General features: G+C 35.9%; 1 pseudogene; it reads right to left on the bottom strand.

The window, feature by feature from the left end:
* Positions 1 to 10,504: 10,504 nt before the first annotated feature.
* On the bottom strand, positions 10,505 to 12,121 carry LOC116417175 (annotated as a pseudogene).
* Positions 12,122 to 144,179: the final 132,058 nt, after the last annotated feature.

Raw genomic sequence — 144,179 nt, 5'->3', positions numbered from 1 at the left:
GCTGACGAGTAAAATTACGAAGTATACGACGCGATGATGGCGCGAGTCACGTCCCTATTATACTTTGATAGTGGGATCTCTAACTCCAAAAATTCTCAAAACATGTTCCTACGAAGTTTTAGCGAAATTGAAAATTTTACTATTACAAAGAAACAATGATTTTTGGTTATACAGGGTGTACAGGGTGAGAGAAAAAAATTTGATCCTTAATATCTTTTAAAATAATCGGTTTCATAAGCTGCAAAAAGAACTTTGCCGAGGTAGTCAAAAGATATATTTTTGTAACACATGCACGATTTGCGCGTCTTTTTGATCTAAAATTAGGGACTAAAGTAGTCGTTTTCCGACCGGCGGGCGAAAAAATGCAGCAGCGGGCGTGAAAGTATTTTTACGCCCGCTACTCCATTAATTGGCAAATCTTCTAAAAATCAGTACATGCGTTACAAAAAATATGGTGTGCACCAAGGGCTAAGCGGGCTTTTTGGCCTCGTGTGGTTGCAGTACTCGTATGCGGCTTGTAAACGCCCTCGCCTTCGGCTCGGGCTAACTCGCCTTGACTCGTACTGCAAACTCCACACTCGGTCTAAAAAAGCCCACTTTACGCCCTTGGTACACAATATACTATTCTTCTTTTTTTTTTAGTTTTCAATATCTAGCTCAAAAACTAGTCGTCAAAATGGCTTAAAATTTTTACAGCAAATGTATATTACTTTTTTTTTACTGACACATTGTAACATTTGACAATTTAGTCTTGGAGATACAAACGTTAAAAAAAACACCTTACTCATCATAACAATTGAACGGAACGGTCAATATGGAAAATCTTGCGGGAAAAAGTAGGCAATTTTATGCTCTTTCAGGAAGACTACTGCAGATTTTATAGTACCAATTATAACATTTCAAATAAAGCTAAACTATTTCTTCAAAAATCGAAAAATGGCCAAAATATGACCATAAAATAGATTACATTTTTTTCCCGAATTCAGAATCAGGAAACACACACACACACACACACACACATACACATGTATGTATGTGTATATATATAACGTATAGTCCGAATAACTTTCAATGATCGTGTTTTTTTTCTAAAGGTTCTACACTTAGTTTTCGAGTTAAAACGGTTTCAAAAAATTGCGCTTTATGGTGTGTAATAAAAGAACGACGGACGATAATATAAATTTTCTGCGATAAAATAGTATATTGTGTACCAAGGGCGTAAAGTGGGCAATTCTAGGCCGAGTGTTAATTTTGCAGCACAAGTCAAGGCCAGTTAGCCCGAGCCGAAGGCGAGGGCGTTTACGAGCCGCAGACGAGTACTGCAAAATCCACACTCGGCCTAAAAAAGCCCACTTAGCCCTTGGTGCACACCATATTTTATGTAACGCGCGGACGTATTTTCACGTTTTTTCGTACGTGTTAAGAGGGACTGATGTGACTATTTTTTGACACGGCAACCGTGCTCTTGTCTTGTTCAAACATTATATAAAATAAATAAATAATGCAATTATTGCCCGCTAATTCATTTTAGCGGGCAATAAAGGCCATTATTGCCCGCTGTTTGAATATGCGGGCAATAAAGGTTTTTATTGCCCGCTAAAATAACTTTTTTGCCCGCCGGTCAAAAAAGAGTCACTTTAGTCCCTATTAATAGGTACGAAAAACGCGAAAATCGTTCGCGTGTTACATAAAGATTATTTTATTCTCTTGTAGGTACATATTAAGCAATTTACTTTTATCAACTTCCAATAACTTTATTAGAAAAAACTGAAATCTCAAAACTAAAAAAACACTATAAAAAAAACGCGTCCACAAAATGTTAAAACGAACTAGTATAAACAAAGAAAATGAGACTTGGGGAGAAAATCTGTAAAATAGATATAAATTTGGGTATAGTAAAAACGCAGGTATGTGATTTTTTAATTTTCATTTATTCCAACCAAATTGTGCAGTTAGTGGATTATATAAAGAAATGCTCGTTCGATTTTCTTCACCGCATCCTCGATTGTATGATAAAAGCGAAGGGTTAAATTCATCCTTCTCTCGAACTCCTCCTGCTTCTTCATTATAGCATCGAGCTTTTCTATAATCTCCAAATGATGAGTGCAAGTGCCAGCAACTGTACAAAAGTATATGAATTCATTAATTTATAATAATGAAAAATAATAATGTAACCCTGATAGAAATCTTACCATCGTTTGGGAAATTAATTGAAAATTGTTATATTTATAACGTTTGCGTTTATTTAATTATTAATCACAAACAAATTAAAAATGGAAGCATGTGTATGCACAATTGAACAAATAATCAGAGGTTTTAATAATTTTTAATATAATTTAATCGTTCATTTCGAGTACAATACAATAATTTGATTGACACATTCACCAACAAAAATGGTGAAATTTATACCAGGGAGACAGCACATATTCAGTAAATATTAATATTGTCTATCTACCTGTAGCAGAATGTTAGTTGATATTGCTGCTCTCATCACCATCCATCTTCTCACTTTCATCCTCGATTTCATCCGGAACTACAAGCAAGAATATCGATGTTATTTATAATTGCAAAAATATAGTATATGGGGAATTGTACGAAAAAAATACACTTCTTTGACCCCAAAAAACGGTGAAAAAAATTGTTGGGGCACGCGGCCAAATCACTTATTTTCTAATTGTACATGTTTAGAACAATGCAAAACCACGTTCCAACACTCAAAAAGTGCCTTGTGACACTGTTTTCTCCGACCTTCAAAATCACCCAAAAGTAGCCATTGTTCAGTGGCACGTACTTAATTTCTGAAGGCGCGAACAGAAAATGTATGTCGATAAGGCTTTTTCAATTCGGTATTCTGACCAAAAGTTTTTTTATAAAAAATGCTCTAATAAATAAGTAACAATAATTCGACGGGTTTTGAAGTGGCTATCTGACGCAGCAGTACATAAGGTATTTCATTAAATTTTAATCACAATTTTCCTGTGTCTAAAACCGAGATGATATGAAAAGCAAAATGTTTGAAATGTGATTTTTTTTACGTTATTATTATTTATTACTTTTTGCATCAAGATTTATGTTAAACAACCCAATATCATAGAGTAGTCCATGGCTTATTGTAATACATTTTTATTTTTTACTGTCAACTTCTAATTATTGCAGCACGACTCAAAAGAATCTTTGGAGTTTTGGAGGCGCGTTTAAGGTTATAAGTTTGACAGCTCAACATTTTTAACTATAAAGGAGGTTCACATCCACCTTTCTACATTTTCTTGTCACTGGGTATGCACAATTTTAATAAAAATTACAAGAAATTACATTTAAAATGTTGAGCTGTGAACTTTTAACCTCAAAAGCGCCTCCAAAACTCAAAATTTTTTTTAAGTTGACAGTAAAAAATAAAAATGTATTACAATAAGCCATGGACTACTCTATGATATTACGTTATTAAACATAAAGAATCTTGATGCAGAAAGTAATAACAAATAATAACGTAAAAAAAATCACATTTCAAACATTTTGCTTTTCATATCATCTCGGTTTTAGACACAGGAAAATTGTGATTAAAATTTAATGAAATACCTTATGTACTGCTGCGTCAGATAGCCACTTCAAAACCCAACTTTTTTTTTAAATTAAAAAATAAATAATATAGCGGGCAAAAAAGACTTTTTAATGGGCAATCAAGGTCTTTATTGCCCGCATATTCAATAACCGGGCAATAAAGGTTTTTATTGCCCGCATATTCAATAACCGGGCAATAAAGGTTTTTATTGCCCGCTAAAATAACTTATTTGCCCGCTGGTAAAAAAAGAGTCACTTTATTCCCTATTAATAGGTACGAAAAACGCGAAAATCGTTCGAGGTCTCAAAATGATCGTCTGGTCAAGGGCTTTTGAAAAAGTTCTGGCCTTTTCAAAAATCCAATGTGGCGCATAAAATATGGAGCCTGAAACCCGCGTTTTCATAGCACATTCTACAAAAACAATAGTAAAAATGTTCTAATTTGTGAAATATCCCACCAAAAAGCATGTACAACTCATGATAGGACATATTATTGACAATGCTGACGGAATTCCAAAATCAAAAATGGCGAAATCAAAATGGTGGACATTATACCACCACCAAACCAATTTTACCGCAACAAATGATTTTAAATCAATTTAAAGTATCGATATGGGGGTTTGTGAGGTAAATGGTTATAAATGTATTATCGGAATCAGTATTTGTGCACATGAATCTTATATTTTTCCGGTCTATTAGATTTAGAATTATCTGTCTGCGGTTTTTGCACTTACATTTTTCTATTGTTCTGTGTATATGTATATGCCTGCGTGGATGAAAAAAAAATATAATTTAGCCAAATGAATCAATTTTTAATGATACTTTGTGCAATCTTATCAATTCTGGCTCCTCGTTCGTGGAGTTTTTACTGGTGATAAATGGCTTTCGCCGATATCATAAATCTTTTTTGGTGTATAAGAAAAATTTTATATTGAAAGATCGCCCATTAGCCCATGAATAAAGAGCTTTAACATCTAGAATTGCTTTATTTTTTGCAGCTTGTAAGCTCGCTCTTGTAGCTTCTCTCTTTACTATCGCTCCAACTCCATCGCAACTACCTTTTCCTTGTGCTGTTGCAAAACAGTGCCATTCAGCATCAACGCCAAAATCTCTCTTATGACTCATTAAACTACTCATTTGATAACGATTTTTAAAATGCTGTTTAGCACCATCAGTAGCATATATTACCTTTTTTACTGTGGGACAAACCTTGCGAATTTCAGGTATAAGCTTTTGCTGCATTATGTATACTGCAGTGGCATCATGAGTAGTACAGTCGGACATAGATACTGTACTGAAATGCTTTAGCTTGCCTTCAGATTTATAATAAACAACAGCAGGAAAAATCGTACTTTGATCATTATTAAAATGAAATGCCTGTGCAGCATCTTGGGCTGTAAAAGCATAGTTCTCACCAAAATCCAATTGAGCAAGAACCTCTTCATCTGAAAGATTATTTTTCTTCCCAGAAATAAACTTTGATTGTTCCTTAGCGATGAAGTGATGAGGTATCAACTTTTCTAGGCTAGAACATAAAGTTTCAATAAATTCTTGCGATGTTAGGCATTGTTTTATCAAAGTGTATCTATCGGTTGATTGCCACGTGCTGAAGATGACTTGATCAATATTGTGCTCATCCATAATGTTCTCAACATAATTGAAAAACTTTTGAATGTCCGGACAAAATTTGCATTCATTCAAATAACAACTTGGTTTGGGATCCTAACATAGAACGAAATTCAAACAATCTTTATAATTCTTCAGAATATTGTTTGAGATTTTTTCTATATTTACTGCGTCAATCATCGCCTTGAAATTTTGGTGTATCGTACATACACATACATTGTGTGTACCAGAGGATCCTGCAAAGACACAACATTTTGGTCTCAGTTCCGCAAACTTGGTAAGCCCAATCGGATGTTCAGGAAACTGTTCTTTAAATTGATTATGAAGGTTCTTAATATCAGTAAGTAATAATCTTTTCTGCACTTTTATTTTTTCACGATATAAATAAATACTGACGGTATCTTTTTTTATTTGGCATAATTCTGCTGTTAAGGTCATTTTCGTAAAAATCTTCAACTTTCTGAGTAGTTTCTGCAGGTAATGTTTTTCCACGTTTTGTAACAGGAGAAGCCAAAACTCCATCTGATTCTCTTAACTGTTTTGCTTTACGAGCCATTCTGTGAGACACACCAAATTGGTTCATAATTTTACGTATTGCCCAGTGTTCGGGCAAAATAGTAAGAATACTGACACGTAATGGATCGTTCTCCGGCAGGGATTGGAATTTGTTTTGAAGTCCAGTTAAAATATCTGTAAGATCATCTTGCATAGGTGCATCCGTGTTTGAAACTGAAGGTGAGTCAGTCTCTGATTCAAAATCAACACTCATACTGACGTTTGGAGATGACAAATCATGTAGTTTGTAAAAGGATTTTCTACATGTATCACAAATCAGTGTGGATAATCAGGATAGACATCTTGAAATTCTTTGGAGATCTTCCTAAGAGATTTGCTGTGTCCTGTATTAATATCAAATGGATTAACGCATCTATCGATACGATATTTTTTCGCAGGAGAAGACATTGTTGTAGGATATGAGAAAGCACAACCAAAACAAAAACAATGTTAGAAATAACAAAATTAAGGCTAGTACAATTGAACAAGGAGATGCCGATAAAGTAAGACTTACTCAACAACTGCCTTAAAAAGGATGTTGAAGAAGAAGTCGCCAATGTATCTATTAATGTACCTATTAACTATCCTAAAAAGGACTGTTGGAGAAAAAGTCGCCTATGAATAAAGCCGCTGATGGACTTGCTCACCAACTATCCTGAAAAAGACTGTTGGAGAAAAAGTCGCCGATGAAGAAAGCATTCCTTGAAGAAAATATTCCTTTCTATGGGTTGCTAAACGTGGGAAGGGGTTGGGGGTGTAGGTAAAAAAGAGGGATGAAATAAATCACTTGAAAGCAATAAATTCCTTTGTCACAAAACAGTTTTATTTGCTGAAGTCTTTGCACAAGTTGTCATTGGACACGAGCCGTGTACTTGCAGCATTAGGCTGTTGGAAGAGGGGCGAGGTACAGCGCTGGACCCGGCTTCCTTATGTGCCCTCCGTGACGCTACTTCACTTGTGGATAATGCGCAGCCGCCTAGCGGCGCGGTGTTAAGCGCTGCAGCGTGCGTGGCGCGTCAGGCGGCTTGCGCGTTAGCAGGGGCTTTTCGCGAGAGAGCCTGCGGGTGGGTTATGACAAATATCCGCCAGTTTATATTGGCCATATTGAATTTTGAAATTTCGAGGTTAAAATAAGATTCAGCGGCCATTTAAACCCCCATATCGATACTTTAAACTGATCTAAAATCATTTGTTGCGGTAAAATTGGTTTGGTGGTGGTATAATGTCCGCCATTTTGGATCCACCATTTCGAATTTTGAAATGTCGAAGTTAAAATAAGATTCAGTGACCCTGAAAACCCCCATATCGATACTTTAAACTGATCAAAAATCATTTGTTGCGGTAAAATGGGTTTGGTGGAGGTATAATGTCCACCATTTTGATTTCGCCATTTTTGATTTTGGAATTCCGTCAGCATTGTCAATAATATGTCCTATCATGAGTTGTACATGCTTTTTGGTGGGATATTTCACAAATTAGAACATTTTTACTATTGTTTTTGTAGAATGTGCTATGAAAACGTGGGTTTCAGGCTCCATATTTTATGCGCCACATTGGATTTTTGAAAAGGCCAGAACTTTTTCAAAAGCCCTTGACCAGACGATCATTTTGAGATCTCAAACGTCTTGTTAGGTTAACCCAAATTTTGGGTGCACTGATGGTCCGGTTGACGTGAAACGTCCCATATATAATTTTCCGAAAAATTTTAGCAGGCGTTTTAATTTTTTTTCGCCCGGTGGGCGTTTTGAAAAAAAATAGAAAATAGCCAAAAAAAAAAAATAGAAAACGCCCGCTTCTCGAAGCAGCGGGCGTTAAAGAGTCACTTTAATCCCGTTAAATAGGTACGAAAAAAGCGAAAATCGTTCGTGTGTTACAAAACCAATTTTACATTTAAGCTTTGCTTCTTGATTAGCTGTATATAGTACAAAAAATATGGTTTAGATGGGGCGTTCTTCAAGTTGCCAAGATAGAGCGTTCTCGAAGCAGCAGCCGAGATCGGGCGTTCTTGAAGCCGCCGCCGAGATACGGTTTTATTTCAGTCAGCCGTCGATATTATATAAAATAATTAAGTAATTTCTACATTTATAGAGGTACCCGCGTTAGCTATACTACGGAAATACTTATGTCATCCATACTCGGGAAAATGAAAAAACAAATTTCTCGCTCGAATTTCGCGTATAATGATTGCTAAAAGTTCTACCACGTCCCAATCGATTCGGGAAGATATACATAGGGGTATAAGAAAGGGGTGAGCCTTCCCTGCTAAAAATGACCAATAAAAATACGAAATTGTGATCCGGAATTACAGAATTAAAACCGATTTTTTCGATTTAAACGATTATAAAACAATCGGTTTTAATTGTATTGAATTTATAATTTTTTATCAAATAACAGCTTAAACCAACTCGATTTGTTGCCCAACAATTATGAGAATAAGAAGGATTGATTCGTATAACATTTTTGGAAATGGTGGATTGTTTCATGTTTTTTTTTAAAACCTCCGTGGTTTACGAGATATCGATAAATTAATTTTTTTCAATTTCATTCCATCCAACTTTTAGATAAACTATAATTGAACTCCCGAATAGTGCAAAAGTTGAGATCTCGACTGTATACGCGCAAACACTTCCGTAGGCGCGCTACGCCCGTTCTATGTTTTCTCCGTTCCGTTCATCATTTTCATTTGTTTGTTCATCAAACGGGAAAAACGAGTTTTCTTTGTCCAACTTTTACGAGAGTAAAAAGACTAAAATTCATCTACAATTTCGGCAATTTTTTTTGTTGAAAACAGACAGTTAGCTAAGGAATAGATTGATTACCATGTCTTTTTTAGAATAAAAATATTAGAATAGAATGAGCTACAAATGTTACGAATTGTAAGGAATTTTAAATTGCTTCTTCCTAGAGGAAGCTTTGTAATAGTAAAATTTTTAGTTTCGCTAAAACCATGCACATACACACGCTGAAATGCAAGCACGCCTAACAGAAGAAACGCGGCGATAGGAGGGGAGGGGCTCGCAGGGGAAAATCACCGATTTGTTTTTCCCGATCGCGCAGTTCCGAGAAATGAGCATGTCGACTGTTTGGAAAGGACAACAAATGCAGCAGCTTGAAAAAAGATGCCATAGCTTGGGCTCTATTGGGGTTTCGGAATTATTTCTTCCGACATTATTTCTGCCGGCAGAAATCACTTTTGTCTGTTTATGAGACAACTACAACACAATTTTGATGCTAAGTAACGACGATATCGCGCTATTATACGTGCTATGAACCGAAGCATGTTCAAAAGACAGCACATCAGAAGCACGCAGCGAATATTTATTACCCATGTCTAAATATATATATATACACACACACACACACATATATATATATATATATATATATATATATATATATGTATAATTTGAAATGAATCGCTTACTTTTCACGCAGTCAATCCTCAACAGCTCGAGCAAATGTATCCTCCAAATCCTTCAGCTTACGATGTGACAGCACGCACAAACGTATGCTGCAAGTCCTGACTGCAGTCCGGGTGTGATGTATCTGCGCTTACGATCCACCAGCTCGTATAGAAACGTATCCTCCAAGTCCTTACTCCTGATCTATACTTAGCTTATCTCACAAAATACAAGTTTTTTGCAATGTACTAGCGGCGAAGCCTAAATGACAACTGAGCTGTCTGAAATACAATGCACCAAGTTTGTTAGCGATCGCGATTCGCGTTTCCAGATTGGCCAATCAGTACCCAGCATTAGTGAAAAAAATGATGGCGGGTAATTAGCAGTGGTTTCAAATTTCAAAAACCCTATCGAATTTGAAAAAAGCAGTCACAATGAAATACTCAAATTTATTTGTAAATATCACCAAATTATACGATTGTATAATTCATGTAAAATCAATATTATAGAAAAGATAAATTTGGCTAAATGAATATTATTTTAGTCAATGACTCTAATGCTTCCTAATAATCGCTGCGAGAAAAAAGAATTTAGGTCGAACACAGTAAAAAGAATTTTATTTGTGTGTGCTCATACTGTACAAAGATAAGGACGGACTACAATGAGAAAAAATTATAAATTATAAAATTAATTATAAAGGAGTGTACAATACTCGAGGACATATGCATAGCACGTGGATTTCTACCTTTTTATTTTTATTCTCCGGGGCAACTAGGCGCACGAGACTGTGAAAGTTAAACGAAGGATAATTACCGGTTAAGCCCAGAAATTCGGTTGGGAGTGAGACGGTTTTCTAGAATGGTATGCAATTAAGGCTAATTGTTTGGAGTTATATACATTAGATTCATATATGCTATTTTGTTCGCGAACTTATGCCTCTTCAATCTTATAAGAAATGGTCGATGTTTATTTCAATAAACAATAGTATTGTACGGAATATTATACGAAACACTCTTGTAAACAATACAAAAAGGATTTTACACTAAAGGAATAATCATACATCGGTCATTTTACTCACATTCATCGGTATACATATGTATAGGTCAAAATAACAATTAACCGTAACAATTATCCTCTACACTACAATATCTACTGTACATTTGAACAAGAACGTGTTGTGTACTACGATATAAAAGTATAATTTTGTTGTTCGAATCAGCATTTTTTTTAATTCCATTACATCTATACTTATATCATTTCAATTTTTGCAAAAAAAAAAAAAATAAATAAATAGAGCATACATACATAAACATAGGTAAAATTATACAAAGTTAATTATGCATATTAATATTCTTTTTCATCAACGTAATAAAGTGTAATTAAGAGTCACAATATTTGTTATGTGTATGTATATCCTCTTATATTTATTTTCCTGTTTTTATATTTATAAATTCATCAGCAGTAAATATCTGTACATTTTTATATAGTTGCCCTAGCTTATACATCACAATAACTGTATAATAAGTCACATAGTCTACATTTTATGCAGGTACATATTTATCAAATTAAACCCAAGGAGCAATCTAAATGTGGTTTTTATGGCCAAAGTAATCATTGAGCGTGCACTCTGATGCTGTATCTTGCTTCTTAAGGGAGTCTCACTTGCAGAGTAAAATGAAGGCCTCTGGAAAATTTGTACAATCTGTAAATGAGATATTTATCAGACAAAATAATAATAAAGAAATTTATAAATTTTCAAACTAAAAAGTTACCTTTCTTGTCCAACACAGGTCTTAACATACAAGTCATTGTTTTGACACAAATTATGGAAGCTTTGTACAATTGCTCGAGTAGGAAGGCAAAAGTGCATGGCAGCTTTGAGAGCCTGAATGTCAAACCCTTCTAAATGCTCAAAACATAAATATCCCTTTTCTACATTGTGCTGATCACAGCAGTTATGGACTCCATTGTTTTTGTCAGGAGCCAGAAAAGATTTATCTAATTCCTAAAAATTAAACTTTATTAAAATCTGCATCGATTAATTTTAAGGATCAGCTTGCTTAGTTAAGAAAATACCTGCACCATCTTATCCGTTACACAGTAGCCTGAGTTGCTTGCAGAATACACGTTCTCCAATTTGTTGAATTCTTTACGTAACAGTAATGAATTCTGTGTACTACATCTCCTGTTAAAAATCCAGAAGGTCCTAATAGAGGAGATTACTGAAATACATTTTCAAGTATGCAATTACTGGTTTATAACAAGAAGATCTAAAGTGTATTACAACTTACCAGTGAGATATCTTTGATGAAGATACCAGTATTTGTGAAGAAAAATCAGCGTACATCTTCTCTAACTGCTGCCATAGCACGTCCCATCTCATGCACAGCACTGCATAATATTAATGAGAGCACGTAGTATCCCATCTCATTGTAAGGAATGTCAACTCCTGGAACCTGGTGACGATTAAATTATTTTTATAACTTTCAAGAACACTAATAATAGAATGGTAATAAAAATACAATTAAATTTACCATAAGTTCCAATACTTGTTCTTTCTTTTCATTTGGCGATGCTGAATTGTACAGCCAAATGTTAAGTGTCACTTTTAAAATGACTACTATCGATATTGGAAACGGTAGAATTGTTGAGACCATTCCTGCATTGTACCAGAGTGACCAGAATTTTGAACAACTCATGCCCCATCTCATTAATGAGCGATTCAAGGCAGTGGTGAACCATTTTATGCGTATAATAATTGGATTTCCAGACCAAATTTTTTCAACAGAGTCAGATAGGGTAGGTGCATACATGACTGCAATAAATATTTCATATTAAACAAGCAAAATTTATGTCAAAGTAGAAAAATATCCAGCTATACATGTATTATACATACGCTTTACTGATGAATGACTAATCCAACGTTGTTTTTTTCTGGATTCTGGTCTCGCATGAAGTCTCTGTGACACCAGGGATGGCATCAGGTTGCACGTCTAATGAAACTTTGGCAGACACAACATAATCGATAAACTCCTCTCAGTCATCACCTCGACCGTTGCAAATATTAAATCCATCCTAACCTAACATCTTGATTTTGGAGCTCTGTGTGAAAGGCAGACTGTTCACTCGCCAGTTTTGTTCAAGTGTGCAATAGCTTCTGTACAAGAGAATAAGTACAGCGATGGTCCAGAACATCTGAAGCAATGAGCTCGACTGCTGCAGCACACATTTTACAACTTGGCAATTCACAAAACAGTAGCATCTCCCGTACATCCACAACTGCTGGAATCCCTGCTTTTGTTCGCACATTTTACAACACTACACTATTACAACTATTAGCAGCACGAGAAGGGGTTTGAGCAACAAGTACGCGTACACTGCGAGGATTTATACACAGCTGTTTACATGCGCCTAGCAGAACGCACTGCAGAAGAGCGACTCTCGCGCTACGGACTATAGAAATTTATTTTCTACGCGCCGTGGTCTGAAGCTAGCCATTCGGTGCAACTTTCTGCACTTCCGGTTGCCATCCCTGGCGAACGGTCCGGCCTACGACACGGACGTTGGGTCAGAGCTTGTACCTTAACCTATTAAAGACGAGAGTTCCTGAGACGCGTGGCTGTTCAATATTACCCGACCACCCCGCTACATTGGCGACGAGGATAAAAATTTTGATAAAAACACATAGTCTTATAGTAGCAAGGAATACAGTGCAATCGTTAAATAGTAAAGTGTTATAATAACGGAAGGCACAAAAGTAGAGGTGCAAAATGACGAAGTTTGGCATAAACGACAATGAGACAAACAAAGGAGAAAATCAATTCCCAGAAATATGTGCGGCTACTACGCTTATGAATTTGGGAAATACGACAGGTCAATACACGTGGCCGACTGCGACAAGTACAACAACAATTACTTCGCAGAGTTCTCGAATTCAATCGCCAGCACAACATCAAAGAGTCCCAACGTCATATGGTACGTATTTTATAGACGGTCAAGAGTACAATAAAACATCTACGGGACTTGTTCCTGTTTCAACGTATAATGGCGGCGGTATAATTAATGGGCAATCCAATATACCCTCGAACACACCACTGCCTACGATCATGCAAGTGCCTGTTGTAAACTTCGCCGGTAATATCGGGAGGTTGGAAGAATTTAAGATCAATTCAGATTAGAATATTTACCATGAACGGTTAGAACAGTACTTTAACGCGAATTTCGTGGATGACGCAAGAAAAGTGTCGGTGTTAATTACGGCTATAGGCCCAGAGGTTTATAAAATTTTAAGGAACTTATGTGATCCACAGTTGCCTCATGATAAACCGTACACAGAATTATGTGAAATTCTGAACAAACAGTTTTCCCCACGAATCTCCATCTTCCAACAAAGGAAACGATTCTATGATCTTCAACAAAACAGCAGTGAATCGATAAGCCAATGTTACGCACGTATAAAAAGGGCGCAGTACATTGTGACTTCGGCACGGAGCTCGAAGGAAGAATCAAAGACAAGTTCGTCACCGGCAAGAAAGAAGCGAAGATCCTCGACAGAATCTGCACATAAAGGTCACATAAAGACGCCCTAAAGGACATCTATGAAACGGCCTTAGCAAAAGAAGCATCGTTGGCGGTTTCGGCGAACAGCAATCAGTGCGATGTTAACAAGTTGACGCAACACAACAGGGGGAGCAATTCCAAGAAGAACGCGGGAGAAGCCGGACGAGTCGAACGAGGGAAGCAGCAGAATGCAACTTCACAGTCCCAGCCGAGAGATGGCGCAGCGAGGCAGCAAGGCTCATCGAAGCAGCAGTCATCACAGCAGCAGAAGGCTTCATGTAACCATTACGGAGGTTATCTAAAAAGTTCATCTAAAATTAAGTAGTGACGCGAAACCAGTTTTCCTTAAGCCTAATTCAATTCCATTTGCTTTTAAATCTCAAGTAGAGTCAGATTTGAAAAGGTTACAAGATTAGGGAGTTATTGAGAAAATCAATACAAATGATTGGGGTACTCCATTAGTCCTAGTACTAAAGGAGGATAATACAATTAAAACATGCGCAAATTATAAAAAAACTATCAATCCTTGGCTTGTAGATCATAGATATCCCATTCCAAGAATTGAGGAAATATTTTCAGCTCTTAAGGGTGGGGAAGAGTTTACAAAATTAGACTTAGAATGGGCTTATAACCAAATTGAAGTTGACGAAGAAACGTCTAGAATATTAGCTTGGTCTACTCATATGGGAGTATTTAAGGTTAAGCGGTTATCTTTTGGACCAAAAATAGCTTGCTCTATATTCCAAGAGAAAATTGAAGAAGTAGTTAGAGATTTAAAGGGCTGTAAAAATTACTTTGACGATTTAATAGTAACGGGTAAAGATAGGAAAGAGCACCTTGAGAATTTAGAAAATGTATTGAAAGCGCTACAAGGCCATGGTCTAAAATTAAAAAAGAGCAAATGTAAGTTTCTGAAACCAAGAGTTTTTTATTTGGGTCACATCATTGATAAGAATGGGTTGCGTAAGAACCCTGAAAACGTAAAAGCAATCGTTGAGATAAAACGGCCGACGAACGTTCAGGAGATATAGGCTTTTGCAGGAATGGTAAATTATTGCATGAAATTCATACCCAACTTATCGACGATGCTTAGCCCGATATACAAGTTGTTAAGAAAGGATACGCCCTTCGTATGGTCGAAAGAGTGTGAACAGTCGTTTAACGAGATAAAAAGAGAACTAGCGGCTGATAGTAATCTAGTTCACTATGATCCAGATCTAGAAGTCAAACTGACCTGTGATGCTTCTAATGTAGGAATCGGATCAGTACTATCACACGTCTTACCAAACGGGGAAGAGAAACCCATTTGTTTTGCCTCACGAACTCTAACGAAATCTGAGAAAAATTATTCGATAATATAAAAAGAGGCGTTGGCCATATATTGGAGCGTTAGGAAATTTTATCAATATTTGATTGGCAGGCCATTCATTCTAGAATTGGATCATAAACAATTACTGGCCATTTTTGGTGAGAAAAATGGACTTCCACAAATGGCTGCAGGACGTCTGCAGCGTTGGGCTCTTTTTTTAAGCGGGTTCAATTATAAAATGAAATATGTCAAGGGTAAAAATAATGGGGGAGCCGATCGGCTATCTAGATTACACCTTCAAGTTGACGATAAGATCAATGAACCCAACGATGAATATATTCATTTTTTGATAGAAGAAAAATTACCGGTTGATTACTGATGAAAAAGGTTGGATCAATAAACAACAACTTGAGGTTAATTTATTGTTAAGTATATTGTAAAAGGCTTGAGAGCCTAGTCGGCGGCACGTCTGCTCACATCGGAGTCTTACAGGCAAGAAAAAAAGTGTATAGTAGAGTACAGCATAGTCTGCTCTACACACGGAATATGATATAATACGTAATAGTCGATTAGAGTATAGCGCGAGACATGCGCGGTTCGTCAGCTCTCGCGTGAGCTCGTCTCAATGCACAAAATCGCAGTTGACCAATAGATGGCGCGACGTGTACCATTTTGGTACTAATAATCAAGATTATAATACTTACTATATTACAACACGCCTCCTTAAGTTTATAATCTTGATCTTTAGCATTAACTTTTCATTTTCGATACATTTTTCTATTACATTTCAAATTAATCTTAGCGCTTTTCTATTTTCTATAAACTTTGTTTTATCTAGACTTTTCGTTAACATATCTGCTAAATTGAATTGAGAGTCTATTTTTATAATATCAATTATGCCATTTTCATAATTCTCATTAATATAATGATATTGCACTTCAATGTGCTTCGAGTTTTTAGTGAAGTTACCATATTTTGCAATCGCAATTGCACCTGAGTTATCCTCATACACATTAATTGGTTTATCGAATTCTACATTGAACATTTCGCTTAATAAATTTTTTACAAACAATATTTCTGTTACTGCTTCTGACATAGCAGTATATTCTGCGAAAGTTGAACATTTGGTTACAGTGCTTTGTTTATGAGTTTTCCAGAAAATTACATTACCATAAAGTCTTATTACAAAGCCTGTTGTAGATTTTCTATCTACATTATCACCTGCATAATCAGAATCTACCATACAATCTAATATTTCGTTTTTCAAGTTATCACAATATGTCAATTTTAGATCTTTAGTTTTATACAGATATTTTAGGATTCTCAACGCATATTTATAATGTGTTTGGTCGTAGCAACTTTGGTATCGACTTAAATAATTTACGCTATACGCAATATCTGGCCTTGTGCCTGTACTAATGTATAATAATTCTCCTATCAAGTTTCTATATTTTATATTTTCATCAATTTCACTAGCTTGATCTAGTTTTAAATTTGACTCCATTGGAGTATCATATAATTTGGCTTTTTCTAAATTATATTTAGTGGCTAAAGATTCAATGTATTTTGATTGACTTAAAGTCATTTTTTGTCTATCATCGCTATAATTTATATCAATACCTATATATTGGCTTATTTTGCCTAAATCTTTCATCACAAATCTTTGCATTAGACTAGATTTAACTTTATCTATTTTATTTTTATCTTTGCAACAAATTAGGAGATCATCAACAAAAACTAAAATATATATTGAATCTTTGTTCGTATTATTTACGTATAGACAGTAATCGTAGTTACTTCTCACAAAATTTAAGCTTTCGATAAATTTATTAAAACAATCGTACCAAGCTCTAGGACTTTCTCGCAGTCCGTATAATGCCTTTTGCAGTTTGCAAACTTTATTGTCACCTGTTTCGTAACCTTTTGGTTCATTTATATACACCTCGGTTTTTACATCACCGTTTAAGAAAGCTGTCTCTACATCCATTTGTTCTATAAATAAATTGTTTTTACAACTGTACGACAATAAAATTTTCAAAGTTTGCATTTTTCCTACGGGTGAATAAACATTATCTAAATATTCCTTTTGTTGAAATCCTCTTACAACTAATCTCGCTTTATACACATTATTGTTTTTCTTTTTGTAGACCCATTTCACATCAATGACTTTTTTGTCTTTTGGCCTTTCAACAATTTGCCAAGTTTTATTTTTCATAAGACTATTGATTTCGGAATCCATCGCAATTTTCCATTGTTTATATTCATTTGAGTTTAACGCCTCCTCGAATGTATTTGGTACATTTGCATCAATATGATTTACATATATAAAATGAGTTACAGGATTTCCGTATCTATTTACAGGACTTTTCTTTCTATTAGATTTTCTTTGTACTTTTAAACTTGAATTATCATTTTCAGCAATATCAGAATTTAATTCATTTTCTCTACTTTCATAATTATCTATACGATTTTCGAAATTTATTTCATTACCCCTACTTGACTCGAGAGTCGAAGTATGGGTAAAAGAGTTTAGTTTGTTTTCTACATTTTCAGATTCGCTATTTTCCAAATCTCTATCTTTTTCATCATCAAGTTTTTCTAAGCAAATAATTTCTGTATTTTCTTCGACTACTTGTACATGTCTAGCATGAATAACTCTACCATTGACGAGAACTTTATAGCCATTTTCTACATAACCTACTAGTACACCTAATTGGGCTTTATCGTCCCATTTGCTTTTTCGCAACGCTTCTGGTACTCGTACAAAGACTCGACTGCCATAAATTTTTAAATGATCAACATTTGGTTTTTTTCCAAAGAATATTTCGTATGGCGTTTTATTTTTAGCTGTATTTGCAATTGTGCGGTTTTTTAAATAAGCTACTGTTTTCATAATTTCAGGCCAATATCGCCTATGAATTTTTGCTTCACGCATTAAACATCTGCCCATATCCATTGCGGATCTATTATATCTTTCCGCTACTCCATTTAATTCATGGACGTACGGTGGGCATGGCAATAGTTCAATTCCTTTTGATTTTATAAAATCATGAATTTCCTTATTTAAATATTCTTTGCCATTATCACAACGTAATTTCTTAACTCGCTTACTAAATTTATTTTCTACTAAACTAACAAATTCTTTTAAACAACTGGCAGTCTCTGATTTATTTTTAATGCAGAAAATTCTAGTACACTTACTATAATCATCAATGAAAGTTACAAAATATTTTTCTCCCCCATAACCGATTGTGTTATGTGGACCATTTAAATCTGTGTGAATTAATTCTAAAATTTCCGTAGTTTTTGATCTATTATTTTCCAACGGTACATTTGCCATTTTACTCTCTATACAATTTCCACATTTCATTTCGACATTTTCTATTTTTTCTGGCAATCCTTTTACTACTTTATTTTTCACTAATTTGTTCAAATATTGAAAGTTAACATGACCTAGTGCTCTATGCCATTTCTCTTTATCAGTTAATTTTAATGAATTTACAAACATTTGCTTATTTTCCTTTTCAATTACATAGCTTTTCATAAAATATAGATTATCCTTTTTGTTTGCGACTGCTATTAATTCTCTATTTTTATTGTAAATTTTGGCATCATCATTTTTTGCTACTACTGTATAATTTTCTGTGACTTTAGAGAAACTCAGTATGTTTTGTCTAATGCCTTGAACATAATAAACATTTTTTACGTCTACTTGTTTTTGATTGTAATAATTTTTAAAAAGTAATTTTACAGTTCCAATTTTAGTAGCTTTCAAACTTTTACCATCAGGTAATTTTACTTCTATAGGATTTTTTAAATATACGAATTTATCAAAATATTTATCATTATTTACAATGTGGTCTGTGCAGCCACTATCTAGTAACCAATTAATTTGACCTAAACTTTCGCTACTATTTTCTAACGCAGTTATTTGGTTTACCTCTGGGTTGCAGACCTGGGTCAGCCATGCTTCGGATGAGTAGTCGCCCTGTTGTTCGCCTGAAGATTTAGCTTTGGGTTGACCTTGACCTCTGGCTCGCTGATTGTCTCGGTAGTTGCCTCGGTTGAAGCCTCTGTTGAACCCTCTGTTGTAGCCTCGTTGATTTCCTCGTTGGTGACCTCGTTGACCTTGACTGTATTGAGCACCTCGTCCTCGGTTGCTCTGCTGCTGTGGTCTCGTACACTCGTTTATGACGTGGCCAAATTTTCCACAGTTAAAACATTTGCCTTTGGTTTGTACCGCAAAGGTACTGGCATTACTTTTATTATCTGACTCAGCATTAGTCATATTTTTCTCTTTTATTTTCGACTTTACATAGTCTACTGTTCTTTGGTCTTCTGGGATAACATCTATAAAATCCCCAATGTAACTATAGCTTGGTGGTAAAGCTCTAAGTAGATATCTCAATTTTTCGACTTCTTCTAATTTCCCACCAGCTGATTTGAATTCATTAGTTACTTTTTCGAATTCTACAAAAAATTCTTCCACTGAATTATAATTATTTAATTTGATTTCTTCGATTTTTCCTCTGCATATAATTTGCAAAGCTGTTGATTGTGTTAAATACATTTTATCGAATTTTGTTATCATCTCGAGAGCTGTTTTACATTCACCGATGTATTCTAATTGTTTGTCTGAGATAGCACTAATTATCATAGTGCGAGCTTTTAAATCAATCTTTTTCCAATCATCTTCTTTGCCTTTATATTTATCAGGCATTTCATTTATTGCTGGTTCGTTGCACTCTTTATACTCTAACAGGATCATTAATCTAATTTTCCAACTGGAATAATTTGTACCATCAAACACTGGTATCATAATGTCTTCGATTTTCGCTTGCTTAGCCATTTCTTTTTCTTTTGCACTAATGCTCTCGTATACTTGATTTTTCAATTTAACAATCTTCTTGAGTGCTTTTAAAAATATTTTTCTAATTTGATTTCTTGATTTTTCTTTTAATTCAATATTTTTGGCTTCTAATCCGTCTTCTTGTTTTACTTTAGGCTTAAGCCACAAGTACATGTGCTTAACCTCTAATTTGCACGTGCTCTGAAATAGCACTTCACCACGTGTTTCACTCGCCGACTTTAATCTTCTTGCATCGCACTTAAATCTTGATTAGTTTTTAAAAATCTTTTAATTGTTGAGTAGCTGACGACTTTATCTACGTCACTGAGCTTATATTTTTCTTCTTTAACCCTTTTTGACCGGTTAATTTTCACTTGAAAATCTTCTTCTATCGACAGACGTTTCTATACGAAAATTCGAATATCAATGCTTCACATGCATATAATTTCTCCAGATATTTTCTTCTTTAATTTCACTGTTCAATTTTTCACTGTGCGATTTACTTTTTTTAACAATAACCGTTAACTACTTTCCACGTGGCTTTTCTTCTAACCTCACTTAGTTTTACACTACATATCTCTCATGTCACTCATATGAGTAGACATGCGGGATAAAATATAAATACGAACCACGCTCTGCTACCATGATGAAAAAGGTTGGATCAATAAACAACAACTTGAGGTTAATTTATTGTTAAGTATATTGTAAAAGGCTTGAGAGCCTAGTCGGCGGCACGTCTGCTCACATCGGAGTCTTACAGGCAAGAAAAAAAGTGTATAGTAGAGTACAGCATAGTCTGCTCTACACACGGAATATGATATAATACGTAATAGTCGATTAGAGTATAGCGCGAGACATGCGCGGTTCGTCAGCTCTCGCGTGAGCTCGTCTCAATGCACAAAATCGCAGTTGACCAATAGATGGCGCGACGTGTACCATTTTGGTACTAATAATCAAGATTATAATACTTACTATATTACAACAATTACAAACAAATTGTAAAAGAAACTAGAACAGATGTAGTTCTGAGTAAGGTTTACATGTATTCTAAAAATGGATGGCGCGACCAAGTTGCGGATGAGTTAAAACCTTTTATGTATAGAGCAAATGAAATAATTATAGAAAACAGTATTGATGTGGGGTTACAGCCCTGTTGAAATTATTTATATGAAATTTTACATAAAATTATATGTAAAGATTTCGAACTTTTACATGTAAAATTTCACATGTATTATCAATAAATCAATTTTTCGGATGTAAAATAAAAAATTATTAATATTTAGGCGTAAGCTAAATAATTTCAATAATTGAAACATATGGCGAAGCTCGTAGGGCTTGTGTGGAACAACGTCTGCGTGGCTCAGTCGGCTAAGGCGCACGGCCGTACTTATTTGGCCTCGTACAGGGTGGGTTCAAGTCTTCGGTCAGACAGAATTTTTTCTAATGCAAAAAATTATTCTATACTTCCCTTTAAACTAAAAACTCGAATCCAATCCTGCTAGATACCATTTTCCAATTCTAACCTCAAACTGTGATAACCTGTAACCCACGTGTAACCCAGCTGTGTTACTCGACCAACTATAATGGGAAGTATTTGTACTTAAGAACAAGGTAAGCAGATTGAATCGAAGAACTGTCCATTAAGTTGGAGAAAAAGTGTTACATTTTGCCTAAGAAATGGCAAAGAAAACTGCCTAGTTCTTAGATTCCATTACAAGAACTGGCCATTAAATGGGTTACCGTTTCTACCAGGGATTCTATAGATATATATTTGAAAGAATCCAAGAATTAAAAAACCTTGACGTGACGGGAATTTGAAACGCTCTCGATCTCGGGCGCTTACTCCCACTCTCCACGACGTGCATTTTTATGTACACGGACACATTAATTAACTGTTGGCTTTTCTTGCAAACGCACCCGCTTTTCCATATTGCTATTTGTTTTTGTTAGTATTCAGATTATACTGTACACAATCTCTTTTTAAATGCAGGACTCCAATCTCAATGGAAGTGTGCTGTCGACATCGTAGACACTGCAAAATTTTTTAATCCAGCTCTAAATGTTCTGGAAGCTTATACCAAGCTAGCTCGATACTATTAGTAGCAAATGTTATAGGAAATTCTCGTGGCAAATATGCAATATCTATTGGAGTCATGAACAATAGATGCTTTGTGCGATAAAACTGTCTAAGCGATCTCTCCAAAGATGGCGTTTTATCATGATAACATTTTTGTAATAACAATACATTTGTGTGTGCGCAGTTTGCTTTAAATACAAATGTATGGTGTATGCAGAATGGCTCCAAAATATTATATTTCAGTTTCTGTTATGAGAGAATGTCCATCTCACTCATATCGACTACGTGAAAATTGAATTTCTCGAGCCATTGCTTCTTCTCGGCTCCTTTGACATACACAACACTCGCGTCATGTAACATTATTATCAATACATTTTCAAGCTCTTCATACGGTAGATCCCCTGAGCTCCAGGATAATCCGTAATAATTTTGTCGTAGCCAAAGATTTCCACACCTGTACTTAGCTGTGAGTCTGCACCACAGTGTAGGCGGCTTGGCACAAACACCAATGTCTTGAGGTACAAATTGAGTGGAACTAAGGCAAGTTCCCTGACAACAAATTCGTTTACAGGCTTTCTGAATCCTAGCACATAGAGCACGTATTCTATTTTGACTAACTGCCTACCACAAGCTGCTCATTTTATACAATTTTTCCCACCAGCCTTTACATAATTTTTTTTCACATTCTTATTTATAGGGTTGTATTCGACTATGCGATCGTGTAGGATCAGACAGTATTCAGAGATGCCAGCTGGAATATTTGCTCTAGCCTCAAATTTGAGACGCACATCCACTGATGCTTGCTTCAGTGACTCATTTTGCTTCGAACAATCAATGACAAAAAGAGAAGCATACGTCAGATAGTCGGTCTTATTCAGCATTGGTTTTACCTCTTTGTTGTAGTAAGCATTTTGAAAGTTGGCATACATGTCGTATAATACAGCATACTGATCATTAGTGATATTGAGATTAAGATTTCCATAGGGATAGTGTTGAGAATTAAGCAACAGTGCGACGATGCTTATGTTGCAATAATGATCAAAGCGACTGGCATTAGCCGTTTTTCGTTCTTTGCGATTTATCTGAAAGCCGACAATAACAAAGCGAGGCTTCTCCAGCTGATTAGCTGTCTTTACAGTCTATACGTGTTTCGATGCACTGGACAGTAAGAGATATTCATACAGCTCCTAGCTACAAAAACTCATGGTGACACAGGTCTATCCTTTTCCAGGTAATTGAGCAATTTAATTTTATATTTATCCGAGAGCAGCACATATGGCATTAGCTATTCAAGTTTAGTGATTTAAACTTGGTAATCCTCGTAAACATTTTGACCAGCCGCGGCTACTTGCGTCTGCACGGCAGATTTCACAATGGAATTTGATCTTGTAAGAATGAGTTCGTGTTTGGAATTTACAACGATTTTGCGATAACCTTCAGCAAAACCTAGGATCATGCTAAGTGGAATTAATACGTCAAAGTCACCATCATTGTCTACCAATCACCGTACCAATCTCTATGGCATTGAGCTTGTAAAGAATTTCTTCAAATAGATGAGATATTACGTTGTTTACAAACACTGTGCCCGTGATGGCAGTGCCATCTGCTTTTTGCAATTTTCCGCATATGTGTAATGAACTCCGCGAAGGCAGTACACATAGATCTTGGTGTTGTATATCCATGCGAATTTCATCGCTGTTGTTGAAATTCGGCAAAGATAGAGCTGATGCGTATGAATCTCGTAATGCGCAACAGATTCGTTAAATACGACAGGTGATTGTATGCTTAGCACCTGTTCCATTTCGCTGAAAGCAGCACAATAGTATGCAGCTAATTTTTTTCCAAGAACTACATTTAGACCTAGGCTTCTTAGGAACTGTATGTTTTCATGTGTTAGCGCTTTGAGCACTCGTCGACGACTGATTGCTTGAAGACATGGTAAGTTAGTATTATAGCCTTTACCTTCTTTAGAATTGTACACAATGACCATAATATTCAGACTGATTTGATATGTAATCTAATAGTTATGACTTCACCACGAAAATTAACTAAATGACCGTCTTGATCGAAGCGGTGCAGCTGCAAGTTATTTGTAGTCTTGGCAGTGACTGTCAGGTAAATAATAGGCGATGGAACTTTAATAATCTTGTAGCCTGGTGAAACTGCTGGAAAGAATTCGTGTGTGATTTGTCACCTTATGCTCCTTTATGTATGCCCCAGAAGTAATATTATACTCAACGCGTAAAGCGTTAACTTTGAGAATAGTTACTGGCAAGTCGGATTTGTGATCAGTGTTTGGTGACAATACACGAATCGTGAAACCCAACAATTTTCAAATAGAATCTTCTGTCTGAGAAATCAATTGATTGCTTATACCTGATCATGCAACGACGGGTGTTGTTATCCGGCTTGAGTTAAAGTGTTATGCCTTTTGGTGTTAGCGCCTCTTTCACACTCTTTTCAATGGCTTCAATTTCGTAGCTGCCTGTAGGCAAAATTATCACTTCTCCTCCCACGTAAAACTTGTTATTGCTAGTATCAAAATTGGGTATTGAATTGAATGTCAACAACAAAATATTGAGCTTCCAGTACAGACGAGGTTCCAAACAAGCTCAGTGTTAGTGAATCTTCCATGACTACTTGAACACTACTGATTACAGCTGAAGCATAACCAACACTTATATATAATTTAGCAGAAATTTTAGACAAAGATGGCCACAATTGTAGCTGTTGTAGTTCTGATAATTCTCTTGATTGTACTTGACTCCGCTCATATTCAAATACTCCATGAAATCCTGAGGTGGTTGTAAATTGCCAAAACTGTCAAAACAATACACTACATTGTTGCCTCGTTTTCGATAGGCAACCCGATGCGTGCCAGGTCCACTATAATCATCAAGATTGATAATTGCTGATTCGCGATGGCGTAATCCACTCGTGGGAAATGTATTTCGCATGTGAACACCTCGAAAGTGTGGAATTTTCGAGATGCGGGCATATTCGAGAAGATCAGCGTCGGTTAATGCACGTTGCGGCAATTTAAAGTTTTTTAATTTAAAGGTACATACCGTAAACCTCGTTGTAAGGTTTGAGATACAGACTCTTGCCAAGCGCAATAGCTTCCATTGTCCTGTCATGTCTTTGACTATCCTCAAGCTGCCGTTCAGCGGCACTAGCATAGTTCACTGCTTTAGCGATACCAGCAGCGTCACCTGCCAATGCACCTGTTGCACTCAAACCAGCAAATATTGGAATGATAAATGGTAGAAATCCTCCAATTTTGGATGGGACTGGTAGTACTCGTGGAATACCGACACTTTTCTTCCCTCCAGCTTTTTTTACAGCTTGATGAGTAGCCTTGAGTGCGCTACGAATGACCTCGCAAGAGCGTTGCTTGTAATGGCAGAGTTGGAAGCAGCTTTGATTACTCTAGCCAGTGAAATAGATGTTTTTTTTTCTCCGTTCGTCGTTTTAGACCCATACCAAACTTAGATTTTACCTTCATGCCACTTGCTACGGCGAGAGCAGCTACTTTTTCACCAATCCCCGTGTCATTCCCCTGGACTTGCTGCCAGGCTTTTGCAGCCAAAATCTTATCTGCAGCGTTTCTTGTTTCTACATTTTCTCGATTTTGTGAGTAGGCAATGTCGTGCTTTTTGCAAGCTCTATCGAGATCATTAATTTCAGGATCCGCACAGGCTAATCGCTTTGCTAGTTTAATACCAGGTTCGCCGTACTAATTCCTGTCAGATAAAGCTCTACTGGAAGTTTGTTGATAAGTGTGTACACTTAACCACGGCCTCTACGACGTCGCTGCTTATGCACGATCATGATTCATGAAAGGACAGCTTTCGACTGACTTCAAAAGCTTATAAGCGTGGGTTTTATAGCAACAGCAATAATCGTTTCCTAACTTAGAAAGTGTTGACATGGATTTTGAACCGCACGAGATCAGGCTACCAGTGTCGAATTTCCATACTCTAGCAGAGCAGCAAAAAGTGCAGGAATGTCACAGGGAATTACTACCTGTTAATATACGAGCAGTATTTTGCGGACCATCAAATTGTGGTAAAACGAATACTCTGCTCGCTCTTATTACGCATCCCAATGGACTCAAGTTTGAAAACGTGATGGCCACTACGACATTAGCGACAAAAGATTGTGTAACGTAGCAGAGGTACAGCAGCCAAACGATGCAGTGAACTTATCAGTTCTTCAACGTTTAGTTCATATAGTGATCCGCAGTGTTTATGAGATTACAAGTGATCTGAGACAATCAATTGATGCTGTAGAATCAGCTATACAAATCTTTAAAGATGAGAATGCAGAGAAACTTAGAAAAATAGATTTGTCTATACAAATCGCTCAGAATAAAAATGCAAAAAACTGAGAAAAATAGATTTGGCTATTAGTAAATTATATGATATTCTGCTTGAAAATTCTCAGAATAATAATGACACATCAAAAGGCTAGACTAGTGAAGGAACTTCATAAGCCAGCTCGGCGTAATTATCAACGTCGGAGGTTCATCATGCGTGGCTTGGATGAGACATGGCAAGCTGATCTGGTGAAGATGCAGCCTTACGCACAAGAGAACAAAGGCTACAAGTACCTGTTGACGGTCATCAATGTCTTATCAAACTTCGCTTGGCCGTAACTTTGGGTAAACTTTGGCCGTAAAGGTCCCATGAAGCAGTATGGCATTCATATCTACTCGACCCCTATGGCACTCGATATTTTGGCAACATTGTATTGCAAGACTGGCTAGATTCAGCAATATTGCCAGTGCTCAGAACAACATTGCTGCAACTATTAGGCAATGTTGCCACGCACCAAAATGTCCTCTTTTTCATTGCAATCCATATAGCACCTAATCTTTCAGCAATTTTTCCCTCAAGGTTGCATTTGTAGATTCGTCAGATTCGAAAATATTCTGCGAAAGTTAAATAACCTTCAAGAAATTTCCCTGCAATATTGCTGTAAGGCATCGTGTCCGTTTTTGGATTGCATTTCCAAAAGACAATAAGCATATTGTGGCAATAAATTGTAAATAAGTAGAATCAATAAGGATCTCAACGCCCTCTAGAAATTCTGCCCTTGGTATGCAAACGTGGTTTCTCTATGGTCATATCTAGGGCTAACCCTAGATACGAAACTGAACTATGGGGAACACCAAGATCGCGTCTGCAAGAAAGCCACGACTAGGATAGTGCAACTTAGCTGACTCATGACCAATGTCCGCGGGCCTAGGCCAACAGTCAGGCGGTTACTCATGGCGACCACTAACTCTATCCTGTTATATGGGGCAGAGGTGTGGGCCGATGCTATGAGTATGAATAAGTATCGGAAAAAGATAATGGCGGTACAGCGAAGGGGGGTCCTAAGAATAGCGCACTCCTACCGGACAGTCGCAACCGAGGCTTCGATGGTAATCGTGGGGGTAATCCATGTGGATCTTCTTGCGACTGAACGCAAGGGGTGTGTTCCGATGAGAGCTCCAGTAAGTTATACAGCAGTAGCGCTGATTCCAATTTTTTCATTTGGAGATTGGCAATGGCTACTGGAGCTTGACTGGAAAGTCGTTCCACCGCTTAGCAGTAGACTTTGGTGTCCACATAACCTAAGTAATGCTTGTGTGTAATAGAGCGTTGTCGTTAATAAAATAATTTATATACGTTTTATTGAAACAAATAAGTAAAGCAATGAATCATCATGCAGAAAATGTCGTGATATTAGATTTTATATTTACTTCATCAAGCAGTATAGTGATAATAGTGATGACGAAATTAATGAAGAGAACAATCTCATTTTCGAAGAAGTTAATGGTTATATCGAGAAAAGAATTCCAAGAGTGCAAAATTTTATAGAAAATGTCATTTTAAGATATAAAGACATAGAATTCAAAGAAATATTTTGGTATATAAATCAAGTTTATAAAGTTTGGAAAAATTCTACCATTATCGCTGTATCGAAACTAAAACATTTACATTGCATTTTGTTACAGAATGAGCCGTATTATCGTTGAGTACTTTTAATCAGGCCAAATCTATAAGGGGAGTTAAATGAATTTGGACATATGCCTATCAATCCTGATAAATTGTACATAAATTGTTCCAATTGTACATAACTGTATGTATTGGGACCACCAGATTCTTACAGGTTTGTCCATAATATGTTACTGTCCAGGGAGAACGGACAATTAACTATAGAGGAAGTTCACTTTAATAATTTATCAGTGATAATTTCTGATACAATAAATGTCAGAGCCAATAGATACATTTTGTAATAATACATCATAATGAACATTATTATGGTTAGTCGTTACTTTTTCATGCAAAGAATGAAACTCTTTTTTTATGTAAAAACAAAAAATAAATAACGTATGATAATAAAATAATATCATTTTTCGTCATCACTATTATCACTATACTGCTTGATGAAGTAAATATAAAATCCAATATCACGACATTTTGTGCATGATGATTCATTGCTTTACGTATTTGTTTTAATAAAACGTGTATAAAGTATTTTATTAACAACAACGCTCTATCACACACGACAACCATTACTTACGCAATCATGTGGACACCAAAGTCTACTGCTAAGCGGTGGAACGACTTTCCAGTCGAGCGCCAGTAGCCATTGCCAATCTCCAAACGAAAAAATTGGAATCTGCGCTACTTCAGAGTACTGCTGTACTTACTGGAGCTAATTACGCGAAAGAAAGAGAAATAACAATGCGTAATTGGCAGACTAGGTGGACGGAATGCCCAAAGGCTAGGTGGACCAGAACCCTTATCAAAGATGTAGGCCCGTGGGTCGACAGGAAGTGGGGCGAGGTCAACTTCTACCTTACATAGTTTCTCTCCAGTCACGGCTACTTTAGAAGCTACCTTTTTGCGATGAATAAAGTCGCAACACTGGGGTGTGAATACTGCGGTGACGAACGGGATGACATAATATACACGTTTTTTTACTGTCCTCGCTGGGCTGAAAAACGAAGTGAATTAGAGCTGACGATAGGGACGTTCACGCCCGAGACAGTAGTTGAAACGATGGTTGGCAGCAAGCAGAATTGGGACAACATGACGGCCTGCGTGGAGACTGTTTTTCGCGCGAAAAACAACGACCATTGCTTAATAGGCTAGATGATGGCTAGGACAGCATAAGACAGGCGACCCCCCGAAGGAATGCGGAAGCGGTTACCGGGGGATTTTCGCGGCCCTATGAGAGTTGAAGTTTTAGTGGGTATGCCTGGCGATAGTCCCGCGTCAGGAGAGTCCCACAGACGGGGACCAAAGAAATAATTGAAAATTATGTTTTCTATCCTTTCAACGTTAGCCAACTTTATTATGTTGTAACCCGACTTTCACGGCGAGGACGTGCTGGTAAGGTATTTTTTTCGAAAGACATATATATATTTTTATTTTGTTTTATTAATTTTCAGCGCATCTATTTATTAAAATGCTGCAGCCGTTTTATGTAATTTCATATTATGGTATTCAGCGTATGCATTTATCTTCAATTGGTAAATTATTGATACGCAATAATCTAGTATTGCTACTGATAAAATAGAGATTGTATTGATACTGATAAATTAGAATAATCTGATAAAGTGATGTAGCAGTGTATTTTTCTCTCAAACCGGATCTCATATTTATTAACAGACCTACACGTACTCTACCACCTCACGCGCCGAGAGTTGCTAGAAGAGATAACCTATTTAAAATGTACGTCGACACATCAAAGGAAGGCAAGTGGTAACGAGGATAATATCAAAAACTGATATTGTTAAACCCCAGGTACCGCGAGTTGTTATGAAAAAAATATTTCTTGGAAGCAGGTTATTACGGTCATCTGAGCGCTTACAGTTGTTGTCGTCTCAATACCGCATCAGCTATCCGACTTCGCCAAGTCCACAAGAGAGGCGGGAGAGGAAAAGAGAAGCATAAATAGACAACACCTTGATTCTTCTATAGCCACCACTACAAAGTTGGAGAAAATGCGCGTCTTATGTGTTTATCTGTAGTCCGAAAATGGATGCTCGATCGGAGAGAACGAAGAGAAAACGATAAAAAGATATGAGAGCGTCAACAAATATTACATAATTTTATTTATTATTCGATACTAAGAGGGGAGGATACTTTCCTGCTCGCTTTCCTTGCCAACCCGCTAATCTATGTTTCACGTTTTTACAATTAAGAGTGTAAGAAGAAGATTACTGCTCGCGACAATATTTGCAAAGTGTCTATCCGATGTCCCGTGACGAGATAACACTACCGCTTTTATAAGAAAGATTCGTCTGCATTGAAGACAAATTAACTCTCAAAAATTGAACTTTGAAGCTACTTTATAGATTCAGACTCAATCGAAATTATCAAAATCAACACGTCAAATTATCAAAATTTAAAGTAAATTGTAAAAAATTCTCTATTTTATTGCAGTGTACCGGGTAAGCGCCCGGTCATTTTCACATTAAAAGGATATATTTCAAGATACGAAAACTATAGTTATCTCCATTTTTACCAAAAGTGGACTTATGCCATTTTCCCTGTCAGCAACAGATATGAATTTTCAGAAAAAATTCCTGAAGAAGTTCTACATAGGATGACATAAGCTGGAAATTCCTTTTTAGACCATAGATTTAACGTATACCTGTGTTTACAATTTTGGAAAATGGTGTTCAGTACTACTGTCAAGTCAGAGTAAACCAATGAAAAGTCAGTGCTTTTCCTAAAAAAGTATAGCCTATACATCCTCCTCGAAGGATTGCCACATTGTGTGCTTGAAGGGCCGGTGAGCGGGCTCCTCTGGTCGATTGTCCGGTGGATCTCGGACTCGGACACGGTGTGTGTGTGAGAGAGAAAGAGAGAGAGAGAGAGAGAAAATAATGAAAAAATGAATAAATAATACGACTGCTCTATGATTTCACGCATATCACAAGACCTACTCTACAGATTTGGTCCGGATGAAAGGGATGCTGCAACTAATCATTCATGCAGATACGATCTTGTTTTTTGACGATATTTGTTTGCAAATGAAAAATTAAAACTGCTCTATGGATTCACGCATATCAGAAAACGTACTCTGCAGATTTGGTCAGGATGAAAGGGATGCTGCAACTAATCATTAGTACAGATACGATCTTGTTTTTTAACGATATTTGTTTATGAATGTAAAATTACGACTGATCTATGGATTCACGCATTTTACAAGACGTGCTCTGCAGATTTATTCCGGATGAAAGGGATGCTGCAAGTAATCATCTGTGCAGATATGATCTGGTCTTTTAAAGATGTCTGTTTGCAAATGAAAAATTACGACGGATCTATGGATTCAGGTATATCAAAAGACGTAATCTGCATAATTTGTATTGGATGAAATGGATGCTACGAATAATCATCTGAGCAGATAGGATCTTGTTTTTTAACGGTATTTGTTTATGAATGTAAAATTACGACTGATCTATGGATTCACGCATTTCACAAGACGTAATCTGCAGATTTGTTGCGGATGAAAGTAATGTTGCGAATAATCAGCTGTGCATATATGATCTGGTTTTTGAAAGATATTTGTGTATGAAAGTAAAATGACGACTGCTCTATGCATTGACGCATTTTACGAGACGTAATCTGCAGATTTGGTCCGGATGAAAAGGATGCTGCAAGTAATCATCTGTGCAGATAAGATCTTGTTTTTTAACGATATTTGTGTATGAATGTAAAATGACGACTGCTCTATGTATTCACGAATATCATACAACGTAATCTGCAGATTTGGTCAGGATGAAAAGGATGCTGCAACTAATCATCTGTACAGATATGATCTGCTTTTTTAAAGATATCTGTTTGCAATTGAAAAATTATGACTGATCTATGGATTCAGGTATATCAAGAGACGTAATCTGCATAATTTGTATTGGATGAAAGGTTTGCTGCGAATAATCATCTGAGCAGATACGATCTTGTTTTTTAACGATATTTGTTTATGAATGTAAAATTACGACTGATCTATGGATTCATGCATTTTACAAGACATACTCTGTCGGTTTGGTCCAGAGGAAAGTGATGCTGCGAGTAATCAGCTGTGTATATATCATCTGGTTTTTTATAGATATTCGTTAATGAATGTGAAATGACGCATGCTCTATGTGTTCACGCATATCAGAAAACGTACGCTGCAGATTTGGTCCGGATGAAAGTGATGTTGCGAATAATCAGCTGTGCATATATCATTCGGTTTTTATAGATATTCGTTAATGAATGTGAAATGACGCATGCTCTATGTGTTCACACATATCATAAAACGTAATCTGCAGATTTGGTCCGGATGGAAAGGATGCTGCAAGTAATCATCTGTGCAGATATGATCTGGTCTTTTAAAGATGTCTGTTTGCAAATGAAAAATTACGACGGATCTATGGATTCAGGTATATCAAAAGACGTAATCTGCATAATTTGTATTGGATGAAATGGATGCTGCGAATAATCATCTGAGCAGATACGATCTTGTTTTTTAACGGTATTTGTTTATGAATGTAAAATTACGACTGATCTATGGATTCACGCATTTTACAAGACATACTCTGTCGGTTTGGTCCAGAGGAAAGTGATGCTGCGAGTAATCAGCTGTGTATATATCATCTGGTTTTTTATAGATATTCGTTAATGAATGTGAAATGACGCATGCTCTATGTGTTCACGCATATCAGAAAACGTACGCTGCAGATTTGGTCCGGATGAAAGTGATGTTGCGAATAATCAGCTGTGCATATATCATTCGGTTTTTATAGATATTCGTTAATGAATGTGAAATGACGCATGCTCTATGTGTTCACACATATCATAAAACGTAATCTGCAGATTTGGTCCGGATGGAAAGGATGCTGCAACTAATCATCTGTACAGATATGATCTGCTTTTTTAAAGATATCTGTTTGCAATTGAAAATTATGACTGATCTATGGATTCAGGTATATCAAGAGACGTAATCTGCATAATTTGTATTGGATGAAAGGGATGCTGCGAATAATCATCTGAGCAGATAAGATCTTGTTTTTTAACGATATTTGTTTATGAATGTAAAATTACGACTGATCTATGGATTCGCGCATTTTACAAGACGTACTCTGCAGATTTGTTCCGGATGAAAGGGATGCTGCGAATAACCAGCTGTGCACATATGATCTGGATTTTAAAGATATTTGTGCATGAATGTAAAATGACGACTGCTCTATGTATTCACGCATATCATAAAACGTAATCCGCAGATTTGGTCCAGATGAAAAGGATGCTGCAAGTAATCATCTGTGCAGATATGATCTGGTCTTTTAAAGATGTCTGTTTGCAAATGAAAAATTACGAATGATCTATGGATTCACGCATTTTACAATACGTACTCTGCAGATTTGGTCCGGATGGAAAGGATGCTGCAAGTAATCATCTGTGCAGATATGATCTGGTCTTTTAAAGATGTCTGTTTGCAAATGAAAAATTACGACGTATTTATGGATTCAGGTATATCAAAAGACGTAATCTGCATAATTTGTATTGAATGAAAAATTACGACGGATCTATGGATTCAGGTATATCAAAAGACGTAATCTGCATAATTTGTATTGGATGAAATGGATGCTGCGAATAATCATCTGAGCAGATACGATCTTGTTTTTTAACGGTATTTGTTTATGGTTTTTTATAGATATTCGTTAATGAATGTGAAATGACGCATGCTCTATGTGTTTACGCATATCAAAAAACGTACTCTGCAGATTTGGTCCGGATGAAAGGGATGCTGCAAATAATCATCTGTGCAGATATGATCTGATCTTTTAAAGATGTCTGTTTGGAAATGAAAAATTACGAATGATCTATGGATTCACGCATTTTACAATACGTACTCTGCAGATTTGGTCCGGATGGAAAGGATGCTGCAAGTAATCATCTGTGCAGATATGATCTGGTCTTTTAAAGATGTCTGTTTGCAAATTAAAAATTACGACGGATCTATGGATTCAGGTATATCAAAAGACGTAATCTGCATATCAGAAAACGTACTCTGCAGATTTGGCCCGGATGAAAGGGATGCTGTGAATAATCTTCTGTGGAGATATGATCTGGTTTTTTATAGATATTCGTTAATGAATGTGAAATGACGCATGCTCTATGTGTACGCGCATATCAGAAAACGTACTCTGCAGACTTGTTCCGTATGGAAGCGATGCTGCTCATAATCATCTGTGCAGATATGATCTGGTTTTTTAAAGATATCTGTTTGCATTTGAAAAATTATGACTGCGCAATGTATTTACGCATATCAGAAAACGTACTCTGCAGATTTGTTCTGGATGAAAGTGATGCTGCGAATAATCATCTGTGCAGATATGATCTGGTTTATTAAAGATATCTGATTGCAATTGAAAAATTATGACTGCGCAATGTATTTACGCATATCAGAAAACGTACTCTGCAGATTTGTTCCGGATGAAAGTGATGCTGCGAATAATCAGCTGTGCATATATCATCTGGACTTTTATAGATATTTGTTAATGAATGTGAAATGACGCATGCTCTATGTGTTCATGCATATGAGAAAACGTACTCTGCAGATTTGTTCCGGATGAAAGGGATGCTGCGAAAAATCAGCTGTGCAGATATGATCTGGTTTTTAAAAGACATTTGTTTATGAATGTAAAATTACGACTGCTCTATGGATTGACGCATTTTACGAGACGTAATCTGCCGTTTGACCCAGATGAAAGGGATGCTGTGAATAATCTTCTGTGCAGATATGATCTGGTTTTTTATAGATATTCGTTAATGAATGTGAAATGACGCTTGCTCTATGTGTTCACGCATATCAGAAAACGTACTCTGCAGATTTGGTCCGGATGAAAGGGATGCTGCGAAAAATCAGCTGTGCAGATATGATCTGGTTTTTTAAAGATATCTGTTTGCAATTGAAAAATTATGACTACGCAATGTATTTACGCATATCAGAAAACGTACTCTGCAGATTTGTTCCGGGTGAAAGGGATGCTGCAACTAATCATTCGTGCTGATACGAACTTGTTTTTTAAAGACATTTGTTTATGAATGTAAAATTACGACTGCTCTATGGATTGACGCATTTTACGAGACGTAATATGCCGTTTGACCCAGATGAAAGGGATGCTGTGAATAATCTTCTGTGCAGATATGATCTGGTTTTTTATAGATATTCGTTAATGAATGTGAAATGCCGCTTGCTCTATGTGTTCACGCATATCAGAAAACGTACTCTGCAGATTTGGTCCGGATGAAAGGGATGCTGCAACTAATCATTCGTGCTGATACGAACTTGTTTTTTAACGATATTTGTTTATGAATGTAAAATTACGACTGATCTATGGATTCACGCATTTTACAAGATGTACTCTGTCGGTTTGGTCCAGAGGAAAGTGATGCTTCGAATAATCATCTGTGCAGATATGATCTGGTTTTTTAAAGATATCTGTTTGCAAATGAAAAATTATGACTGATCTATGGATTCAGGTATATCAAGAGACGTAATCTGCTTAATTTGTATTGGATGAAAGTACTTTGCAGATTTGGTCCGGATGAATGGGATGCTGCAAGTAATCATCTATGCACATATGATCTGGACCTTTATAGATATTTGTTAACGATTTTGAAATGACGAATGCTCTATGTGTTCTCGCATATCAGAAATCGTACTCTGCAGATTTGTTCTGGATGAAAGTGATGCTGCTCAATAATCATCTGTGCAGATATGATCTGGTTTTTTAAAGATATCTGTTTGCAATTGAAAAATTATGACTGCACAATGTATTTACGCATATCAGAAAACGTACTCTGCAGATTTGTTCCGGATGAAAGTGATGCTGCGAATAATCATCTGTGCAGATATGATCTGGTTTATTAAAGATATCTGATTGCAATTGAAAAATTATGACTGCGCAATGTATTTACGCATATCAGAAAACGTACTCTGCAGATTTGTTCCGGATGAAAGTGATGCTGCGAATAATCAGCTGTGCATATATCATCTGGACTTTTATAGATATTTGTTAATGAATGTGAAATGACGCATGCTCTATGTGTTCTCGCATATCAGAATACGTAATCTGCAGATTTGTTCTGGATGAAAGTGATGCTGCGAATAATCATCTGTGCAGATATGATCTGGTTTTTTAAAGATATCTGTTTGCAATTGAAAAATTATGACTACGCAATGTATTTACGCATATCAGAAAACGTACTCTTCAGATTTATTCTGGATGAAAGTGATAATGCAAATAATCAGCTGTGCATATATGATCTGGTTTTTTAAAGATATTATTGTATGAATGTATAATGACGACTGCACTATGTGTTCACGCATTTCAGAAAACGAACTCTGCAGATTTGGTCCGGATGAAAGTGATGTTGCGAGTAATCAGCTGTGCATATATTATCCGGTTTTTATAGATATTCGTTAATGAATGTGAAATGACGCATGCTCTATGTGTTCACACATATCAGAAAACGTAATCCGCAGATTTGGTCCGGATGAAAAGGATGCTGCAACTAATCTTTCCTGCAGATACGCTCTTGTTTTTTAACGATATTTGTTTATGAATGTAAAATGACGACTGCTCTATAGATTGACGCATTTTACGAGACGTAATCTGCGGTTTGGCCCAGATGAAAGGGATGCTGTGAATAATCTTCTGTGCAGATATGATCTGGTTTTTTATAGATATTCGTTAATGAATGTTAAATGACGCTTGCTCTATGTGTTCTCGCATATGAGAAAACGTACTCTGCAGATTTGGTCCGGATGAAAGTGATGCTGCAACTGATCATCCGTGCAGATACGATCTTGTATTTTAACGATATTTGTTTATGAATGTAAAATTACGACTGCTCTATGGATTCCCGCATTTTACAAGACGTACTCGGCCTGTTTGGTCCAGATGAAAGGGATGCTGCGAATAATCATCTGTGCAGATGTGATCTGGTTTTTTAAAGATGTCTGTTTGCAAATGAAAAATTATGACTGATCTATGGATTCAGGTATATCAAGAGACGTAATCTGAATAATTTGTATTGGATAAAAGGGATGCTGCAACTAATCATTCGTGCAGATACGATCTTGTTTTTTAACGATATTTGTTTATGAATGCAAAATGACGACTGCTCTATAGATTGACGCATTTTAGGAGACGTAATCTGCGGTTTGGCCCAGATGAAAGGGATGCTGTGAATAATCTTCTGTGCTGATATGATCTGGTCTTTTATAGATATCTGATTGCAATTGAAAAATTATGACTGCGCAATGTATTTATGCATATCAGAAAACGTACTCTGCAGATTTGTTCCGGGTGAAAGAGATGCTGCAAATAATCATCTGAGCAGATATGATCTGGTCTTTTAAGGATATCTGTTTGCAAATGAAAAATTATGACTGATCTATGGATTCAGGTATATCAAGAGACGTAATCTGCATAATTTGTATTGGATGAATGGGATGCTGCGAATAATCATCTGTGCAGATGTGATCTGGTTTTTTAAAGATATTTGTTTATGAATTTAAAATTACGACTGATCTATGGATTAACGCATTTTACAAGACGTACTCTGCCGGTTTGGTACGGATAAAAGGGATGCTGCGAATAATCATCTGTGCAGATGTGATCTGGTTTTCTAAAAATATCTGTTTGCAAATGTAAAATTAAAACTGCTCTATGGATTCAGGTATATCAAGAGACGTACTCTGCAGACTTGTTCCGTATGGAAGTGATGCTGCTTATAATTATGTGTGCAGATATGATCTAGTGTTTTAAAGATGTCTGTTTGCAAATGAAAAATTATAACTGCGCAATGTATTTACTCATATCAGAAAACGTACTCTTCAGATTTGTTCTGGATGAAATTGATAATGCGAATAATCATCTGTGCAGATATGATCTGGTTTATTAAAGATATCTGATAGCAATTGAAAAATTATGACTGCGCAATGTATTTGCGCATATCAGAAAACGTACTCTGCAGATTTGTTCCGGATGAAAGTGATGCTGCGAATAATCAGCTGTGCATATATCATCTGGATTTTATAGATATTTGTTAATGAATGTTAAATGACGCATGCTCTATGTGTTCATGCATATGAGAAAACGTACTCTGCAGATTTGTTCCGGATGAAAGGGATGCGGCGAAAAATCAGTTGTGCAGATATGATCTGGTTTTTTAAAGACATTTGTTTATGAATGTAAAATTACGACTGCTCTATGGATTGACGCATTTTACGAGACGTAATTTGCCGTTTGACCCAGATGAAAGGTATGCTGTGAATAATCATCTGTGCAGATATGATCTGGTCGTTTATAGATATTCGTTAATGAATGTGAAATGACGCTTGCCTATGTGTTCACGCATATCAGAAATCGTGCTCTGCAGATTTGTTCTGGATGAAAGTGATGCTGCGAATAATCATCTGTGCAGATATGATCTGGTTTATTAATGATATCTGATTGCAATTGAAAAATTATGACTGCGCAATGTATTTACGCATATCAGAAAACGTACTCTGCAGATTTGTTCCGGATGAAAGTGATGCTGCGAATAATCAGCTGTGCATATATCATCTGGACTTTTATAGATATTTGTTAATGAATGTGAAATGACGCATGCTCTATGTGTTCTCGCATATCAGAATACGTAATCTGCAGATTTGTTCTGGATGAAAGTGATGCTGCGAATAATCATCTGTGCAGATATGATCTGTTTTTTTAAATATATCTGTTTGCAATTGAAAAATTATGACTACGCAATGTATTTACGCATATCAGAAATCGTGCTCTGCAGATTTGTTCTGGATGAAAGTGATACTGCGAATAATCATCTGTGCAGATATGATCTGGTTTATTAAAGATATCTGATTGCAATTGAAAAATTATGACTGCGCAATGTATTTACGCATATCAGAAAACGTACTCTGCAGATTTGTTCCGGATGAAAGTGATGCTGCGAATAATCAGCTGTGCATATATCATCTGGACTTTTATAGATATTTGTTAATGAATGTGAAATGACGCATGCTCTATGTGTTCTCGCATATCAGAATACGTACTCTGCAGATTTGTTCTGGATGAAAGTGATGCTGCGAATAATCATCTGTGCAGATATGATCTGGTTTATTAAAGATATCTGATTGCAATTGAAAAATTATGACTGCGCAATGTATTTGCGCATATCAGAAAACGTACTCTGCAGATTTGTTCCGGATGAAAGTGATGCTGCGAATAATCAGCTGTGCATATATCATCTGGACTTTTATAGATATTTGTTAATGAATGTTAAATGACGCATGCTCTATGTGTTCATGCATATGAGAAAACGTACTCTGCAGACTTGTTCCGTATGGAAGCGATGCTGCTTCAAATCATGTGTGCAGATATGATCTGGTTTTTTAAAGACATTTGTTTATGAATGTAAAATTACGACTGCTCTATGGATTGACGCATTTTACGAGACGTAATCTGCGGTTTGACCCAGATGAAAGGGATGCTGTGAATAATCTTCTGTGCAGATATGATCTGGTTTTTTATAGATATTCGTATATGAATGTGAAATGACGCATGTTGTATGTGTTCACGCATATCAGAAAACGTACTCTGCCGGTTTGGTCCAGATGAAAGGGATGCTGCAAATAATCATCTGAGCAGATACGATCTTGTTTTATAACGATATTTGTTTCTGAATGTAAAATTACGACTGATCTATGGATTCCCGCATTTAACACGACGTACTCTGCAGATTTGGTCCGGATGAAAGGGATGCTGCAACTAATCATTCGTGCAGATACGATCTTGTTTTTTAACGATATTTGTTTATGAATGTAAAATTACGACTGATCTATGGATTCACGCATTTAACAAGACGTACTCTGCCGGTTTGGTCGAGATGAAAGGGACGCTGCGAATAATCATCTGTGCAGATATGATCTGGTTTTTTAAAGATATCTGTTTGCAATTGAAAAATTATGACAGCGCAATGTATTTACGCATATCAGAAAACGTACTCTGCAGATTTGTTCCGGGTGAAAGGGATGCTGCAACTAATCATTCGTGCAGATACGATCTTGTTTTTTAACGATATTTGTTTATGAATGTAAAATTACGACTGCTCTATGGATTGACGCATTTTACGAGACGTAATCTGCCGTTTGACCCAGAGGAAAGGGATGCTGTGAATAATCTTCTGTGCTGATATGATCTGGTTTTTTATAGATATCTGATTGCAATTGAAAAATTATGACTGCGCAATGTATTTATGCATATCAGAAAACGTAATCCGCAGACTTGTTCCGTATGGAAGTGATGCTGCTTATAATTATGTGTGCAGATATGATCTAGTGTTTTAAAGATGTCTGTTTGCAAATGAAAAATTATAACTGCGCAATGTATTTACTCATATCAGAAAACGTACTCTTCAGATTTGTTCTGGATGAAATTGATAATGCGAATAATCAGCTGTGCATATATGATCTGGATTTTTAAAGATATTATTGAATGTATAATGACGACTGCACTATGTGTCACGCATATCAGAAAAGGTACTCTGCAAATTTGGTCCGGATGAAAGGGATGCTGCGAATAATCATCTGTGCAGATATGATATGGTTTTTCAAAGATATCTGTTTGCAATAGAAAAATTATGACTGCGAAATATATTTTCGCATATCACAAGACGTACTGCATAATTTGTATTGGATGAAAGTGATGCTGCAACTAATCATTCGTGCAGATACGATCTTGTATTTTAACGATATTTGTTTATGAATGTAAAATTACGACTGATCTATGGATTCCCGCATTTAACAAGACGTACTCGGTAGATTTGGACCGGATGAAAGGGATGCTGCAAATAATCATCTGTGCAGATGTGATCTGGTTTTCTAAAAATATCTGTTTGCAAATGAAAAATTAAAACTTTTCTATGGATTCAGGTATATCAGGAGACGTACTCTGCAGACTTGTTCCGTATGGAAGCGATGCTGCTTATAATTATGTGTGCAGATATGATCTAGTGTTTTAAAGATGTCTGTTTGCAAATGAAAAATTATAACTGCGCAATGTATTTACTCATATCAGAAAACGTACTCTTCAGATTTGTTCTGGATGAAATTGATAATGCGAATAATCATCTGTGCAGATATGATCTGGTTTATTAAAGATATCTGATTGCAATTCAAAAATTATGACTGCGCAATGTATTTGCGCATATCAGAAAACGTACTCTGCAGATTTGTTCCGGATGAAAGTGATGCTGCGAATAATCAGCTGTGCATATATCATCTGGATTTTATAGATATTTGTTAATGAATGTTAAATGACGCATGCTCTATGTGTTCATGCATATGAGAAAACGTACTCTGCAGATTTGTTCCGGATGAAAGGGATGCGGCGAAAAATCAGTTGTGCAGATATGATCTGGTTTTTTAAAGACATTTGTTTATGAATGTAAAATTACGACTGCTCTATGGATTGACGCATTTTACGAGACGTAATTTGCCGTTTGACCCAGATGAAAGGTATGCTGTGAATAATCATCTGTGCAGATATGATCTGGTCGTTTATAGATATTCGTTAATGAATGTGAAATGACGCTTGCCTATGTGTTCACGCATATCAGAAAACGTACTCTTCAGATTTGTTCTGGATGAAATTGATGCTGCGAATAATCATCTGTGCAGATATGATCTGGTTTATTAAAGATATCTGATTGTAATTGAAAAATTATGACTGCGCAATGTATTTACGCATATCAGAAAACGTACTCTGCAGATTTGTTCCGGATGAAAGTGATGCTGCGAATAAGCAGCTGTGCATATATCATCTGGACTTTTATAGATATTTGTTAATGAATGTGAAATGACGCATGAACTATGTGTTCTCGCATATCAGAATACGTAATCTGCAGATTTGTTCTGGATGAAAGTGATGCTGCGAATAATCATCTGTGCAGATATGATCTGGTTTTTTAAAGATATCTGTTTGCAATTGAAAAATTATGACTACGCAATGTATTTATGCATATCAGAAAACGTGCTCTTCAGATTTGTTCTGGATGAAAGTGATAATGCAAATAATCAGCTGTGCATATATGATCTGGTTTTTTAAAGATATTATTGTATGAATGTATAATGACGACTGCACTATGTGTTCACGCATTTCAGAAAACGAACTCTGCAGATTTGGTCCGGATGAAAGTGATGTTGCGAGTAATCAGCTGTGCATATATCATCCTGTTTTTATAGATATTCGTTAATGAATGTGAAATGACGCATGCTCTATGTGTTCACACATATCAGAAAACGTAATCCGCAGATTTGGTCCGGATGAAAAGGATGCTGCAACTAATCTTTCGTGCAGATACGCTCTTGTTTTTTAACGATATTTGTTTATGAATGTAAAATGACGACTGCTCTATAGATTGACGCATTTTACGAGATGTAATCTGCGGTTTGGCCCAGATGAAAGGGATGCTGTGAATAATCTTCTGTGCAGATATGATCTGGTTTTTTATAGATATTCGTTAATGAATGTTAAATGACGCATGCTCTATGTGTTCACACATATCAGAAAACGTAATCCGCAGATTTGGTCCGGATGAAAAGGATGCTGCAACTAATCTTTCGTGCAGATACGCTCTTGTATTTTAACGATATTTGTTTATGAATGTAAAATTACGACTGATCTATGGATTCCCGCATTTTACAAGACGTACTCGGCCTGTTTGGTCCAGATGAAAGGGATGCTGCAAATAATCATCTGTGCAGATGTGATCTGGTTTTTTAAAGATGTCTGTTTGCAAATGAAAAATTATGACTGATCTATGGATTCAGGTATATCAAGAGACGTAATCTGCATAATTTGTATTGGATAAAAGTGATGCTGCAACTAATCATTCGTGCAGATACGATCTTGTTTTTTAACGATATTTGTTTATGAATGTAAAATTACGACTGCTCTATGGATTGACGCATTTTACGAGACGTAATCTGCCGTTTGACCCAGAGGAAAGGGATGCTGTGAATAATCTTCTGTGCTGAAATGATCTGGTTTTTTATAGATATCTGATTGCAATTGAAAAATTATGACTGCGGAATGTATTTATGCATATCAGAAAACGTAATCCGCAGACTTGTTCCGTATGGAAGTGATGCTGCTTATAATTATGTGTGCAGATATGATCTAGTGTTTTAAAGATGTCTGTTTGCAAATGAAAAATTATAACTGCGCAATGTATTTACTCATATCAGAAAACGTACTCTTCAGATTTGTTCTGGATGAAATTGATAATGCGAATAATCAGCTGTGCATATATGATCTGGATTTTTAAAGATATTATTGAATGTATAATGACGACTGCACTATGTGTCACGCATATCAGAAAAGGTACTCTGCAAATTTGGTCCGGATGAAAGGGATGCTGCGAATAATCATCTGTGCAGATATGATATGGTTTTTCAAAGATATCTGTTTGCAATAGAAAAATTATGACTGCGAAATGTATTTTCGCATATCACAAGACGTACTGCATAATTTGTATTGGATGAAAGTGATGCTGCAACTAATCATTCGTGCAGATACGATCTTGTATTTTAACGATATTTGTTTATGAATGTAAAATTACGACTGATCTATGGATTCCCGCATTTAACAAGACGTACTCGGTAGATTTGGTCCGGATGAAAGGGATGCTGCAAATAATCAGCTGTGCATATATGATCTGGTTTTTTGATGATTTGGTCCGGATGAATGGGATGCTGCAAGTAATCATCTATGCACATATGATCTGGACCTTTATAGATATTTGTTAACGAATTTGAAATGACGAATGCTCTATGTGTTCTCGCATATCAGAAAACGTACTCTGCAGATTTGTTCTGGATGAAAGTGATGCTGCGAATAATCATCTGTGCAGATATGATCTGGTTTTTTAAAGATATCTGTTTGCAATTGAAAAATTATTACTGCGCAATGTATTTACGCATATCAGAAAACGTACTCTGCAGATTTGTTTTGGATGAAAGTGATGCTGCGAATAATCATCTGTGCAGATATGATCTGGTTTATTAAAGATATCTGATTGCAATTGAAAAATTATGACTGCGCAATGTATTTACGCATATCAGAAAACGTACTCTGCAGATTTGTTCCGGATGAAAGTGATGCTGCGAATAATCAGCTGTGCATATATCATCTGGACTTTTATAGATATTTGTTAATGAATGTGAAATGACGCATGCTCTATGTGTTCATGCATATGAGAAAACGTACTCTGCAGATTTGTTCCGGATGAAAGGGATGCTGCGAAAAATCAGCTGTGCAGATATGATCTGGTTTTTAAAAGACATTTGTTTATGAATGTAAAATTACGACTGCTCTATGGATTGACGCATTTTACGAGACGTAATCTGCCGTTTGACCCAGATGAAAGGGATGCTGTGAATAATCTTCTGTGCAGATATGATCTGGTTTTTTATAGATATTCGTTAATGAATGTGAAATGACGCTTGCTCTATGTGTTCACGCATATCAGAAAACGTACTCTGCAGATTTGGTCCGGATGAAAGGGATGCTGCGAAAAATCAGCTGTGCAGATATGATCTGGTTTTTTAAAGATATCTGTTTGCAATTGAAAAATTATGACTACGCAATGTATTTACGCATATCAGAAAACGTACTCTGCAGATTTGTTCCGGGTGAAAGGGATGCTGCAACTAATCATTCGTGCTGATACGAACTTGTTTTTTAAAGACATTTGTTTATGAATGTAAAATTACGACTGCTCTATGGATTGACGCATTTTACGAGACGTAATATGCCGTTTGACCCAGATGAAAGGGATGCTGTGAATAATCTTCTGTGCAGATATGATCTGGTTTTTTATAGATATTCGTTAATGAATGTGAAATGCCGCTTGCTCTATGTGTTCACGCATATCAGAAAACGTACTCTGCAGATTTGGTCCGGATGAAAGGGATGCTGCAACTAATCATTCGTGCTGATACGAACTTGTTTTTTAACGATATTTGTTTATGAATGTAAAATTACGACTGATCTATGGATTCACGCATTTTACAAGATGTACTCTGTCGGTTTGGTCCAGAGGAAAGTGATGCTTCGAATAATCATCTGTGCAGATATGATCTGGTTTTTTAAAGATATCTGTTTGCAAATGAAAAATTATGACTGATCTATGGATTCAGGTATATCAAGAGACGTAATCTGCTTAATTTGTATTGGATGAAAGTACTTTGCAGATTTGGTCCGGATGAATGGGATGCTGCAAGTAATCATCTATGCACATATGATCTGGACCTTTATAGATATTTGTTAACGATTTTGAAATGACGAATGCTCTATGTGTTCTCGCATATCAGAAATCGTACTCTGCAGATTTGTTCTGGATGAAAGTGATGCTGCTCAATAATCATCTGTGCAGATATGATCTGGTTTTTTAAAGATATCTGTTTGCAATTGAAAAATTATGACTGCACAATGTATTTACGCATATCAGAAAACGTACTCTGCAGATTTGTTCCGGATGAAAGTGATGCTGCGAATAATCAGCTGTGCATATATCATCTGGACGTTTATAGATATTTGTTAATGAATGTGAAATGACGCTTGCTCTATGTGTTCACGCATATCAGAAAACGTACTCTGCAGATTTGGTCCGGATGAAAGGGATGCTGCAACTAATCATTCGTGCTGATACGAACTTGTTTTTTAACGATATTTGTTTATGAATGTAAAATTACGACTGATCTATGGATTCACGCATTTTACAAGATGTACTCTGTCGGTTTGGTCCAGAGGAAAGTGATGCTGCGAATAATCATCTGTGCAGATATGATCTGGTTTTTTAAAGATATCTGTTTGCAAATGAAAAATTATGACTGATCTATGGATTCAGGTATATCAAGAGACGTAATCTGCTTAATTTGTATTGGATGAAAGTACTTTGCAGATTTGGTCCGGATGAATGGGATGCTGCAAGTAATCATCTATGCACATATGATCTGGACCTTTATAGATATTTGTTAACGATTTTGAAATGACGAATGCTCTATGTGTTCTCGCATATCAGAAATCGTACTCTGCAGATTTGTTCTGGATGAAAGTGATGCTGCTCAATAATCATCTGTGCAGATATGATCTGGTTTTTTAAAGATATCTGTTTGCAATTGAAAAATTATGACTGCACAATGTATTTACGCATATCAGAAAACGTACTCTGCAGATTTGTTCCGGATGAAAGTGATGCTGCGAATAATCATCTGTGCAGATATGATCTGGTTTATTAAAGATATCTGATTGCAATTGAAAAATTATGACTGCGCAATGTATTTACGCATATCAGAAAACGTACTCTGCAGATTTGTTCCGGATGAAAGTGATGCTGCGAATAATCAGCTGTGCATATATCATCTGGACTTTTATAGATATTTGTTAATGAATGTGAAATGACGCATGCTCTATGTGTTCTCGCATATCAGAATACGTAATCTGCAGATTTGTTCTGGATGAAAGTGATGCTGCGAATAATCATCTGTGCAGATATGATCTGGTTTTTTAAAGATATCTGTTTGCAATTGAAAAATTATGACTACGCAATGTATTTACGCATATCAGAAAACGTACTCTTCAGATTTATTCTGGATGAAAGTGATAATGCAAATAATCAGCTGTGCATATATGATCTGGTTTTTTAAAGATATTATTGTATGAATGTATAATGACGACTGCACTATGTGTTCACGCATTTCAGAAAACGAACTCTGCAGATTTGGTCCGGATGAAAGTGATGTTGCGAGTAATCAGCTGTGCATATATTATCCGGTTTTTATAGATATTCGTTAATGAATGTGAAATGACGCATGCTCTATGTGTTCACACATATCAGAAAACGTAATCCGCAGATTTGGTCCGGATGAAAAGGATGCTGCAACTAATCTTTCCTGCAGATACGCTCTTGTTTTTTAACGATATTTGTTTATGAATGTAAAATGACGACTGCTCTATAGATTGACGCATTTTACGAGACGTAATCTGCGGTTTGGCCCAGATGAAAGGGATGCTGTGAATAATCTTCTGTGCAGATATGATCTGGTTTTTTATAGATATTCGTTAATGAATGTTAAATGACGCTTGCTCTATGTGTTCTCGCATATGAGAAAACGTACTCTGCAGATTTGGTCCGGATGAAAGTGATGCTGCAACTGATCATCCGTGCAGATACGATCTTGTATTTTAACGATATTTGTTTATGAATGTAAAATTACGACTGCTCTATGGATTCCCGCATTTTACAAGACGTACTCGGCCTGTTTGGTCCAGATGAAAGGGATGCTGCGAATAATCATCTGTGCAGATGTGATCTGGTTTTTTAAAGATGTCTGTTTGCAAATGAAAAATTATGACTGATCTATGGATTCAGGTATATCAAGAGACGTAATCTGAATAATTTGTATTGGATAAAAGGGATGCTGCAACTAATCATTCGTGCAGATACGATCTTGTTTTTTAACGATATTTGTTTATGAATGCAAAATGACGACTGCTCTATAGATTGACGCATTTTAGGAGACGTAATCTGCGGTTTGGCCCAGATGAAAGGGATGCTGTGAATAATCTTCTGTGCTGATATGATCTGGTCTTTTATAGATATCTGATTGCAATTGAAAAATTATGACTGCGCAATGTATTTATGCATATCAGAAAACGTACTCTGCAGATTTGTTCCGGGTGAAAGAGATGCTGCAAATAATCATCTGAGCAGATATGATCTGGTCTTTTAAGGATATCTGTTTGCAAATGAAAAATTATGACTGATCTATGGATTCAGGTATATCAAGAGACGTAATCTGCATAATTTGTATTGGATGAATGGGATGCTGCGAATAATCATCTGTGCAGATGTGATCTGGTTTTTTAAAGATATTTGTTTATGAATTTAAAATTACGACTGATCTATGGATTAACGCATTTTACAAGACGTACTCTGCCGGTTTGGTACGGATAAAAGGGATGCTGCGAATAATCATCTGTGCAGATGTGATCTGGTTTTCTAAAAATATCTGTTTGCAAATGTAAAATTAAAACTGCTCTATGGATTCAGGTATATCAAGAGACGTACTCTGCAGACTTGTTCCGTATGGAAGTGATGCTGCTTATAATTATGTGTGCAGATATGATCTAGTGTTTTAAAGATGTCTGTTTGCAAATGAAAAATTATAACTGCGCAATGTATTTACTCATATCAGAAAACGTACTCTTCAGATTTGTTCTGGATGAAATTGATAATGCGAATAATCATCTGTGCAGATATGATCTGGTTTATTAAAGATATCTGATAGCAATTGAAAAATTATGACTGCGCAATGTATTTGCGCATATCAGAAAACGTACTCTGCAGATTTGTTCCGGATGAAAGTGATGCTGCGAATAATCAGCTGTGCATATATCATCTGGATTTTATAGATATTTGTTAATGAATGTTAAATGACGCATGCTCTATGTGTTCATGCATATGAGAAAACGTACTCTGCAGATTTGTTCCGGATGAAAGGGATGCGGCGAAAAATCAGTTGTGCAGATATGATCTGGTTTTTTAAAGACATTTGTTTATGAATGTAAAATTACGACTGCTCTATGGATTGACGCATTTTACGAGACGTAATTTGCCGTTTGACCCAGATGAAAGGTATGCTGTGAATAATCATCTGTGCAGATATGATCTGGTCGTTTATAGATATTCGTTAATGAATGTGAAATGACGCTTGCCTATGTGTTCACGCATATCAGAAATCGTGCTCTGCAGATTTGTTCTGGATGAAAGTGATGCTGCGAATAATCATCTGTGCAGATATGATCTGGTTTATTAATGATATCTGATTGCAATTGAAAAATTATGACTGCGCAATGTATTTACGCATATCAGAAAACGTACTCTGCAGATTTGTTCCGGATGAAAGTGATGCTGCGAATAATCAGCTGTGCATATATCATCTGGACTTTTATAGATATTTGTTAATGAATGTGAAATGACGCATGCTCTATGTGTTCTCGCATATCAGAATACGTAATCTGCAGATTTGTTCTGGATGAAAGTGATGCTGCGAATAATCATCTGTGCAGATATGATCTGTTTTTTTAAATATATCTGTTTGCAATTGAAAAATTATGACTACGCAATGTATTTACGCATATCAGAAATCGTGCTCTGCAGATTTGTTCTGGATGAAAGTGATACTGCGAATAATCATCTGTGCAGATATGATCTGGTTTATTAAAGATATCTGATTGCAATTGAAAAATTATGACTGCGCAATGTATTTACGCATATCAGAAAACGTACTCTGCAGATTTGTTCCGGATGAAAGTGATGCTGCGAATAATCAGCTGTGCATATATCATCTGGACTTTTATAGATATTTGTTAATGAATGTGAAATGACGCATGCTCTATGTGTTCTCGCATATCAGAATACGTAATCTGCAGATTTGTTCTGGATGAAAGTGATGCTGCGAATAATCATCTGTGCAGATATGATCTGGTTTATTAAAGATATCTGATTGCAATTGAAAAATTATGACTGCGCAATGTATTTACGCATATCAGAAAACGTACTCTGCAGATTTGTTCTGGATGAAAGTGATAATGCAAATAATCAGCTGTGCATATATGATCTGGTTTTTTAAAGATATTATTGTATGAATGTATAATGACGACTGCACTATGTGTTCACGCATTTCAGAAAACGAACTCTGCAGATTTGGTCCGGATGAAAGTGATGTTGCGAGTAATCAGCTGTGCATATATCATCCGGTTTTTATAGATATTCGTTAATGAATGTGAAATGACGCATGCTCTATGTGTTCACACATATCAGAAAACGTAATCCGCAGATTTGGTCCGGATGAAAAGGATGCTGCAACTAATCTTTCGTGCAGATACGCTCTTGTTTTTTAACGATATTTGTTTATGAATCTAAAATGACGACTGCTCTATAGATTGACGCATTTTACGAGATGTAATCTGCGGTTTGGCCCAGATGAAAGGGATGCTGTGAATAATCTTCTGTGCAGATATGATCTGGTTTTTTATAGATATTCGTTAATGAATGTTAAATGACGCATGCTCTATGTGTTCACACATATCAGAAAACGTAATCCGCAGATTTGGTCCGGATGAAAAGGATGCTGCAACTAATCTTTCGTGCAGATACGCTCTTGTATTTTAACGATATTTGTTTATGAATGTAAAATTACGACTGATCTATGGATTCCCGCATTTTACAAGACGTACTCGGCCTGTTTGGTCCAGATGAAAGGGATGCTGCAAATAATCATCTGTGCAGATGTGATCTGGTTTTTTAAAGATGTCTGTTTGCAAATGAAAAATTATGACTGATCTATGGATTCAGGTATATCAAGAGACGTAATCTGCATAATTTGTATTGGATAAAAGTGATGCTGCAACTAATCATTCGTGCAGATACGATCTTGTTTTTTAACGATATTTGTTTATGAATGTAAAATTACGACTGCTCTATGGATTGATGCATTTTACGAGACGTAATCTGCCGTTTGACCCAGAGGAAAGGGATGCTGTGAATAATCTTCTGTGCTGATATGATCTGGTTTTTTATAGATATCTGATTGCAATTGAAAAATTATGACTGCGCAATGTATTTATGCATATCAGAAAACGTAATCCGCAGACTTGTTCCGTATGGAAGTGATGCTGCTTATAATTATGTGTGCAGATATGATCTAGTGTTTTAAAGATGTCTGTTTGCAAATGAAAAATTATAACTGCGCAATGTATTTACTCATATCAGAAAACGTACTCTTCAGATTTGTTCTGGATGAAATTGATAATGCGAATAATCAGCTGTGCATATATGATCTGGATTTTTAAAGATATTATTGAATGTATAATGACGACTGCACTATGTGTCACGCATATCAGAAAAGGTACTCTGCAAATTTGGTCCGGATGAAAGGGATGCTGCGAATAATCATCTGTGCAGATATGATATGGTTTTTCAAAGATATCTGTTTGCAATAGAAAAATTATGACTGCGAAATGTATTTTCGCATATCACAAGACGTACTGCATAATTTGTATTGGATGAAAGTGATGCTGCAACTAATCTTTCGTGCAGATACGATCTTGTATTTTAACGATATTTGTTTATGAATGTAAAATTACGACTGATCTATGGATTCCCGCATTTTACAAGACGTACTCGGCCTGTTTGGTCCAGATGAAAGGGATGCTGCAAATAATCATCTGTGCAGATGTGATCTGGTTTTTTAAAGATGTCTGTTTGCAAATGAAAAATTATGACTGATCTATGGATTCAGGTATATCAAGAGACGTAATCTGCATAATTTGTATTGGATAAAAGTGATGCTGCAACTAATCATTCGTGCAGATACGATCTTGTTTTTTAACGATATTTGTTTATGAATGTAAAATTACGACTGCTCTATGGATTGACGCATTTTACGAGACGTAATCTGCCGTTTGACCCAGAGGAAAGGGATGCTGTGAATAATCTTCTGTGCTGATATGATCTGGTTTTTTATAGATATCTGATTGCAATTGAAAAATTATGACTGCGCAATGTATTTATGCATATCAGAAAACGTAATCCGCAGATTTGGTCCGGATGAAAAGGATGCTGCAACTAATCTTTCGTGCAGATACGTTCTTGTATTTTAACGATATTTGTTTATGAATGTAAAATTACGACTGATCTATGGATTCCCGCATTTTACAAGACGTACTCGGCCTGTTTGGTCCAGATGAAAGGGATGCTGCAAATAATCATCTGTGCAGATGTGATCTGGTTTTTTAAAGATGTCTGTTTGCAAATGAAAAATTATGACTGATCTATGGATTCAGGTATATCAAGAGACGTAATCTGCATAATTTGTATTGGATGAAAGTGATGCTGCAACTAATCATTCGTGCAGATACGATCTTGTATTTTAACGATATTTGTTTATGAATGTAAAATTACGACTGATCTATGGATTCCCGCATTTAACAAGACGTACTCGGTAGATTTGGTCCGGATGAAAGGGATGCTGCAAATAATCATCTGTGCAGATGTGATCTGGTTTTCTAAAAATATCTGTTTGCAAATGAAAAATTAAAACTTTTCTATGGATTCAGGTATATCAGGAGACGTACTCTGCAGACTTGTTCCGTATGGAAGCGATGCTGCTTATAATTATGTGTGCAGATATGATCTAGTGTTTTAAAGATGTCTGTTTGCAAATGAAAAATTATAACTGCGCAATGTATTTACTCATATCAGAAAACGTACTCTTCAGATTTGTTCTGGATGAAATTGATAATGCGAATAATCATCTGTGCAGATATGATCTGGTTTATTAAAGATATCTGATTGCAATTCAAAAATTATGACTGCGCAATGTATTTGCGCATATCAGAAAACGTACTCTGCAGATTTGTTCCGGATGAAAGTGATGCTGCGAATAATCAGCTGTGCATATATCATCTGGATTTTATAGATATTTGTTAATGAATGTTAAATGACGCATGCTCTATGTGTTCATGCATATGAGAAAACGTACTCTGCAGATTTGTTCCGGATGAAAGGGATGCGGCGAAAAATCAGTTGTGCAGATATGATCTGGTTTTTTAAAGACATTTGTTTATGAATGTAAAATTACGACTGCTCTATGGATTGACGCATTTTACGAGACGTAATTTGCCGTTTGACCCAGATGAAAGGTATGCTGTGAATAATCATCTGTGCAGATATGATCTGGTCGTTTATAGATATTCGTTAATGAATGTGAAATGACGCTTGCCTATGTGTTCACGCATATCAGAAAACGTACTCTTCAGATTTGTTCTGGATGAAATTGATGCTGCGAATAATCATCTGTGCAGATATGATCTGGTTTATTAAAGATATCTGATTGTAATTGAAAAATTATGACTGCGCAATGTATTTACGCATATCAGAAAACGTACTCTGCAGATTTGTTCCGGATGAAAGTGATGCTGCGAATAAGCAGCTGTGCATATATCATCTGGACTTTTATAGATATTTGTTAATGAATGTGAAATGACGCATGAACTATGTGTTCTCGCATATCAGAATACGTAATCTGCAGATTTGTTCTGGATGAAAGTGATGCTGCGAATAATCATCTGTGCAGATATGATCTGGTTTTTTAAAGATATCTGTTTGCAATTGAAAAATTATGACTACGCAATGTATTTATGCATATCAGAAAACGTGCTCTTCAGATTTGTTCTGGATGAATGTGATAATGCAAATAATCAGCTGTGCATATATGATCTGGTTTTTTAAAGATATTATTGTATGAATGTATAATGACGACTGCACTATGTGTTCACGCATTTCAGAAAACGAACTCTGCAGATTTGGTCCGGATGAAAGTGATGTTGCGAGTAATCAGCTGTGCATATATCATCCTGTTTTTATAGATATTCGTTAATGAATGTGAAATGACGCATGCTCTATGTGTTCACACATATCAGAAAACGTAATCCGCAGATTTGGTCCGGATGAAAAGGATGCTGCAACTAATCTTTCGTGCAGATACGCTCTTGTTTTTTAACGATATTTGTTTATGAATGTAAAATGACGACTGCTCTATAGATTGACGCATTTTACGAGATGTAATCTGCGGTTTGGCCCAGATGAAAGGGATGCTGTGAATAATCTTCTGTGCAGATATGATCTGGTTTTTTATAGATATTCGTTAATGAATGTTAAATGACGCATGCTCTATGTGTTCACACATATCAGAAAACGTAATCCGCAGATTTGGTCCGGATGAAAAGGATGCTGCAACTAATCTTTCGTGCAGATACGCTCTTGTATTTTAACGATATTTGTTTATGAATGTAAAATTACGACTGATCTATGGATTCCCGCATTTTACAAGACGTACTCGGCCTGTTTGGTCCAGATGAAAGGGATGCTGCAAATAATCATCTGTGCAGATGTGATCTGGTTTTTTAAAGATGTCTGTTTGCAAATGAAAAATTATGACTGATCTATGGATTCAGGTATATCAAGAGACGTAATCTGCATAATTTGTATTGGATAAAAGTGATGCTGCAACTAATCATTCGTGCAGATACGATCTTGTTTTTTAACGATATTTGTTTATGAATGTAAAATTACGACTGCTCTATGGATTGACGCATTTTACGAGACGTAATCTGCCGTTTGACCCAGAGGAAAGGGATGCTGTGAATAATCTTCTGTGCTGAAATGATCTGGTTTTTTATAGATATCTGATTGCAATTGAAAAATTATGACTGCGGAATGTATTTATGCATATCAGAAAACGTAATCCGCAGACTTGTTCCGTATGGAAGTGATGCTGCTTATAATTATGTGTGCAGATATGATCTAGTGTTTTAAAGATGTCTGTTTGCAAATGAAAAATTATAACTGCGCAATGTATTTACTCATATCAGAAAACGTACTCTTCAGATTTGTTCTGGATGAAATTGATAATGCGAATAATCAGCTGTGCATATATGATCTGGATTTTTAAAGATATTATTGAATGTATAATGACGACTGCACTATGTGTCACGCATATCAGAAAAGGTACTCTGCAAATTTGGTCCGGATGAAAGGGATGCTGCGAATAATCATCTGTGCAGATATGATATGGTTTTTCAAAGATATCTGTTTGCAATAGAAAAATTATGACTGCGAAATGTATTTTCGCATATCACAAGACGTACTGCATAATTTGTATTGGATGAAAGTGATGCTGCAACTAATCATTCGTGCAGATACGATCTTGTATTTTAACGATATTTGTTTATGAATGTAAAATTACGACTGATCTATGGATTCCCGCATTTAACAAGACGTACTCGGTAGATTTGGTCCGGATGAAAGGGATGCTGCAAATAATCAGCTGTGCATATATGATCTGGTTTTTTGATGATTTGGTCCGGATGAATGGGATGCTGCAAGTAATCATCTATGCACATATGATCTGGACCTTTATAGATATTTGTTAACGAATTTGAAATGACGAATGCTCTATGTGTTCTCGCATATCAGAAAACGTACTCTGCAGATTTGTTCTGGATGAAAGTGATGCTGCGAATAATCATCTGTGCAGATATGATCTGGTTTTTTAAAGATATCTGTTTGCAATTGAAAAATTATTACTGCGCAATGTATTTACGCATATCAGAAAACGTACTCTGCAGATTTGTTTTGGATGAAAGTGATGCTGCGAATAATCATCTGTGCAGATATGATCTGGTTTATTAAAGATATCTGATTGCAATTGAAAAATTATGACTGCGCAATGTATTTGCGCATATCAGAAAACGTACTCTGCAGATTTGGTCCGGATGAAAGGGATGCTGCAACTAATCATTCGTGCAGATACGATCTTGTTTTTTAACGATATTTGTTTATGAATGTAAAATTACGACTGATCTATGGATTCACGCATTTAACAAGACGTACTCTGCCGGTTTGGTCGAGATGATAGGGACGCTGCGAATAATCATCTGTGCAGATATGATCTGGTTTTTTAAAGATATCTGTTTGCAATTGAAAAATTATGACAGCGCAATGTATTTACGCATATCAGAAAACGTACTCTGCAGATTTGTTCCGGGTGAAAGGGATGCTGCAACTAATCATTCGTGCTGATACGAACTTGTTTTTTAACGATATTTGTTTATGAATGTAAAATTACGGCTGATCTATGGATTCACGCATTTTACAAGACGTACTCTGCCGGTTTGGTCCAGATGAAAGGGATACTGCAAATAATCATCTGAGCAGATATGATCTGGTCTTTTAAAGATATCTGTTTGCAAATGAAAAATTATGACTGATCTATGGATTCAGGTATATCAAGAGACGTAATCTGCTTAATTTGTATTGGATGAAAGTACTTTGCAGATTTGGTCCGGATGAATGGGATGCTGCAAGTAATCATCTATGCACATATGATCTGGACCTTTCTAGATATTTGTTAACGAATTTGAAATGACGAATGCTCTATGTGTTCTCGCATATCAGAAATCGTACTCTGCAGATTTGTTCTGGATGAAAGTGATGCTGCGAATAATCAACTGTGCAGATATGATCTGGTTTTTTAAAGACATTTGTCTATGAATGTAAAATTACGACTGCTCTATGGATTGACGCATTTTACGAGACGTAATTTGCCGTTTGACCCAGATGAAAGGTATGCTGTGAATAATCATCTGTGCAGATATGATCTGGTTTATTAAAGATATCTGATTGCAATTGAAAAATTATGACTGCGCAATGTATTTACGCATATCAGAAAACGTACTCTGCAGATTTGTTCTGGATGAAAGTGATGCTGCGAATAATCATCTGTGCAGATATGATCTGGTTTTTTAAAGATATCTGTTTGCAATTGAAAAATTATGACTACGCAATGTATTTATGCATATTAGAAAACGTGCTCTTCAGATTTGTTCTGGATGAAAGTGATAATGCAAATAATCAGCTGTGCATATATGATCTGGTTTTTTAAAGATATTATTGTATGAATGTATAATGACGACTGCACTATGTGTTCACGCATTTCAGAAAACGATCTCTGCAGATTTGGTCCGGATGAAAGTGATGTTGCGAGTAATCAGCTGTGCATATATCATCCGGTTTTTATAGATATTCGTTAATGAATGTGAAATGACGCATGCTCTATGTGTTCACACATATCAGAAAACGTAATCCGCAGATTTGGTCCGGATGAAAAGGATGCTGCAAATAATCATCTGTGCAGATGTGATCTGGTTTTCTAAAAATATCTGTTTGCAAATGAAAAATTAAAACTTTTCTATGGATTCAGGTATATCAGGAGACGTACTCTGCAGACTTGTTCCGTATGGAAGCGATGCTGCTTCAAATCATGTGTGCAGATATGATCTGGTTTTTTAAAGACATTTGTTTATGAATGTAAAATTACGACTGCTCTATGGATTGACGCATTTAACAAGACGTACTCTGCCGGTTTGGTCGAGATGAAAGGGATGCTGTGAATAATCTTCTGTGCAGATATGATCTGGTTTTTTATAGATATTCGTATATGAATGTGAAATGACGCATGTTGTATGTGTTCACGCATATCAGAAAACGTACTCTGCCGGTTTGGTCCAGATGAAAGGGATGCTGCAAATAATCATCTGAGCTGATACGATCTTGTTTTTTAACCATATTTGTTTCTGAATGTAAAATTACGACTGATCTATGGATTCACGCATTTAACAAGACGTACTCTGCCGGTTTGGTCGAGATGAAAGGGACGCTGCGAATAATCATCTGTGCAGATATGATCTGGTTTTTTAAAGATATCTGTTTGCAATTGAAAAATTATGACAGCGCAATGTATTTACGCATATCAGAAAACGTACTCTGCAGATTTGTTCCGGGTGAAAGGGATGCTGCAACTAATCATTCGTGCTGATACGAACTTGTTTTTTAACGATATTTGTTTATGAATGTAAAATTACGACTGATCTATGGATTCACGCATTTTGCAAGACGTACTCTGCCGGTTTGGTCCAGATGAAAGGGATACTGCAAATAATCATCTGAGCAGATATGATCTGGTCTTTTAAAGATATCTGTTTGCAAATGAAAAATTATGACTGATCTATGGATTCAGGTATATCAAGAGACGTAATCTGCTTAATTTGTATTGGATGAAAGTACTTTGCAGATTTGGTCCGGATGAATGGGATGCTGCAAGTAATCATCTATGCACATATGATCTGGACCTTTATAGATATTTGTTAACGAATTTGAAATGACGAATGCTCTATGTGTTCTCGCATATCAGAAATCGTACTCTGCAGATTTGTTCTGGATGAAAGTGATGCTGCGAATAATCATCTGTGCAGATATGATCTGGTTTTTTAAAGATATCTGTTTGCAATTGAAAAATTATGACTGCGCAATGTATTTACGCATATCAGAAAACGTACTCTGCAGATTTGTTCTGGATGAAAGTGATGCTGCGAATAATCATCTGTGCAGATATGATCTGGTTTATTAAAGATATCTGATTGCAATTGAAAAATTATGACTGCGCAATGTATTTTCGCATATCAGAAAACGTACTCTGCAGATTTGTTCTGGATGAAAGTGATGCTGCGAATAATCATCTGTGCAGATATGATCTGGTTTATTAAAGATATCTGATTGCAATTGAAAAATTATGACTGCGCAATGTATTTACGCATATCAGAAAACGTACTCTGCAGATTTGTTCCGGATGAAAGTGATGCTGCGAATAATCAGCTGTGCATATATCATCTGGACTTTTATAGATATTTGTTAATGAATGTTAAATGACGCATGCTCTATGTGTTCATGCATATGAGAAAACGTACTCTGCAGATTTGTTCCGGATGAAAGGGATGCGGCGAAAAATCAGTTGTGCAGATATGATCTGGTTTTTTAAAGACATTTGTTTATGAATGTAAAATTACGACTGCTCTATGGATTGACGCATTTTACGAGACGTAATTTGCCGTTTGACCCAGATGAAAGGTATGCTGTGAATAATCTTCTGTGAAGATATGATCTGGTTTTTTATAGATATTCGTTAATGAATGTGAAATGACGCTTGCCTATGTGTTCACGCATATCAGAAAACGTACTCTGCAGATTTGGTCCGGATGAAATGGATGCTGCAACTAATCATTCGTGCAGATACGATCTTGTTTTTTAACGAAATTTGTTTATGAATGTAAAATTACGACTGATCTATGGATTCACTCATTTTACAAGATTACTCTGCCGGTTTGGTCCAGATGAAAGGGATGATGCAAATAATCATCTGTGCAGATATGATCTGGTCGTTTATAGATATTTGTTAATGAATGTGAAATGACGCATGCTCTATGTGTTCTCGCATATCAGAAATCGTACTCTGCAGATTTGTTCTGGATGAAAGTGATGCTGCGAATAATCATCTGTGCAGATATGATCTGGTTTTTTAAAGATGTCTGTTTGCAAATGAAAAATTACGACTGATCTATATGTTCACGCATATCAGAAAACGTACTCTGCAAATTTGGTCCGGATGAAAGGGAAGCTGCAACTAATCATTCGTGCAGATACGATCTTGTTTTTTAACGATATTTGTTTATGAATGTAAAATTACGACTGATCTATGGATTCACTCATTTTACAAGATTACTCTGCCTGTTTGGTCCAGATGAAAGGGATGCTGCGAATAATCATCTGTGCAGATGTGATCTGGTTTTTTAAAGATGTCTGTTTGCAAATGAAAAATTACGACTGATCTATATGTTCACGCATATCAGAAAACGTACTCTGCAAATTTGGTCCGGATGAAAGGGAAGCTGCAACTAATCATTCGTGCAGATACGATCTTGTTTTTTAACGATATTTGTTTATGAATGTAAAATGACGACTGCTCTATGGATTCACGCATTTTACAAGACGTACTCTGTCGGTTTGGGCCAGAGGAAAGTGATGCTGCGAATAATCAGCTGTGCATATATCATCTGGTTTTTTATAGATATTCGTTAATGAATGTGAAATGACGCATGCTCTATGTGTTCACACATATCAGAAAACGTAATCCGCAGATTTGGTCCGTATAAAAAGGATGCTGCTAGTAATCATCAGTGCAGATAAGATCTAGTGTTTTAAAGATGTCTGTTTGCAAATGAAAAATTACGACGGATCTATGTGTTCACGCATATCAGAAAACGTACTCTGCAGACTTGTTTCGTATGGAAGCGATGCTGCTTATAATCATCTGTGCAGATACGATCTTGTTTTTTAACGATATTTGTTTATGAATGTAAAATTACGACTGCTCTATGGATTGACGCATTTTACGAGACGTAATCTGCCGTTTGACCCAGAGGAAAGGGATGCTGTGAATAATCTTCTGTGCTGATATGATCTGGTTTTTTAAAGATGTCTGTTTGCAAATGAAAAATTATGACTGATCTATGGATTCAGGTATATCAAGAGACGTAATCTGCATAATTTGTATTGGATGAATGGGATGCTGCGAATAATCATCTGTGCAGATGTAATCTGGTTTTTTAAAGATATTTGTTTATGAATTTAAAATTACGACTGATCTATGGATTAACGCATTTTACAAGACGTACTCTGCCGGTTTGGTACGGATAAAAGGGATGCTGCGAATAATCATCTGTGCAGATGTGATCTGGTTTTCTAAAAATATCTGTTTGCAAATGTAAAATTAAAACTGTTCTATGGATTCAGGTATATCAAGAGACGTACTCTGCTGACTTGTTCCGTATGGAAGTGATGCTGCTTATAATCATCTGTGCAGATATGATCTAGTGTTTTAAAGATGTCTGTTTGCAAATGAAAAATTATAACTGCGCAATGTATTTACTCATATCAGAAAACGTACTCTTCAGATTTGTTCTGGATGAAATTGATAATCCGAATTATCAGCTGTGCATATATGATCTGGATTTTGAAAGATATTATTGAATGTATAATGACGACTGCACTATGTGTCACGCATATCAGAATACGTAATCTGCAGATTTGTTCTGGATGAAAGTGATGCTGCGAATAATCATCTGTGCAGATATGATCTGTTTTTTTAAAGATATCTGTTTGCAATTGAAAAATTATGACTACGCAATGTATTTACGCATTTCAGAAAACGAACTCTGCAGATTTGGTCCGGATGAAAGTGATGTTGCGAGTAATCAGCTGTGCATATATCATCCGGTTTTTATAGATATTCGTTAATGAATGTGAAATGACGCATGCTCTATGTGTTCACACATATCAGAAAACGTAATCCGCAGATTTGGTCCGGATGAAAAGGATGCTGCAACTAATCTTTCGTGCAGATACGCTCTTGTTTTTTAACGATATTTGTTTATGAATGTAAAATGACGACTGCTCTATAGATTGACGCATTTTACGAGATGTAATCTGCGGTTTGGCCCAGATGAAAGGGATGCTGTGAATAATCTTCTGTGCAGATATGATCTGGTTTTTTATAGATATTCGTTAATGAATGTTAAATGACGCTTGCTTTATGTGTTCTCGCATATGAGAAAACGTACTCTGCAGATTTGGTCCGGATGAAAGTGATGCTGCAACTGATCATTCGTGCAGATACGATCTTGTATTTTAACGATATTTGTTTATGAATGTAAAATTACGACTGATCTATGGATTCCCGCATTTTACAAGACGTACTCGGCCTGTTTGGTCCAGATGAAAGGGATGCTGCAAATAATCATCTGTGCAGATGTGATCTGGTTTTTTAAAGATGTCTGTTTGCAAATGAAAAATTATGACTGATCTATGGATTCAGGTATATCAAGAGACGTAATCTGCATAATTTGTATTGGATAAAAGTGATGCTGCAACTAATCATTCGTGCAGATACGATCTTGTTTTTTAACGATATTTGTTTATGAATGCAAAATGACGACTGCTCAATAGATTGACGCATTTTACGAGACGTAATCTGCGGTTTGGCCCAGATGAAAGGGATGCTGTGAATAATCTTCTGTGCAGATATGATCTGGTTTATTAAAGATATCTGATTGCAATTGAAAAATTATGACTGCGCAATGTATTTTCGCATATCAGAAAACGTACTCTGCAGATTTGTTCTGGATGAAAGTGATGCTGCGAATAATCATCTGTGCAGATATGATCTGGTTTATTAAAGATATCTGATTGCAATTGAAAAATTATGACTGCGCAATGTATTTACGCATATCAGAAAACGTACTCTGCAGATTTGTTCCGGATGAAAGTGATGCTGCGAATAATCAGCTGTGCATATATCATCTGGACTTTTATAGATATTTGTTAATGAATGTTAAATGACGCATGCTCTATGTGTTCATGCATATGAGAAAACGTACTCTGCAGATTTGTTCCGGATGAAAGGGATGCGGCGAAAAATCAGTTGTGCAGATATGATCTGGTTTTTTAAAGACATTTGTTTATGAATGTAAAATTACGACTGCTCTATGGATTGACGCATTTTACGAGACGTAATTTGCCGTTTGACCCAGATGAAAGGTATGCTGTGAATAATCTTCTGTGAAGATATGATCTGGTTTTTTAAAGATGTCTGTATGCAAATGAAAAATTACGACTGATCTATATGTTCACGCATATCAGCAAACGTACTCTGCAAATTTGGTCCGGATGAAAGGGAAGCTGCAACTAATCATTCGTGCAGATACGATCTTGTTTTTTAACGATATTTGTTTATGAATGTAAAATGACGACTGCTCTATGGATTCACGCATTTTACAAGACGTACTCTGTCGGTTTGGTCCAGAGGAAAGTGATGCTGTGAATAATCTTCTGTGCTGATATGATCTGGTTTTTTATAGATATCTGATTGCAATTGAAAAATTATGACTGCGCAATGTATTTATGCATATCAGAAAACGTACTCTGCAGATTTGTTCCGGGTGAAAGAGATGCTGCAAATAATCATCTGAGCAGATATGATCTGGTCTTTTAAGGATATCTGTTTGCAAATGAAAAATTATGACTGATCTATGGATGCAGGTATATCAAGAGACGTAATCTGCATAATTTGTATTGGATGAATGGGATGCTGCGAATAATCATCTGTGCAGATGTGATCTTGTTTTTTAAAGATATTTGTTTATGAATTTAAAATTACGACTGATCTATGGATTAACGCATTTTACAAGACGTACTCTGCCGGTTTGGTACGGATAAAAGGGATGCTGCGAATAATCATCTGTGCAGATGTGATCTGGTTTTCTAAAAATATCTGTTTGCAAATGTAAAATTAAAACTGCTCTATGGATTCAGGTATATCAAGAGACGTACTCTGCAGACTTGTTCCGTATGGAAGTGATGCTGCTTATAATTATGTGTGCAGATATGATCTAGTGTTTTAAAGATGTCTGTTTGCAAATGAAAAATTATAACTGCGCAATGTATTTACTCATATCAGAAAACGTACTCTTCAGATTTGTTCTGGATGAAATTGATAATGCGAATAATCAGCTGTGCATATATGATCTGGATTTTTAAAGATATTATTGAATGTATAATGACGACTGCACTATGTGTCACGCATATCAGAAAAGGTACTCTGCAAATTTGGTCCGGATGTAAGGGATGCTGCGAATAATCATCTGTGCAGATATGATATGGTTTTTCAAAGATATCTGTTTGCAATAGAAAAATTATGACTGCGAAATGTATTTTCGCATATCACAAGACGTACTGCATAATTTGTATTGGATGAAAGTGATGCTGCAACTAATCATTCGTGCAGATACGATCTTGTATTTTAACGATATTTGTTTATGAATGTAAAATTACGACTGATCTATGGATTCCCGCATTTAACAAGACGTACTCGGTAGATTTGGTCCGGATGAAAGGGATGCTGCAAATAATCATCTGTGCAGATGTGATCTGGTTTTCTAAAAATATCTGTTTGCAAATGAAAAATTAAAACTTTTCTATGGATTCAGGTATATCAGGAGACGTACTCTGCAGACTTGTTCCGTATGGAAGCGATGCTGATTCAAATCATGTGTGCAGATATGATCTGGTTTTTTAAAGACATTTGTTTATGAATGTAAAATTACGACTGCTCTATGGATTGACGCATTTTACGAGACGTAATCTGCGGTTTGGCCCAGATGAAAGGGATGCTGTGAATAATCTTCTGTGCAGATATGATCTGGTTTTTTATAGATATTCGTATATGAATGTGAAATGACGCATGTTGTATGTGTTCACGCATATCAGAAAACGTACTCTGCCGGTTTGGTCCAGATGAAAGGGATGCTGCAAATAATCATCTGAGCAGATACGATCTTGTTTTTTAACGATATTTGTTTCTGAATGTAAAATTACGACTGATCTATGGATTCCCGCATTTAACACGACGTACTCTGCAGATTTGGTCCGGATGAAAGGGATGCTGCAACTAATCATTCGTGCAGATACGATCTTGTTTTTTAACGATATTTGTTTATGAATGTAAAATTACGACTGATCTATGGATTCACGCATTTAACAAGACGTACTCTGCCGGTTTGGTCGAGATGAAAGGGACGCTGCGAATAATCATCTGTGCAGATATGATCTGGTTTTTTAAAGATATCTGTTTGCAATTGAAAAATTATGACAGCGCAATGTATTTACGCATATCAGAAAACGTACTCTGCAGATTTGTTCCGGGTGAAAGGGATGCTGCAACTAATCATTCGTGCTAATACGAACTTGTTTTTTAACGATATTTGTTTATGAATGTAAAATTACGACTGATCTATGGATTCACGCATTTTACAAGACGTACTCTGCCGGTTTGGTCCAGATGAAAGGGATACTGCAAATAATCATCTGAGCAGATATGATCTGGTCTATTAAAGATATCTGTTAACGAATTTGAAATGACGAATGCTCTATGTGTTCTCGCATATCAGAAATCGTACTCTGCAGATTTGTTCTGGATGAAAGTGATGCTGCGAATAATCATCTGTGCAGATATGATCTGGTTTTTTAACGATATTTGTTTATGAATGTAAAATTACGACTGATCTATGGATTCACGCATTTAACAAGACGTACTCTGCCGGTTTGGTCGAGATGAAAGGGACGCTGCGAATAATCATCTGTGCAGATATGATCTGGTTTTTTAAAGATATCTGTTTGCAAATGAAAAATTATGACTGATCTATGGATTCAGGTATATCAAGAGACGTAATCTGCTTAATTTGTATTGGATAAAAGTACTTTGCAGATTTGGTCCGGATGAATGGGATGCTGCAAGTAATCATCTATGCACATATGATCTGGACCTTTATAGATATTTGTTAACGAATTTGAAATGACGAATGCTCTATGTGTTCTCGCATATCAGAAATCGTACTCTGCAGATTTGTTCTGGATGAAAGTGATGCTGCGAATAATCATCTGTGCAGATATGATCTGGTTTTTTAAAGACATTTGTTTATGAATGTAAAATTACGACTGCTCCATGGATTGACGCATTTTACGAGACGTAATTTGCCGTTTGACCCAGATGAAAGGTATGCTGTGAATAATCATCTGTGCAGATATGATCTGGTTTATTAAAGATATCTGATTGCAATTGAAAAATTATGACTGCGCAATGTATTTACGCATATCAGAAAACGTACTCTGCAGATTTGTTCCGGATGAAAGTGATGCTGCGAATAAGCAGCTGTGCATATATCATCTGGACTTTTATAGATATTTGTTAATGAATGTGAAATGACGCATGAACTATGTGTTCTCGCATATCAGAAAACGTAATCTGCAGATTTGTTCTGGATGAAAGTGATGCTGCGAATAATCATCTGTGCAGATATGATCTGGTTTTTTAAAGATATCTGTTTGCAATTGAAAAATTATGACTACGCAATGTATTTATGCATATCAGAAAACGTGCTCTTCAGATTTGTTCTGGATGAAAGTGATAATGCAAATAATCAGCTGTGCATATATGATCTGGTTTTTTAAAGATATTATTGTATGAATGTATAATGACGACTGCACTATGTGTTCACGCATTTCAGAAAACGATCTCTGCATATTTGGTCCGGATGACAGTGATGTTGCGAGTAATCAGCTGTGCATATATCATCCGGTTTTTATAGATATTCGTGAATGAATGTGAAATGACGCATGCTCTATGTGTTCACACATATCAGAAAACGTAATCCGCAGATTTGGTCCGGATGAAAAGGATGCTGCAAATAATCATCTGTGCAGATGTGATCTGGTTTTCTAAAAATATCTGTTTGCAAATGAAAAATTAAAACTTTTCTATGGATTCAGGTATATCAGGAGACGTACTCTGCAGACTTGTTCCGTATGGAAGCGATGCTGCTTCAAATCATGTGTGCAGATATGATCTGGTTTTTTAAAGACATTTGTTTATGAATGTAAAATTACGACTGCTCTATGGATTGACGCATTTTACGAGACGTAATCTGCGGTTTGGCCCAGATGAAAGGGATGCTGTGAATAATCTTCTGTGCAGATATGATCTGGTTTTTTAAAGATATCTGTTTGCAATTGAAAAATTATGACTGCGCAATGTATTTACGCATATCAGAAAACGTACTCTGCAGATTTGTTCTGGATGAAAGTGATGCTGCGAATAATCATCTGTGCAGATATGATCTGGTTTATTAAAGATATCTGATTGCAATTGAAAAATTATGACTGCGCAATGTATTTACGCATATCAGAAAACGTACTCTGCAGATTTGTTCTGGATGAAAGTGATAATGCAAATAATCAGCTGTGCATATATGATCTGGTTTTTTAAAGATATTATTGTATGAATGTATAATGACGACTGCACTATGTGTTCACGCATTTCAGAAAACGAACTCTGCAGATTTGGTCCGGATGAAAGTGATGTTGCGAGTAATCAGCTGTACATATATCATCCGGTTTTTTATAGATATTCGTTAATGAATGTTAAATGACGCTTGCTCTATGTGTTCTCGCATATGAGAAAACGTACTCTGCAGATTTGGTCCGGATAAAAGTGATGCTGTAACTGATCATTCGTGCAGATACGATCTTGTATTTTAACGATATTTGTTTATGAATGTAAAATTACGACTGATCTATGGATTCCCGCATTTTACAAGACGTACTCGGCCTGTTTGGTCGAGATGAAAGGGATGCTGCGAATAATCATCTGTGCAGATATGATATGGTTTTTCAAAGATATCTGTTTGCAATAGAAAAATTATGACTGCGAAATGTATTTTCGCATATCACAAGACGTACTGCATAATTTGTATTGGATGAAAGTGATGCTGCAACTAATCATTCGTGCAGATACGATCTTGTATTTTAACGATATTTGTTTATGAATGTAAAATTACGACTGATCTATGGATTCCCGCATTTAACAAGACGTACTCGGTAGATTTGGTCCGGATGAAAGGGATGCTGCAAATAATCATCTGTGCAGATATGATCTGGTTTTTTAAAGACATTTGTTTATGAATGTAAAATAACGACTGCTCTATGGATTGACGCATTTTACGAGACGTAATCTGCGGTTTGGCCCAGATGAAAGGGATGCTGTGAATAATCTTCTGTGCAGATATGATCTGGTTTTTTAAAGATATCTGATTGCAATTGAAAAATTATGACTGCGCAATGTATTTACGCATATCAGAATACGTAATCTACAGATTTGTTCTGGATGAAAGTGATGCTGCGAATAATCATCTGTGCAGATATGATCTGGTTTTTTAAAGATATCTGTTTGCAATTGAAAAATTATGACTACGCAATGTATTTACGCATTTCAGAAAACGTACTCTTCAGATTTGTTCTGGATGAAAGTGATAATGCAAATAATCAGCTGTGCATATATGATCTGGTTTTTTAAAGATATTATTGTATGAATGTATAATGACGACTGCACTATGTGTTCACGCATTTCAGAAAACGAACTCTGCAGATTTGGTCCGGATGAAAGTGATGTTGCGAGTAATCAGCTGTACATATATCATCCGGTTTTTTATAGATATTCGTTAATGAATGTTAAATGACGCTTGCTCTATGTGTTCTCGCATATGAGAAAACGTACTCTGCAGATTTGGTCCGGATGAAAGTGATGCTGCAACTGATCATTCGTGCAGATACGATCTTGTATTTTAACGATATTTGTTTATGAATGTAAAATTACGACTGATCTATGGATTCCCGCATTTTACAAGACGTACTCGGCCTGTTTGGTCGAGATGAAAGGGATGCTGCGAATAATCATCTGTGCAGATATGATATGGTTTTTCAAAGATATCTGTTTGCAATAGAAAAATTATGACTGCGAAATGTATTTTCGCATATCACAAGACGTACTGCATAATTTGTATTGGATGAAAGTGATGCTGCAACTAATCATTCGTGCAGATACGATCTTGTATTTTAACGATATTTGTTTATGAATGTAAAATTACGACTGATCTATGGATTCCCGCATTTAACAAGACGTACTCGGTAGATTTGGTCCGGATGAAAGGGATGCTGCAAATAATCATCTGTGCAGATATGATCTGGTTTTTTAAAGACATTTGTTTATGAATGTAAAATTACGACTGCTCTATGGATTGACGCATTTTACGAGACGTAATCTGCGGTTTGGCCCAGATGAAAGGGATGCTGTGAATAATCTTCTGTGCAGATATGATCTGGTTTTTTAAAGATATCTGTTTGCAATTGAAAAATTATGACTGCGCAATGTATTTACGCATATCAGAAAACGTACTCTGCAGATTTGTTCTGGATGAAAGTGATGCTGCGAATAATCAGCTGTGCATATATGATCTGGTTTATTAAAGATATCTGATTGCAATTGAAAAATTATGACTGCGCAATGTATTTACGCATATCAGAAAACGTACTCTGCAGATTTGTTCCGGATGAAAGTGATGCTGCGAATAATCAGCTGTGCATATATCATCTGGACTTTTATAGATATTTGTTAATGAATGTTAAATGACGCATGCTCTATGTGTTCATGCATATGAGAAAACGTACTCTGCAGATTTGTTCCGGATGAAAGGGATGCGGCGAAAAATCAGTTGTGCAGATATGATCTGGTTTATTAAAGACATTTGTTTATGAATGTAAAATTACGACTGCTCTATGGATTGACGCATTTTACGAGACGTAATTTGCCGTTTGACCCAGATGAAAGGTATGCTGTGAATAATCTTCTGTGAAGATATGATCTGGTTTTTTATAGATATTCGTTAATGAATGTGAAATGACGCTTGCCTATGTGTTCACGCATATCAGAAAACGTACTCTGCAGATTTGGTCCGGATGAAATGGATGCTGCAACTAATCATTCGTGCAGATACGATCTTGTTTTTTAACGATATTTGTTTATGAATGTAAAATTACGACTGATCTATGGATTCACTCATTTTACAAGATTACTCTGCCGGTTTGGTCCAGATGAAAGGGATGATGCAAATAATCATCTGTGCAGATATGATCTGGTCGTTTATAGATATTTGTTAATGAATGTGAAATGACGCATGCTCTATGTGTTCTCGCATATCAGAAATCGTACTCTGCAGATTTGTTCTGGATGAAAGTGATGCTGCGAATAATCATCTGTGCAGAAATGATCTGGTTTATTAAAGATATCTGATTGCAATTGAAAAATTATGACTGCGCAATGTATTTACGCATATCAGAAAACGTACTCTGCAGATTTGTTCCGGATGAAAGTGATGCTGCGAATAATCAGCTGTGCATATATCATCTGGACTTTTATAGATATTTGTTAATGAATGTGAAATGACGCATGCTCTATGTGTTCTCGCATATCAGAATACGTAATCTGCAGATTTGTTCTGGATGAAAGTGATGCTGCGAATAATCATCTGTGCAGATATGATCTTGTTTTTTAACGATATTTGTTTCTGAATGTAAAATTACGACTGATCTATGGTTTGACGCATTTTACGAGACGTAATCTGCCGTTTGACCCAGAGGAAAGGGATGCTGTGAATAATCTTCTGTGCTGATATGATCTGGTTTTTTATAGATATTCGTATATGAATGTGAAATGACGCATGCTCTATGTGTTCATGCATATGAGAAAACGTACTCTGCAGATTTGTTCCGGATGAAAGGGATGCGGCGAAAAATCAGTTGTGCAGATATGATCTGGTTTATTAAAGACATTTGTTTATGAATGTAAAATTACGACTGCTCTATGGATTGACGCATTTTACGAGACGTAATCTGCGGTTTGGCCCAGATGAAAGTGATGCTGTGAATAATCTTCTGTGCAGATATGATCTGGTTTTTTATAGATATTCGTATATGAATGTGAAATGACGCATGCTGTATGTGTTCACGCATATCAGAAAACGTAATCCGCAGATTTGGTCCGGATGAAAAGGATGCTGCTAGTAATCATCAGTGCAGATAAGATCTAGTGTTTTAAAGATATCTGTTTGCAAATGAAAAATTACGACGGATCTATGTGTTCACGCATATCAGAAAACGTACTCTGCAGACTTGTTCCGTATGGAAGCGATGCTGCTTATAATCATCTGTGCAGATACGATCTTGTTTTTTAACGATATTTGTTTATGAATGTAAAATTACGACTGCTCTATGGTTTGACGCATTTTACGAGACGTACTCTGCCGGTTTGGTCCAGATGAAAGGGATGCTGCAAATAATCATCTGAGCAGATACGATCTTGTTTTTTAACGATATTTGTTTCTGAATGTAAAATTACGACTGATCTATGGATTCCCGCATTTAACACGACGTACTCTGCAGATTTGGTCCGGATGAAAGGGATGCTGCAACTAATCATTCGTGCAGATACGATCTTGTTTGTTAACGATATTTGTTTATGAATGTAAAATTACGACTGATCTATGGATTCCCGCATTTAACAAGACGTACTATGCCGGTTTGGTCGAGATGAAAGGGACGCTGCGAATAATCATCTGTGCAGATGTGATCTGGTTTTCTAAAAATATCTGTTTGCAAATGAAAAATTATGACTGATCTATGGATTCAGGAATATCAGGAGACGTAATCTGCATAATTTGTATTGGATGAAAGGGATGCTGCAACTAATCATTCGTGCAGATACGATCTTGTTTTTTAACGATATTTGTTTATGAATGTAAAATTACGACTGATCTAAGGATTCACGCATTTGACAAGACGTACTCTGCCGGTTTGGTCCAGATGAAAGGGATGCTGCAACTAATCATTCGTGCAGATACGATCTTGTTTTTTAACGATATTTGTTTATGAATGTAAAATTACGACTGCGCAATGTATTTACGCATAACAGAAAACGTACTCTGCAGATTTGTTCTGGATGAAAGTGATGCTGCGAATAATCATCTTGGCAGATATGATCTGGTTTTTTAAAGATATCTGTTTGCAATAGAAAAATTATGACTGCGCAATGTATTTACGCATATCAGAAAACGTACTCTACAGATTTGTTCTGGATGAAAGTGATGCCGCGAATCTGGTTTTTTAAAGATATCTGATTGCAATTGAAAAATTATGACTGCGCAATGTATTTACGCATATCAGAAAACGTACTCTGCAGATTTGTTCTGGATGAAAGTGATGCCGCGAATAATCATCTGTGCAGATATGATCTGGTTTTTTAAAGATATCTGATTGCAATTGAAAAATTATGACTGCGCAATGTATATACGCATATCAGAAAACGTACTCTGCAGATTTGTTCCGGGTGAAAGGGATGCTGCAAATAATCATCTGAGCAGATACGATCTTGTTTTTTAACGATATTTGTTTATGAATGTAAAATTCAGGCATTTTACAAGACGTACTCTGCAGATTTGGTCCGGATGAAAGGTATGCTGCAACTAATCATTCGTGCAGATACGATCTTGTTTTTTAACGATATTTGTTTATGAATGTAAAATTACGACTGCGCAATGTATTTACGCATAACAGAAAACGTACTCTGCAGATTTGTTCTGGATGAAAGTGATGCTGCGAATAATCATCTGTGCAGATATGATCTGGTTTATTAAAGATATCTGATTGCAATTGAAAAATTATGACTGCGCAATGTATTTACGCATATCAGAAAACGTACTCTGCAGATTTGTTCCGGATGAAAGTGATGCTGCGAATAATCAGCTGTGCATATATCATCTGGACTTTTATAGATATTTGTTAATGAATTTGAAATGACGCATGCTCTATGTGTTCTCGCATATCAGAATACGTAATCTGCAGATTTGTTCTGGATGAAAGTGATGCTGCGAATAATCATCTGTGCAGATATGATCTGGTTTTTTAAAGATATCTGTTTGCAATTGAAAAATTATGACTACGCAATGTATTTACGCATATCAGAAAACGTACTCTTCAGATTTGTTCTGGATGAAAGTGATAACGCAAATAATCAGCTGTGCATATATGATCTGGTATTTTAAAGATATTATTGAATGAATGTATAATGACGACTGCACTATGTGTTCACGCATTTCAGAAAACGAACTCTGCAGATTTGGTCCGGATGAAAGTGATGTTGCGAGTAATCAGCTGTACATATATCATCCGGTTTTTTATAGATATTCGTTAATGAATGTTAAATGACGCTTGCTCTATGTGTTCTCGCATATGAGAAAACGTACTCTGCAGATTTGGTCCGGATGAAAGTGATGCTGCAACTGATCATTCGTGCAGATACGATCTTGTATTTTAACGATATTTGTTTATGAATGTAAAATTACGACTGATCTATGGATTCCCGCATTTTACAAGACGTACTCGGCCTGTTTGGTCCAGATGAAAGGGATGCTGCGAATAATCATCTGTGCAGATGTGATCTGGTTTTTTAAAGATGTCTGTTTGCAAATGAAAAATTATGACTGATCTATGGATTCAGGTATATCAAGAGACGTAATCTGCATAATTTGTATTGGATGAAAGGGATGCTGCAACTAATCATTCGTGCAGATACGATCTTGTTTTTTAACGATATTTGTTTATGAATGTAAAATTACGACTGATCTATGGATTCCCGCACTTAACACGACGTACTCTGCAGATTTGGTCCGGATGAAAGGGATGCTGCAACTAATCATTCGTGCAGATACGATCTTGTTTTTTAACGATATTTGTTTATGAATGTAAAATTACGACTGATCTTTGGATTCCCGCATTTAACAAGACGTACTCCGCCGGTTTGGTCGAGATGAAAGGGACGCTGCGAATAATCATCCGTGCAGATGTGATCTGGTTTTCTAAAAATATCTGTTTGCAAATGAAAAATTATGACTGCGCAATGTATATACGCATATCAGAAAACGTACTCTGCAGATTTGTTCCGGGTGAAAGGGATGCTGCAAATAATCATCTGAGCAGATACGATCTTGTTTTTTAACGATATTTATTTATGAATGTAAAATTGCGACTGATCTATGGATTCCCGCATTTAACACGACGTACTCTGCCGGTTTGGTCGAGATGAAAGGGACGCTGCGAATGATCATCCGTGCAGATGTGATCTGGTTTTCTAAAAATATCTGTTTGCAAATGAAAAATTATGACTGATCTATGGATTCAGGAATATCAAGAGACGTAATCTGCATAATTTGTATTGGATGAAAGGGATGCTGCAACTAATCATTCGTGCAGATACGATCTTGTTTTTTAACGATATTTGTTTATGAATGTAAAATTACGACTGATCTATGGATTCCCGCATTTAACAAGACGTACACTGCCGGTTTAGTCCAGATGAAAGGGATGCTGCGAATAATCATCTGTGCAGATGTGATCTGGTTTTCTAAAAATATCTGTTTGCAAATGAAAAATTATGACTGATCTAAGGATTCACACATTTGACAAGACGTACTCTGCCGGTTTGGTCCAGATGAAAGGGATGCTGCTTATAATCATGTGTGCAGATATGATCTGGTTTTTTAAAGACATTTGTTTATGAATGTAAAATTACGACTGATCTATGGATTCACGCATTTTACAAGACGTACTCTGCAGATTTGTTCTGGATGAAAGTGATGCCGCGAATAATCATCTGTGCAGATATGATCTGGTTTTTTAAAGATATCTGATTGCAATTGAAAAATTATGACTGCGCAATGTATATACGCATATCAGAAAACGTGCTCTGCAGATTTGTTCCGGGTGAAAGAGATGCTGCAAATAATCATCTGAGCAGATACGATCTTGTTTTTTAACGATATTTGTTTATGAATGTAAAATTACGACTGATCTATGGATTCAGGCATTTAACAAGACGTACTCTGCAGATTTGGTCCGGATGAAAGGTATGCTGCAAGTAATCATCTGTGAAGATATGATCTGGTTTTCTAAAAATATCTGTTTGCAAATGAAAAATTATGACTGATCTATGGATTCAGGAATATCAAGAGACGTAATCTGCATAATTTGTATTGGATGAAAGGGATGCTGCAACTAATCATTCGTGCAGATACGATCTTGTTTTTTAACGATATTTGTTTATGAATGTAAAATTACGACTGATCTATGGATTCCCGCACTTAACACGGCGTACTCTGCAGATTTGGTCCGGATGAAAGGGATGCTGCAACTAATCATTCGTGCAGATACGATCTTGTTTTTTAACGATATTTGTTTATGAATGTAAAATTACGACTGATCTTTGGATTCCCGCATTTAACAAGACGTACTCCGCCGGTTTGGTCGAGATGAAAGGGACGCTGCGAATAATCATCCGTGCAGATGTGATCTGGTTTTCTAAAAATATCTGTTTGCAAATGAAAAATTATGACTGCGCAATGTATATACGCATATCAGAAAACGTACTCTGCAGATTTGTTCCGGGTGAAAGGGATGCTGCAAATAATCATCTGAGCAGATACGATCTTGTTTTTTAACGATATTTATTTATGAATGTAAAATTGCGACTGATCTATGGATTCCCGCATTTAACACGACGTACTCTGCCGGTTTGGTCGAGATGAAAGGGACGCTGCGAATGATCATCCGTGCAGATGTGATCTGGTTTTCTAAAAATATCTGTTTGCAAATGAAAAATTATGACTGATCTATGGATTCAGGAATATCAAGAGACGTAATCTGCATAATTTGTATTGGATGAAAGGGATGCTGCAACTAATCATTCGTGCAGATACGATCTTGTTTTTTAACGATATTTGTTTATGAATGTAAAATTACGACTGATCTATGGATTCCCGCATTTAACAAGACGTACACTGCCGGTTTAGTCCAGATGAAAGGGATGCTGCGAATAATCATCTGTGCAGATGTGATCTGGTTTTCTAAAAATATCTGTTTGCAAATGAAAAATTATGACTGATCTAAGGATTCACACATTTGACAAGACGTACTCTGCCGGTTTGGTCCAGATGAAAGGGATGCTGCTTATAATCATGTGTGCAGATATGATCTGGTTTTTTAAAGACATTTGTTTATGAATGTAAAATTACGACTGATCTATGGATTCACGCATTTTACAAGACGTACTCTGCAGATTTGTTCTGGATGAAAGTGATGCCGCGAATAATCATCTGTGCAGATATGATCTGGTTTTTTAAAGATATCTGATTGCAATTGAAAAATTATGACTGCGCAATGTATATACGCATATCAGAAAACGTGCTCTGCAGATTTGTTCCGGGTGAAAGAGATGCTGCAAATAATCATCTGAGCAGATACGATCTTGTTTTTTAACGATATTTGTTTATGAATGTAAAATTACGACTGATCTATGGATTCAGGCATTTAACAAGACGTACTCTGCAGATTTGGTCCGGATGAAAGGTATGCTGCAAGTAATCATCTGTGCAGATATGATCTGGTCTTTTATAGATATTTGTTAATGAATGTGAAATATCGCTTGCTCTATGTGTTCACGCATATGAGAAAACGTACTCTGCTGATTAGGTCCGGATGAAAGGGATGCTGCAACTAATCATTCGTGCAGATACGATCTTGTTTTTTAACGATATTTGTTTATGAATGTAAAATTACGACTGATCTATGGATTCCCGCATTTAACAAGACGTACTCTGCCCGTTTGGTCCAGATGAAAGGGATGCTGCGAATAATCATCTGTGCAGATGTGATCTAGTTTTCTAAAAATATCTGTTTGCAAATGAAAAATTATGACTGCGCAATGTATATACGCATATGAGAAAACGTACTCTGCAGATTTGTTCCGGGTGAAAGGGATGCTGGAAATAATCATCTGTGCAGATATGATCTGGTTTTTTAAAGATATCTGATTGCAATTGAAAAATTATGACTGCGCAATGTATATACGCATATCAGAAAACGCACTCTGCAGATTTGTTCCGGGTGAAAGGGATGCTGCAAATAATCATCTGAGCAGATACGATCTTGTTTTTTAACGATATTTATTTATGAATGTAAAATTACGACTGATCTATGGATTCACGCATTTTATAAGACGTACTCTGCAGATTTGTTCTGGATGAAAGTGATGCTGCGAATAATCATCTGTGCTGATATGATCTGGTTTTCTAAAAATATCTGTTTGCAATACAAAAATTATGACTGCACTATGTGTTCACGCATATCAGAAAAGGTACTCTGCAAATTTGGTCCGGATGAAAGGGATGCTGCAAGTAATCATCTATGCAGATATGTTCTGTTCCTTTATAGATATTTGTTAATGAATTTGAAATGACGTCTGCTCTATGTTTTCTCTCATATGAGAAAACGTACTCTGCAGATTTGTTCTGGATGAAAGTGATGCTGCGAATAATCATCTGTGCATATATGATCTGGTTTTTTAAAGATATCTGTTTGCAATAGAAATATTATGACTGCGCAATGTATTTACGCATATCAGACAACGTACTCTGCAGATTTGTTCCGGGTGAAAGGGATGCTGCAAATAATCATCTGAGCAGATACGATCTTGTTTTTTAACGATATTTGGTTATGAATGTAAAATTCAGGCATTTTACAAGACGTTCTCTGCAGATTTGGTCCGGATGAAAGGTATGCTGCAAGTAATCATCTGTGCAGATACGATCTGGTCTTTTATAGATATTTGTTAATGAATGTGAAATAACGCTAGCTCTATGTGTTCACGCATATGAGAAAACGTACTCTGCAGATTTGTTCCGGGTGAAAGGGATGCTGCAAATAATCATCTGTGCAGATACGATCTTGTTTTTTAACGATATTTATTTATGAATGTAAAACGACGACTGATCTTTGGGTTCACGCATTTTACAAGACGTACTCTGCAGATTTGGTCCGGATGAAAGGTATGCTGCAAATAATCATCTGTGCAGATATGATCTGGTCCTTTATAGATATCTGTTTGCAATAGAAAAATTATGACTGCCCAATGTATTTACGCATATCAGAAAACGTACTCTGCAGATTTGATCTGGATGAAAGTGATGCCGCGAATAATCATCTGTGCAGATATGATCTGGTTTTTTAAAGATATCTGATTGCAATTGAAAAATTATGACTGCGCAATGTATATACGCATATCAGAAAACGCACTCTGCAGATTTGTTCCGGGTGAAAGGGATGCTGCAAATAATCATCTGAGCAGATACGATCTTGTTTTTTAACGATATTTATTTATGAATGTAAAATTACGACTGATCTATGGATTCACGCATTTTATAAGACGTACTCTGCAGATTTGTTCTGGATGAAAGTGATGCTGCGAATAATCATCTGTGCTGATATGATCTGGTTTTTTAAAGATATCTGTTTGCAATACAAAAATTATGACTGCACTATGTGTTCACGCATATCAGAAAAGGTACTCTGCAAATTTGGTCCGGATGAAAGGGATGCTGCAAGTAATCATCTATGCAGATATGTTCTGTTCCTTTATAGATATTTGTTAATGAATTTGAAATGACGTCTGCTCTATGTTTTCTCTCATATGAGAAAACGTACTCTGCAGATTTGTTCTGGATGAAAGTGATGCTGCGAATAATCATCTGTGCATATATGATCTGGTTTTTTAACGATATCTGTTTGCAATAGAAATATTATGACTGCGCAATGTATTTACGCATATCAGACAACGTACTCTGCAGATTTGTTCCGGGTGAAAGGGATGCTGCAAATAATCATCTGAGCAGATACGATCTTGTTTTTTAACGATATTTGTTTATGAATGTAAAATTCAGGCATTTTACAAGACGTTCTCTGCAGATTTGGTCCGGATGAAAGGTATGCTGCAAGTAATCATCTGTGCAGATACGATCTGGTCTTTTATAGATATTTGTTAATGAATGTGAAATAACGCTAGCTCTATGTGTTCACGCATATGAGAAAACGTACTCTGCAGATTTGTTCCGGGTGAAAGGGATGCTGCAAATAATCATCTGAGCAGATACGATCTTGTTTTTTAACGATATTTATTTATGAATGTAAAATGACGACTGATCTTTGGATTCACGCATTTTACAAGACGTACTCTGCAGATTTGGTCCGGATGAAAGGTATGCTGCAAGTAATCATCTGTGCAGATATGATCTGGTCCTTTATAGATATCTGTTTGCAATAGAAAAATTATGACTGCCCAATGTATTTACGCATATCAGAAAACGTACTCTGCAGATTTGTTCTGGATGAAAGTGATGCCGCGAATAATCATCTGTGCAGATATGATCTGGTTTTTTAAAGATATCTGATTGCAATTGAAAAATTATGACTGCGCAATGTATATACGCATAACAGAAAACGTACTCTGCAGATTTGTTCCGGGTGAAAGGGATGCTGCAAATAATCATCTGAGCAGATACGATCTTGTTTTTTAACGATATTTATTTTTGAATGTATAATTACGACTGATCTATGGATTCACGCATTTTATAAGACGTACTCTGCAGATTTGTTTTGGATGAAAGTGATGCTGCGAATAATCATCTGTGCTGATATGATCTGGTTTTTTAAAGATATCTGTTTGCAATTCAAAAATTATGACTGCACTATGTGTTCACGCATATCAGAAAAGGTACTCTGCAAATTTGGTCCGGATGAAAGGGATGCTGCAAGTAATCATCTATGCAGATATGATCTGGTTTTTTAAAGATATCTGATTGCAATTGAAAAATTATGACTGCGCAATGTATTTACGCATATCAGAAAACGTACTCTGCAGATTTGTTCCGGGTGAAAGGGATGCAGCAAATAATCATCTGAGCAGATACGATCTTGTTTTTTAACGATATTTGTTTATGAATGTAAAATTCAGGCATTTTACAAGACGTACTCTGCAGATTTGGTCCGGATGAAAGGTATGCTGCAAGTAATCATTCGTGCAGATACGATCTTGTTTTTTAACGATATTTATTTATGAATGTAAAATGACGACTGCTCTATGTATTCACGCATATCATAAAACGTAATCCGCAGATTTGGTCCGAATGAAAAGGATGCTGCAAGTAATCATCTGTGCAGATATGATCTGGTCTTTTATAGATATTTGTTAATGAATGTGAAATAACGCTTCCTCTATGTGTTCACGCATATGAGAAAACGTACTCTGCTGATCAGGTCCGGATGAAAGTGATGCTGCAAATAATCATCAGAGCAGATATGATCTGGTCTTTTAACGATATCTGATTGCAATTGAAAAATTATGACTGCGCAATGTATATACGCATATCAGAAAACGTGCTCTGCAGATTTGTTCCGGGTGAAAGGGATGCTGCAAATAATCATCTGAGCAGATACGATCTTGTTTTTTAACGATATTTGTTTATGAATGTAAAATTACGACTGATCTATGGATTCAGGCATTTAACAAGACGTACTCTGCAGATTTGGTCCGGATGAAAGGTATGCTGCAAGTAATCATCTGTGCAGATATGATCTGGTCTTTTATAGATATTTGTTAATGAATGTGAAATATCGCTTGCTCTATGTGTTCACGCATATGAGAAAACGTACTCTGCTGATTAGGTCCGGATGAAAGGGATGCTGCAACTAATCATTCGTGCAGATACGATCTTGTTTTTTAACGATATTTGTTTATGAATGTAAAATTACGACTGATCTATGGATTCCCGCATTTAACAAGACGTACTCTGCCCGTTTGGTCCAGATGAAAGGGATGCTGCGAATAATCATCTGTGCAGATGTGATCTGGTTTTCTAAAAATATCTGTTTGCAAATGAAAAATTATGACTGCGCAATGTATATACGCATATGAGAAAACGTACTCTGCAGATTTGTTCCGGGTGAAAGGGATGCTGGAAATAATCATCTGTGCAGATATGATCTGGTTTTTTAAAGATATCTGATTGCAATTGAAAAATTATGACTGCGCAATGTATATACGCATATCAGAAAACGCACTCTGCAGATTTGTTCCGGGTGAAAGGGATGCTGCAAATAATCATCTGAGCAGATACGATCTTGTTTTTTAACGATATTTATTTATGAATGTAAAATTACGACTGATCTATGGATTCACGCATTTTATAAGACGTACTCTGCAGATTTGTTCTGGATGAAAGTGATGCTGCGAATAATCATCTGTGCTGATATGATCTGGTTTTTTAAAGATATCTGTTTGCAATACAAAAATTATGACTGCACTATGTGTTCACGCATATCAGAAAAGGTACTCTGCAAATTTGGTCCGGATGAAAGGGATGCTGCAAGTAATCATCTATGCAGATATGATCTGGTTTTTTAAAGATATCTGATTGCAATTGAAAAATTATGACTGCGCAATGTATTTACGCATATCAGAAAACGTACTCTGCACATTTGTTCCGGGTGAAAGGGATGCAGCAAATAATCATCTGAGCAGATACGATCTTGTTTTTTAACGATATTTGTTTATGAATGTAAAATTCAGGCATTTTACAAGACGTACTCTGCAGATTTGGTCCGGATGAAAGGTATGCTGCAAGTAATCATTCGTGCAGATACGATCTTGTTTTTTAACGATATTTATTTATGAATGTAAAATGACGACTGATCTATGGATTCACGCATTTTACAAGACGTACTCCGCAGATTTGGTCCGGATGAAAATGATAATGCGAATAATCAGCTGTGCATATATGATCTGGTTTTTTAAAGATATTTGTGTATGAATGTAAAATGACGACTGCTCTATGTATTCACGCATATCATAAAACGTAATCCGCAGATTTGGTCCGAATGAAAAGGATGCTGCAAGTAATCATCTGTGCAGATATGATCTGGTCTTTTATAGATATTTGTTAATGAATGTGAAATAACGCTTCCTCTATGTGTTCACGCATATGAGAAAACGTACTCTGCTGATTAGGTCCGGATGAAAGGGATGCTGCAACTAATCATTCGTGCAGATACGATCTTGTTTTTTAACGATATTTGTTTATGAATGTAAAATTACGTCTGACCTATGGAATCAGGCATTTTACAAGACGTACTCTGCAGATTTGGTCCGGATGAAAGGTATGCTGCAAGTAATCATCCGTGCAGATATGATCTGGTCCTTTATAGATATCTGTTTACAATAGAAAAATTATGACTGCGCAATGTATATACGCATATCAGAAAACGTACTCTGCAGATTTGTTCCGGGTGAAAGGGATTCTGCAAATAATCATCTGAGCAGATACGATCTTGTTTTTTAACGATATTTGTTTATGAATGTAAAATTACGTCTGACCTATGGATTCACGCATTTTATAAGACGTACTCTGCAGATTTGTTTTGGATGAAAGTGATGCTGCGAATAATCATCTGTGCTGATATGTTCTGGTTTTTTAAAGATATCTGTTTGCAATTCAAAAATTATGACTGCACTATGTGTTCACGCATATCAGAAAAGGTACTCTGCAAATTTGGTCCGGATGAAAGGGATGCTGCAAGTAATCATCTATGCAGATATGATCTGGTTTTTTAAAGATATCTGATTGCAATTGAAAAATTATGACTGCGCAATGTATTTACGCATATCAGAAAACGTACTCTGCACATTTGTTCCGGGTGAAAGGGATGCAGCAAATAATCATCTGAGCAGATACGATCTTGTTTTTTAACGATATTTGTTTATGAATGTAAAATTCAGGCATTTTACAAGACGTACTCTGCAGATTTGGTCCGGATGAAAGGTATGCTGCAAGTAATCATTCGTGCAGATACGATCTTGTTTTTTAACGATATTTATTTATGAATGTAAAATGACGACTGATCTATGGATTCACGCATTTTACAAGACGTACTCCGCAGATTTGGTCCGGATGAAAATGATAATGCGAATAATCAGCTGTGCATATATGATCTGGTTTTTTAAAGATATTTGTGTATGAATGTAAAATGACGACTGCTCTATGTATTCACGCATATCATAAAACGTAATCCGCAGATTTGGTCCGAATGAAAAGGATGCTGCAAGTAATCATCTGTGCAGATATGATCTGGTCTTTTATAGATATTTGTTAATGAATGTGAAATAACGCTTCCTCTATGTGTTCACGCATATGAGAAAACGTACTCTGCTGATCAGGTCCGGATGAAAGGTATGCTGCAAGTAATCATCTGTGCAGATATGATCTGGTCTTTTATAGATATTTGTTAATGAATGTGAAATATCGCTTGCTCTATGTGTTCACGCATATGAGAAAACGTACTCTGCTGATTAGGTCCGGATGAAAGGGATGCTGCAACTAATCATTCGTGCAGATACGATCTTGTTTTTTAACGATATTTGTTTATGAATGTAAAATTACGTCTGACCTATGGAATCAGGCATTTTACAAGACGTACTCTGCAGATTTGGTCCGGATGAAAGGTATGCTGCAAGTAATCATCCGTGCAGATATGATCTGGTCCTTTATAGATATCTGTTTACAATAGAAAAATTATGACTGCGCAATGTATATACGCATATCAGAAAACGTACTCTGCAGATTTGTTCCGGGTGAAAGGGATTCTGCAAATAATCATCTGAGCAGATACGATCTTGTTTTTTAACGATATTTGTTTATGAATGTAAAATTACGTCTGACCTATGGATTCACGCATTTTATAAGACGTACTCTGCAGATTTGTTTTGGATGAAAGTGATGCTGCGAATAATCATCTGTGCTGATATGATCTGGTTTTTTAAAGATATCTGTTTGCAATTCAAAAATTATGACTGCACTATGTGTTCACGCATATCAGAAAAGGTACTCTGCAAATTTGGTCCGGATGAAAGGGATGCTGCAAGTAATCATCTATGCAGATATGATCTGGTTTTTTAAAGATATCTGATTGCAATTGAAAAATTATGACTGCGCAATGTATTTACGCATATCAGAAAACGTACTCTGCACATTTGTTCCGGGTGAAAGGGATGCAGCAAATAATCATCTGAGCAGATACGATCTTGTTTTTTAACGATATTTGTTTATGAATGTAAAATTCAGGCATTTTACAAGACGTACTCTGCAGATTTGGTCCGGATGAAAGGTATGCTGCAAGTAATCATTCGTGCAGATACGATCTTGTTTTTTAACGATATTTATTTATGAATGTAAAATGACGACTGATCTATGGATTCACGCATTTTACAAGACGTACTCCGCAGATTTGGTCCGGATGAAAATGATAATGCGAATAATCAGCTGTGCATATATGATCTGGTTTTTTAAAGATATTTGTGTATGAATGTAAAATGACGACTGCTCTATGTATTCACGCATATCATAAAACGTAATCCGCAGATTTGGTCCGAATGAAAAGGATGCTGCAAGTAATCATCTGTGCAGATATGATCTGGTCTTTTATAGATATTTGTTAATGAATGTGAAATAACGCTTCCTCTATGTGTTCACGCATATGAGAAAACGTACTCTGCTGATCAGGTCCGGATGAAAGTGATGCTGCAAATAATCATCAGAGCAGATATGATCTGGTCTTTTAACGATATCTGATTGCAATTGAAAAATTATGACTGCGCAATGTATATACGCATATCAGAAAACGTGCTCTGCAGATTTGTTCAGGGTGAAAGGGATGCTGCAAATAATCATCTGAGCAGATACGATCTTGTTTTTTAAAGATATTTGTTTATGAATGTAAAATTACGACTGATCTATGGATTCAGGCATTTAACAAGACGTACTCTGCAGATTTGGTCCGGATGAAAGGTATGCTGCAAGTAATCATCTGTGCAGATATGATCTGGTCTTTTATAGATATTTGTTAATGAATGTGAAATATCGCTTGCTCTATGTGTTCACGCATATGAGAAAACGTACTCTGCTGATTAGGTCCGGATGAAAGGGATGCTGCAACTAATCATTCGTGCAGATACGATCTTGTTTTTTAACGATATTTGTTTATGAATGTAAAATTACGACTGATCTATGGATTCCCGCATTTAACAAGACGTACTCTGCCCGTTTGGTCCAGATGAAAGGGATGCTGCGAATAATCATCTGTGCAGATGTGATCTGGTTTTCTAAAAATATCTGTTTGCAAATGAAAAATTATGACTGCGCAATGTATATACGCATATGAGAAAACGTACTCTGCAGATTTGTTCCGGGTGAAAGGGATGCTGGAAATAATCATCTGTGCAGATATGATCTGGTTTTTTAAAGATATCTGATTGCAATTGAAAAATTATGACTGCGCAATGTATATACGCATATCAGAAAACGCACTCTGCAGATTTGTTCCGGGTGAAAGGGATGCTGCAAATAATCATCTGAGCAGATACGATCTTGTTTTTTAACGATATTTATTTATGAATGTAAAATTACGACTGATCTATGGATTCACGCATTTTATAAGACGTACTCTGCAGATTTGTTCTGGATGAAAGTGATGCTGCGAATAATCATCTGTGCTGATATGATCTGGTTTTTTAAAGATATCTGTTTGCAATACAAAAATTATGACTGCACTATGTGTTCACGCATATCAGAAAAGGTACTCTGCAAATTTGGTCCGGATGAAAGGGATGCTGCAAGTAATCATCTATGCAGATATGTTCTGTTCCTTTATAGATATTTGTTAATGAATTTGAAATGACGTCTGCTCTATGTTTTCTCTCATATGAGAAAACGTACTCTGCAGATTTGTTCTGGATGAAAGTGATGCTGCGAATAATGATCTGTGCATATATGATCTGGTTTTTTAAAGATATCTGTTTGCAATAGAAATATTATGACTGCGCAATGTATTTACGCATATCAGACAACGTACTCTGCAGATTTGTTCCGGGTGAAAGGGATGCTGCAAATAATCATCTGAGCAGATACGATCTTGTTTTTTAACGATATTTGTTTATGAATGTAAAATTCAGGCATTTTACAAGACGTTCTCTGCAGATTTGGTCCGGATGAAAGGTATGCTGCAAGTAATCATCTGTGCAGATACGATCTGGTCTTTTATAGATATTTGTTAATGAATGTGAAATAACGCTAGCTCTATGTGTTCACGCATATGAGAAAACGTACTCTGCAGATTTGTTCCGGGTGAAAGGGATGCTGCAAATAATCATCTGAGCAGATACGATCTTGTTTTTTAACGATATTTATTTATGAATGTAAAATGACGACTGATCTTTGGATTCACGCATTTTACAAGACGTACTCTGCAGATTTGGTCCGGATGAAAGGTATGCTGCAAGTAATCATCTGTGCAGATATGATCTGGTCCTTTATAGATATCTGTTTGCAATAGAAAAATTATGACTGCGCAATGTATTTACGCATATCAGAAAACGTACTCTGCACATTTGTTCCGGGTGAAAGGGATGCAGCAAATAATCATCTGAGCAGATACGATCTTGTTTTTTAACGATATTTGTTTATGAATGTAAAATTCAGGCATTTTACAAGACGTACTCTGCAGATTTGGTCCGGATGAAAGGTATGCTGCAAGTAATCATTCGTGCAGATACGATCTTGTTTTTTAACGATATTTATTTATGAATGTAAAATGACGACTGATCTATGGATTCACGCATTTTACAAGACGTACTCCGCAGATTTGGTCCGGATGAAAATGATAATGCGAATAATCAGCTGTGCATATATGATCTGGTTTTTTAAAGATATTTGTGTATGAATGTAAAATGACGACTGCTCTATGTATTCACGCATATCATAAAACGTAATCCGCAGATTTGGTCCGAATGAAAAGGATGCTGCAAGTAATCATCTGTGCAGATATGATCTGGTCTTTTATAGATATTTGTTAATGAATGTGAAATAACGCTTCCTCTATGTGTTCACGCATATGAGAAAACGTACTCTGCTGATCAGGTCCGGATGAAAGTGATGCTGCAAATAATCATCAGAGCAGATATGATCTGGTCTTTTAACGATATCTGATTGCAATTGAAAAATTATGACTGCGCAATGTATATACGCATATCAGAAAACGTGCTCTGCAGATTTGTTCCGGGTGAAAGGGATGCTGCAAATAATCATCTGAGCAGATACGATCTTGTTTTTTAAAGATATTTGTTTATGAATGTAAAATTACGACTGATCTATGGATTCAGGCATTTAACAAGACGTACTCTGCAGATTTGGTCCGGATGAAAGGTATGCTGCAAGTAATCATCTGTGCAGATATGATCTGGTCTTTTATAGATATTTGTTAATGAATGTGAAATATCGCTTGCTCTATGTGTTCACGCATATGAGAAAACGTACTCTGCTGATTAGGTCCGGATGAAAGGGATGCTGCAACTAATCATTCGTGCAGATACGATCTTGTTTTTTAACGATATTTGTTTATGAATGTAAAATTACGACTGATCTATGGATTCCCGCATTTAACAAGACGTACTCTGCCCGTTTGGTCCAGATGAAAGGGATGCTGCGAATAATCATCTGTGCAGATGTGATCTGGTTTTCTAAAAATATCTGTTTGCAAATGAAAAATTATGACTGCGCAATGTATATACGCATATGAGAAAACGTACTCTGCAGATTTGTTCCGGGTGAAAGGGATGCTGGAAATAATCATCTGTGCAGATATGATCTGGTTTTTTAAAGATATCTGATTGCAATTGAAAAATTATGACTGCGCAATGTATATACGCATATCAGAAAACGCACTCTGCAGATTTGTTCCGGGTGAAAGGGATGCTGCAAATAATCATCTGAGCAGATACGATCTTGTTTTTTAACGATATTTATTTATGAATGTAAAATTACGACTGATCTATGGATTCACGCATTTTATAAGACGTACTCTGCAGATTTGTTCTGGATGAAAGTGATGCTGCGAATAATCATCTGTGCTGATATGATCTGGTTTTTTAAAGATATCTGTTTGCAATACAAAAATTATGACTGCACTATGTGTTCACGCATATCAGAAAAGGTACTCTGCAAATTTGGTCCGGATGAAAGGGATGCTGCAAGTAATCATCTATGCAGATATGTTCTGTTCCTTTATAGATATTTGTTAATGAATTTGAAATGACGTCTGCTCTATGTTTTCTCTCATATGAGAAAACGTACTCTGCAGATTTGTTCTGGATGAAAGTGATGCTGCGAATAATGATCTGTGCATATATGATCTGGTTTTTTAAAGATATCTGTTTGCAATAGAAATATTATGACTGCGCAATGTATTTACGCATATCAGACAACGTACTCTGCAGATTTGTTCCGGGTGAAAGGGATGCTGCAAATAATCATCTGAGCAGATACGATCTTGTTTTTTAACGATATTTGTTTATGAATGTAAAATTCAGGCATTTTACAAGACGTTCTCTGCAGATTTGGTCCGGATGAAAGGTATGCTGCAAGTAATCATCTGTGCAGATACGATCTGGTCTTTTATAGATATTTGTTAATGAATGTGAAATAACGCTAGCTCTATGTGTTCACGCATATGAGAAAACGTACTCTGCAGATTTGTTCCGGGTGAAAGGGATGCTGCAAATAATCATCTGAGCAGATACGATCTTGTTTTTTAACGATATTTATTTATGAATGTAAAATGACGACTGATCTTTGGATTCACGCATTTTACAAGACGTACTCTGCAGATTTGGTCCGGATGAAAGGTATGCTGCAAGTAATCATCTGTGCAGATATGATCTGGTCCTTTATAGATATCTGTTTGCAATAGAAAAATTATGACTGCCCAATGTATTTACGCATATCAGAAAACGTACTCTGCAGATTTGTTCTGGATGAACGTGATGCCGCGAATAATCATCTGTGCATATATGATCTGGTTTTTTAAAGATATCTGTTTGCAATAGAAAAATTATGACTGCGCAATGTATTTACGCATATCAGAAAACGTACTATGCATATTTGTTCTGGATGAACGTGATGCCGCGAATAATCATCTGTGCAGATATGATCTGGTTTTTTAAAGATATCTGATTGCAATTGAAAAATTATGACTGCGCAATGTATATACGCATATCAGAAAACGTACTCTGCAGATTTGTTCCGGGTGAAAGGGATGCTGCAAATAATCATCTGAGCAGATACGATCTAGTTTTTTAACGATATTTGTTTATGAATGTAAAATTCAGGCATTTTACAAGACGTACTCTGCAGATTTGGTCCGGATGAAAGGTATGCTGCAAGTAATCATCTGTGCAGATATGATCTGGTCTTTTATAGATATTTGTTAATGAATGTGAAATAACGCTAGCTCTATGTGTTCACGCATATGAGAAAACGTACTCTGCTGATTAGGTCCGGATGAAAGGGATGCTGCAACTAATCATTCGTGCAGATACGATCTTGTTTTTTAACGATATTTATTTATGAATGTAAAATTACGACTGATCTATGGATTCCCGCATTTAACAAGACGTTCTCTGCCGGTTTGGTCCAGATGAAAGGGATGCTGCGAATAATCATCTGTGCAGATGTGATCTGGTTTTCTAAAAATATCTGTTTGCAAATGAAAAATTATGACTGCGCAATGTATATACGCATATCAGAAAACGTACTCTGCAGATTTGTTCCGGGTGAAAGGGATGCTGCAAATAATCATCTGAGCAGATACGATCTTGTTTTTTAACGATATTTGTTTATGAATGTAAAATTACGTCTGACCTATGGAATCAGGCATTTTACAAGACGTACTCTGCAGATTTGGTCCGGATGAAAGGTATGCTGCAAGTAATCATCTGTGCAGATATGATCTGGTCCTTTATAGATATCTGTTTGCAATAGAAAAATTATGACTGCGCAATGTATATACGCATATCAGAAAATGTACTCTGAAAATTTGTTCCGGGTGAAAGGGATGCTGCAAATAATCATCTGAGCAGATACGATGTTGTTTTTTAACGATATTTGTTTATGAATGTAAAATTACGTCTGACCTATGGATTCAGGCATTTTACAAGACGTACTCTGCAGATTTGGTCCGGATGAAAGGTATGCTGCAAGTAATCATCTGTGCAGATATGATCTGGTCCTTTATAGATATCTGTTTGCAATAGAAAAATTATGACTGCCCAATGTATTTACGCATATCAGAAAACGTACTCTGCAGATTTGTTCTGGATGAAAGTGATGCCGCGAATAATCATCTGTGCAGATATGATCTGGTTTTTTAAAGATATCTGATTGCAATTGAAAAATTATGACTGCGCAATGTATATACGCATATCAGAAAACGTACTCTGCAGATTTGTTCCGGTGAAAGGGATGCTGCAAATAATCATCTAAGCGATACGATCTTGTTTTTTAACGATATTTGTTTCTGAATGTAAAATGACGACTGATCTATGGATTCCCGCATTTAACACGACGTACTCTGCAGATTTGGTCCAGATGAAAGGGATGCTGCAACTAATCATTCGTGCAGATACGATCTTGTTTTTTAACGATATTTGTTTATGAATGTAAAATTACGACTGATCTATGGATTCAGGCATTTAACAAGACGTACTCTGCAGATTTGGTCCGGATGAAAGGTATGCTGCAAGTAATCATCTGTGCAGATATGATCTGGTCTTTTATAGATATTTGTTAATGAATGTGAAATATCGCTTGCTCTATGTGTTCACGCATATGAGAAAACGTACTCTGCTGATTAGGTCCGGATGAAAGGGATGCTGCAACTAATCATTCGTGCAGATACGATCTTGTTTTTTAACGATATTTGTTTATGAATGTAAAATTACGTCTGACCTATGGAATCAGGCATTTTACAAGACGTACTCTGCAGATTTGGTCCGGATGAAAGGTATGCTGCAAGTAATCATCCGTGCAGATATGATCTGGTCCTTTATAGATATCTGTTTACAATAGAAAAATTATGACTGCGCAATGTATATACGCATATCAGAAAACGTACTCTGCAGATTTGTTCCGGGTGAAAGGGATTCTGCAAATAATCATCTGAGCAGATACGATCTTGTTTTTTAACGATATTTGTTTATGAATGTAAAATTACGTCTGACCTATGGATTCACGCATTTTATAAGACGTACTCTGCAGATTTGTTTTGGATGAAAGTGATGCTGCGAATAATCATCTGTGCTGATATGATCTGGTTTTTTAAAGATATCTGTTTGCAATTCAAAAATTATGACTGCACTATGTGTTCACGCATATCAGAAAAGGTACTCTGCAAATTTGGTCCGGATGAAAGGGATGCTGCAAGTAATCATCTATGCAGATATGATCTGGTTTTTTAAAGATATCTGATTGCAATTGAAAAATTATGACTGCGCAATGTATTTACGCATATCAGAAAACGTACTCTGCACATTTGTTCCGGGTGAAAGGGATGCAGCAAATAATCATCTGAGCAGATACGATCTTGTTTTTTAACGATATTTGTTTATGAATGTAAAATTCAGGCATTTTACAAGACGTACTCTGCAGATTTGGTCCGGATGAAAGGTATGCTGCAAGTAATCATTCGTGCAGATACGATCTTGTTTTTTAACGATATTTATTTATGAATGTAAAATGACGACTGATCTATGGATTCACGCATTTTACAAGACGTACTCCGCAGATTTGGTCCGGATGAAAATGATAATGCGAATAATCAGCTGTGCATATATGATCTGGTTTTTTAAAGATATTTGTGTATGAATGTAAAATGACGACTGCTCTATGTATTCACGCATATCATAAAACGTAATCCGCAGATTTGGTCCGAATGAAAAGGATGCTGCAAGTAATCATCTGTGCAGATATGATTGGTCTTTATAGATATTGTTAATGAATGTGAAATAACGCTTCCTCTATGTTTCACGCATATGAGAAAACGTACTCTGCTGATTAGGTCCGGATGAAAGGGATGCTGCAACTAATCATTCGTGCAGATACGATTTGTTTTTTAACGATATTTGTTTATGAATGTAAAATTACGTCTGACCTATGGAATCAGGCATTTTACAAGACGTACTCTGCAGATTTGGTCCGGATGAAAGGTATGCTGCAAGTAATCATCCGTGCAGATATGATCTGGTCCTTTATAGATATCTGTTTACAATAGAAAAATTATGACTGCGCAATGTATATACGCATATCAGAAAACGTACTCTGCAGATTTGTTCCGGGTGAAAGGGATTCTGCAAATAATCATCTGAGCAGATACGATCTTGTTTTTTAACGATATTTGTTTATGAATGTAAAATTACGTCTGACCTATGGATTCACGCATTTTATAAGACGTACTCTGCAGATTTGTTTTGGATGAAAGTGATGCTGCGAATAATCATCTGTGCTGATATGTTCTGGTTTTTTAAAGATATCTGTTTGCAATTCAAAAATTATGACTGCACTATGTGTTCACGCATATCAGAAAAGGTACTCTGCAAATTTGGTCCGGATGAAAGGGATGCTGCAAGTAATCATCTATGCAGATATGATCTGGTTTTTTAAAGATATCTGATTGCAATTGAAAAATTATGACTGCGCAATGTATTTACGCATATCAGAAAACGTACTCTGCACATTTGTTCCGGGTGAAAGGGATGCAGCAAATAATCATCTGAGCAGATACGATCTTGTTTTTTAACGATATTTGTTTATGAATGTAAAATTCAGGCATTTTACAAGACGTACTCTGCAGATTTGGTCCGGATGAAAGGTATGCTGCAAGTAATCATTCGTGCAGATACGATCTTGTTTTTTAACGATATTTATTTATGAATGTAAAATGACGACTGATCTATGGATTCACGCATTTTACAAGACGTACTCCGCAGATTTGGTCCGGATGAAAAGGATGCTGCAAGTAATCATCTGTGCAGATATGATCTGGTCTTTTATAGATATTTGTTAATGAATGTGAAATAACGCTTCCTCTATGTGTTCACGCATATGAGAAAACGTACTCTGCTGATCAGGTCCGGATGAAAGGTATGCTGCAAGTAATCATCTGTGCAGATATGATCTGGTCTTTTATAGATATTTGTTAATGAATGTGAAATATCGCTTGCTCTATGTGTTCACGCATATGAGAAAACGTACTCTGCTGATTAGGTCCGGATGAAAGGGATGCTGCAACTAATCATTCGTGCAGATACGATCTTGTTTTTTAACGATATTTGTTTATGAATGTAAAATTACGTCTGACCTATGGAATCAGGCATTTTACAAGACGTACTCTGCAGATTTGGTCCGGATGAAAGGTATGCTGCAAGTAATCATCCGTGCAGATATGATCTGGTCCTTTATAGATATCTGTTTACAATAGAAAAATTATGACTGCGCAATGTATATACGCATATCAGAAAACGTACTCTGCAGATTTGTTCCGGGTGAAAGGGATTCTGCAAATAATCATCTGAGCAGATACGATCTTGTTTTTTAACGATATTTGTTTATGAATGTAAAATTACGTCTGACCTATGGATTCACGCATTTTATAAGACGTACTCTGCAGATTTGTTTTGGATGAAAGTGATGCTGCGAATAATCATCTGTGCTGATATGATCTGGTTTTTTAAAGATATCTGTTTGCAATTCAAAAATTATGACTGCACTATGTGTTCACGCATATCAGAAAAGGTACTCTGCAAATTTGGTCCGGATGAAAGGGATGCTGCAAGTAATCATCTATGCAGATATGATCTGGTTTTTTAAAGATATCTGATTGCAATTGAAAAATTATGACTGCGCAATGTATTTACGCATATCAGAAAACGTACTCTGCACATTTGTTCCGGGTGAAAGGGATGCAGCAAATAATCATCTGAGCAGATACGATCTTGTTTTTTAACGATATTTGTTTATGAATGTAAAATTCAGGCATTTTACAAGACGTACTCTGCAGATTTGGTCCGGATGAAAGGTATGCTGCAAGTAATCATTCGTGCAGATACGATCTTGTTTTTTAACGATATTTATTTATGAATGTAAAATGACGACTGATCTATGGATTCACGCATTTTACAAGACGTACTCCGCAGATTTGGTCCGGATGAAAATGATAATGCGAATAATCAGCTGTGCATATATGATCTGGTTTTTTAAAGATATTTGTGTATGAATGTAAAATGACGACTGCTCTATGTATTCACGCATATCATAAAACGTAATCCGCAGATTTGGTCCGAATGAAAAGGATGCTGCAAGTAATCATCTGTGCAGATATGATCTGGTCTTTTATAGATATTTGTTAATGAATGTGAAATAACGCTTCCTCTATGTGTTCACGCATATGAGAAAACGTACTCTGCTGATCAGGTCCGGATGAAAGTGATGCTGCAAATAATCATCAGAGCAGATATGATCTGGTCTTTTAACGATATCTGATTGCAATTGAAAAATTATGACTGCGCAATGTATATACGCATATCAGAAAACGTGCTCTGCAGATTTGTTCCGGGTGAAAGGGATGCTGCAAATAATCATCTGAGCAGATACGATCTTGTTTTTTAAAGATATTTGTTTATGAATGTAAAATTACGACTGATCTATGGATTCAGGCATTTAACAAGACGTACTCTGCAGATTTGGTCCGGATGAAAGGTATGCTGCAAGTAATCATCTGTGCAGATATGATCTGGTCTTTTATAGATATTTGTTAATGAATGTGAAATATCGCTTGCTCTATGTGTTCACGCATATGAGAAAACGTACTCTGCTGATTAGGTCCGGATGAAAGGGATGCTGCAACTAATCATTCGTGCAGATACGATCTTGTTTTTTAACGATATTTGTTTATGAATGTAAAATTACGACTGATCTATGGATTCCCGCATTTAACAAGACGTACTCTGCCCGTTTGGTCCAGATGAAAGGGATGCTGCGAATAATCATCTGTGCAGATGTGATCTGGTTTTCTAAAAATATCTGTTTGCAAATGAAAAATTATGACTGCGCAATGTATATACGCATATGAGAAAACGTACTCTGCAGATTTGTTCCGGGTGAAAGGGATGCTGGAAATAATCATCTGTGCAGATATGATCTGGTTTTTTAAAGATATCTGATTGCAATTGAAAAATTATGACTGCGCAATGTATATACGCATATCAGAAAACGCACTCTGCAGATTTGTTCCGGGTGAAAGGGATGCTGCAAATAATCATCTGAGCAGATACGATCTTGTTTTTTAACGATATTTATTTATGAATGTAAAATTACGACTGATCTATGGATTCACGCATTTTATAAGACGTACTCTGCAGATTTGTTCTGGATGAAAGTGATGCTGCGAATAATCATCTGTGCTGATATGATCTGGTTTTTAAAGATATCTGTTTGCAATACAAAAATTATGACTGCACTATGTGTTCACGCATATCAGAAAAGGTACTCTGCAAATTTGGTCCGGATGAAAGGGATGCTGCAAGTAATCATCTATGCAGATATGTTCTGTTCCTTTATAGATATTTGTTAATGAATTTGAAATGACGTCTGCTCTATGTTTTCTCTCATATGAGAAAACGTACTCTGCAGATTTGTTCTGGATGAAAGTGATGCTGCGAATAATGATCTGTGCATATATGATCTGGTTTTTTAAAGATATCTGTTTGCAATAGAAATATTATGACTGCGCAATGTATTTACGCATATCAGACAACGTACTCTGCAGATTTGTTCCGGGTGAAAGGGATGCTGCAAATAATCATCTGAGCAGATACGATCTTGTTTTTTAACGATATTTGTTTATGAATGTAAAATTCAGGCATTTTACAAGACGTTCTCTGCAGATTTGGTCCGGATGAAAGGTATGCTGCAAGTAATCATCTGTGCAGATACGATCTGGTCTTTTATAGATATTTGTTAATGAATGTGAAATAACGCTAGCTCTATGTGTTCACGCATATGAGAAAACGTACTCTGCAGATTTGTTCCGGGTGAAAGGGATGCTGCAAATAATCATCTGAGCAGATACGATCTTGTTTTTTAACGATATTTATTTATGAATGTAAAATGACGACTGATCTTTGGATTCACGCATTTTACAAGACGTACTCTGCAGATTTGGTCCGGATGAAAGGTATGCTGCAAGTAATCATCTGTGCAGATATGATCTGGTCCTTTATAGATATCTGTTTGCAATAGAAAAATTATGACTGCCCAATGTATTTACGCATATCAGAAAACGTACTCTGCAGATTTGTTCTGGATGAACGTGATGCCGCGAATAATCATCTGTGCATATATGATCTGGTTTTTTAAAGATATCTGTTTGCAATAGAAAAATTATGACTGCGCAATGTATTTACGCATATCAGAAAACGTACTATGCATATTTGTTCTGGATGAACGTGATGCCGCGAATAATCATCTGTGCAGATATGATCTGGTTTTTTAAAGATATCTGATTGCAATTGAAAAATTATGACTGCGCAATGTATATACGCATATCAGAAAACGTACTCTGCAGATTTGTTCCGGGTGAAAGGGATGCTGCAAATAATCATCTGAGCAGATACGATCTAGTTTTTTAACGATATTTGTTTATGAATGTAAAATTCAGGCATTTTACAAGACGTACTCTGCAGATTTGGTCCGGATGAAAGGTATGCTGCAAGTAATCATCTGTGCAGATATGATCTGGTCTTTTATAGATATTTGTTAATGAATGTGAAATAACGCTAGCTCTATGTGTTCACGCATATGAGAAAACGTACTCTGCTGATTAGGTCCGGATGAAAGGGATGCTGCAACTAATCATTCGTGCAGATACGATCTTGTTTTTTAACGATATTTATTTATGAATGTAAAATTACGACTGATCTATGGATTCCCGCATTTAACAAGACGTTCTCTGCCGGTTTGGTCCAGATGAAAGGGATGCTGCGAATAATCATCTGTGCAGATGTGATCTGGTTTTCTAAAAATATCTGTTTGCAAATGAAAAATTATGACTGCGCAATGTATATACGCATATCAGAAAACGTACTCTGCAGATTTGTTCCGGGTGAAAGGGATGCTGCAAATAATCATCTGAGCAGATACGATCTTGTTTTTTAACGATATTTGTTTATGAATGTAAAATTACGTCTGACCTATGGAATCAGGCATTTTACAAGACGTACTCTGCAGATTTGGTCCGGATGAAAGGTATGCTGCAAGTAATCATCTGTGCAGATATGATCTGGTCCTTTATAGATATCTGTTTGCAATAGAAAAATTATGACTGCGCAATGTATATACGCATATCAGAAAATGTACTCTGAAAATTTGTTCCGGGTGAAAGGGATGCTGCAAATAATCATCTGAGCAGATACGATGTTGTTTTTTAACGATATTTGTTTATGAATGTAAAATTACGTCTGACCTATGGATTCAGGCATTTTACAAGACGTACTCTGCAGATTTGGTCCGGATGAAAGGTATGCTGCAAGTAATCATCTGTGCAGATATGATCTGGTCCTTTATAGATATCTGTTTGCAATAGAAAAATTATGACTGCCCAATGTATTTACGCATATCAGAAAACGTACTCTGCAGATTTGTTCTGGATGAAAGTGATGCCGCGAATAATCATCTGTGCAGATATGATCTGGTTTTTTAAAGATATCTGATTGCAATTGAAAAATTATGACTGCGCAATGTATATACGCATATCAGAAAACGTTCTCTGCAGATTTGTTCCGGTGAAAGGGATGCTGCAAATAATCATCTAAGCGATACGATCTTGTTTTTTAACGATATTTGTTTCTGAATGTAAAATGACGACTGATCTATGGATTCCCGCATTTAACACGACGTACTCTGCAGATTTGGTCCAGATGAAAGGGATGCTGCAACTAATCATTCGTGCAGATACGATCTTGTTTTTTAACGATATTTGTTTATGAATGTAAAATTACGACTGATCTATGGATTCAGGCATTTAACAAGACGTACTCTGCAGATTTGGTCCGGATGAAAGGTATGCTGCAAGTAATCATCTGTGCAGATATGATCTGGTCTTTTATAGATATTTGTTAATGAATGTGAAATATCGCTTGCTCTATGTGTTCACGCATATGAGAAAACGTACTCTGCTGATTAGGTCCGGATGAAAGGGATGCTGCAACTAATCATTCGTGCAGATACGATCTTGTTTTTTAACGATATTTGTTTATGAATGTAAAATTACGTCTGACCTATGGAATCAGGCATTTTACAAGACGTACTCTGCAGATTTGGTCCGGATGAAAGGTATGCTGCAAGTAATCATCCGTGCAGATATGATCTGGTCCTTTATAGATATCTGTTTACAATAGAAAAATTATGACTGCGCAATGTATATACGCATATCAGAAAACGTACTCTGCAGATTTGTTCCGGGTGAAAGGGATTCTGCAAATAATCATCTGAGCAGATACGATCTTGTTTTTTAACGATATTTGTTTATGAATGTAAAATTACGTCTGACCTATGGATTCACGCATTTTATAAGACGTACTCTGCAGATTTGTTTTGGATGAAAGTGATGCTGCGAATAATCTTCTGTGCTGATATGATCTGGTTTTTTAAAGATATATGTTTGCAATTCAAAAATTATGACTGCACTATGTGTTCACGCATATCAGAAAAGGTACTCTGCAAATTTGGTCCGGATGAAAGGGATGCTGCAAGTAATCATCTATGCAGATATGATCTGGTTTTTTAAAGATATCTGATTGCAATTGAAAAATTATGACTGCGCAATGTATTTACGCATATCAGAAAACGTACTCTGCACATTTGTTCCGGGTGAAAGGGATGCAGCAAATAATCATCTGAGCAGATACGATCTTGTTTTTTAACGATATTTGTTTATGAATGTAAAATTCAGGCATTTTACAAGACGTACTCTGCAGATTTGGTCCGGATGAAAGGTATGCTGCAAGTAATCATTCGTGCAGATACGATCTTGTTTTTTAACGATATTTATTTATGAATGTAAAATGACGACTGATCTATGGATTCACGCATTTTACAAGACGTACTCCGCAGATTTGGTCCGGATGAAAATGATAATGCGAATAATCAGCTGTGCATATATGATCTGGTTTTTTAAAGATATTTGTGTATGAATGTAAAATGACGACTGCTCTATGTATTCACGCATATCATAAAACGTAATCCGCAGATTTGGTCCGAATGAAAAGGATGCTGCAAGTAATCATCTGTGCAGATATGATCTGGTCTTTTATAGATATTTGTTAATGAATGTGAAATAACGCTTCCTCTATGTGTTCACGCATATGAGAAAACGTACTCTGCTGATCAGGTCCGGATGAAAGTGATGCTGCAAATAATCATCAGAGCAGATATGATCTGGTCTTTTAACGATATCTGATTGCAATTGAAAAATTATGACTGCGCAATGTATATACGCATATCAGAAAACGTGCTCTGCAGATTTGTTCCGGGTGAAAGGGATGCTGCAAATAATCATCTGAGCAGATACGATCTTGTTTTTTAAAGATATTTGTTTATGAATGTAAAATTACGACTGATCTATGGATTCAGGCATTTAACAAGACGTACTCTGCAGATTTGGTCCGGATGAAAGGTATGCTGCAAGTAATCATCTGTGCAGATATGATCTGGTCTTTTATAGATATTTGTTAATGAATGTGAAATATCGCTTGCTCTATGTGTTCACGCATATGAGAAAACGTACTCTGCTGATTAGGTCCGGATGAAAGGGATGCTGCAACTAATCATTCGTGCAGATACGATCTTGTTTTTTAACGATATTTGTTTATGAATGTAAAATTACGACTGATCTATGGATTCCCGCATTTAACAAGACGTACTCTGCCCGTTTGGTCCAGATGAAAGGGATGCTGCGAATAATCATCTGTGCAGATGTGATCTGGTTTTCTAAAAATATCTGTTTGCAAATGAAAAATTATGACTGCGCAATGTATATACGCATATGAGAAAACGTACTCTGCAGATTTGTTCCGGGTGAAAGGGATGCTGGAAATAATCATCTGTGCAGATATGATCTGGTTTTTTAAAGATATCTGATTGCAATTGAAAAATTATGACTGCGCAATGTATATACGCATATCAGAAAACGCACTCTGCAGATTTGTTCCGGGTGAAAGGGATGCTGCAAATAATCATCTGAGCAGATACGATCTTGTTTTTTAACGATATTTATTTATGAATGTAAAATTACGACTGATCTATGGATTCACGCATTTTATAAGACGTACTCTGCAGATTTGTTCTGGATGAAAGTGATGCTGCGAATAATCATCTGTGCTGATATGATCTGGTTTTTTAAAGATATCTGTTTGCAATACAAAAATTATGACTGCACTATGTGTTCACGCATATCAGAAAAGGTACTCTGCAAATTTGGTCCGGATGAAAGGGATGCTGCAAGTAATCATCTATGCAGATATGTTCTGTTCCTTTATAGATATTTGTTAATGAATTTGAAATGACGTCTGCTCTATGTTTTCTCTCATATGAGAAAACGTACTCTGCAGATTTGTTCTGGATGAAAGTGATGCTGCGAATAATGATCTGTGCATATATGATCTGGTTTTTTAAAGATATCTGTTTGCAATAGAAATATTATGACTGCGCAATGTATTTACGCATATCAGACAACGTACTCTGCAGATTTGTTCCGGGTGAAAGGGATGCTGCAAATAATCATCTGAGCAGATACGATCTTGTTTTTTAACGATATTTGTTTATGAATGTAAAATTCAGGCATTTTACAAGACGTTCTCTGCAGATTTGGTCCGGATGAAAGGTATGCTGCAAGTAATCATCTGTGCAGATACGATCTGGTCTTTTATAGATATTTGTTAATGAATGTGAAATAACGCTAGCTCTATGTGTTCACGCATATGAGAAAACGTACTCTGCAGATTTGTTCCGGGTGAAAGGGATGCTGCAAATAATCATCTGAGCAGATACGATCTTGTTTTTTAACGATATTTATTTATGAATGTAAAATGACGACTGATCTTTGGATTCACGCATTTTACAAGACGTACTCTGCAGATTTGGTCCGGATGAAAGGTATGCTGCAAGTAATCATCTGTGCAGATATGATCTGGTCCTTTATAGATATCTGTTTGCAATAGAAAAATTATGACTGCCCAATGTATTTACGCATATCAGAAAACGTACTCTGCAGATTTGTTCTGGATGAACGTGATGCCGCGAATAATCATCTGTGCATATATGATCTGGTTTTTTAAAGATATCTGTTTGCAATAGAAAAATTATGACTGCGCAATGTATTTACGCATATCAGAAAACGTACTATGCATATTTGTTCTGGATGAACGTGATGCCGCGAATAATCATCTGTGCAGATATGATCTGGTTTTTTAAAGATATCTGATTGCAATTGAAAAATTATGACTGCGCAATGTATATACGCATATCAGAAAACGCACTCTGCAGATTTGTTCCGGGTGAAAGGGATGCTGCAAATAATCATCTGAGCAGATACGATCTTGTTTTTTAACGATATTTATTTATGAATGTAAAATTACGACTGATCTATGGATTCACGCATTTTATAAGACGTACTCTGCAGATTTGTTCTGGATGAAAGTGATGCTGCGAATAATCATCTGTGCTGATATGATCTGGTTTTTTAAAGATATCTGTTTGCAATACAAAAATTATGACTGCACTATGTGTTCACGCATATCAGAAAAGGTACTCTGCAAATTTGGTCCGGATGAAAGGGATGCTGCAAGTAATCATCTATGCAGATATGTTCTGTTCCTTTATAGATATTTGTTAATGAATTTGAAATGACGTCTGCTCTATGTTTTCTCTCATATGAGAAAACGTACTCTGCAGATTTGTTCTGGATGAAAGTGATGCTGCGAATAATGATCTGTGCATATATGATCTGGTTTTTTAAAGATATCTGTTTGCAATAGAAATATTATGACTGCGCAATGTATTTACGCATATCAGACAACGTACTCTGCAGATTTGTTCCGGGTGAAAGGGATGCTGCAAATAATCATCTGAGCAGATACGATCTTGTTTTTTAACGATATTTGTTTATGAATGTAAAATTCAGGCATTTTACAAGACGTTCTCTGCAGATTTGGTCCGGATGAAAGGTATGCTGCAAGTAATCATCTGTGCAGATACGATCTGGTCTTTTATAGATATTTGTTAATGAATGTGAAATAACGCTAGCTCTATGTGTTCACGCATATGAGAAAACGTACTCTGCAGATTTGTTCCGGGTGAAAGGGATGCTGCAAATAATCATCTGAGCAGATACGATCTTGTTTTTTAACGATATTTATTTATGAATGTAAAATGACGACTGATCTTTGGATTCACGCATTTTACAAGACGTACTCTGCAGATTTGGTCCGGATGAAAGGTATGCTGCAAGTAATCATCTGTGCAGATATGATCTGGTCCTTTATAGATATCTGTTTGCAATAGAAAAATTATGACTGCCCAATGTATTTACGCATATCAGAAAACGTACTCTGCAGATTTGTTCTGGATGAACGTGATGCCGCGAATAATCATCTGTGCATATATGATCTGGTTTTTTAAAGATATCTGTTTGCAATAGAAAAATTATGACTGCGCAATGTATTTACGCATATCAGAAAACGTACTATGCATATTTGTTCTGGATGAACGTGATGCCGCGAATAATCATCTGTGCAGATATGATCTGGTTTTTTAAAGATATCTGATTGCAATTGAAAAATTATGACTGCGCAATGTATATACGCATATCAGAAAACGTACTCTGCAGATTTGTTCCGGGTGAAAGGGATGCTGCAAATAATCATCTGAGCAGATACGATCTAGTTTTTTAACGATATTTGTTTATGAATGTAAAATTCAGGCATTTTACAAGACGTACTCTGCAGATTTGGTCCGGATGAAAGGTATGCTGCAAGTAATCATCTGTGCATATATGATCTGGTCTTTTATAGATATTTGTTAATGAATGTGAAATAACGCTAGCTCTATGTGTTCACGCATATGAGAAAACGTACTCTGCTGATTAGGTCCGGATGAAAGGGATGCTGCAACTAATCATTCGTGCAGATACGATCTTGTTTTTTAACGATATTTATTTATGAATGTAAAATTACGACTGATCTATGGATTCCCGCATTTAACAAGACGTTCTCTGCCGGTTTGGTCCAGATGAAAGGGATGCTGCGAATAATCATCTGTGCAGATGTGATCTGGTTTTCTAAAAATATCTGTTTGCAAATGAAAAATTATGACTGCGCAATGTATATACGCATATCAGAAAACGTACTCTGCAGATTTGTTCCGGGTGAAAGGGATGCTGCAAATAATCATCTGAGCAGATACGATCTTGTTTTTTAACGATATTTGTTTATGAATGTAAAATTACGTCTGACCTATGGAATCAGGCATTTTACAAGACGTACTCTGCAGATTTGGTCCGGATGAAAGGTATGCTGCAAGTAATCATCTGTGCAGATATGATCTGGTCCTTTATAGATATCTGTTTGCAATAGAAAAATTATGACTGCGCAATGTATATACGCATATCAGAAAATGTACTCTGAAAATTTGTTCCGGGTGAAAGGGATGCTGCAAATAATCATCTGAGCAGATACGATGTTGTTTTTTAACGATATTTGTTTATGAATGTAAAATTACGTCTGACCTATGGATTCAGGCATTTTACAAGACGTACTCTGCAGATTTGGTCCGGATGAAAGGTATGCTGCAAGTAATCATCTGTGCAGATATGATCTGGTCCTTTATAGATATCTGTTTGCAATTGAAAAATTATGACTGCGCAATGTATATACGCATATCAGAAAACGTACTCTGCAGATTTGTTCCGGTGAAAGGGATGCTGCAAATAATCATCTAAGCGATACGATCTTGTTTTTTAACGATATTTGTTTCTGAATGTAAAATGACGACTGATCTATGGATTCCCGCATTTAACACGACGTACTCTGCAGATTTGGTCCAGATGAAAGGGATGCTGCAACTAATCATTCGTGCAGATACGATCTTGTTTTTTAACGATATTTGTTTATGAATGTAAAATTACGACTGATCTATGGATTCAGGCATTTAACAAGACGTACTCTGCAGATTTGGTCCGGATGAAAGGTATGCTGCAAGTAATCATCTGTGCAGATATGATCTGGTCTTTTATAGATATTTGTTAATGAATGTGAAATAACGCTAGCTCTATGTGTTCACGCATATGAGAAAACGTACTCTGCTGATTAGGTCCGGATGAAAGGGATGCTGCAACTAATCATTCGTGCAGATACGATCTTGTTTTTTAACGATATTTATTTATGAATGTAAAATTACGACTGATCTATGGATTCCCGCATTTAACAAGACGTTCTCTGCCGGTTTGGTCCAGATGAAAGGGATGCTGCGAATAATCATCTGTGCAGATGTGATCTGGTTTTCTAAAAATATCTGTTTGCAAATGAAAAATTATGACTGCGCAATGTATATACGCATATCAGAAAACGTACTCTGCAGATTTGTTCCGGGTGAAAGGGATGCTGCAACTAATCATTCGTGCAGATACGATCTTGTTTTTTAACGATATTTATTTATGAATGTAAAATTACGTCTGACCTATGGAATCAGGCATTTTACAAGACGTACTCTGCAGATTTGGTCCGGATGAAAGGTATGCTGCAAGTAATCATCCGTGCAGATATGATCTGGTCCTTTATAGATATCTGTTTACAATAGAAAAATTATGACTGCGCAATGTATATACGCATATCAGAAAACGTACTCTGCAGATTTGTTCCGGGTGAAAGGGATTCTGCAAATAATCATCTGAGCAGATACGATCTTGTTTTTTAACGATATTTGTTTATGAATGTAAAATTACGTCTGACCTATGGAATCAGGCATTTTACAAGACGTACTCTGCAGATTTGGTCCGGATGAAAGGTATGCTGCAAGTAATCATCCGTGCAGATATGATCTGGTCCTTTATAGATATCTGTTTACAATAGAAAAATTATGACTGCGCAATGTATATACGCATATCAGAAAACGTACTCTGCAAATTTGTTCCGGGTGAAAGGGATGCTGCAAATAATCATCTGAGCAGATACGATGTTGTTTTTTAACGATATTTGTTTATGAATGTAAAATTACGTCTGACCTATGGATTCAGGCATTTTACAAGACGTACTCTGCAGATTTGGTCCAGATGAAAGGTATGCTGCAAGTAATCATCTGTGCAGATATGATCTGGTCCTTTATAGATATCTGTTTGCAATTGAAAAATTATGACTGCGCAATATATTTACGCATATCAGAAAACGTACTCTGCAGATTTGTTCTGGATGAAAGTGATGCTGCAAATAATCGTCTGTGCAGATGTGATCTGGTTTTTATAGATATCTGTTTGCAAATGAAAAATTCCAACTACTCTATGGATTCACGCATATCATGAGTCGTACGCTGCAGATGTGTTCCGGATGAAAGGGTAGTTGCGAATAATCGTCTGTGCAGATGTGATCTGGTTTTTTTGATATCTGTTTGCAAATGAAAAATTACGACTGCTCTATGGATTCACGCATGTCACAAGATGTTATCTGCATAATTTGTTTTGGATGAAAGGGATGCGGCTAGTAATTATTCGTGCAGATGTGATCAGGTTTTTTAATGATATCTATTTGCAACTGAAATATTCCAACTGCTCTATGGAATCACGCAGATCACGAGACGTAATCTGCAAGTTTGGTCCAGATGAAAGGGATGCTGCGAATAATGATCTATGCAGATATGATCTGGTTTTTTAAAGATATTTTTTTATGAATGTACAATGACGACTGCTCTATGGATTGACGCATATCACAAGACTTTATCTGCATAATTTAGTTTGGATGAAAAGGACGCTGCGAATAATCGTCTGTGCAGATATAATCTGGTTTTTGTAGATATCTGTTTGCAAATGAAAAATTGCTACTGCTCAATGGATTCAGGCATATCAAGAAGCGTACTCTGTAGACCTGTTCCGGATGAAAGGGATGCTGCTTATAGTAATCTGTGCAGATATGATCTAGTTTTTATAGATATCTGTTTGCAAATGAAAAATTACGACTGCTCTATGGATTGAGGCATATCAAGAAACGTGCTCTGTAGACCTGTTCCGGATGAAAGGGATGATGCTTATAGTCATCTGTGCAGATATGATCTGGTTTTTTAAAGATAATTTTTTATGAATGTAAAATGACGACTGCTCTATGGATTCACGCATGTCACAAGATGTTATCTGCATTATTTGGTTTGGATGAAAGGGATGCTACGAATCATTATCTGTGCAGATGTGATCTGGTTTTTTAAAGATATCTGTTCGTGAATGAGAAATGACGACTGCTCTATGGATTCACGCATATCACAAGATGTACTCTGCAGATTTGGTCCGGATGAATGTTATGTTGTTAATAATCTCCTGTGTAGTTATGATTTGATTTTTTTAAAGATATCTGTTTTCAAATGAAAAATTACGACTGCTCTATGGATTTACGCCTTGTACAAGACGTAATCTGCCGGTTTGGTTCAGATGAAAGGGATGCGGCATGTAATTATTCATGCAGATGTGATCTTATATTTAAAGATATTTGTTTATGAAAGTAAAATGTCTATTGCTCTATAGATTCAAGCATATCACAAGATGTTTTCTGCATAATTTGTTCCGGATGAAAGGGATACTGCGAATAATCGTCTGTGCAGATGTGATCTGGTTTTTTAAAGACATTTGTTTATGAATGTAAAATTACGACTTATATATGTGTTCTCGCATATCAGAAAACGTACTCTGCATATTTGTTCTGGATGAACGTGATGCCGCGAATAATCATCTGTGCATATATGATCTGGTTTTTTAAAGATATCTGTTTGCAATAGAAAAATTATGACTGCGCAATGTATTTACGCATATCAGAAAACGTACTATGCATATTTGTTCTGGATGAACGTGATGCCGCGAATAATCATCTGTGCAGATATGATCTGGTTTTTTAAAGATATCTGATTGCAATTGAAAAATTATGACTGCGCAATGTATATACGCATATCAGAAAACGTACTCTGCAGATTTGTTCCGGGTGAAAGGGATGCTGCAAATAATCATCTGAGCAGATACGATCTAGTTTTTTAACGATATTTGTTTATGAATGTAAAATTCAGGCATTTTACAAGACGTACTCTGCAGATTTGGTCCGGATGAAAGGTATGCTGCAAGTAATCATCTGTGCAGATATGATCTGGTCTTTTATAGATATTTGTTAATGAATGTGAAATAACGCTAGCTCTATGTGTTCACGCATATGAGAAAACGTACTCTGCTGATTAGGTCCGGATGAAAGGGATGCTGCAACTAAACATTCGTGCAGATACGATCTTGTTTTTTAACGATATTTATTTATGAATGTAAAATTACGACTGATCTATGGATTCCCGCATTTAACAAGACGTTCTCTGCCGGTTTGGTCCAGATGAAAGGGATGCTGCGAATAATCATCTGTGCAGATGTGATCTGGTTTTCTAAAAATATCTGTTTGCAAATGAAAAATTATGACTGCGCAATGTATATACGCATATCAGAAAACGTACTCTGCAGATTTGTTCCGGGTGAAAGGGATGCTGCAAATAATCATCTGAGCAGATACGATCTTGTTTTTTAACGATATTTGTTTATGAATGTAAAATTACGTCTGACCTATGGAATCAGGCATTTTACAAGACGTACTCTGCAGATTTGGTCCGGATGAAAGGTATGCTGCAAGTAATCATCTGTGCAGATATGATCTGGTCCTTTATAGATATCTGTTTGCAATAGAAAAATTATGACTGCGCAATGTATATACGCATATCAGAAAATGTACTCTGAAAATTTGTTCCGGGTGAAAGGGATGCTGCAAATAATCATCTGAGCAGATACGATGTTGTTTTTTAACGATATTTGTTTATGAATGTAAAATTACGTCTGACCTATGGATTCAGGCATTTTACAAGACGTACTCTGCAGATTTGGTCCAGATGAAAGGTATGCTGCAAGTAATCATCTGTGCAGATATGATCTGGTCCTTTATAGATATCTGTTTGCAATAGAAAAATTATGAGTGCCCAATGTATTTACGCATATCAGAAAACGTACTCTGCAGATTTGTTCTGGATGAAAGTGATGCCGCGAATAATCATCTGTGCAGATATGATCTGGTTTTTTAAAGATATCTGATTGCAATTGAAAAATTATGACTGCGCAATGTATATACGCATATCAGAAAACGTACTCTGCAGATTTGTTCCGGGTGAAAGGGATTCTGCAAATAATCATCTGAGCAGATACGATCTTGTTTTTTAACGATATTTGTTTCTGAATGTAAAATTACGACTGATCTATGGATTCCCGCATTTAACACGACGTACTCTGCAGATTTGGTCCGGATGAAAGGGATGCTGCAACTAATCATTCGTGCAGATACGATCTTGTTTTTTAACGATATTTGTTTCTGAATGTAAAATTACGACTGATCTATGGATTCCCGCATTTAACACGACGTACTCTGCAGATTTGGTCCGGATGAAAGGGATGCTGCAACTAATCATCCGTGCAGATGTGATCTGGTTTTCTAAAAATATCTGTTTGCAAATGAAAAATTATGACTGATCTATGGATTCAGGAATATCAAGAGACGTAATCTGCATAATTTGTATTGGATGAAAGGGATGCTGCAACTAATCATTCGTGCAGATACGATCTTGTTTTTTAACGATATTTGTTTATGAATGTAAAATTACGACTGATCTATGGATTCCCGCATTTAACACGACGTACTCTGCATATTTGGTCCGGATGAAAGGGATGCTGCAACTAATCATTCGTGCAGATACGATCTTGTTTTTTAACGATATTTGTTTATGAATGTAAAATTACGACTGATCTTTGGATTCCCGCATTTAACAAGACGTACTCTGCCGGTTTGGTCGAGATGAAAGGGACGCTGCGAATAATCATCCGTGCAGATGTGATCTGGTCCTTTATAGATATCTGTTTACAATAGAAAAATTATGACTGCGCAATGTATATACGCATATCAGAAAACGTACTCTGCAGATTTGTTCCGGGTGAAAGGGATTCTGCAAATAATCATCTGAGCAGATACGATCTTGTTTTTTAACGATATTTGTTTATGAATGTAAAATTACGTCTGACCTATGGAATCAGGCATTTTACAAGACGTACTCTGCAGATTTGGTCCGGATGAAAGGTATGCTGCAAGTAATCATCCGTGCAGATATGATCTGGTCCTTTATAGATATCTGTTTACAATAGAAAAATTATGACTGCGCAATGTATATACGCATATCAGAAAACGTACTCTGCAAATTTGTTCCGGGTGAAAGGGATGCTGCAAATAATCATCTGAGCAGATACGATGTTGTTTTTTAACGATATTTGTTTATGAATGTAAAATTACGTCTGACCTATGGATTCAGGCATTTTACAAGACGTACTCTGCAGATTTGGTCCAGATGAAAGGTATGCTGCAAGTAATCATCTGTGCAGATATGATCTGGTCCTTTATAGATATCTGTTTGCAATTGAAAAATTATGACTGCGCAATATATTTACGCATATCAGAAAACGTACTCTGCAGATTTGTTCTGGATGAAAGTGATGCTGCAAATAATCGTCTGTGCAGATGTGATCTGGTTTTTATAGATATCTGTTTGCAAATGAAAAATTCCAACTACTCTATGGATTCACGCATATCATGAGTCGTACGCTGCAGATGTGTTCCGGATGAAAGGGTAGTTGCGAATAATCGTCTGTGCAGATGTGATCTGGTTTTTTTGATATCTGTTTGCAAATGAAAAATTACGACTGCTCTATGGATTCACGCATGTCACAAGATGTTATCTGCATAATTTGTTTTGGATGAAAGGGATGCGGCTAGTAATTATTCGTGCAGATGTGATCAGGTTTTTTAATGATATCTATTTGCAACTGAAATATTCCAACTGCTCTATGGAATCACGCAGATCACGAGACGTAATCTGCAAGTTTGGTCCAGATGAAAGGGATGCTGCGAATAATGATCTATGCAGATATGATCTGGTTTTTTAAAGATATTTTTTTATGAATGTACAATGACGACTGCTCTATGGATTGACGCATATCACAAGACTTTATCTGCATAATTTAGTTTGGATGAAAAGGACGCTGCGAATAATCGTCTGTGCAGATATAATCTGGTTTTTGTAGATATCTGTTTGCAAATGAAAAATTGCTACTGCTCAATGGATTCAGGCATATCAAGAAGCGTACTCTGTAGACCTGTTCCGGATGAAAGGGATGCTGCTTATAGTAATCTGTGCAGATATGATCTAGTTTTTATAGATATCTGTTTGCAAATGAAAAATTACGACTGCTCTATGGATTGAGGCATATCAAGAAACGTGCTCTGTAGACCTGTTCCGGATGAAAGGGATGATGCTTATAGTCATCTGTGCAGATATGATCTGGTTTTTTAAAGATAATTTTTTATGAATGTAAAATGACGACTGCTCTATGGATTCACGCATGTCACAAGATGTTATCTGCATTATTTGGTTTGGATGAAAGGGATGCTACGAATCATTATCTGTGCAGATGTGATCTGGTTTTTTAAAGATATCTGTTCGTGAATGAGAAATGACGACTGCTCTATGGATTCACGCATATCACAAGATGTACTCTGCAGATTTGGTCCGGATGAATGTTATGTTGTTAATAATCTCCTGTGTAGTTATGATTTGATTTTTTTAAAGATATCTGTTTTCAAATGAAAAATTACGACTGCTCTATGGATTTACGCCTTGTACAAGACGTAATCTGCCGGTTTGGTTCAGATGAAAGGGATGCGGCATGTAATTATTCATGCAGATGTGATCTTATATTTAAAGATATTTGTTTATGAAAGTAAAATGTCTATTGCTCTATAGATTCAAGCATATCACAAGATGTTTTCTGCATAATTTGTTCCGGATGAAAGGGATACTGCGAATAATCGTCTGTGCAGATGTGATCTGGTTTTTTAAAGACATTTGTTTATGAATGTAAAATTACGACTTATATATGTGTTCTCGCATATCAGAAAACGTACTCTGCATATTTGTTCTGGATGAACGTGATGCCGCGAATAATCATCTGTGCATATATGATCTGGTTTTTTAAAGATATCTGTTTGCAATAGAAAAATTATGACTGCGCAATGTATTTACGCATATCAGAAAACGTACTATGCATATTTGTTCTGGATGAACGTGATGCCGCGAATAATCATCTGTGCAGATATGATCTGGTTTTTTAAAGATATCTGATTGCAATTGAAAAATTATGACTGCGCAATGTATATACGCATATCAGAAAACGTACTCTGCAGATTTGTTCCGGGTGAAAGGGATGCTGCAAATAATCATCTGAGCAGATACGATCTAGTTTTTTAACGATATTTGTTTATGAATGTAAAATTCAGGCATTTTACAAGACGTACTCTGCAGATTTGGTCCGGATGAAAGGTATGCTGCAAGTAATCATCTGTGCAGATATGATCTGGTCTTTTATAGATATTTGTTAATGAATGTGAAATAACGCTAGCTCTATGTGTTCACGCATATGAGAAAACGTACTCTGCTGATTAGGTCCGGATGAAAGGGATGCTGCAACTAAACATTCGTGCAGATACGATCTTGTTTTTTAACGATATTTATTTATGAATGTAAAATTACGACTGATCTATGGATTCCCGCATTTAACAAGACGTTCTCTGCCGGTTTGGTCCAGATGAAAGGGATGCTGCGAATAATCATCTGTGCAGATGTGATCTGGTTTTCTAAAATATCTGTTTGCAAATGAAAAATTATGACTGCGCAATGTATATACGCATATCAGAAAACGTACTCTGCAGATTTGTTCCGGGTGAAAGGGATGCTGCAAATAATCATCTGAGCAGATACGATCTTGTTTTTTAACGATATTTGTTTATGAATGTAAAATTACGTCTGACCTATGGAATCAGGCATTTACAAGACGTACTCTGCAGATTTGGTCCGGATGAAAGGTATGCTGCAAGTAATCATCTGTGCAGATATGATCTGGTCTTTATAGATATCTGTTTGCAATAGAAAATTATGACTGCGCAATGTATATACGCATATCAGAAAATGTACTCTGAAATTTGTTCCGGGTGAAAGGGATGCTGCAATAATCATTGAGCAGATACGATTTGTTTTTTAACGATATTTGTTTATGAATGTAAAATTACGTCTGACCTATGGATCAGGCATTTTACAAGACGTACTCTGCAGATTTGGTCCGGATGAAAGGTATGCTGCAAGTAATCATCTGTGCAGATATGATCTGGTCCTTTATAGATATCTGTTTGCAATAGAAAAATTATGACTGCCCAATGTATTTACGCATATCAGAAAACGTACTCTGCAGATTTGTTCTGGATGAAAGTGATGCCGCGAATAATCATCTGTGCAGATATGATCTGGTTTTTTAAAGATATCTGATTGCAATTGAAAAATTATGACTGCGCAATGTATATACGCATATCAGAAAACGTACTCTGCAGATTTGTTCCGGGTGAAAGGGATGCTGCAAATAATCATCTGAGCAGATACGATCTTGTTTTTTAACGATATTTGTTTATGAATGTAAAATTACGACTGATCCATGGATTCAGGCATTTAACAAGACGTACTCTGCAGATTTGGTCCGGATGAAAGGTATGCTGCAAGTAATCATCTGTGCAGATATGATCTGGTCTTTTATAGATATTTGTTAATGAATGTGAAATATCGCTTGCTCTATGTGTTCACGCATATGAGAAAACGTACTCTGCTGATTAGGTCCGGATGAAAGGGATGCTGCAACTAATCATTCGTGCAGATACGATCTTGTTTTTTAACGATATTTGTTTATGAATGTAAAATTACGTCTGACCTATGGAATCAGGCATTTTACAAGACGTACTCTGCAGATTTGGTCCGGATGAAAGGTATGCTGCAAGTAATCATCTGTGCAGATATGATCTGGTCCTTTATAGATATCTGTTTGCAATAGAAAAATTATGACTGCCCAATGTATTTACGCATATCAGAAAACGTACTCTGCAGATTTGTTCTGGATGAAAGTGATGCCGCGAATAATCATCTGTGCAGATATGATCTGGTTTTTTAAAGATATCTGATTGCAATTGAAAAATTATGACTGCGCAATGTATATACGCATATCAGAAAACGTACTCTGCAGATTTGTTCCGGGTGAAAGGGATGCTGCAAATAATCATCTGAGCAGATACGATCTTGTTTTTTAACGATATTTATTTATGAATGTAAAATTACGACTGATCTATGGATTCACGCATTTTATAAGACGTACTCTGCAGATTTGTTCTGGATGAAAGTGATGCTGCGAATAATCATCTGTGCTGATATGATCTGGTTTTTTAAAGATATCTGTTTGCAATTCAAAAATTATGACTGCACTATGTGTTCACGCATATCAGAAAAGGTACTCTGCAAATTTGGTCCGGATGAAAGGGATGCTGCAAGTAATCATCTATGCAGATATGTTCTGGTCCTTTATAGATATTTGTTAATGAATTTGAAATGACGTCTGCTCTATGTTTTCTCTCATATGAGAAAACGTACTCTGCAGATTTGTTCTGGATGAAAGTGATGCTGCGAATAATCATCTGTGCATATATGATCTGGTTTTTTAAAGATATTTATTTATGAATGTAAAATGACGACTGATCTATGGATTCACGCATTTTACAAGACGTACTCTGCAGATTTGGTCCGGATGAAAGGTATGCTGCAAGTAATCATCTGTGCAGATATGATCTGGTCTTTTATAGATATTTGTTAATGAATGTGAAATAACGCTAGCTCTATGTGTTCACGCATATGAGAAAACGTACTCTGCTGATTAGGTCCGGATGAAAGGGATGCTGCAACTAATCATTCGTGCAGATACGATCTTGTTTTTTAACAATATTTATTTATGAATGTAAAATGACGACTGATCTATGGATTCACGCATTTTACAAGACGTACTCTGCAGATTTGTTCTGGATGAAAGTGATGCTGCGAATAATCATCTGTGCAGATATGATCTGGTTTTTTAAAGATATCTGTTTGCATTTGAAAAATTATGACTGCGCAATGTATTTACTCATATCAGAAAACGTACTCTGCAGATTTGTTCCGGGTGAAAGGGATGCTGCAACTAATCATTCGTGCAGATACGATCTTGTTTTTTAACGATATTTATTTATGAATGTAAAATGACGACTGATCTATGGATTCACGCATTTTACAAGACGTACTCTGCAGATTTGTTCTGGATGAAAGTGATGCTGCGAATAATCATCTGTGCAGATATGATCTGGTTTTTTATAGATATTTGTTAATGAATGTGAAATATCGCTTGCTCTATGTGTTCACGCATATGAGAAAACGTACTCTGCTGATTAGGTCCGGATGAAAGGGATGCTGCAACTAATCATTCGTGCAGATACGATCTTGTTTTTTAACGATATTTGTTTATGAATGTAAAATTACGTCTGATCTTTGGATTCATGCATTTTACAAGACGTACTCTGCAGATTTGGTCCGGATGAAAGGTATGCTGCAAGTAATCATCTGTGCTGATATGATCTGGTTTTTTAAAGATATCTGTTTGCAATTCAAAAATTATGACTGCACTATGTGTTCACGCATATCAGAAAAGGTACTCTGCAAATTTGGTCCGGATGAAAGGGATGCTGCAAGTAATCATCTATGCAGATATGATCTGGTTTTTTAAAGATATCTGATTGCAATTGAAAAATTATGACTGCGCAATGTATATACGCATATCAGAAAATGTACTCTGAAAATTTGTTCCGGGTGAAAGGGATGCTGCAAATAATCATCTGAGCAGATACGATCTTGTTTTTTAACGATATTTGTTTCTGAATGTAAAATTACGACTGATCTATGGATTCCCGCATTTAACACGACGTACTCTGCAGATTTGGTCCGGATGAAAGGGATGCTGCAACTAATCATTCGTGCAGATACGATCTTGTTTTTTAACGATATTTGTTTCTGAATGTAAAATTACGACTGATCTATGGATTCCCGCATTTAACACGACGTACTCTGCAGATTTGGTCCGGATGAAAGGGATGCTGCAACTAATCATCCGTGCAGATGTGATCTGGTTTTCTAAAAATATCTGTTTGCAAATGAAAAATTATGACTGATCTATGGATTCAGGAATATCAAGAGACGTAATCTGCATAATTTGTATTGGATGAAAGGGATGCTGCAACTAATCATTCGTGCAGATACGATCTTGTTTTTTAACGATATTTGTTTATGAATGTAAAATTACGACTGATCTATGGATTCCCGCATTTAACACGACGTACTCTGCATATTTGGTCCGGATGAAAGGGATGCTGCAACTAATCATTCGTGCAGATACGATCTTGTTTTTTAACGATATTTGTTTATGAATGTAAAATTACGACTGATCTTTGGATTCCCGCATTTAACAAGACGTACTCTGCCGGTTTGGTCGAGATGAAAGGGACGCTGCGAATAATCATCCGTGCAGATGTGATCTGGTTTTTTAAAGATATCTGATTGCAATTGAAAAATTATGACTGCGCAATGTATATACGCATATCAGAAAATGTACTCTGAAAATTTGTTCCGGGTGAAAGGGATGCTGCAAATAATCATCTGAGCAGATACGATGTTGTTTTTTAACGATATTTGTTTATGAATGTAAAATTACGTCTGACCTATGGATTCAGGCATTTTTTGCATTTGTTTATGAATGTAAAATTCAGGCATTTTACAAGACGTACTCTGCAGATTTAGTCCGGATGAAAGGTATGCTGCAAGTAATCATCTGTGCAGATATGATCTGGTCTTTAATAGATATTTGTTAATGAATGTGAAATAACGCTAGCTCTATGTATATACGCATATCAGAAAACGTACTCTGCAGATTTGTTCCGGGTGAAAGGGATGCTGCAACTAATCATTCGTGCAGATACGATCTTGTTTTTTAACGATATTTATTTATGAATGTAAAATGACGACTGATCTATGGATTCACGCATTTTACAAGACGTACTCTGCAGATTTGTTCTGGATGAAAGTGATGCTGCGAATAATCATCTGTGCTGATCTGATCTGGTTTTTTAAAGATATCTGTTTGCAATTCAAAAATTATGACTGCACTATGTGTTCACGCATATCAGAAAAGGTACTCTGCAAATTTGTTCTGGATGAAAGTGATGCCGCGAATAATCATCTGTGCAGATATGATCTGGTTTTTTAAAGATATCTGATTGCAATTGAAAAATTATGACTGCGCAATGTATATACGCATATGAGAAAACGTACTCTGCTGATTAGGTCCGGATGAAAGGGATGCTGCAACTAATCATTCGTGCAGATACGATCTTGTTTTTTAACGATATTTATTTATGAATGTAAAACAACGACTGATCTATGGATTCACGCATTTTACAAGACGTACTCTGCAGATTTGGTCCGGATGAAAGGTATGCTGCAAGTAATCATCTGTGCAGATATGATCTGGTCTTTTATAGATATTTGTTAATGAATGTGAAATAACGCTAGCTCTATGTGTTCACGCATATGAGAAAACGTACTCTGCTGATTAGGTCCGGATGAAAGGGATGCTGCAACTAATCATTCGTGCAGATACGATCTTGTTTTTTAACGATATTTATTTATGAATGTAAAATGACGACTGATCTATGGATTCACGCATTTTACAAGACGTACTCTGCAGATTTGTTCTGGATGAAAGTGATGCTACGAATAATCATCTGTGCAGATATGATCTGGTTTTTTAAAGATATCTGTTTGCATTTGAAAAATTATGACTGCGCAATGTATTTACTCATATCAGAAAACGTACTCTGCAGATTTGTTCCGGGTGAAAGGGATGCTGCAACTAATCATTCGTGCAGATACGATCTTGTTTTTTAACCATATTTATTTATGAATGTAAAATGACGACTGATCTATGGATTCACGCATTTTACAAGACGTACTCCGCAGATTTGGTCCGGATGAAAATGATAATGCGAATAATCAGCTGTGCATATATGATCTGGTTTTTTAAAGATATTTGTGTATGAATGTAAAATGACGACTGCTCTATGTATTCACGCATATCATAAATCGTAATCCGCAGATTTGGTCTGGATGAAAAGGATGCTGCAAGTAATCATCTGTGCAGATATGATCTGGTCTTTTATAGATATTTGTTAATGAATGTGAAATAACGCTTCCTCTATGTGTTCACGCATATGAGAAAACGTACTCTGCTGATTAGGTCCGGATGAAAGTGATGCTGCAAATAATCATCAGAGCAGATATGATCTGGTCTTTTAACGATATCTGTTTGGAAATGAAAAATTATGTCTGATCTATGGATTCAGGTATATCAAGAGACGTAATCTGTATAATTTGTATTGGATGAAAGGGATGCTGCGAATATTCATCTGTGCAGATATGATCTGGTTTTTTAAAGATATCTGTTTGCAATTGAAAAATTATGACTGCGCAATGTATTTACGCATATCAGAAAACGTACTCTTCAGATTTGTTCTGGATGAAAATGATAATGCGAATAATCAGCTGTGCATATATGATCTGGTTTTTTAAAGATATTTGTGTATGAATGTAAAATGACGACTGCTCTATGTATTCACGCATATCATAAAACGTAATCCGCAGATTTGGTCCGGATGAAAAGGATGCTGCAAATAATCATCTGAGCAGATACGATCTGGTCTTTTGTAGATATTTGTTAATGAATGTGAAATAACGCTAGCTCTATGTGTTCACGCTTATGAGAAAACGTACTCTGCAGATTTGTTCCGGGTGAAAGGGATGCTGCAACTAATCATTCGTGCATATATGATCTGGTTTTTTAAAGATATTTGTATATGAATGTAAAATGACGACTGCTCTATGTATTCACGCATATCATAAAACGTAATCCGCAGATTTGGTCCGGATGAAAAGGATGCTGCAAGTAATCATCTGTGCAGATATGATCTGGTCTTTTATAGATATTTGTTAATGAATGTGAAATAACGCTTCCTCTATGTGTTCACGCATATGAGAAAACGTACTCTGCTGATTAGGTCCGGTTGAAAGTGATGCTGCAAATAATCATCAGAGCAGATATGATCTGGTCTTTTAACGATATCTGTTTGGAAATGAAAAATTATGTCTGATCTATGGATTCAGGTATATCAAGAGACGTAATCTGTATAATTTGTATTGGATGAAAGGGATGCTGCGAATAATCATCTGTGCAGATATGATCTGGTTTTTTAAAGATATCTGTTTGGGATTGAAAAATTATGACTGCGCAATGTATTTACGCATATCAGAAAACGTACTCTTCAGATTTGTTCTGGATGAGAATGATAATGCGAATAATCAGCTGTGCATATATGATCTGGTTTTTTAAAGATATTTGTGTATGAATGTAAAATGACGACTGCTCTATGTATTCACGCATATCATAAAACGTAATCCGCAGATTTGGTCCGGATGAAAAGGATGCTGCAAGTAATCATCTGTGCAGATATGATCTGGTTTTTTAAAGATATCTGTTTGCAATTGAAAAATTATGACTGCGCAATATATTTACGCATATCAGAAAACGTACTCTGCAGATTTGTTCTGGATGAAAGTGATGCTGCAAATAATCGTCTGTGCAGATGTGATCTGGTTTTTATAGATATCTGTTTGCAAATGAAAAATTCCAACTACTCTATGGATTCACGCATATCATGAGTCGTACGCTGCAGATGTGTTCCGGATGAAAGGGTAGCTGCGAATAATCGTCTGTGCAGATGTGATCTGGTTTTTTTGATATCTGTTTGCAAATGAAAAATTACGACTGCTCTATGGATTCACGCATGTCACAAGATGTTATCTGCATAATTTGGTTTGGATGAAAGGGTTGCTGCGAATAATCATCTGTGCAGATGTGATCTGGTTTTTTAAATATAATTTTTTATGAATGTAAAATGACGACTGCTCTATGGATTGACGCATATCACAAGACTTTATCTGCATAATTTAGTTTGGATGAAAAGGACGCTGCGAATAATCGTCTGTGCAGATATAATCTGGTTTTTGTAGATATCTGTTTGCAAATGAAAAATTGCTACTGCTCAATGGATTCAGGCATATCAAGAAGCGTACTCTGTAGACCTTTTCCGGATGAAAGGGATGCTGCTTATAGTAATCTGTGCAGATATGATCTAGTTTTTATAGATATCTGTTTGCAAATGAAAAATTACGACAGCTCTATGGATTGAGGCATATCAAGAAACGTGCTCTGTAGACCTGTTCCGGATGAAAGGGATGATGCTTATAGTCATCTGTGCAGATATGATCTGGTTTTTTAAAGATAATTTTTTATGAATGTAAAATGACGACTGCTCTATGGATTCACGCATGTCACAAGATGTTATCTGCATTATTTGGTTTGGATGAAAGGTATGCTACGAATCATCATCTGTGCAGATGTGATCTGGTTTTTTAAAGATATCTGTTCGTGAATGAGAAATGACGACTGCGCAATATATTTACGCATATCTGAAAACGTACTCTGCAGATTTGTTCTGGATGAAAGTGATGCTGCAAATAATCGTCTGTGCAGATGTGATCTGGTTTTTATAGATATCTGTTTGCAAATGAAAAATTCCAACTACTCTATGGATTCACGCATATCATGAGTCGTACGCTGCAGATGTGTTCCGGATGAAAGGGTAGCTGCGAATAATCGTCTGTGCAGATGTGATCTGGTTTTTTTGATATCTGTTTGCAAATGAAAAATTACGACTGCTCTATGGATTCACGCATGTCACAAGATGTTATCTGCATAATTTGGTTTGGATGAAAGGGTTGCTGCGAATAATCATCTGTGCAGATGTGATCTGGTTTTTTAAATATAATTTTTTATGAATGTAAAATGACGACTGCTCTATGGATTGACGCATGTCACAAGATGTTATCTGCATAATTTGTTTTGGATGAAAGGGATGCGGCTAGTAATTATTCGTGCAGATGTGATCAGGTTTTTTAATGATATCTATTTGCAACTGAAAAATTCCAACTGCTCTATGGAATCACGCATATCACGAGACGTAATCTGCAAGTTTGGTCCAGATGAAAGGGATGCTGCGAATAATGATCTATGCAGATGTGATCTGGTTTTTTAAAGATAATTTTTTATGAATGTACAATGACGACTGCTCTATGGATTGACGCATATCACAAGACTTTATCTGCATAATTTAGTTTGGATGAAAAGGACGCTGCGAATAATCGTCTGTGCAGATATAATCTGGTTTTTGTAGATATCTGTTTGCAAATGAAAAATTGCTACTGCTCAATGGATTCAGGCATATCAAGAAGCGTACTCTGTAGACCTGTTCCGGATGAAAGGGATGCTGCTTATAGTAATCTGTGCAGATATGATCTAGTTTTTATAGATATCTGTTTGCAAATGAAAAATTACGACTGCTCTATGGATTGAGGCATATCAAGAAACGTGCTCTGTAGACCTGTTCCGGATGAAAGGGATGATGCTTATAGTCATCTGTGCAGATATGATCTGGTTTTTTAAAGATAATTTTTTATGAATGTAAAATGACGACTGCTCTATGGATTCACGCATGTCACAAGATGTTTTCTGCATAATTTGTTCCGGATGAAAGGGATACTGCGAATAATCGTCTGTGCAGATGTGATCTGGTTTGTATAGATATCTGTTTGCAAATGAAAAATTACGACTGCTCTATGGATTCACGCATATCACAAGATGTTATGTGCATAATTTGGTTTGGATGAAAGGGTTGCTGCGAATAATCATCTGTGCAGATGTGATCTGGTTTTTTAAATATAATTTTTTATGAATGTAAAATGACTACTGCTCTATGGATTGACGCATATCACGAGACGTACGCTGCAGATGTGTTCCGGATAAAACGGATGCTGCGAATAATCATCAGTGCAAATATGATCTGGTTCTTTAAAGATAATTTTTTATGAATGAAAAATTACGACTGCTATGGATTCACGCATATCACAAAACGTAATCTGCAAGTTTGGTCTATATGAAAGGGATCCTTCAAGTATTTATTCGTGAAGATACGATCTTGTTTTCTAAAAATATCTGTTTGCAAAGAAAATTTACGACTGCTCTATGGCATCACGCATCTCACGAGACGTTATCTGCATAATTTAGTTTGGATGAAAAGGACGCTGCGAATAATTTTCTGTGCAGATGTGATCTGGTTTTCGTAGATATCTGTTTGCAAATGAAAAATCGCGACTGCTCCATGGATTCAGGCATATCAAGAAGCGTACTCTGTAGACCTGTTCCGGATGAAAGGGATGCTGCTTATAGTCATCTGTGAAGATATGATCTGGTTTTTATAGATATCTGTTTGCAAATGAAAAATTACGACTGCTCCATGGATTTACGTATTGTACAAGATGTACTCTGCAGATTTGTTCTGTATGAAAGGGATGCTGTGAATAATATTCTTTGCAGATATGATCTGGTTTTTTAAAGATATCTGTTAATGTTGAAAAAGGTTGGATCAATAAACAACAACTTGAGGTTTAATTATTGTTTAAGTATATTGTAAAAGGCTTGAGAGCCTAGTCGGCGGCACGTCTGCTCACATCGGAATCTTACAGGCAAGAGAGAGAGTGTATAGTACAGTACAGCATAGTCTGGCTCTACACACGGAATATGATATAGTACGTAATAGGCGATTAGAGTATAGCGCGAGACATGCGCGGTTCGTCAGCTCTCGCATGAGCTCGTCTCAATGCACAAAATCGCAGTTGACCAATAGATGGCGCAACGTGTACCATTTTGGTACTAATAATCAAGATTATAATACTTACTATATTACAACACGCCTCCTTAAGTTTATAATCTTGATCTTTAGCATTAACTTTTCATTTTCGATACATTTTTCTATTACATTTCAAATTAATCTTAGCGCTTTTCTATTTTCTATAAACTTTGTTTTATCTAGACTTTTCGTTAACATATCTGCTAAATTGAATTGAGAGTCTATTTTTATAATATCAATTATGCCATTTTCATAATTCTCATTAATATAATGATATTGCACTTCAATGTGCTTCGAGTTTTTTGTGAAGTTACCATATTTTGCAATCGCAATTGCACCTGAGTTATCCTCATACATATTAATTGGTTTATCGAATTCTACATTGAACATTTCGCTTAATAAATTTTTTACAAACAATATTTCTGTTACTGCTTCTGACATAGCAGTATATTCTGCGAAAGTTGAACATTTGGTTACAGTGCTTTGTTTATGAGTTTTCCAGAAAATTACATTACCATAAAGTCTTATTACAAAGCCTGTTGTAGATTTTCTATCTACATTATCACCTGCATAATCAGAATCTACCATACAATCTAATATTTCGTTTTTCAAGTTATCACAATATGTCAATTTTAGATCTTTAGTTTTATACAGATATTTTAGGATTCTCAACGCATATTTATAATGTGTTTGGTCGTAGCAACTTTGGTATCGACTTAAATAATTTACGCTATACGCAATATCTGGCCTTGTGCCTGTACTAATGTATAATAATTCTCCTATCAAGTTTCTATATTTTATATTTTCATCAATTTCCACTAGCTTGATCTAGTTTTAAATTTGACTCCATTGGAGTATCATATAATTTGGTTTTTTCTAAATTATATTTAGTGGCTAAAGATTCAATGTATTTTGTTTGACTTAAAGTCATTTTGTGTCTATCATCGCTATAATTTATATCAATACCTATATATTGGCTTATTTTGCCTAAATCTTTCATCACAAATCTTTGCATTAGACTAGCTTTAACTTTATCTATTTTATTTTTATCTTTGCAACAAATTAGGAGATCATCAACAAAAACTAAAATATATATTGAATCTTTGTTCGTATTATTTACGTATAGACAGTAATCGTAGTTACTTCTCACAAAATTTAAGCTTTCGATAAATTTATTAAAACAATCGTACCAAGCTCTAGGACTTTCTCGCAGTCCGTATAATGCCTTTTGCAGTTTGCAAACTTTATTGTCACCTGTTTCGTAACCTTTTGGTTCATTTATATACACCTCGGTTTTTACATCACCGTTTAAGAAAGCTGTCTCTACATCCATTTGTTCTATAAATAAATTGTTTTTACAACTGTACGACGATAAAATTTTCAAAGTTTGCATTTTTCCTACGGGCGAATAAACATTATCTAAATATTCCTTTTGTTGAAATCCTCTTACAACTAATCTCGCTTTATACGCATTATTGTTTTTCTTTTTGTAGACCCATTTCACATCAATGACTTTTTTGTCTTTTGGCCTTTCAACAATTTGCCAAGTTTTATTTTTCATAAGACTATTGATTTCGGAATCCATCGCAATTTTCCATTGTTTATATTCATTTGAGTTTAACGCCTCCTCGAATGTATTTGGTACATTTGCATCAATATGATTTACATATATAAAATGAGTTACAGGATTTCCGTATCTATTTAGAGGACTTTTCTTTCTATTAGATTTTCTTTGTACTTTTAAACTTGAATTATCATTTTCAGCAATATCAAAATTTAATTCATTTTCTCTACTTTCATAATTATCTATACGATTTTCGAAATTTATTTCATTACCCCTACTTGACTCGAGAGTCGAAGTATGGGTAAAAGAGTTTAGTTTGTTTTCTACATTTTCAGATTCGCTATTTTCCAAATCTCTATCTTTTTCATCATCAAGTTTTTCTAAGCAAATAATTTCTGTATTTTCTTCGACTACTTGTACATGTCTAGCATGAATAACTCTACCATTGACGAGAACTTTATAGCCATTTTCTACATAACCTACTAGTACACCTAATTGGGCTTTATCGTCCCATTTGCTTTTTCGCAACGCTTCTGGTACTCGTACAAAGACTCGACTGCCATAAATTTTTAAATGATCAACATTTGGTTTTTTACCAAAGAATATTTCGTATGGCGTTTTATTTTTAGCTGTATTTGCAATTGTGCGATTTTTTAGATAAGCTACTGTTTTCATAATTTCAGGCCAATATCGCCTATGAATTTTTGCTTCACGCATTAAACATCTGCCCATATCCATTGCGGATCTATTATATCTTTCCGCTACTCCATTTAATTCATGGACGTACGGTGGGCATGGCAATAGTTCAATTCCTTTTGATTTTATAAAATCATGAATTTCCTTATTTAAATATTCTTTGCCATTATCACAACGTAATTTCTTAACTCGCTTACTAAATTTATTTTCTACTAAACTAACAAATTCTTTTAAACAACTGGCAGTCTCTGATTTATTTTTAATGCAGAAAATTCTAGTACACTTACTATAATCATCAATGAAAGTTACAAAATATTTTTCTTCCCCATAACCGATTGTGTTATGTGGACCATTTAAATCTGTGTGAATTAATTCTAAAATTTCCGTAGTTTTTGATCTATTATTTTCGAACGGTACATTTGCCATTTTACTCTCTATACAATTTGCACATTTCATTTCGACATTTTCTATTTTTTCTGGCAATCCTTTTACTAATTTATTTTTCACTAATTTGTTCAAATATTGAAAGTTAACATGACCTAGTGCTCTGTGCCATTTCTCTTTATCAGTTAATTTTAATGAATTTACATACATTTGCTTATTTTCCTTTTGAATTACATAGCTTTTCATAAAATATAGATTATCCTTTTTGTTTGCGACTGCTATTAATTCTCTATTTTTATTGTAAATTTTGGCATCATCATTTTTTGCTACTACTGTATAATTTTCTGTGACTTTAGAGAAACTCAGTATGTTTTGTCTAATGCCTTGAACATAATAAACATTTTTTACGTCTACTTGTTTTTGATTATAATAATTTTTAAAAAGTAATTTTACAGTTCCAATTTTAGTAGCTTTCAAACTTTTACCATCAGGTAATTTTACTTCAATAGGATTTTTTAAATATACGAATTTATCAAAATATTTATCATTATTTACAATGTGGTCTGTGCAGCCACTATCTAGTAACCAATTAATTTGACCTAAACTTTCGCTACTATTTTCTAACGCAGTTACCTGGTTTACCTCTGGGTTGCAGACCTGGGTCAGCCATGCTTCGGATGAGTAGTCGCCCTGTTGTTCGCCTGAAGATTTAGCTTTGGGTTGACCTTGACCTCTGCCTCGCTGATTGTCTCGGTAGTTGCCTCGGTTGAAGCCTCTGTTGAACCCTCTGTTGTAGCCTCGTTGATTTCCTCGTTGGTGACCTCGTTGACCTTGACTGGATTGAGCACCTCGTCCTCGGTTGCTCTGCTGCTGTAGTCTCGTACACTCGTTTATGACGTGGCCAAATTTTCCACAGTTAAAACATTTGCCTTTGGTTTGTACCGCAAAGGTACTGGCATTACTTTTATTATCTGACTCAGCATTAGTCATATTTTTCTCTTTTATTTTCGACTTTACATAGTCTACTGTTCTTTGGTCTTCTGGGATAACATCTATAAAATCCCCAATGTAACTATAGCTTGGTGGTAAAGCTCTAAGTAGATATCTCAATTTTTCGACTTCTTCTAATTTCCCACCAGCTGATTTGAATTCATTAGTTACTTTTTCGAATTCTACAAAAAATTCTTCCACTGAATTATAATTATTTAATTTGATTTCTTCGATTTTTCCTCTGCATATAATTTGCAAGGCTGTTGATTGTGTTAAATATATTTTATCGAATTTTGTTATCATCTCGAGAGCTGTTTTACATTCACCGATGTATTCTAATTGTTTGTCTGAGATAGCACTAATTATCATAGTGCGAGCTTTTAAATCAATCTTTTTCCAATCATCTTCTTTGCCTTTATATTTATCAGGCATTTCATTTATTGCTGGTTCGTTGCACTCTTTATACTCTAACAGGATCATTAATCTGATTTTCCAACTGGAATAATTTGCACCATCAAACACTGGTATCATAATGTCTTCGATTTTCGCTTGCTTAGCCATTTCTTTTTCTTTTGCACTAATGCTCTCGTATACTTGATTTTTCAATTTAATAATCTTCTTGAGTGCTTTTAAAAATATTTTTCTAATTTGATTTCTTGATTCTTCTTTTAATTCAATATTTTTGGCTTCTAATCCGTCTTCTTGTTTTACTTTAGGCTTAAGCCACAAGTACATGTGCTTAACCTCTAATTTGCACGTGCTCTGAAATAGCACTTCACCACGTGTTTCACTCGCCGACTTTAATCTTCTTGCATCGCACTTAAATCTTGATTAGTTTTTAAAAATCTTTTTATTGTTGAGTAGCTGACGACTTTATCTACGTCACTGAGCTTATATTTTTCTTCTTTAACCCTTTTTGACCGGTTAATTTGCACTTGAAAATCTTCTTCTATCGACAGACGTTTCTATACGAAAATTCGAATATCAATGCTTCACATGCATATAATTTCTCCAGATATTTTCTTCTTTAATTTCACTGCTCAATTTTTCACTGTGCGATTTACTTTTTTTTTTTTTTTTTTTAACAATAACCGTTAACTACTTTCCACGTGGCTTTTCTTCTAACCTCACTTTGTTTTACACTAAATATCTCTCATGTCACTCATATGAGTAGACATGCGGGATAAAATATAAATACCAACCATAGCTCCTGCTACCATGTTGAAAAAGGTTGGATCAATAAACAACAACTTGAGGTTTAATTATTGTTTAAGTATATTGTAAAAGGCTTGAGAGCCTAGTCGGCGGCACGTCTGCTCACATCGGAATCTTACAGGCAAGAGAGAGAGTGTATAGTACAGTACAGCATAGTCTGGCTCTACACACGGAATATGATATAGTACGTAATAGGCGATTAGAGTATAGCGCGAGACATGCGCGGTTCGTCAGCTCTCGCGTGAGCTCGTCTCAATGCACAAAATCGCAGTTGACCAATAGATGGCGCGACGTGTACCATTTTGGTACTAATAAACAAGATTATAATACTTACTATATTACAACAGTTAATGAATGTACAATTACGACTGCTCTATGGATTCACGCATATCACAAGATGTATTCTGCTGATGTGTTCGGGATGCAAGGGATGCTGCGAATAATCTTCTATGCAAATATGATCTGGTTTTTTAAAGCTATCTGTTTTCAAATGAAAAATTACGACTGCTCTATGGATTCACGCATGTCACAAGATGTTATCTGCATAATTTGGTTTGGATGAAAGGGTTGCTGCGAATAATCATCTGTGCAGATGTGATCTGGTTTTTTAAAGATATCTGTTTGCAAATGAAAAATTACGTCAGCTCTAATTTACATCTTGTACAAGACGTAATCTGCCGGTTTGGTTCAGATGAAAGGGATGCGGCAAGTAATTATTCATGCAGATGTGATCTTATATTTAAAGATATTTGTTTATGAATGTAAAATGTCTATTGCTCTATAGATTCAACCATATCACAAGATGTTTTCTGCATAATTTGTTTTGGATGAAAGGGATGCTGCGAATAAACATCTGTGCAGATGTGATCTGGTTTTTATAGATTTCTGTTTGCTAATAAAAATTACAACTGCTCTATGGATTCACGCATATCATGAGACGTACGCTGCAGATGTGTTCCGGACGAAAGGGATGCTGCGAATAATCGTCTGTGCAGATGTGATCTGGTATTTATAGATATCTGTTTGCAAATGAAAAATTAATACTGCTCAATGGATTCAGGCATATCAAGAAACGTACTCTGCAGACCTGTTCCGGATGAAAGGGATGCTCTGAATAAACTTCTTTGCAGATATGATCTGGTTTTTTGAAGATAGTTGTTAATGAATGTAAAATGACGACTGCTCTATGGATTCACGCTTCTCACAAGACGTTATCTGCATAATTTATTTTGGATGAAAAGGACGCTGCGAATCATCGCCTGTGCAGATGTGATCTGGTATTTATTGATATCTGTATGCAAATGAAAAATTACTACTGCTCAATGGATTCAGGCATATCAAGAAACGTACTCTGCAGAGCTATTCCGGATGAAAGGGATGCTGCTTATAATCATCTGTGCAGATATGATCTGGTTTTCTAAAAATATCTGTTTGCAAATGAAAAATTACGACAGCTCTATGGATTCACAAATCTCACAAGACGTTATCTGCAGATGTGTTCCGGATGAAAGGGACGCTGCGAATAATCATCTGTGCTGATATGATCTGGGTTTTTATAGATATCTGTTTGCAAATGAAAAATTACTACTGCTCTATGTATTTAGACATATCAAGTGACGTACTCTGCAGACCTGTTCCAGATGAAAGGGATGCTGCTTATAATCATCTGTTCAGATATGATCTGGTTTTCTAATAATATCTGTTTGCAACGGAAAAATTACGACTGCTCTATGGATTCAGGCATATCAAGAAACGTACTCCGCAGAGTTGTTCCGGATGAAAGGGATGATGCTTATAATCATCTGTGCTGATATGATCTGGTTTTTTAAAGCTATCTGTTTTCAAATGAAAAATTACGACTGCTCTATGGATTCAGGCATATCAAGAAACGTACTCTGCAGACTTGCTCCGGATGAAAGGGATGATGCTTATAATCATCTGTGCTGATATGATCTGGGTTTTTAAAGATATCTGTTAGTGAATGAGAAATGACGACTGCTCTATGGCATCACGCATATCACAAGACGTACTCTGCAGACTTGTTCCGGATGAAAGGGATGATGCTTATAATCATCTGTGCTGATATGATCTGGTTTTTTAAAGATAATTTTTTATGAATGTAAAATGACGACTGCTCTATGGATTGACGCATATCACAAAACGTAACCTGCAAGTTTGGTCCAGATGAAAGGGATGCTGCGAATAATGATCTGTGCAGATGTGATCTGGTTTTTTAAAGATAATTTTTTATGAATGTAAAATGACGACTGCTCTATAGATTCACGCATATCACAAGATGTTATCTGCATAATTTGTTTTGGATGAAAGGGATGCTGCGAATAAACATCTGTGCAGATGTGATCTGGTTTTTATAGATTTCTGTTTGCTAATAAAAATTACAACTGCTCTATGGATTCACGCATATCATGAGACGTACGCTGCAGATGTGTTCCGGACGAAAGGGATGCTGCGAATAATCGTCTGTGCAGATGTGATCTGGTTTTTATAGATATCTGTTTGCAAATGAAAAATTACTACTGCTCAATGGATTCAGGCATATCAAGAAACGTACTCTGCAGACCTGTTCCGGATGAAAGGGATGCTCTGAATAAACTTCTTTGCAGATATGATCTGGTTTTTTGAAGATATCTGTTTGCAAATGAAAAATTACTACTGCTCTATGTATTTAGACATATCAAGTGACGTACTCTGCAGACCTGTTCCAGATGAAAGGGATGCTGCTTATAATCATCTGTTCAGATATGATCTGGTTTTCTAATAATATCTGTTTGCAACGGAAAAATTACGACTGCTCTATGGATTCAGGCATATCAAGAAACGTACTCTGCAGACTTGTTCCGGATGAAAGAGATGATGCTTATAATCATCTGTACTGATATGATCTGGTTTTTTAAAGCTATCTGTTTTCAAACGAAAAATTACGACTGCTCTATGGATTCAGGCATATCAAGATACGTACTCTGCAGACTTGCTCCGGATGAAAGGGATGATGCTTATAATCATCTGTGCTGATATGATCTGGTTTTTTAAAGATAATTTTTTATGAATGTAAAATGACGACTGCTCTATGGATTGACGCATATCACAAAACGTAATCTGCAAGTTTGGTCCAGATGAAAGGGATGCTGCGAATAATGATCTGTGCAGATGTGATCTGGTTTTTTAAAGATAATTTTTTATGAATGTAAAATGACGACTGCTCTATGGATTGACGCATATCACAAGATGTTATCTGCATAATTTGTTTTGGATGAAAGGGATGCTGCGAATAAACATCTGTGCAGATATGATCTGGTTTTTATAGATATCTGTTTGCAAATGAAAAATTACAACTGCTCTATGGATTCACACATATCATGAGACGTACGCTGCAGATGTGTTTCGGATGAAAGGGATGCTGCGAATAATCGTCTGTGCAGATATGATCTGGTTTTTATAGATATCTGTTTGCAAATGAAAAATTACTACTGCTCAATGGATTCAGGCATATCAAGAAACGTACTCTGCAGAGCTGTTCCGGATGAAAGGGATGCTGCTTATAATCATCTGTGCTGATATGATCTGGGTTTTAAAGATATCTGTTAGTGAATCAGAAATGACGACTGCTCTATGGCATCACGCATATCACAAGACGTACTCTGCAGACCTGTTCCGGATGAAAGGGATGATGCTTATAATCATCTGTGCTGATATGATCTGGTTTTTTAAAGATAATTTTTTATGAATGTAAAATGACGACTGCTCTATGAATTGACGCATATCACAAAACGTAATCTGCAAGTTTGGTCCAGATGAAAGGGATGCTGCGAATAATGATCTGTGCAGATGTGATCTGGTTTTTTAAAGATAATTTTTTATGAATGTAAAGTGACGACTGCTCTATGGATTCACGCATCTCACAAGACGTTATCTGCATAATTTAGTTTGGATAAAAAGGACGCTGTGAATCATCGTCTGTGCAGATGTGATCTGGTTTTTATAGATATCTGTTTGCAAAGGAAAAATTACTACTGCTCTATGTATTTAGACATATCAAGTGACGTACTCTGCAGACCTGTTCCAGATGAAAGGGATGCTGCTTATAATCATCTGTTCAGATATGATCTGGTTTTCTAATAATATCTGTTTGCAACGGAAAAATTACGACTGCTCTATGGATTCAGGCATATCAAGAAACGTACTCTGCAGAGTTGTTCCGGATGAAAGGGATGATGCTTATAATCATCTGTGCTGATATGATCTGGTTTTTTAAAGCTATCTGTTTTCAAATGAAAAATTACGACTGCTCTATGGATTCAGGCATATCAAGAAACGTACTCTGCAGACTTGCTCCGGATGAAAGGGATGATGCTTATAATCATCTGTGCTGATATGATCTGGGTTTTTAAAGATATCTGTTAATGTTGAAAAAGGTTGGATCAATAAACAACAACTTGAGGTTTAATTATTGTTTAAGTATATTGTAAAAGGCTTGAGAGCCTAGTCGGCGGCACGTCTGCTCACATCGGAATCTTACAGGCAAGAGAGAGAGTGTATAGTACAGTACAGCATAGTCTGGCTCTACACACGGAATATGATATAGTACGTAATAGGCGATTAGAGTATAGCGCGAGACATGCGCGGTTCGTCAGCTCTCGCATGAGCTCGTCTCAATGCACAAAATCGCAGTTGACCAATAGATGGCGCAACGTGTACCATTTTGGTACTAATAATCAAGATTATAATACTTACTATATTACAACACGCCTCCTTAAGTTTATAATCTTGATCTTTAGCATTAACTTTTCATTTTCGATACATTTTTCTATTACATTTCAAATTAATCTTAGCGCTTTTCTATTTTCTATAAACTTTGTTTTATCTAGACTTTTCGTTAACATATCTGCTAAATTGAATTGAGAGTCTATTTTTATAATATCAATTATGCCATTTTCATAATTCTCATTAATATAATGATATTGCACTTCAATGTGCTTCGAGTTTTTTGTGAAGTTACCATATTTTGCAATCGCAATTGCACCTGAGTTATCCTCATACATATTAATTGGTTTATCGAATTCTACATTGAACATTTCGCTTAATAATTTTTTTACAAACAATATTTCTGTTACTGCTTCTGACATAGCAGTATATTCTGCGAAAGTTGAACATTTGGTTACAGTGCTTTGTTTATGAGTTTTCCAGAAAATTACATTACCATAAAGTCTTATTACAAAGCCTGTTGTAGATTTTCTATCTACATTATCACCTGCATAATCAGAATCTACCATACAATCTAATATTTCGTTTTTCAAGTTATCACAATATGTCAATTTTAGATCTTTAGTTTTATACAGATATTTTAGGATTCTCAACGCATATTTATAATGTGTTTGGTCGTAGCAACTTTGGTATCGACTTAAATAATTTACGCTATACGCAATATCTGGCCTTGTGCCTGTACTAATGTATAATAATTCTCCTATCAAGTTTCTATATTTTATATTTTCATCAATTTCCACTAGCTTGATCTAGTTTTAAATTTGACTCCATTGGAGTATCATATAATTTGGTTTTTTCTAAATTATATTTAGTGGCTAAAGATTCAATGTATTTTGTTTGACTTAAAGTCATTTTGTGTCTATCATCGCTATAATTTATATCAATACCTATATATTGGCTTATTTTGCCTAAATCTTTCATCACAAATCTTTGCATTAGACTAGCTTTAACTTTATCTATTTTATTTTTATCTTTGCAACAAATTAGGAGATCATCAACAAAAACTAAAATATATATTGAATCTTTGTTCGTATTATTTACGTATAGACAGTAATCGTAGTTACTTCTCACAAAATTTAAGCTTTCGATAAATTTATTAAAACAATCGTACCAAGCTCTAGGACTTTCTCGCAGTCCGTATAATGCCTTTTGCAGTTTGCAAACTTTATTGTCACCTGTTTCGTAACCTTTTGGTTCATTTATATACACCTCGGTTTTTACATCACCGTTTAAGAAAGCTGTCTCTACATCCATTTGTTCTATAAATAAATTGTTTTTACAACTGTACGACGATAAAATTTTCAAAGTTTGCATTTTTCCTACGGGCGAATAAACATTATCTAAATATTCCTTTTGTTGAAATCCTCTTACAACTAATCTCGCTTTATACGCATTATTGTTTTTCTTTTTGTAGACCCATTTCACATCAATGACTTTTTTGTCTTTTGGCCTTTCAACAATTTGCCAAGTTTTATTTTTCATAAGACTATTGATTTCGGAATCCATCGCAATTTTCCATTGTTTATATTCATTTGAGTTTAACGCCTCCTCGAATGTATTTGGTACATTTGCATCAATATGATTTACATATATAAAATGAGTTACAGGATTTCCGTATCTATTTAGAGGACTTTTCTTTCTATTAGATTTTCTTTGTACTTTTAAACTTGAATTATCATTTTCAGCAATATCAAAATTTAATTCATTTTCTCTACTTTCATAATTATCTATACGATTTTCGAAATTTATTTCATTACCCCTACTTGACTCGAGAGTCGAAGTATGGGTAAAAGAGTTTAGTTTGTTTTCTACATTTTCAGATTCGCTATTTTCCAAATCTCTATCTTTTTCATCATCAAGTTTTTCTAAGCAAATAATTTCTGTATTTTCTTCGACTACTTGTACATGTCTAGCATGAATAACTCTACCATTGACGAGAACTTTATAGCCATTTTCTACATAACCTACTAGTACACCTAATTGGGCTTTATCGTCCCATTTGCTTTTTCGCAACGCTTCTGGTACTCGTACAAAGACTCGACTGCCATAAATTTTTAAATGATCAACATTTGGTTTTTTACCAAAGAATATTTCGTATGGCGTTTTATTTTTAGCTGTATTTGCAATTGTGCGATTTTTTAGATAAGCTACTGTTTTCATAATTTCAGGCCAATATCGCCTATGAATTTTTGCTTCACGCATTAAACATCTGCCCATATCCATTGCGGATCTATTATATCTTTCCGCTACTCCATTTAATTCATGGACGTACGGTGGGCATGGCAATAGTTCAATTCCTTTTGATTTTATAAAATCATGAATTTCCTTATTTAAATATTCTTTGCCATTATCACAACGTAATTTCTTAACTCGCTTACTAAATTTATTTTCTACTAAACTAACAAATTCTTTTAAACAACTGGCAGTCTCTGATTTATTTTTAATGCAGAAAATTCTAGTACACTTACTATAATCATCAATGAAAGTTACAAAATATTTTTCTCCCCCATAACCGATTGTGTTATGTGGACCATTTAAATCTGTGTGAATTAATTCTAAAATTTCCGTAGTTTTTGATCTATTATTTTCGAACGGTACATTTGCCATTTTACTCTCTATACAATTTGCACATTTCATTTCGACATTTTCTATTTTTTCTGGCAATCCTTTTACTAATTTATTTTTCACTAATTTGTTCAAATATTGAAAGTTAACATGACCTAGTGCTCTGTGCCATTTCTCTTTATCAGTTAATTTTAATGAATTTACAAACATTTGCTTATTTTCCTTTTGAATTACATAGCTTTTCATAAAATATAGATTATCCTTTTTGTTTGCGACTGCTATTAATTCTCTATTTTTATTGTAAATTTTGGCATCATCATTTTTTGCTACTACTGTATAATTTTCTGTGACTTTAGAGAAACTCAGTATGTTTTGTCTAATGCCTTGAACATAATAAACATTTTTTACGTCTACTTGTTTTTGATTATAATAATTTTTAAAAAGTAATTTTACAGTTCCAATTTTAGTAGCTTTCAAACTTTTACCATCAGGTAATTTTACTTCAATAGGATTTTTTAAATATACGAATTTATCAAAATATTTATCATTATTTACAATGTGGTCTGTGCAGCCACTATCTAGTAACCAATTAATTTGACCTAAACTTTCGCTACTATTTTCTAACGCAGTTACCTGGTTTACCTCTGGGTTGCAGACCTGGGTCAGCCATGCTTCGGATGAGTAGTCGCCCTGTTGTTCGCCTGAAGATTTAGCTTTGGGTTGACCTTGACCTCTGCCTCGCTGATTGTCTCGGTAGTTGCCTCGGTTGAAGCCTCTGTTGAACCCTCTGTTGTAGCCTCGTTGATTTCCTCGTTGGTGACCTCGTTGACCTTGACTGGATTGAGCACCTCGTCCTCGGTTGCTCTGCTGCTGTAGTCTCGTACACTCGTTTATGACGTGGCCAAATTTTCCACAGTTAAAACATTTGCCTTTGGTTTGTACCGCAAAGGTACTGGCATTACTTTTATTATCTGACTCAGCATTAGTCATATTTTTCTCTTTTATTTTCGACTTTACATAGTCTACTGTTCTTTGGTCTTCTGGGATAACATCTATAAAATCCCCAATGTAACTATAGCTTGGTGGTAAAGCTCTAAGTAGATATCTCAATTTTTCGACTTCTTCTAATTTCCCACCAGCTGATTTGAATTCATTAGTTACTTTTTCGAATTCTACAAAAAATTCTTCCACTGAATTATAATTATTTAATTTGATTTCTTCGATTTTTCCTCTGCATATAATTTGCAAGGCTGTTGATTGTGTTAAATACATTTTATCGAATTTTGTTATCATCTCGAGAGCTGTTTTACATTCACCGATGTATTCTAATTGTTTGTCTGAGATAGCACTAATTATCATAGTGCGAGCTTTTAAATCAATCTTTTTCCAATCATCTTCTTTGCCTTTATATTTATCAGGCATTTCATTTATTGCTGGTTCGTTGCACTCTTTATACTCTAACAGGATCATTAATCTGATTTTCCAACTGGAATAATTTGCACCATCAAACACTGGTATCATAATGTCTTCGATTTTCGCTTGCTTAGCCATTTCTTTTTCTTTTGCACTAATGCTCTCGTATACTTGATTTTTCAATTTAATAATCTTCTTGAGTGCTTTTAAAAATATTTTTCTAATTTGATTTCTTGATTCTTCTTTTAATTCAATATTTTTGGCTTCTAATCCGTCTTCTTGTTTTACTTTAGGCTTAAGCCACAAGTACATGTGCTTAACCTCTAATTTGCACGTGCTCTGAAATAGCACTTCACCACGTGTTTCACTCGCCGACTTTAATCTTCTTGCATCGCACTTAAATCTTGATTAGTTTTTAAAAATCTTTTTATTGTTGAGTAGCTGACGACTTTATCTACGTCACTGAGCTTATATTTTTCTTCTTTAACCCTTTTTGACCGGTTAATTTGCACTTGAAAATCTTCTTCTATCGACAGACGTTTCTATACGAAAATTCGAATATCAATGCTTCACATGCATATAATTTCTCCAGATATTTTCTTCTTTAATTTCACTGCTCAATTTTTCACTGTGCGATTTACTTTTTTTTTTTTTTTTTTTAACAATAACCGTTAACTACTTTCCACGTGGCTTTTCTTCTAACCTCACTTTGTTTTACACTAAATATCTCTCATGTCACTCATATGAGTAGACATGCGGGATAAAATATAAATACCAACCATAGCTCCTGCTACCATGTTGAAAAAGGTTGGATCAATAAACAACAACTTGAGGTTTAATTATTGTTTAAGTATATTGTAAAAGGCTTGAGAGCCTAGTCGGCGGCACGTCTGCTCACATCGGAATCTTACAGGCAAGAGAGAGAGTGTATAGTACAGTACAGCATAGTCTGGCTCTACACACGGAATATGATATAGTACGTAATAGGCGATTAGAGTATAGCGCGAGACATGCGCGGTTCGTCAGCTCTCGCGTGAGCTCGTCTCAATGCACAAAATCGCAGTTGACCAATAGATGGCGCGACGTGTACCATTTTGGTACTAATAAACAAGATTATAATACTTACTATATTACAACAGTTAATGAATGTACAATTACGACTGCTCTATGGATTCACGCATATCACAAGATGTATTCTGCTGATGTGTTCGGGATGCAAGGGATGCTGCGAATAATCTTCTATGCAAATATGATCTGGTTTTTTAAAGCTATCTGTTTTCAAATGAAAAATTACGACTGCTCTATGGATTCACGCATGTCACAAGATGTTATCTGCATAATTTGGTTTGGATGAAAGGGTTGCTGCGAATAATCATCTGTGCAGATGTGATCTGGTTTTTTAAAGATATCTGTTTGCAAATGAAAAATTACGTCAGCTCTAATTTACATCTTGTACAAGACGTAATCTGCCGGTTTGGTTCAGATGAAAGGGATGCGGCAAGTAATTATTCATGCAGATGTGATCTTATATTTAAAGATATTTGTTTATGAATGTAAAATGTCTATTGCTCTATAGATTCACGCATATCACAAGATGTTTTCTGCATAATTTGTTTTGGATGAAAGGGATGCTGCGAATAAACATCTGTGCAGATGTGATCTGGTTTTTATAGATTTCTGTTTGCTAATAAAAATTACAACTGCTCTATGGATTCACGCATATCATGAGACGTACGCTGCAGATGTGTTCCGGACGAAAGGGATGCTGCGAATAATCGTCTGTGCAGATGTGATCTGGTTTTTATAGATATCTGTTTGCAAATGAAAAATTACTACTGCTCAATGGATTCAGGCATATCAAGAAACGTACTCTGCAGACCTGTTCCGGATGAAAGGGATGCTCTGAATAAACTTCTTTGCAGATATGATCTGGTTTTTTGAAGATAGTTGTTAATGAATGTAAAATGACGACTGCTCTATGGATTCACGCTTCTCACAAGACGTTATCTGCATAATTTATTTTGGATGAAAAGGACGCTGCGAATCATCGCCTGTGCAGATGTGATCTGGTATTTATTGATATCTGTATGCAAATGAAAAATTACTACTGCTCAATGGATTCAGGCATATCAAGAAACGTACTCTGCAGAGCTATTCCGGATGAAAGGGATGCTGCTTATAATCATCTGTGCAGATATGATCTGGTTTTCTAAAAATATCTGTTTGCAAATGAAAAATTACGACAGCTCTATGGATTCACGAATCTCACAAGACGTTATCTGCAGATGTGTTCCGGATGAAAGGGACGCTGCGAATAATCATCTGTGCTGATATGATCTGGGTTTTTATAGATATCTGTTTGCAAATGAAAAATTACTACTGCTCTATGTATTTAGACATATCAAGTGACGTACTCTGCAGACCTGTTCCAGATGAAAGGGATGCTGCTTATAATCATCTGTTCAGATATGATCTGGTTTTCTAATAATATCTGTTTGCAACGGAAAAATTACGACTGCTCTATGGATTCAGGCATATCAAGAAACGTACCCTGCAGAGCTGTTCCGGATGAAAGCGACGCTCCGAATCATCGCCTGTGCAGATGTGATCTTGTTTTTATAGATATCTGTTTGCAAATGAAAAATTACGACTGCTCAATGGATTCAGGCATATCAAGAAACGTACCCTGCAGAGCTGTTCCGGATGAAAGGGACGCTCCGAATCATCGCCTGTGCAGATGTGATCTTGTTTTTATAGATATCTGTTTGCAAATGAAAAATTACGACTGCTCAATGGATTCAGGCATATCAAGAAACGTACCCTGCAGAGCTGTTCCGGATGAAAGGGACGCTCCGAATCATCGCCTGTGCAGATGTGATCTTGTTTTTATAGATATCTGTTTGCAAATGAAAAATTACGACTGCTCAATGGATTCAGGCATATCAAGAAACGTACCCTGCAGAGCTGTTCCGGATGAAAGGGACGCTCCGAATCATCGCCTGTGCAGATGTGATCTTGTTTTTATAGATATCTGTTTGCAAATGAAAAATTACGACTACTCAATGGATTCAGGCATATCAAGAAACGTACTCTGCAGACCTGTTCCGGATGAAAGGGATGCTCTGAATAAACTTCTTTGCAGATATGATCTGGTTTTTTAAAGATATCTGTTTGCAAATGAAAAATTACAACTGCTCTATAGATTCACGCATATCACGAGACGGACTATGCAGATTTGGTACGGATGAAACGGATGCTGCGAATAGTCATATGTGGCACATCGAAGAAAGGAGAGCAGAGCGAGAAATATATCTAAAACCTGAATGCGTAAACCCACTTAACCCCATGATCTCCGAGTTTAATAATTTATTTAAGCTATACCTCGGCACATCGAAGGAAGGTAAGCAAAGCTAGGAATAAATCAAAACCCAAAATACTCAAGCCCAAGTACCCCACGCCCCCGAGAGTAATAATATATTTAAGCTACACCTTGGCACATTCAAGGAAGGCAAGTAAAACGAGGAATGAATCTAATACCTGAATTTGTTTCCAAATGAAAAATTAGGACTGCTCTATGTATTTAGGCATATCAAGTGACGTACTCTGCAGACTTGTTTAGGATGAAAGGGATGCTGCGAATAATCATCTGTGCAGATATGATCTGGTTTTTTAAAGATATATGTTTTCAAATGAAAAATTACGACTGCTCTATGGATTCACGCATCTCAGAAGATGTTATCTGCATAATTTGGTTTGGATGAAAGGGATGCTGCGAATAATCATATGTGCAGATGTGATCTGGTTTTTTAAAGATATCTGTTTTCAAATGAAAAATTACGACTGCTCTATAGATTCACGCATCTCACAAGATGTAATCTGCATAATTTGGTTTGGATGAAAGGGATGCTGCGAATAATCATATGTGCAGATGTGATCTGGTTTTTTAAAGATATCTGTTTTCAAATGAAAAATTACGACTGCTCTATGGATTCACGCATCTCACAAGATGTAATCTGCATAATTTGGTTTGGATGAAAGGGATGCTGCGAATAATCATATGTGCAGATATGATCTGGTTTTTTAAAGATATCTGTTTTCAAATGAAAAATTACGACTGCTCTATGGATTCACGCATCTCACAAGATGTTATCTGCATAATTTGGTTTGGATGAAAGGGATGCTGCGAATAATCATCTGTGCAGATGTGATCTGGTTTTTTAAAGATATCTGTTTGCAAATGAAAAATTACGACTGCTCTTAGGTTTTGCGTCTTGTACAAGACGTAATCTGCCGGTTTGGTCCAGATGAAAGGGATGCGGCAAGTAATTATTCGTGCAGATGTGATCTTATTTATAAAGATATTTGTTTATGAATGTAAAATGACTATTGCTCTATAGATTCACGCATATCACAAGATGTTATCTGCATAATTTGTTTTGGATGAAAGGGATGCTCTGAATAAACTTCTTTGCAGATATGATCTGGTTTTTTCAAGATAGTTGTTAATGTATGTAAAATGACGACTGCTCTATGGATTCACGCATCTCACAAGACGTTATCTGCATAATTTGGTTTGGATGAAAGTGATGCTGCGAATAATCATATGTGCAGATGTGATCTGGTTTTGTAAAGATATCTGTTTGCAAATGAACAATTACGACTGCTCTATGGCATCACGCATATCACAAGACGTACTCTGCAGATTTGGTCCGACTGAAAGGGATGCTACGAATAATCATCTGTGCAATTATAATTTGGTTTTTTAAAGTTATTATTTATGATTGTGACGACTGCTCTATGGATTCACGCATATCACAAGACGTTATCTGCATAATTTATTTGGCATGAAAGGGACGCTGCGAATAATCATCTGTGCAGATGTGATGTGGTTTTTTAAAGATATCTGTTTGCAAATGAAAAATTACGACTGCTCTACGTATTTAGGCATATCAAGTGACGTACTCTGCAGATTTGGTACGGATGAAACGGATGCTGCGAATAATCATCTGTGCAGATATGATCTGGTTTTTTAATGATATCTGTTTTCAAATGAAAAATTACGACTGCTCTATGGCATCACGCATATCACAAGACGTACTCTGCAGATTTGGTCCGGCTGAAAGGGATGCTGCGAATAATCATATGTGCAGATGTGATCTGGTTTTTTAAAGATATCTGTTTTCAAATGAAAAATTACAGCTGCTCTATGGATTCACGCATCTCACAAGATGTAATCTGCATAATTTGGTTTGGATGAAAGGGATGCTGCGAATAATCATATGTGCAGATGTGATCTGGTTTTTTAAAGATATCTGTTTTCAAATGAAAAATTACAGCTGCTCTATGGATTCACGCATCTCACAAGATGTAATCTGCATAATTTGGTTTGGATGAAAGGGATGCTGCGAATAATCATATGTGCAGATGTGATCTGGTTTTTTAAAGATATCTGTTTTCAAATGAAAAATTACGACTGCTCTATGGATTCACGCATCTCACAAGATGTAATCTGCATAATTTGGTTTGGATGAAAGGGATGCTGCGAATAATCATATGTGCAGATATGATCTGGTTTTTTAAAGATATCTGTTTTCAAATGAAAAATTACTACTGCTCTATGGATTCACGCATCTCACAAGATGTTATCTGCATAATTTGGTTTGGATGAAAGGGATGCTGCGAATAATCATATGTGCAGATGTGATCTGGTTTTTTAATGATATCTGTTTTCAAATGAAAAATTACGACTGCTCTATGGCATCACGCATATCACAAGACGTACTCTGCAGATTTGGTCCGGCTGAAAGGGATGCTACGAATAATCATCTGTGCAATTATAATTTGGTTTTTTAAAGTTATTATTTATGATTGTGACGACTGCTCTATGGATTCACGCATATCACAAGACGTTATCTGCATAATTTATTTGGCATGAAAGGGACGCTGCGAATAATCATCTGTGCGGATGTGATGTGGTTTTTTAAAGATATCTGTTTGCAAATGAAAAATTACGACTGCTCTACGTATTTAGGCATATCAAGTGACGTACTCTGCAGATTTGGTACGGATGAAACGGATGCTGCGAATAATCATCTGTGCAGATATGATCTGAATATTTAAAGATATTTGTTAATGTATGTAAAATTACAACTGCTCTATGGATTCACGCATATCACGAGACGGACTCTGCAGAGCTGTTCCGGATGAAAGGGATGCTGCGAATAATCATCTGTGCAGATGTGATGTGGTTTTTTAAAGATATTTGTTAATGTATGTAAAATGACGACTGCTCTATGGATTTACGTATTGTACAAGACGTACTCTGCAGATTTGTTCTGGATGAAAGGGATGCTGTGAATAAACTTCTATGCAGATATGATCTTGTTTTTTAAAGATATTTGTTTATGAATTTAAAATGACGACTGCTCTATGGATTCACGAATCTCACAAGACGTTATCTACAGATGTGTTCCGGATGAAAGGTACGCTGCGAATAATCGTCTGTGCAGATGTGATCTCGTTTTTATAGATATCTGTTTGCAAATGAAAAATTACGACTGCTCAATGGATTCAGGCATATCAAGTGACGTACTCTGCAGACTTGATTAGGATGAAAGGGATGCTGCGAATAATCATCTGTGCAGATATGATCTGGTTTTTTAATGATATCTGTTTTCAAATGAAAAATTACGACTGCTCTATGGATTCAGGCATATCACAAGACGTACTCTGCAGATTTGGTCCGGCTGAAAGGGATGCTACGAATAATCATATGTGCAGATATGATCTGGTTTTTTAAAGATATCTGTTTTCAAATGAAAAATTACGACTGCTCTATGGATTCACGCATCTCACAAGATGTAATCTGCATAATTTGGTTTGGATGAAAGGGATGCTGCGAATAATCATATGTGCAGATGTGATCTGGTTTTTTAAAGATATCTGTTTTCAAATGAAAAATTACAGCTGCTCTATGGATTCACGCATCTCACAAGATGTAATCTGCATAATTTGGTTTGGATGAAAGGGATGCTGCGAATAATCATATGTGCAGATGTGATATGGTTTTTTAAAGATATCTGTTTTCAAATGAAAAATTACAGCTGCTCTATGGATTCACGCATCTCACAAGATGTAATCTGCATACTTTGGTTTGGATGAAAGGGATGCTGCGAATAATCATATGTGCAGATGTGATCTGGTTTTTTAAAGATATCTGTTTTCAAATGAAAAATTACGACTGCTCTATGGATTCACGCATCTCACAAGATGTAATCTGCATAATTTGGTTTGGATGAAAGGGATGCTGCGAATAATCATATGTGCAGATGTGATCTGGTTTTTTAAAGATATCTGTTTTCAAATGAAAAATTACAGCTGCTCTATGGATTCACGCATCTCACAAGATGTAATCTGCATAATTTGGTTTGGATGAAAGGGATGCTACGAATAATCATATGTGCAGATGTGATCTGGTTTTTTAAAGATATCTGTTTTCAAATGAAAAATTACGACTGCTCTATGGATTCACGCATCTCACAAGATGTTATCTGCATAATTTGGTTTGGATGAAAGTGATGCTGCGAATAATCATATGTGCAGATGTGATCTGGTTTTGTAAAGATATCTGTTTGCAAATGAACAATTACGACTGCTCTATGGCATCACGCATATCACAAGACGTACTCTGATGCAGCGAATAATCATCTGTGCAGATGTGATCTTGTTTTTATAGATATCTGTTTGCAAATGAAAAATTACGACTGCTCTATGTAATTAGGCATATCTAGTGACGTACTCTGCAGATTTTGTACGGATGAAAGGGATGCTGTGAATAAACTTCTATGCAGATATGATCTTGTTTTTTAAAGATATTTGTTAATAAATGTAAAATGACGACTGCTCTATGGATTCACGCATCTCACAAGACGTTATCTGCATAATTTAGTTTGGTTGAAAAGGACGCTGCGAATAATCGTCTGTGGAGATGTGATCTGGTTTTTATAAATATCTGTTTGCAAATGAAAAATTACAACTGCTCTATGTATTTAGGCATATCAAGTGACGTACTATGCAGATTTGGTACGGATGAAACGGATGCTGCGAATAGTCATTTGTGGCACATCGCAGAAAGGCGAGCAAAGCGAGAAATAAATCTAAAACCTGAATGCGTAAACCCACTTAACCCAATGATCTCCGAGTTTAAAAATTTATTTAAGCTACACCTCGGCACATCGAAGGAAGGTAAGCAAAGCTAGGAATAAATCAAAACCCAAAATACTCAAGCCCAAGTACCCCACTCCCCCGAGAGTAATAATATATTTAAGCTACACCTTGGCACATTCAAGGAAGGCAAGTAAAACGAGGAATAAATCTAAAACCTGAATTTGTTTGCAAATGAAAAATTAGGACTGCTCTATGTATTTAGGCATATCAAGTGACGTACTCTGCAGACTTGATTAGGATGAAAGGGATGCTGCGAATAATCATCTGTGCAGATATGATCTGGTTTTTTAAAGATATCTGTTTTCAAATGAAAAATTACGACTGCTCTATGGATTCACGCATCTCAGAAGATGTTATCTGCATAATTTGGTTTGGATGAAAGGGATGCTGCGAATAATCATATGTGCAGATGTGATCTGGTTTTTTAAAGATATCTGTTTTCAAATGAAAAATTACGACTGCTCTATGGATTCACGCATCTCACAAGATGTAATCTGCATAATTTGGTTTGGATGAAAGGGATGCTGCGAATAATCATATGTGCAGATGTGATCTGGTTTTTTAAAGATATCTGTTTTCAAATGAAAAATTACGACTGCTCTATGGATTCACGCATCTCAGAAGATGTTATCTGCATAATTTGGTTTGGATGAAACGGATGCTGCGAATAATCATCTGTGCAGATATGATCTGGATATTTAAAGATATTTGTTAATGTATGTAAAATGACGACTGCTCTATGAATTTACGTATTGTACAAGACGTACTCTGCAGATTTGTTCTGGATGAAAGGGATGCTGTGAATAAACTTCTATGCAGATATGATCTTGTTTTTTAAAGATATTTGTTTATGAATTTAAAATTACGACTGCTCTATGGATTCACGCATCTCACAAGATGTAATCTGCATAATTTGGTTTGGATGAAAGGGATGCTGCGAATAATCATATGTGCAGATGTGATCTGGTTTTTTAAAGATATCTGTTTTCAAATGAAAAATTACGACTGCTCTATGGATTCACGCATCTCAGAAGATGTTATCTGCATAATTTGGTTTGGATGAAAGGGATGCTGCGAATAATCATATGTGCAGATGTGATCTGGTTTTTTAAAGATATCTGTTTTCAAATGAAAAATTACGACTGCTCTATGGATTCACGCATCTCACAAGATGTAATCTGCATAATTTGGTTTGGATGAAAGGGATGCTGCGAATAATCATATGTGCAGATGTGATCTGGTTTTTTAAAGATATCTGTTTTCAAATGAAAAATTACGACTGCTCTATGGATTCACGCATCTCACAAGATGTAATCTGCATAATTTGGTTTGGATGAAAGGGATGCTGCGAATAATCATCTGTGCAGATATGATCTGGATATTTAAAGATATTT

This window comes from Nasonia vitripennis, assembly GCF_009193385.2.
Source record: "Nasonia vitripennis strain AsymCx chromosome 1 unlocalized genomic scaffold, Nvit_psr_1.1 chr1_random0003, whole genome shotgun sequence".
NCBI lineage: Eukaryota > Metazoa > Arthropoda > Insecta > Hymenoptera > Pteromalidae > Nasonia > Nasonia vitripennis.
This window is presented reverse-complemented; position numbering and strand designations above follow the sequence as displayed.